This window comes from Leptodactylus fuscus, chromosome 3, assembly GCF_031893055.1.
Source record: "Leptodactylus fuscus isolate aLepFus1 chromosome 3, aLepFus1.hap2, whole genome shotgun sequence".
Classification (NCBI taxonomy): Eukaryota; Metazoa; Chordata; class Amphibia; order Anura; family Leptodactylidae; genus Leptodactylus; species Leptodactylus fuscus.
Genome location: NC_134267.1, coordinates 88270309 through 88414487, shown reverse-complemented (window position 1 = coordinate 88414487; position 144179 = coordinate 88270309). Strand labels below are relative to the sequence as shown.

The window sequence follows — 144179 nt, the reverse complement described above, 5'->3', positions numbered from 1 at the left end:
ACAATATTAGATCAAAATGATAAGTTTATTGTAAAACTGTACAATTGAAAGGAGGATCTCGTACTCTGTTGGACCATCTCTAGCCTGGTTACAAGTTAAGGTGCAGCTGGGCATGGAGGCACGCAGGTTCTGTATGGCATTTTGTGGCACATTTGTCCACAGATACTGCAGCGACGTCTCTAGATAACATTTATTGGTTACTGAAGCCGGCATCCAAGCTGGTCCCATAAATATCTAATTGGCAATAAATCTGGTGCTATTTCCTTGGCTTATTATTTATAAGGTGGGCTATTATAATGGGGAGACTGTTATATATAAAGGGACTATTATGTTCAAAGGAGGAACTATGATATATAAACTCTTTTATACAGTATATAAATGGTAAATTATTATTTATAAGGTTTTTTTTATTTATAATGGGTTAACTATTATATATCAGGGGGGTATTCTTTATAAGGGAGGAAACTATTAATTCTAAAGAGGCTATTATAAGGGAATTTATACATAAGGAGGGCTATTATAGGAGGGAAGCATATTTGTTAGGTGGGCTATTATTTATATGAGGCGGTTATTAAAAGGGGGAGCTTTTATTTATAAAAGGGAAACTGTATAAGGGGATAGTGTTAAATGGGATTTTATTTATAAGGGGGGTATTTTTGTTAAGAGGGCTATTATTTATAAGGAGAACTATTATTTATGAGAGGGCCATTTTAATAAAGGGGACTATTTATAAGGGGGGGCTATAACCCATACAGGGCACTATTTATAAGCAGGGACTATTCTTTATAAGGACGCACTATAATAACTGATAAGGGTATGCAAAACTCTATTGGGCAGTACAAAGGTGCTCATTTGAACTGTGTGGGCATAAGGGGGAGTTGTTATTACTGTTTTGGGGGCAGAAATGGGGCATTATTAAAGGGGCTGCCACTGGAAGTTCTGCAGCTGCCTTCTGAAGTCACTGAATATTATGGTGTTGTTGGAAGAGAGGAGTTTGGGGCCCCACTTTTAATTCTGCCCAGGACCACAGTTTGTCTAAAACCATTCTGATGGGCAATCTGTCAGACGACCATCCTGCTTCTCTCAGTGTAAGGATACATCCTCCTAGTCTGTCAAGTGAGTAAAATGACTTTGAGTGAGTCATATAGACATGTCTAGCAGTCTACGATCTCTCACCAAGAGGTACACTATCCAAAAGTACCCTCTGAGTGCCTTTTTATAGAGCAGTGGGCAAGATCCAGTGTCTAATCAGACTACACATGGAATCATGTACATATCTGCCTTAGACTAAACTGCATGCTGAGTTTTGCAGCAATCCAACATTTCCAGTGTCTGGGTGCATATAACCAATATAAACTTTCTAATATACTTTACCAAATCCACTCCTTCCTCATGATCCTGCTTCCCACCTGTCATCAGTCTTCTTTATGTTCAAATGAATATAGACATCACAACATGTGACCATAGTATCCAATCACCCCCTACCATTATGAAAGCTGCAAAGGACAAGTAATACAACTACAGACACAATGCTTACATGTATTTGCAAATGGGTTGCACAGGGAACCAGAGAAGAACAGCAGGACAGGAACAAAGTAAAATTAATATTAGAAATACAAAACAAATATGAAACAGTGCAATACAAATGAATGGGGTTCTAAAAAAGCCATCACATAAAGTGGAAAAATGCTGCGTGGAATTCACAGTATGCTACTTAACCAGACAAGCCACGGATCTCATTCTTTTCTGTTGATAAAATAAATATGCTGTAAATCCACAGATTTTGCTGTAGAATAGCTACAGATTGGTAGTGAGGTCAAGGGATGAATCTTAATTGCTGCCCACATCCCGATGGGCGCCGCCATTTTGCCGGGATTGCCTGTCTGTTATCATTTTCTTTTGCAGGCTACTCTATGTACTTGCAAATGAAACATCACAGCAGCATGTGACTTGATGTGGGAGTGATTTATCATCTGTGATTTCATTGCAGGAGAGAGTAGAGAAGGGAGGGGTACACAGAGAGTGAGAGCAGGCAGAAGAATCATGGGAAATGCAGTTTGTCCACAGATTCACTGTATGTAAATAACAAGGAGCAGCAAGTAAAATAAACCAAGCAAAGGCTGCACAAAGGAACACTGAGTATTTAGCACTACTGTGGATGTATTTCCAGATAATTTTTGGAAGCTGGATAACCCTTTTAAATTTTAAATAGTCTTCCTCTGTTATCAGGCTTGATCGTTCATCTATGAACTAGCTAATGGTGTTGTTTACGCGCTTTCTTGTGTTCTACGTTTTGTATTTGTTCTGTTCCATATAAAACTTCAATAAAACCTGATTACACTTAATTTTTAATTGTGTACAATTTAAAATATGGTTATGTACATTGAAAAACTCCTTTAAGGGTGGGTTCACAATGGAGTTTTTTTAGACCGGATTCTGAGGTGGAGGCCACCCTTAGAATCTGGTCCAAAAAACAGTTAGCTGTGTCTGGATGCCGGTGCAGTGCATACAGTGCATCGTCATCCAGTCGCAGCATTCCGCTCCAGATTAGGCCTAAGTGAATAGGCCTGGTTAGGAGGGAGTGTCGCGAGTGGGACCTCCATGGCTGAATCAGCTGTGGAATCCGCCTGAAGAAAGTGCATGTCGCTTCTTTTTCCGTGAGTGGGAATAAACTGCTCACTGAAAAAGGAACCCGTTGAAATCAATGGGAGGCTTTTTGAGATTCGGTGTCCAAGTTCCCTTTAGGAGTGACTGCAGATACTCAGATCCATGGTTATGCTTGGAATATGAAACTCTGGAAATCAAAACAATACAATAAAAACAGCTTTGAAGGTTGGTCATTCACTTTAAAATTTGATAGAAGTACCATAAGTTCTTACAAAGAACAAGTGTATTGCCAAAAGAGGTCATGACGATTTATGTGTCTCTTTAAACATCTTCTTAGGACCTATACACAAGGCCATATTATGGTCTTTTGTATTTAAAGCTAACAATGGGAACAGATCCCGTCCTGAAAGGACAGAAAGCCTTTCCCAAATCCACATGGAGAGATTCAGTACTGTCCTTTGCACTCACAGGCTCCTACATAGATTGGTAATGCAGCAGTGAGCATGGGACATGACCAACCCTTCCTCTAATTCTTTTTTATCAAAACTTCACAAGTAAACAAAATCAGCCATTGTTTAGCTATTTTCATTTGGCATTATGATGGCGTATTTATAAGCAGTAAATAGATCTACGTACATACTGCAGAATCACTTAAGCACAGGGATCTTCTTACAGCGTATCATAGTACAATAGCCTAGAACTCTTTATCTATAAACAGTCTATGGGGGCAGATGTACAGATATAGCATATATTTAGCTTTTCTATCTAATTACTAATCTACATTGTCACACTGAACTGGAACAAAAGGGGCACAGATATCATCATTTAACAGCATAAATGTAATGTAGCCACGAGCCAGAGACATATGCTGAAGAAATTCCCAAAATAAAGACATTTATGACAGTTAAGGGATGCATGCTTCACTTTCACACACACCTTCTCCCTCCATTTCCATGTTATCTTGGAGTTTGACACAGACAGGAATCAGAATGCTTAGGTCAGACTGAATCCAATTTCATGGTATGCATTACCCTTCTTGTTTTTAGTAAAACCCTTAGGCGGCATTCACAAAGTAAAGTGGCGCTGATTCTGCTACGATAACTCGCGGCAGAATCAGTGCTGATAATAAGCCTACCATTGATTTCAATGTTTTACGCGTGTTAAACGGAATCCATTGAAGTCAATGGGAGGCTTTTTATCAGCATTGATTCTGCCGCGAGTTCAGAATCAGTGCCCCCTTAAGGTATATTCACATGTGTCAGATTAGTAGCAAAATGTCTGCAGTTGTTCCAATCCAAGCACATGCCATGCTGCCAATACAACCATGTTGCCAATACAACCATGTTCAGATAGAGAAAGGAATTTTCAGTCGCAAAAGTATCTGCAACAAACAGATCTAGTACATGGGAATATACACCGATATTATAAACTCACTCTCAACATGAGCAAATTTTACATAGATAAAAGGATATATGGACCAACATCATTTTACACAATTCCACACAAATTAATGGTGGTTTCCAGGATTGTGTAATGGTCCATCAATAGGAAAGGCCATCAATATCTGGTGTATGTGCGGCGGGTGTGGTGCCCAGACCCCACATTGATCAGCTACCAGACACAAAGGCAAATGGATGGCTGCTGTCATTCATTTTGCTTACTTTCAGTGGATAAAAATCAGTCCATGGTCATGTGATGTACAGTACATGATTAGAGATGAGCGAACAGTGTTCTATCGAACACATGTTCGATCGGATATCAGGGTGTTCGCCATGTTCGAATCGAATCGAACACCGCGTGGTAAAGTGCGCCAAAATTCGATTCCCCTCCCACCTTCCCTGGCGCCTTTTTTGCACCAATAACAGCGCAGGGGAGGTGGGAAAGGAACTACGACACCGGGGGCATTGAAAAAAATTGGAAAAAGTCATTGGCTGCCGAAATCAGGTGACCTCCATTTTAGACGAATAGTGGATTTCAAATCCGGGTCATATGAGAATGTGAACTTTGTGACTCTGAGACAGGGATAGCTGTACAGGCAGGGATAGCTAGGGATAACCTTTATTTAGGGGGGAATGTTATTAAAAATAACTTTTTGGGGCTCTATCGGGTGTGTAATTGTGATTTTTGTGAGATAAACTTTTTCCCATAGGGATGCATTGGCCAGCGCTGATTGGCCGAATTCCGTACTCTGGCCAATCAGCGCTGGCCAATGCACTCTATTAGCTTGATGAAGCAGAGTGTGCACAAGGGTTCAAGCGCACCCTCGGCTCTGATGTAGCAGAGCCGAGGCTGCACAAGGGTTCAAGCGCACCCTCGGCTCTGATGTAGGAGAGCCGAGGGTGCACTTGAACCCTTGTGCACCCTCGGCTCTGCTACATCAGAGCCGAGGGTGCGCTTGAACCCTTGTGCACACTCTGCTTCATCAAGCTAATAGAATGCATTGGCCAGCGCTGATTGGCCAATGCATTCTATTAGCCTGATGAAGTAGAGATGAATGTGTGTGCTAAGCACACACATTCAGCTCTACTTCATCGGGCTAATAGAATGCATTGGCCAGCGCTGATTGGCCAGAGTATGGAATTCGGCCAATCAGCGCTGGCTCTGCTGGAGGAGGCGGAGTCTAAGATCGCTCCACACCAGTCTCCATTCAGGTCCGACCTTAGACTCCGCCTCCTCCAGCAGAGCCAGCGCTGATTGGCCGAATTCCGTACTCTGGCCAATCAGCACTGGCTAATGCATTGTATTGGCGTGATGAAGCAGTGCTGAATGTGTGTGCTTAGCACACACATTCAGCTCTACTTCATCGGGCTAATAGAATGCATTGGCCAGCGCTGATTGGCCAGAGTACGGAATTCGGCCAATCAGCGCTGGCTCTGCTGGAGGAGGCGGAGTCTAAGATCGCTCCACACCAGTCTCCATTCAGGTCCGACCTTAGACTCCGCCTCCTCCAGCAGAGCCAGCGCTGATTGGCCGAATTCCGTACTCTGGCCAATCAGCACTGGCTAATGCATTGTATTGGCATGATGAAGCAGTGCTGAATGTGTGTGCTTAGCACACACATTCAGCTCTACTTCATCGGGCTAATAGAATGCATTGGCCAATCAGCGCTGGCCAATGCATTCTATTAGCGTGAACTGAGATTGCACAGGGGTTCTAGTGCACCCTCGGCTCTGCTACATCAGATTGCTACATCTGATGTAGCAGTGCCGAGTGTGCATCAGATGTGTAGTTGAGCAAAACTGACTCAGCACTGCTAAGTCTCTGCATTCGCATAGGAATGCATAGGCCAGCCTTCGGCCAATCAGCGCTGGCTCTGCGGGAGGAGGCGGAGTCTAAGGTCGGACCTGAATGGAGACTGGTGTGGAGCGATCTTAGACTCCGCCTCCTCCAGCAGAGCCAGCGCTGATTGGTCGAGTTCCGTACTCTGGCCAATCAGCACTGGCCAATGCATTTCTATGGGGAAAAGTTAGCTTGCGAAAATCGCAAACTGACAGGGATTTCCATGAAATAAAGTGACTTTTATGCCCCCAGACATGCTTCCCCTGCTGTCCCAGTGTCATTCCAGGGTGTTGGTATCATTTCCTGGGGTGTCATAGTGGACTTGGTGACCCTCCAGACACGAATTTGGGTTTCCCCCTTAACGAGTTTATGTTCCCCATAGACTATAATGGGGTTCGAAACCCATTCGAACACTCGAACAGTGAGCGGCTGTTCGAATCGAATTTCGAACCTCGAACATTTTAGTGTTCGCTCATCTCTATACATGATCATGTGATAGACACACAGGTGCACAGCTCATGATAGTCACAGCACAGTAACCAGACAACTACCCGGTAATGAGCTGTGCACCTGTTGCGTCCATCACATGACCATGGACTGTACATCACATGACCATGGACTGTATATCACATTGCCATGGACTGATTTTTATCCACTGGAAGAAAGCAGGATGAATGAAAGCAGAGATCTAGAAAACCGTAAGAAATTGATGCAGAAAGTATATTGGAAATTGGAAAGATTTTATAATGGAATAATGTGGGAAGATGTTAGTGTCCATATTATGGCTACATTCCCAGCCCAACCGCTAGTCTAAGCCTAGATTCACACATGGTGCCTAGGGAAAGCAATGGTGCTGGATTTCCCAGTGTGTGCAGTATCCTGGGAGAGTGTGCCTCCTAGGGACATACCACCCTTTAATATAATCACCTGTAATATAATCACCATGGACAGTACGTTACTGAGATGTAGGGACTCCTAGCAGCATACATAACTATACTGCTGGTAGGGCTGAGCGATTAATCAACAAATAACCAAAAACAAACATCAACAAGGATAGCCAACGTGATTTTGTTCATATTGATTATTTCAGTTCAGTTATTACAATATTTGCAGTTTTGTTCGGGCCGAACATGGCTGAACCAAAGCTGCTATTATAATTTGAGGTAACTCACTTCTTCTGTGCTCTAATGCAGTTCCTTACTGCCTTTGGCGCTTCTGGCAGACGTCAAGGACTGACTGATGTCATGTAGCATTGCAACATTTACATCTACGCGCCAAGATGCCATATGACATTGTGGTGCAATCAGCGATCTATGTCGTGAGCCAGAAGCAACGAGGATAGCAAGAACTGGCACCGGAGCTCAGAAGAGTTGAGTAACACAGTTTTTATGTTTCCTTATCTCTCCTGGTCCTTCACTTATTATACTATGGTGCTTACGGAGACTCCATAGTATAATGGCAATGTTAGGTCCGATAGAAACTGCTGGCCGATCCTCACACGATGAATCTTGCAGGGTTCACCCAACACTTAATCATATTGTAAAAAGGGGCATGGCTTAAAAGAGGCGTGACTTCATAATCGCCATTAATCGGAATTGAGGTAAAATGCCTTATTCACAAGTGTGACTTAGGTCATAATCACCCAACCTTAGTGTTAGGAGTCCCTCTCCTGACACTCTGTGTATACCATGAAAGCCAGCACTCACACATACCGACTTACACAGGTTGAAATTCGATGGTGTGAATCTAGGCTAATGCCTCAGACCAATAGTATATTAGGAGTGCAGAAATTCACTGATATTACGCTTGTTTGAGTTTATTATGTCTTGAGATTTGGCAGATTCTATATTTTCTTTTGGCACATTGTACAGATTAAACTAGTTACAATTAGAGATGAGTGAACACTAAAATGTTCGAGGTTCGAAATTCGATTCGAACAGCCGCTCACTGTTCGAATGGGTTTTGAACCCCATTATAGTCTATGGGGAACATAAACTCGTTAAGGGGGAAACCCAAATTCGTGTCTGGAGGGTCACCAAGTCCACTATGACACCCCAGGAAATGATACCAACACCCTGGAATGACACTGGGACAGCAGGGGAAGCATGTCTGGGGGCATAAAAGTCACTTTATTTCATGGAAATCCCTGTCAGTTTGCGATTTTCGCAAGCTAACTTTTCCCCATAGAAATGCATTGGCCAGTGCTGATTGGCCAGAGTATGGAACTCGACCAATCAGCGCTGGCTCTGCTGGAGGAGGCGGAGTCTAAGATCGCTCCACACCAGTCTCCATTCAGGTCCGACCTTAGACTCCGCCTCCTCCCGCAGAGCCAGCGCTGATTGGCCGAAGGCTGGCCAATGCATTCCTATGCGAATGCAGAGACTTAGCAGTGCTGAGCCAGTTCTGCTCAACTACACATCTGATGCACACTCGGCACTGCTACATCAGATGTAGCAATCTGATGTAGCAGAGCCGAGGGTGCACTAGAACCCCTGTGCAAACTCAGTTCACGCTGATAGAATGCATTGGCCAGCGCTGATTGGCCAATGCATTCTATTAGCCCGATGAAGTAGAGCTGAATGTGTGTGCTAAGCACACACATTCAGCTCTACTTCATCGGGCTAATAGAATGCATTGGCCAGCGCTGATTGGACAGAGTACGGAACTCGACCAATCAGCGCTGGCTCTGCTGGAGGAGGCGGAGTCTAAGATCGCTCCACACCAGTCTCCATTCAGGTCCGACCTTAGACTCCGCCTCCTCCAGCAGAGCCAGCGCTGATTGGCCGAATTCCGTACTCTGGCCAATCAGTGCTGGCCAATGCATTCTGTTGGCGTGATGAAGCAGTGCTGAATGTGTGTGTTTAGCTCAACTACAGCGGTGGAGTAGTTGAGCTAAGCACACAGATTCAGCTCTGCTTCAATCAGCGCTGGCCAATGCATTCTATTAGCTTGTGTGCACAAGGGTTCCAGCGCACCCTCGGCTCTGATGTAGCAGAGCCGAGGCTGCACAAGGGTTCAAGCGCACCCTCGGCTCTGATGTAGCAGAGCCGAGGGTGCACAAGGGTTCAAGCGCACCCTCGGCTCTGATGTAGCAGAGCCGAGGGTGCACAAGGGTTCAAGCGCACCCTCGGCTCTGATGTAGCAGAGCCGAGGGTGCACAAGGGTTCAAGTGCACCCTCGGCTCTACTACATCAGAGCCGAGGGTGCGCTTGAACCCTTGTGCAGCCTCGGCTCTGCTACATCAGAGCCGAGGGTGCGCTTGAACCCTTGTGCACACTCTGCTTCATCAAGCTAATAGAATGCATTGGCCAGCGCTGATTGAAGCAGAGCTGAATCTGTGTGCTTAGCTCAACTACTCCACCGGTGTAGTTGAGCTAAACACACACATTCAGCGCTGCTTCATCACGCCAATAGAATGCATTGGCCAGCACTGATTGGCCAGAGTACGGAATTCGGCCAATCAGCGCTGGCCAATGCATCCCTATGGGAAAAAGTTTATCTCACAAAAATCACAATTACACACCCGATAGAGCCCCAAAAAGTTATTTTTAATAACATTCCCCCCTAAATAAAGGTTATCCCTAGCTATCCCTGCCTGTACAGCTATCCCTGTCTCATAGTCACAAAGTTCACATTCTCATATGACACGGATTTGAAATCCACTATTCGTCTAAAATGGAGGTCACCTGATTTCAGCAGCCAATGACTTTTTCCAATTTTTTTCAATGCCCCCGGTGTCATAGTTCCTGTCCCACCTCCCCTGCGCTGTTATTGGTGCAAAAAAGGCGCCAGGGAAGGTGGGAGGGGAATCAAATTTTGGCGCACTTTACCACGCGGTGTTCGATTCGATTCGAACATGGCGAACACCCTGATATCCGATCGAACATGTGTTCGATAGAACACTGTTCGCTCATCTCTAGTTACAATCTATGGAAGAACACAATTCTACCTCAGTGCTGGCTTTTTATAGGTTAAAACAGACATTACACCAACATTTTATGGTGCAGAAGAGAAACACCTTAAAAATAGTGACATGCAATATTCTTATATAAGAATAATAAAAAATAAAAAAATGAAATCAATATTTACTGTAGCTAACGTAAAACAGTATGACAATCATTTAAAGAGTTGTGCAGTTTCATTAGAAAATTGGCTGGATGGTTGTTGGGAACATGCCACAGAACTTCAGCTGGTTTGGCAGCCTTGCTTGCTTCTGCCTGTGCTTTTAATGTAAGACACCTTCAATGATGTTAAGATAACAAGTGTATAAACATACACAGATTCTAAGAAAATGGAATGGCGTCAACGTAGTAGCAGAGACCAAGCCTTACAAGTCACAGTATCATTTATTAGCAATAAAAGATCACAGCAATTAACAGGAATATTGGTTCTGCATAATGTGAAAATCAATTACAGATGTAGCCAAGTTTAACATGACTTTTAACACATTGATGGAGACGCAGAAACCGTCACAAATCGGTGGAGAGAAAAGTCCTGCACGGAGGAATTTTCTCTCTGCCAGTTTCAGTATAAAAACCAATGAAACCCAATGGACACTCAGTAGAACCCCATTATAGACTATATATACGGGTAACCGCTGTTTTAGCGGTCTGGGTCTCTATCGTGCACAGATGTGAATCTAGAATACACACAATTCCTCCAAATTATATAAATTGACCAATTGGAATACACATCTGAAAACTAGAAAAAGAACAGGCCAGAAAAAAAGGAAAATTCACTCAATCATATAATAAATAAATTTATTAATTATAATATAAAATCACATCCTAAATAATACAGCAGGGCAAGATGGAAAATGCCGAAAACAAAACAAGACACTGGGAGTAGAACAAAATAGTCTGACGGACACCAACAATTGTGCAGTATCACAAAAGTGTTTGTTGAATTAAAGGTCAAGGTAACCAATTTTAAAAAATATATACAGTCCTATGAAAAAGTTTGGGCACCCCTATTAATCTTAATCATTTTTAGTTCTAAATATTTTGGTGTTTATAACAGCCATTTCAGTTTGATATATCTAATAACTGATGGACACAGTAATATTTCAGGATTGAAATGAGGTTTATTGTACTAACAGAAAATGTGCAATATGCATTAAACCAAAATTTGACCGGTGCAAAAGTATGGGCACCTCAACAGAAAAGTGACATTAATATTTAGTAGATCCTCCTTTTGCAAAGATAACAGCCTCTAGTCGCTTCCTGTAGCTTTTAATCAGTTCCTGGATCCTGGATAAAGGTATTTTGGACAAACAATTCAAGTTCAGTTAAGTTAGATGGTCGCCGAGCATGGACAGCCCGCTTCAAATCATCCCACAGATGTTCAATGATATTCAGGTCTGGGGACTGGGATGGCCATTCCAGAACATTGTAATTGTTCCTCTGCATGAATGCCTGAGGATTTGGAGCGGTGTTTTGGATCATTGTCTTGCTGAAATATCCATCCCCGGCGTAACTTCAACTTCGTCACTGATTCTTGAACATTATTCTCAAGAATCTGCTGATACTGAGTGGAATCCATGCGACTCTCAACTTTAACAAGATTCCCGATGCTGGCATTGGCCACACAGCCCCAAAGCATGATGGAACCTCCACCAAATTTTACAGTGGGTAGCATGTGTTTTTCTTGGCATGCTGTTTCTTTTTGGACGCCATGCATAACGCCTTTTTTTTATAACCAAACAACTCAATTTTTGTTTCCAAAATGAAGCTGCCTTGTCCAAATGTGCTTTTTCATACCTCAGGCAACTCTATTTGTGGCGTACGTGCAGAAACGGCTTCTTTCTCATCACTCTCCCATACAGCTTCTATTTGTGCAAAGTGCGCTGTATAGTTGACCGATGCACAGTGACACCATCTGCAGCAAGATGATGCTGCAGCTCTTTGGAGGTGGTCTGTGGATTGTCCTTGACTGTTCTCACCATTCTTCTTCTCTGCCTTTCTGATATTTTTCTTGGCCTGCCACTTCTGGGCTTAACAAGAACTGTCCCTGTGGTCTTCCATTTCCTTACTATGTTCCTCACAGTGGAAACTGACAGGTTAAATCTCTGAGACAACTTTTTGTATCCTTCCCCTGAACAACTATGTTGAACAATCTTTGTTTTCAGATCATTTGAGAGTTGTTTTGAGTAGCCCATGATGCCACTCTTCAGAGGAGATTCAAATAGGAGATCAACTTGCAATTGGCCACCTTAAATACCTTTTCTTATGATTGGATACATCTGGCTATGAAGTTCAAAGCTCACTGAGGTTACAAAACCAATTTTGTGCTTCAGTAAGTCAGTAAAAAGTAGTTAGGGGAATTCAAATCAATAAAATGATAAGGGTGCCCATACTTTTGCACCGGTCAAATTTTGGTTTAATGCATATTGCACATTTTCTGTTAGTACAATAAACCTCATTTCAATCCTGAAGTATTACTGTGTCCATCAGTTATTAGATATATCAAACTGAAATGGCTGTTGCAAACACCAAAATATTTAGAACAAAAAATGATTAAGATTAATAGAGGTGCCCAAACTTTTTCATAGGACTGTATATAAACATATTATATATAGTAATTAGAGATGAGCGAACAGTGTTCTATCGAACTCATGTTCGATCGGATATTAGGCTGTTCGGCATGTTCGAATCGAATCGAACACCGCGTGGTAAAGTGCGCCATTACTCGATTCCCCTCCCACCTTCCCTGGCGCCTTTTTTGCTCCAATAACAGCGCAGGGTAGGTGGGACAGGAACTACGACACCGGTGACGTTGAGAAAAGTAGGCAAAACCCATTGGCTGCCGAAAACATGTGACCTCTAATTTAAAAGAACAGCGCCGCCCAGGTTCGCGTCATTCTGAGCTTGCAATTCACCGAGGACGGAGGTTTCCGTCCAGCTAGCTAGGGCTTAGATTCTGGGTAGGCAGGGACAGGCTAGGATAGGAAGGAGAAGACAACCAACAGCTCTTATAAGAGCTAAATTCCAGGGAGAAGCTTGTCAGTGTAACGTGGCACTGACGGGCTCAATCGCCGCATCCCAGCTTTCCCAGGATCCTGAATGGAATACACTGTCAGTGTATTCCCGTATACCCGATATATACCCCGATACCCGTTCCAACGGTGTGCCCCCCCACCTTCACCCCAGAAATACCCTGCAAGTCCCCTAGCAATAGAATTGGGGCTATATACACCCACAATTTTTACTACTGGTATACAGTGCCATTGTCTGACTGGGAATTCAAAGAATATATTGGGAATACAAATACCCTCATTTCTTGCTACTGCCATATAGTGCCAGTGTCTGACTGGTAATTCAAAGAATATATTGGGGTTACGTGCACCCACAATTTTTACTACTGGTATACAGTGCCATTGTCTGACTGGGAATTCAAAGAATATATTGGGAATACAAATACCCTCATTTCTTGCTACTGCCATATAGTGCCAGTGTCTGACTGGGAATTCAAAGAATATATTGGGGTTACGTGCACCCACAATTTTTACTACTGGTATACAGTGCCATTGTCTGACTGGGAATTCAAAGAATATATTGGGAATACAAATACCCTCATTTCTTGCTACTGCCATATAGTGCCAGTGTCTGACTGGGAATTCAAAGAATATATTGGGGTTACGTGCACCCACAATTTTTACTACTGGTATACAGTGCCATTGTCTGACTGGGAATTCAAAGAATATATTGGGAATACAAATACCCTCATTTCTTGCTACTGCCATATAGTGCCAGTGTCTGACTGGGAATTCAAAGAATATATTGGGAATACAAATACCCTCATTTCTTGCTACTGCCATATAGTGCCAGTGTCTGACTGGGAATTCAAAGAATATATTGGGAATACAAATACCCTCATTTCTTGCTACTGCCATATAGTGCCAGTTTCTGACTGGTAATTCAAAGAATATATTGGGGTTACGTGCACCCACAATTTTTACTACTGGTATACAGTGCCATTGTCTGACTGGGAATTCAAAGAATATATTGGGAATACAAATACCCTCATTTCTTGCTACTGCCATATAGTGCCAGTGTCTGACTGGGAATTCAAAGAATATATTGGGGTTACGTGCACCCACAATTTTTACTACTGGTATACAGTGCCAATATCTAACTAGGAATTCAAAATGCGCAAGGCTCCCGGAAAGGGACGTGGACGAGGCCGTGGGCGAGGTCGGGGGAATGGTTCTGGGGAGCAAGGTAGCAGTGAAGCCACAGGGCGTCCCGTGCCTACTCCTGTGGGGCAGCAAGCATTGCGCCACTCCACAGTGCCAGGGTTGCTTGCCACATTAACTAAACTGCAGGGTACAAACCTTAGTAGGCCCGAGAACCAGGAACAGGTCTTGCAATGGCTGTCAGAGAACGCTTACAGCACATTGTCCAGCAGCCAGTCAGACTCTGCCTCCTCTCCTCCTATTACCTAACAGTCTTGTCTTCCTTCCTCCCAAAATTCCGAAGCTTTACAGAACAATAACCCAAACTGTCCCTGCTCCCCAGAGCTGTTCTCCGCTCCTTTCATTGTCCCTCAACCTGCCTCTCCACGTCACGATTCCACGAACCTAACAGAGGAGCATCTGTGTCCAGATGCTCAAACACTAGAGTCTCCTCCATCTCCGTTCGATTTGGTGGTGGATGACCAGCAACCCACCCTCATCGACGATGATGTGACGCAGTTGCCGTCAGGGCATCCAGTTGACCGGCGCATTGTGCGGGAGGAGGAGATGAGACAGGAGTTGGAAGAGGAAGTGGTGGATGATGAGGACACTGACCCGACCTGGACAGGGGGGATGTCAAGCGGGGAAAGTAGTGTGGATGTTGAGGCAGGTGCAGCACCAAAAAGGGTAGCTAGAGGCAGAGGCAGAGGTCAGCAGCTTAGGCGAAGCCAGGCCACACCCGGAATCTCCCAAGATGTTCCAGTTCGTACCCAGCCCCGAAAAACTCCCGCCTCGAGGGCACGTTTCTCGAAGGTGTGGAGTTTTTTCAAGGAATGCGCCGAGGACAGATATAGTGTTGTCTGCACAATTTGCCTCTCGAAATTGATTAGGGGCTCTGAGAAGAGCAACCTGTCCACCACTTCAATGCGCCGTCATTTGGAATCCAAGCACTGGAATCAGTGGCAGGCAGCAACGGCAGGACAAAGGCCGCCTGCCGTTCACGCCACTGCCACTGCCTCTGCCACTGCCTCTGCCACTGCCACTGCTGACTGTGCTGGCGATGCACTACAGAGGACGAGCCAGGACACCACTTCATCTGCCTCCGCCACTTTGTTGACTTCTACCTCATCCTCCCCTGGTCCTGTCTTATCTCCTTCTCCTGCACCATCAAAGGCACCATCAGGCGTTTCTTTACAACAACCCACCATCTCTCAGACATTGGAGCGGCGGCAGAAATACACTGCTAACCACCCACACGCGCAAGCCTTGAACGCCAACATCGCTAAACTGCTGGCCCAGGAGATGTTGGCGTTCCGGCTTGTTGAAACTCCCGCCTTCCTGGACCTGATGGCAACTGCGGCACCTCGCTATGCCGTCCCTAGCCGTCACTACTTCTCCCGGTGTGCCGTCCCCGCCTTGCACCAGCACGTGTCACTCAACATCAGGCGGGCCCTTAGTTCCGCGCTTTGCACAAAGGTCCACTTGACCACCGACGCGTGGACAAGTGCATGCGGACAGGGACGCTACATTTCACTGACGGCACACTGGGTGAATGTAGTTGAGGCTGGGACTGCTTCCCAAACTGGCCCGGTGTACCTCGTCTCCCCGCCTAACATTCCTGGCAGGGACACGAGAAGAACACCCCCCTCCTCCTCCTCCTCTACCGCCTCCTCCTACGCCACCGCCTCCTCCTACGCCACCGCCTCCTCCTCCGCTGTTAGATTGACCCCAGCTACGAGTTGGAAACGTTGCAGCACTGGCGTTGGTAGACGTCAGCAGGCTGTGCTGAAGCTGATCAGCTTGGGGGACAGACAGCACACTGCCTCCGAGGTGAGGGATGCCCTCCTCGATGAGACGGCAATATGGTTTGAGCCGCTGCACCTGGGCCCAGGCATGGTCGTTTGTGATAACGGCCGGAACCTGGTAGCAGCTCTGGAGCTTGCCGGACTCCAACATGTTCCATGCCTGGCCCACGTCTTCAACCTAGTGGTGCAACGTTTCCTAAAGAGCTACCCCAATGTTCCAGAGCTACTGGTGAAAGTGCGGCGCATGTGCGCCCACTTTCGCAAGTCGACAGTAGCCGCTGCTAGCTTAAAATCTCTCCAGCAACGCCTGCATGTGCCACAACACCGGCTTTTGTGCGACGTCCCCACACGCTGGAACTCAACGTTTCAGATGTTGAATAGAGTGGTTGAGCAGCAGAGACCTTTGATGGAATACCAGCTACAAAACCCTAGGGTGCCACAAAGTCAGCTGCCTCAGTTTCACATCCATGAGTGGCCATGGATGAGAGACCTTTGTGACATCCTACGGGTCTTTGAGGAGTCCACAAGGAGGGTGAGCTCTGAGGATGCGATGGTGAGCCTTACAATCCCGCTCTTGTGTGTTCTGAGAGAATCCCTGATTGACATCAGGGATAACTCAGATCACACAGAGGAGTTAGGGATAGCATCCGATCCGTCACAGCTGGAGAGTAGGTCCACACATCTGTCCGCTTCACTGCGTTTAATGGAGGAGGAGGAGGAGGAGGAGGAGGAAGAAGAGTTGTCCGATGATGTGATGGTGATACAGGAGGCTTCCGGGCAACTTCGAATCGTCCCATTGTTGCAGCGCGGATGGGTAGACATGGAGGATGAGGAGGAAATGGAGATTGAACTTTCCGGTGGGGCCAGAGGAGTCATGCCAACTAACACTGTGGCAGACATGGCTGAGTTCATGTTGGGGTGCTTTACAACCGACAAGCGTATTGTCAAAATCATGGAGGACAACCAGTACTGGATCTTTGCTATCCTTGACCCCCGGTATAAAAACAACATCTCGTCTTTTATTCCGGTAGAGGGGAGGGCCAATCGCATCAATGCTTGCCACAGGCAATTGGTGCAGAATATGATGGAGATGTTTCCAGCATGTGACGTTGGCGGCAGGGAGGGCAGTTCCTCCAGTAGGCAACCAAGTTCTCACCGGTCCACACAAACGAGGGGCACACTGTCTAAGGTCTGGGACACCTTGATGGCACCCCCTCGCCAAAGTGCCGCCACGGAGGGTCCTAGTGTCACCAGGCGTGAGAAGTATAGGCGCATGTTGCGGGAATACCTTTCCGACCACAGCCCTGTCCTCTCCGACCCCTCTGCGCCCTACACGTATTGGGTGTCGAAGTTGGACCTGTGGCTTGAACTTGCCCTATATGCCTTGGAGGTGCTGTCCTGTCCTGCCGCCAGCGTCCTATCTGAGAGGGTGTTCAGTGCAGCCGGTGGCATCATCACTGACAAGCGCACCCGTCTGTCAGCTGAGAGTGCCGACCGGCTCACTTTGATAAAAATGAACCACCACTGGATAGAGCCTTCATTTTTGTGCCCACCTGTGTAAAGCACCCCAACATGAAACTCCATGTCTGTACTCAACCTCTCCAATTCCTCCGCATCCTCATACTCATCCACCATAAGCGTTGCACAATTCTGCTAATACTAGGCTCCCTCCAACATGATTTCCCCCAACTCTGCTGGTTAGAGGCTCCCTCCACCCTGATTTCCACCAACTCTGCTGGTTAGAGGCTCCCTCCACCCTGCTTTCCCACAACTCTGCTGGTTAGAGGCTCCCTCCACCATGAATTTGCCCAAACTGGGCTGTTTAGAGGCTCCCTCCACCATGAATTGGTCCAAACTGGGGTTTTTAGAGGCTCCCTCCACCATGAATTGGTCCAAACTTGGCTGTTTAGAGGCTCCCTCCACCATGAATTGGTCCAAACTGGGGTGGTTAGAGGCTCCCTCCACCATTAATTGGTCCAAACTGGGCTGGTTAGAGGCTCCCTCCACCATTAATTGGTCCAAACTGGGCTGGTTAGAGGCTCCCTCCACCATGAATTGGTCCAAACTGGGGTTTTTAGAGGCTCCCTCCACCATGAATTGGTCCAAACTTGGCTGTTTAGAGGCTCCCTCCACCATTAATTGGTCCAAACTGGGCTGGTTAGAGGCTCCCTCCACCATGAATTGGTCCAAACTGGGTTTTTTAGAGGCTCCCTCCACCATGAATTGGTCCAAACTGGGGTTTTTAGAGGCTCCCTCCACCATGAATTGGTCCAAACTGGGCTGTTTAGCGGCTCCCTCCACCATTAATTGGTCCAAACTGGGCTGGTTAGAGGCTCCCTCCACCATGAATTTGCCCAAACTGGGCTGTTTAGAGGCTCCCTCCACCATGAATTTGCCCAAACTGGGCTGGTTAGAGGCTCCCTCCACCATGAATTGGTCCAAACTGGGGTTTTTAGAGGCTCCCTCCACCATGAATTGGTCCAAACTTGGCTGTTTAGAGGCTCCCTCCACCATTAATTGGTCCAAACTGGGCTGGTTAGAGGCTCCCTCCACCATGAATTGGTCCAAACTGGGTTTTTTAGAGGCTCCCTCCACCATGAATTTGCCCAAACTGGGCTGTTTAGAGGCTCCCTCCACCATGAATTGGTCCAAACTGGGCTGGTTAGAGGCTCCCTCCACCATGAATTTCCCAAAACTTGGCTGTTTAGAGGCTCCCTCCACCATTAATTGGTCCAAACTGGGCTGGTTAGAGGCTCCCTCCACCATGAATTTGCCCAAACTGGGCTGTTTAGAGGCTCCCTCCACCATGAATTTGCCCAAACTGGGCTGTTTAGAGGCTCCCTCCACCATGAATTGGTCCAAACTGGGTTTTTTAGAGGCTCCCTCCACCATGAATTGGTCCAAACTGGGCTGTTTAGAGGCTCCCTCCACCATGAATTTGCCCAAACTGGGCTGTTTAGCGGCTCCCTCCACCATTAATTGGTCCAAACTGGGCTGGTTAGAGGCTCCCTCCACCATGAATTTGCCCAAACTGGGCTGTTTAGAGGCTCCCTCCACCATGAATTTGCCCAAACTCGGCTGGTTAGAGGCTCCCTCCACCATGAATTGGTCCAAACTTGGCTGTTTAGAGGCTCCCTCCACCATGAATTGGTCCAAACTGGGGTGGTTAGAGGCTCCCTCCACCATTAATTGGTCCAAACTGGGCTGGTGAGAGGCTCCCTCCACCATTAATTGGTCCAAACTGGGCTGGTTAGAGGCTCCCTCCACCATGAATTTGCCCAAACTGGGCTGTTTAGAGGCTCCCTCCACCATGAATTTGCCCAAACTGGGCTGGTTAGAGGCTCCCTCCACCATGAATTGGTCCAAACTGGGGTTTTTAGAGGCTCCCTCCACCATGAATTGGTCCAAACTTGGCTGTTTAGAGGCTCCCTCCACCATTAATTGGTCCAAACTGGGCTGGTTAGAGGCTCCCTCCACCATGAATTGGTCCAAACTGGGGTTTTTAGAGGCTCCCTCCACCATGAATTGGTCCAAACTTGGCTGTTTAGAGGCTCCCTCCACCATTAATTGGTCCAAACTGGGCTGGTTAGAGGCTCCCTCCACCATGAATTGGTCCAAACTGGGTTTTTTAGAGGCTCCCTCCACCATGAATTTGCCCAAACTGGGCTGTTTAGAGGCTCCCTCCACCATGAATTGGTCCAAACTGGGCTGGTTAGAGGCTCCCTCCACCATGAATTTCCCAAAACTTGGCTGTTTAGAGGCTCCCTCCACCATTAATTGGTCCAAACTGGGCTGGTTAGAGGCTCCCTCCACCATGAATTTGCCCAAACTGGGCTGTTTAGAGGCTCCCTCCACCATGAATTTGCCCAAACTGGGCTGTTTAGCGGCTCCCTCCACCATTAATTGGTCCAAACTGGGCTGGTTAGTGGCTCCCTCCACCATGAATTTGCCCAAACTGGGCTGTTTAGAGGCTCCCTCCACCATGAATTTGCCCAAACTGGGCTGGTTAGAGGCTCCCTCCACCATGAATTGGTCCAAACTGGGGTTTTTAGAGGCTCCCTCCACCATGAATTGGTCCAAACTTGGCTGTTTAGAGGCTCCCTCCACCATGAATTGGTCCAAACTGGGGTGGTTAGAGGCTCCCTCCACCATTAATTGGTCCAAACTGGGCTGGTTAGAGGCTCCCTCCACCATTAATTGGTCCAAACTGGGCTGGTTAGAGGCTCCCTCCACCATGAATTTGCCCAAACTGGGCTGTTTAGAGGCTCCCTCCACCATGAATTTGCCCAAACTGGGCTGGTTAGAGGCTCCCTCCACCATGAATTGGTCCAAACTGGGGTTTTTAGAGGCTCCCTCCACCATGAATTGGTCCAAACTTGGCTGTTTAGAGGCTCCCTCCACCATTAATTGGTCCAAACTGGGCTGGTTAGAGGCTCCCTACACCATGAATTGGTCCAAACTGGGTTTTTTAGAGGCTCCCTCCACCATGAATTTGCCCAAACTGGGCTGTTTAGAGGCTCCCTCCACCATGAATAGGTCCAAACTGGGCTGGTTAGAGGCTCCCTCCACCATGAATTTCCCAAAACTTGGCTGTTTAGAGGCTCCCTCCACCATTAATTGGTCCAAACTGGGCTGGTTAGAGGCTCCCTCCACCATGAATTTGCCCAAACTGGGCTGTTTAGAGGCTCCCTCCACCATGAATTTGCCCAAACTGGGCTGTTTAGAGGCTCCCTCCACCATGAATTGGTCCAAACTGGGTTTTTTAGAGGCTCCCTCCACCATGAATTGGTCCAAACTGGGCTGTTTAGAGGCTCCCTCCACCATGAATTTGCCCAAACTGGGCTGTTTAGCGGCTCCCTCCACCATTAATTGGTCCAAACTGGGCTGGTTAGAGGCTCCCTCCACCATGAATTTGCCCAAACTGGGCTGGTTAGAGGCTCCCTCCACCATGAATTGGTCCAAACTGGGGTTTTTAGAGGCTCCCTCCACCATGAATTGGTTCAAACTTGGCTGTTTAGAGGCTCCCTCCACCATGAATTGGTCCAAACTGGGGTGGTTAGAGGCTCCCTCCACCATTAATTGGTCCAAACTGGGCTGGTTAGAGGCTCCCTCCACCATTAATTGGTCCAAACTGGGCTGGTTAGAGGCTCCCTCCACCATTAATTGGTCCAAACTGGGCTGGTTAGAGGCTCCCTCCACCATTAATTGGTCCAAACTGGGCTGGTTAGAGGCTCCCTCCACCATGAATTGGTCCAAACTGGGCTGTTTAGAGGCTCCCTCCACCATGAATTTGCCCAAACTGGGCTGGTTAGAGGCTCCCTCCACCATGAATTGGTCCAAACTGGGGTTTTTAGAGGCTCCCTCCACCATGAATTGGTCCAAACTTGGCTGTTTAGAGGCTCCCTCCACCATGAATTGGTCCAAACTGGGGTGGTTAGAGGCTCCCTCCACCATTAATTGGTCCAAACTGGGCTGGTTAGAGGCTCCCTCCACCATTAATTGGTCCAAACTGGGCTGGTTAGAGGCTCCCTCCACCATGAATTTGCCCAAACTGGGCTGGTTAGAGGCTCCCTCCACCATGAATTGGTCCAAACTGGGTTTTTTAGAGGCTCCCTCCACCATGAATTTGCCCAAACTGGGCTGGTTAGAGGCTCCCTCCACCATGAATTGGTCCAAACTGGGGTTTTTAGAGGCTCCCTCCACCATGAATTTGCCCAAACTGGGGTGTTTAGAGGCTCCCTCCACCATGAATTTGCCCAAACTCTGCTGGTTAGAGGCTCAATCCACCCTGATTTTCAAAACAAATGTTGGTGCCAACCTCAACTTACTACAAGGGCCAAATTCACTGCTGGTGACAAGCTCTCCTCACTGCAAGTGCCAAATACACATGTTTCAAGGTGTTTTCCTACTGTCAGAGAGGTGGTATTGAGTGTGTAAAGTGTGTAGTTGTTAGGCTGTGATGTTGGGGTAATAGAGGGTCTTTGGTGTGTTAGATGCCCCCAGACATGCTTCCCCTGCTGTCCCAGTGTCATTCCAGAGGTGTTGGCATCATTTCCTGGGGTGTCATAGTGGACTTGGTGACCCTCCAGACACGGATTTGGGTTTCCCCCTTAACGAGTATCTGTTCCCCATAGACTATAATGGGGTTCGAAACCCGTTCGAACACACGAACATTGAGCGGCTGTTCGAATCGAATTTCGAACCTCGAACATTTTAGTGTTCGCTCATCTCTAATAGTAATATATAGTAATATATATAGCAAGCCAGTTCCATGTGTGGGATCACATAATAGAGTTTCTCAATATAGGGCCATATATATATATATATACACATACACGTCTCATGATGGCATAGTTAAAGACAGAAAGACTGCAGACAAATCAGAGCGGCCTATAATACCACTTAAATAACACATAGCCAGCAGAGAAAGGGAAAGTTCCCACCCCCTATGAAGTTACATATACTCTGCAAGGCATATGCTATAAGATCACAATGTAGTTAAATTCAAGTCAGGACAAACGGTATAAGATTAGACTGTTACCTGAGGCCATAATTGAAGGTTGGTGTATCCAAACAGACAAGAAGGACATATAAGAAGAAACGCACCCCTATGCGTTTGTCTGTCTTTGCAATCCACACTCCTGAAGAAGCCCTATTGCAGCATGGAGTGGCATGTGGACCTGGTTGGGGTAGATTTAGGACTGCAGGGCCATCCCATAGGTAATAGTCCCCCCCCAGTATTGCTATTACCCAGTGGGGGCACTATTACTGTAATAGCGAAGGAAAAAAAGTCCAAAAATGAGCCCCCATCATACAAAACAACGCCTAAGCTGACACGTTTCGGAAAAAAAGAGGTTCCTTAATCATAGCCTGACATTTTGAAACACACACAGTCTTTATATAGATACATTAATTACACAGATATTTATTATTTATTATGCTTACTTATATAGCGCCATCATATTCCGCAGTGCTTTACAGATATTGTCAGTCACTGTCCCATATAGGGCTCACAATCTACATTCCCTATCAGATACACCTGATACAACACGTGAATGACATTTTAACCCATTCATGACATTCACATGAACAAGATAAAACAAATAAACACTTAATAAAACAATAAAGTTATATGTATGAAAAATAAAATAAAATAAATCATATCATTGTTTTTTATGTGGAATATATATTCGGAAGATCTTAGTACTCAGTTAAGAATATAGAGTTATAAATCTCTCCAACGATGCCCAAGGAAGATGAAACATGCTGACTCCGTCCTTACAGAGTTTTAGAGGAAATCAACCCAAAGATCCTGAGATTTTCATATTCAGCTTCATTATTTTCTTATGGGCTGTATTCTCTAACCTACTGTTCAGTGGCGTAACTAGGAATGGCGGGGCCCCGTGGCAAACTTTTGACATGCCACCCCCCCCCCCCCCCCCGACGGCCTCGATCGAACCCCTCCTACGCATTCCTGCGTGCTCTATTATGCCCCATAGTGGTCCCTGCACACAGTATTATCCCACATAGTGGCCCCTGAACACAGTATTATGCCCCATAGTGGCCCCTGCACACAGTATTATGTCCCTTAGTGGCCCCTGCACACACTATTATGTCCCTCAGTGGCCCCTCCACACAGTATTATGCCCCATAGTGGCCCCTGCACACAGTATTATGTCCCTTAGTGGCCCCTGCACACACTATTATGTCCCTCAGTGGCCCCTCCACACAGTATTATCCCCCATAGTGGCCACTGCACACAGTATTATCCCCCATAGTGGCCCCTCCACATAGTATTATCCCCCATAGTAGCCCCTCCACACAGTATTATCCCCCATAGTGGCTCTTCCACACAGTATTATCCCCAATAGTGACCCCTGCACACAGTATTATGCCCCACTGTGGACACCCATAAACAATTATTATACTCTGGCGTCTTTTCAGGGGGAGAAAAACATAAAAAAAACCTCTGTTACTCACCTATCTCCTGGCTCCTACGATGTCGGCCTCTGAAGTAGTCCATCTTCAATTACATCAGACGTCACATGACCCGGGACGCAGGCCGGGGTCATGAGACGTTGGATGACTAGGCCGAAGCCTGCCCGGATCGTGGAGAGGTAAATAACAGAGTTTTTTATGTTTCTTACCTCTCCCGGGCTGCCGATCATTATACTCGGGGGTCCGAAAAGACCTCCAAGTATAATGATAGCAGCGGTAGCGGCTGTCACTGGGCCCCTAATGTCCTGGGCCTTATGGCAGCTGCCTCTGCTGCTACAGTAGTAGTTACGCCACTGCTACTGTCCTCAACATGAATGATCACCAGATCTAAATGTTAATACATCCCTGTAGTTCCCAGCAGCATAAATTTGCCCACATTAAAGATGGCCACCGTTATTACACAGTGTATGCTGTGCATGGGCACTATATGCCTTCTCTAATAGGTGGAATGCAACCAATCATGTTTTATGAAATATTCTTAAACTACCAAGAGGCATGTGAGAGGATGATAAATGGGATCATGATTACGATACCCTGAATGTCACGGGATGACTGAGAAATGTCGATAGTATTCTGGGGATACCAAATTAGTTTTATTTACATTTTAACCCCTTACCAAAATCCAAAACTTTGCAGATTCTGTAACTTTTTTATATTTCCACGTTCAGGGATGCTTAAGATGTCTTTTTTATGGGATCAGGTGTACTTTCTAATTATATCGTTTTGGGGAATGTCTTTTGCTTTGATCACTTTTTAGTCAAATTTTTATCAGAGGTAAAAACATTGGATCAGCACTTTTGATTTATTGTGCAAGTTCAATGCTTTTTTTTCAATGGAAAAATATTACGGGCTTTGGTTTTAGATTTTGGTAAAAACAAGTTGGTAAACACATCTTGTTTTATACTTATTGTCAGACTTGGGAAGGAATTTTCCCTCTGACTTGGGGCAATTAGCATCAGCATCATGGTTTTTTGCCTTCCTCTGGATCAACACTGCAGGGGACTGTAGGGTTATAGGTTGGATTTAATGAAGCTCTATCTCCATCCAACCTCATCTACTATGTAACCATGTAAATAGATCGAGGCCTTGACCAAGAAATTCCCTCCTTCCAGAAACCACGTAGAATGTGGTGTCAGCATGAAATAGTTGTCATACTCATAATGCTATTGCCACATGCCATAATATGCATAATATACTTTTTTCCCCTAATTGTTGCTCAATACCACCAAAAATACTAGCAGTACAATACTGACATGCACTAAAGACAGTGCAGCCATTACGATGCTTTAAAAAAAAAGGATCAGCATTAACCAGAAGTATTGAAAGGATTGTCTGGGATAATTATAATATACTCGTATTTAAGTCTTCCCCTGCTGGTAATAAAAAAACATATCACAGACAAATCCCTTTAAGCAAAAAAATATAAAGTTAGACTATTGAATCAAAACAATATTCATTATTAGAATATTCCAAAACACATTAATGACCTTTGACCCAGAAACTATTGACTTCTGTTACAACAAAAAAGGGAGGGGGATTATAGAAGCTTTGGAAGTACTACTGGATTTAGTTGCATCATCAGAAAACATGAAAATAAAATGAAATGATGCAGAGTCAGTAGAAATGACAATAGGGACATTACAAATGGTATAGTGTTATGGATGAATGTGGGAAGACAATAAATCATACAGATTTGCTGTACAAAGTTGGTTCAGATATATACCTCTGCAAACAGCCTCTGCATAGTAGAACATGGGAAGATTCAGTGTCCCTAGCAGCACACACAACTGACATTATCTTTCGGAGAGCAATCTTTGTAGAATTAGGGGCAGGAGCTTTGTATGCTGAAAACAAATGTCCATTTACAGCTCTTGTATTTGCAGCATAGGCTTCTTTTATTACACATGATGAAGCCATTATACAAGCCTAATGCAAAAAAGACTTCAAAGATATGTAGACAAATAGGTTCTGTGATCTCTTTCGGCAATGTTCTGTCCTTTGCACAGTGGCAGTACTAAAGTAAATCAATCACATAATCTGATCATATAGTACTGTATCATTTTGACAAAAATTACAATATATTCTTTTTCTGCATTTTTTCATTGTAAGCCAATTGTGTAGTGCCAATATCACTGAATGGTCTGATAAGAAGATACATAACAAAACAATGATTTCACCCAATAAACGTTCTGTAGATAAAATGAAAATTCTATTTATAATATTAAAATATTTAATAAAATAATTGAAACTACATTTCAGCTCCCAGCTCAAATACCATCGATGACTGATAGTAACAGAGACTAAAAGTACCAAGGAAGCTCAAGTAAATATAATGGACATAGACAAAATATACCTCCACTTTAATTACTATTAGTGGACAAACCCTGAAGTCATTTCAAACCCAGAACCAGTGGGAATGGTGGGGCCCCAAGGCGCCCCCCACTTCCTGACCCAAACCACATTCCTGCACACACTATTATGCCCCAAAGTCGCTCCTGCACACAGTATTATGTCTCATTGTGGTCCCTGCACAAAGTATTATGCCTTATTGTGGTCCTTGACCACAGTATTATGCCCCATAGTGGCCCCTATACACAGTATTATGTCCCATAGTGGCCTCTACGCACAGTATTATGTCCCATAGTGGCCTCTGCACAAAGAATTATGCCCCTTAGTGGCTCCTGTACACAGTATTATGCCTCATTATAGACCATCCATGAACAATTCTTATGCTCTGGGGTCTTTTCAGACCCCAGAGTATAATGATTGGAGACCCAGGGGAGAATACAAACATAAAAAAACACTGTTACTTACCTCTCCTTGGCTCCGGCGCATTCCCTGCTGATGTCGGCCATCTTCAACAATGTTAGACGCATTTTGACGCAGGCCCAGCCCACTTGATATCTGTGACGTCACTAAATAGGCCTGAAGTCTTCCAGAGCCCAGGAGAGGTAAATAACAGTGTTTTTATGTTATGTGATACATAAGTCACAGATATGCATGAAGTGTAGGTGGTAGTGTTAGATATAGGGAGCAAGTTCTGAGTGATAAGCTTGCTTACAAATATATCTGGGGAGATGAGAGTAGAACATATAAATTAGGGAGAATGTTAGTCTAAGAAGAGCTTTGTTGGAGAGCTTAAATTATATTTTATAATGGATGGGCAAACAGAGCAATGAGTGGCACAGAGTAGAGGCATTGGTGAAGTGGCTGGACAGAGAGATAAGCCTGGCTACTGCATTTCCTAATGATTAGAGATGAGCGAACACTAAAATGTTCGAGGTTCGAAATTCGATTCGAACAGCCGCTCAATGTTCGTGTGTTCGAATGGGTTTCGAACCCCATTATAGTCTATGGGGAACAGATACTCGTTAAGGGGGAAACCCAAATCCGTGTCTGGAGGGTCACCAAGTCCACTATGACACCCCAGGAAATGATGCCAACACCTCTGGAATGACACTGGGACAGCAGGGGAAGCATGTCTGGGGGCATCTAACACACCAAAGACCCTCTATTACCCCAACATCACAGCCTAACAACTACACACTTTACACACTCAATACCACTAGAGATGAGCGAACACTAAAATGTTCGAGGTTCGAAATTCGATTCGAACAGCCGCTCACTGTTCGAGTGTTCGAATGGGTTTCGAACCCCATTATAGTCTATGGGGAACATAAACTCGTTAAGGGGGAAACCCAAATTCGTGTCAAGAGGGTCCACAAGTCCACTATGACACCCCAGGAAATGATACCAACACCCTGGAATGACACTGGGACAGCAGGGGAAGCATGTCTGGGGGCATAAAAGTCACTTTATTTCATGGAAATCCCTGTCAGTTTGCGATTTTCGCAAGCTAACTTTTCCCCATAGAAATGCATTGGCCAGTGCTGATTGGCCAGAGTACGGAACTCGACCAATCAGCGCTGGCTCAGCTGGAGGAGGCGGAGTCTAAGATCGCTCCACACCAGTCTCCATTCAGGTCCGACCTTAGACTCCGCCTCCTCCGGCAGAGCCAGCGCTGATTGGCCGAAGGCTGGCCAATGCATTCCTATGCGAATGCAGACTTAGCAGTGCTGAGTCAGTTTTGCTCAACTACACATCTGATGCACACTCGGCACTGCTACATCAGATGTAGCAATCTGATGTAGCAGAGCCGAGGGTGCACTAGAACCCCTGTGCAAACTCAGTTCACGCTAATAGAATGCATTGGCCAGCGCTGATTGGCCAATGCATTCTATTAGCCCGATGAAGTAGAGCTGAATGTGTGTGCTAAGCACACACATTCAGCACTGCTTCATCACGCCAATACAATGCATTAGCCAGTGCTGATTGGCCAGAGTACGGAATTCGGCCAATCAGCGCTGGCTCTGCTGGAGGAGGCGGAGTCTAAGGTCGGACCTGAATGGAGACTGGTGTGGAGCGATCTTAGACTCCGCCTCCTCCAGCAGAGCCAGCGCTGATTGGCCGAAGGCTGGCCAATGCATTCCTATGCGAATGCAGACTTAGCAGTGCTGAGTCAGTTTTGCTCAACTACACATCTGATGCACACTCGGCACTGCTACATCAGATGTAGCAATCTGATGTAGCAGAGCCGAGGGTGCACTAGAACCCCTGTGCAAACTCAGTTCACGCTAATAGAATGCATTGGCCAGCGCTGATTGGCCAATGCATTCTATTAGCTCGATGAAGTAGAGCTGAATGTGTGTGCTAAGCACACTCATTCAGCACTGCTTCATCACGCCAATACAATGCATTAGCCAGTGCTGATTGGCCAGAGTACGGAATTCGGCCAATCAGCGCTGGCTCTGCTGGAGGAGGCGGAGTCTAAGGTCAGACCTGAATGGAGACTGGTGTGGAGCGATCTTAGACTCCGCCTCCTCCCGCAGAGCCAGCGCTGATTGGCCGAATTCCGTACTCTGGCCAATCAGCACTGGCTAATGCATTGTATTGGCGTGATGAAGCAGTGCTGAATGTGTGTGCTTAGCACACACATTCAGCTCTACTTCATCGGGCTAATAGAATGCATTGGCCAGCGCTGATTGGCCGAATTCCGTACTCTGGCCAATCAGTGCTGGCCAATGCATTCTATTAGCTTGATGAAGCAGAGTGTGCACAAGGGTTCAAGCGCACCCTCGGCTCTGATGTAGCAGAGCCGAGGCTGCACAAGGGTTCAAGCGCACCCTCGGCTCTGATGTAGGAGAGCCGAGGGTGCGCTTGAACCCTTGTGCACACTCTGCTTCATCAAGCTAATAGAATGCATTGGCCAGCGCTGATTGGCCAATGTATTCTATTAGCCTGATGAAGTAGAGCTGAATGTGTGTGCTAAGCACACACATTCAGCTCTACTTCATCGGGCTAATAGAATGCATTGGCCAGCGCTGATTGGCCAGAGTACGGAACTCGACCAATCAGCGCTGGCTCTGCTGGAGGAGGCGGAGTCTAAGATCGCTCCACACCAGTCTCCATTCAGGTCCGACCTTAGACTCCGCCTCCTCCAGCAGAGCCAGCGCTGAATGGCCGAATTCCGTACTCTGGCCAATCAGCACTGGCTAATGCATTGTATTGGCGTGATGAAGCAGTGCTGAATGTGTGTGCTTAGCACACACATTCAGCTCTACTTCATCGGGCTAATAGAATGCATTGGCCAATCAGCGCTGGCCAATGCATTCTATTAGCGTGAACTGAGTATGCACAGGGGTTCTAGTGCACCCTCGGCTCTGCTACATCAGATTGCTACATCTGATGTAGCAGTGCCGAGTGTGCATCAGATGTGTAGTTGAGCAAAACTGACTCAGCACTGCTAAGTCTCTGCATTCGCATAGGAATGCATTGGCCAGCCTTCGGCCAATCAGCGCTGGCTCTGCCGGAGGAGGCGGAGTCTAAGGTCGGACCTGAATGGAGACTGGTGTGGAGCGATCTTAGACTCCGCCTCCTCCAGCAGAGCCAGCGCTGATTGGTCGAGTTCCGTACTCTGGCCAATCAGCGCTGGCCAATGCATTCTATTAGCCCGATGAAGTAGAGCTGAATGTGTGTGCTTAGCACACACATTCAGCTCTACTTCATCAGGCTAATAGAATACATTGGCCAATCAGCGCTGGCCAATGCATTCTATTAGCTTGATGAAGCAGAGTGTGCACAAGGGTTCAAGCGCACCCTCGGCTCTGATGTAGCAGAGCTGAGGGTGCACAAGGGTTCAAGTGCACCCTCGGCTCTCCTACATCAGAGCCGAGGGTGCGCTTGAACCCTTGTGCAGCCTCGGCTCTGCTACATCAGAGCCGAGGGTGCGCTTGAACCCTTGTGCACACTCTGCTTCATCAAGCTAATAGAATGCATTGGCCAGCACTGATTGGCCAGAGTACGGAATTCGGCCAATCAGCGCTGGCCAATGCATCCCTATGGGAAAAAGTTTATCTCACAAAAATCACAATTACACACCCGATAGAGCCCCAAAAAGTTATTTTTAATAACATTCCCCCCTAAATAAAGGTTATCCCTAGCTATCCCTGCCTGTACAGCTATCCCTGTCTCATAGTCACAAAGTTCACATTCTCATATGACCCGGATTTGAAATCCACTATTCGTCTAAAATGGAGGTCACCTGATTTCGGCAGCCAATGACTTTTTCCAATTTTTTTCAATGCCCCCAGTGTCGTAGTTCCTGTCCCACCTCCCCTGCGCTGTTATTGGTGCAAAAAAGGCGCCAGGGAAGGTGGGAGGGGAATCGAATTTTGGCGCACTTTACCACGTGGTGTTCGATTCGATTCGAACATGGCGAACACCCTGATATCCGATCGAACATGTGTTCGATAGAACACTGTTCGCTCATCTCTAAATACCACCTCTCTGACAGTAGGAAAACACCTTGAAACATGTGTATTTGGCACTTGCAGTGAGGAGAGCTTGTCACCAGCAGTGAATTTGGCCCTTGTAGTAAGTTGAGGTTGGCACCAACATTTGTTTTGAAAATCAGGGTGGATTGAGCCTCTAACCAGCAGAGTTTGGGCAAATTCATGGTGGAGGGAGCCTCTAAACACCCCAGTTTGGGCAAATTCATGGTGGAGGGAGCCTCTAAAAACCCCAGTTTGGACCAATTCATGGTGGAGGGAGCCTCTAACCAGCCCAGTGTGGGCAAATTCATGGTGGAGGGAGCCTCTAAAAAACCCAGTTTGGACCAATTCATGGTGGAGGGAGCCTCTAACCAGCCCAGTTTGGGCAAATTCATGGTGGAGGGAGCCTCTAAAAAACCCAGTTTGGACCAATTCATGGTGGAGGGAGCCTCTAACCAGCCCAGTTTGGGCAAATTCATGGTGGAGGGAGCCTCTAAAAAACCCAGTTTGGACCAATTCATGGTGGAGGGAGCCTCTAACCAGCCCAGTTTGGGCAAATTCATGGTGGAGGGAGCCTCTAAACAGCCCAGTTTGGGCAAATTCATGGTGGAGGGAGCCTCTAAACAGCCCAGTTTGGGCAAATTCATGGTGGAGGGAGCCTCTAACCAGCCCAGTTTGGACCAATTAATGGTGGAGGGAGCCTCTAACCAGCCCAGTTTGGGCAAATTCATGGTGGAGGGAGCCTCTAAACAGCCCAGTTTGGACCAATTCATGGTGGAGGGAGCCTCTAAAAAACCCAGTTTGGACCAATTCATGGTGGAGGGAGCCTCTAAACAGCCCAGTTTGGGCAAATTCATGGTGGAGGGAGCCTCTAACCAGCCCAGTTTGGACCAATTCATGGTGGAGGGAGCCTCTAACCAGCCCAGTTTGGGAAAATTCATGGTGGAGGGAGCCTCTAAACAGCCCAGTTTGGACCAATTCATGGTGGAGGGAGCCTCTAAAAAACCCAGTTTGGACCAATTCATGGTGGAGGGAGCCTCTAAACAGCCCAGTTTGGGCAAATTCATGGTGGAGGGAGCCTCTAACCAGCCCAGTTTGGACCAATTAATGGTGGAGGGAGCCTCTAAACAGCCAAGTTTTGGGAAATTCATGGTGGAGGGAGCCTCTAACCAGCCCAGTTTGGACCAATTCATGGTGGAGGGAGCCTCTAAACAGCCCAGTGTGGGCAAATTCATGGTGGAGGGAGCCTCTAAAAAACCCAGTTTGGACCAATTCATGGTGGAGGGAGCCTCTAAACACCCCAGTTTGGGCAAATTCATGGTGGAGGGAGCCTCTAAAAACCCCAGTTTGGACCAATTCATGGTGGAGGGAGCCTCTAACCAGCCCAGTGTGGGCAAATTCATGGTGGAGGGAGCCTCTAAAAAACCCAGTTTGGACCAATTCATGGTGGAGGGAGCCTCTAACCAGCCCAGTTTGGGCAAATTCATGGTGGAGGGAGCCTCTAAAAAACCCAGTTTGGACCAATTCATGGTGGAGGGAGCCTCTAACCAGCCCAGTTTGGGCAAATTCATGGTGGAGGGAGCCTCTAAAAAACCCAGTTTGGACCAATTCATGGTGGAGGGAGCCTCTAACCAGCCCAGTTTGGGCAAATTCATGGTGGAGGGAGCCTCTAAACAGCCCAGTTTGGGCAAATTCATGGTGGAGGGAGCCTCTAAACAGCCCAGTTTGGGCAAATTCATGGTGGAGGGAGCCTCTAACCAGCCCAGTTTGGACCAATTAATGGTGGAGGGAGCCTCTAACCAGCCCAGTTTGGGCAAATTCATGGTGGAGGGAGCCTCTAAACAGCCCAGTTTGGACCAATTCATGGTGGAGGGAGCCTCTAAAAAACCCAGTTTGGACCAATTCATGGTGGAGGGAGCCTCTAAACAGCCCAGTTTGGGCAAATTCATGGTGGAGGGAGCCTCTAACCAGCCCAGTTTGGACCAATTCATGGTGGAGGGAGCCTCTAACCAGCCCAGTTTGGGAAAATTCATGGTGGAGGGAGCCTCTAAACAGCCCAGTTTGGACCAATTCATGGTGGAGGGAGCCTCTAAAAAACCCAGTTTGGACCAATTCATGGTGGAGGGAGCCTCTAAACAGCCCAGTTTGGGCAAATTCATGGTGGAGGGAGCCTCTAACCAGCCCAGTTTGGACCAATTAATGGTGGAGGGAGCCTCTAAACAGCCAAGTTTTGGGAAATTCATGGTGGAGGGAGCCTCTAACCAGCCCAGTTTGGACCAATTCATGGTGGAGGGAGCCTCTAAACAGCCCAGTTTGGGCAAATTCATGGTGGAGGGAGCCTCTAAAAAACCCAGTTTGGACCAATTCATGGTGGAGGGAGCCTCTAACCAGCCCAGTTTGGACCAATTAATGGTGGAGGGAGCCTCTAAACAGCCAAGTTTGGACCAATTCATGGTGGAGGGAGCCTCTAAAAACCCCAGTTTGGACCAATTCATGGTGGAGGGAGCCTCTAACCAGCCCAGTTTGGGCAAATTCATGGTGGAGGGAGCCTCTAACCAGCCCAGTTTGGACCAATTAATGGTGGAGGGAGCCGCTAAACAGCCCAGTTTGGGCAAATTCATGGTGGAGGGAGCCTCTAACCAGCAGAGTTGGTGGAAATCAGGGTGGAGGGAGCCTCTAACCAGCAGAGTTGGGGGAAATCAGGGTGGAGGGAGCCTAGTATTAGCAGAATTGTGCAACGCTTATGGTGGATGAGTATGAGGATGCGGAGGAATTGGAGAGGTTGAGTACAGACATGGAGTTTCATGTTGGGGTGCTTTACACAGGTGGGCACAAAAATGACGGCTCTACCCAGTGGTGGTTCATTTTTATCAAAGTGAGCCGGTCGGCACTCTCAGCTGACAGACGGGTGCGCTTGTCAGTGATGATGCCACCGGCTGCACTGAACACCCTCTCAGATAGGACGCTGGCGGCAGGACAGGACAGCACCTCCAAGGCATATAGGGCAAGTTCAAGCCACAGGTCCAACTTCGACACCCAATACGTGTAGGGCGCAGAGGGGTCGGAGAGGACAGGGCTGTGGTCGGAAAGGTATTCCCGCAACATGCGCCTATACTTCTCACGCCTGGTGACACTAGGACCCTCCGTGGCGGCACTTTGGCGAGGGGGTGCCATCAAGGTGTCCCAGACCTTAGACAGTGTGCCCCTCGTTTGTGTGGACCGGTGAGAACTTGGTTGCCTACTGGAGGAACTGCCCTCCCTGCCGCCAACGTCGCATGCTGGAAACATCTCCATCATATTCTGCACCAATTGCCTGTGGCAAGCATTGATGCGATTGGCCCTCCCCTCTACCGGAATAAAAGACGAGATGTTGTTTTTATACCGGGGGTCAAGGATAGCAAAGATCCAGTACTGGTTGTTCTCCATGATTTTGACAATACGCTTGTCGGTTGTAAAGCACCCCAACATGAACTCAGCCATGTCTGCCACAGTGTTAGTTGGCATGACTCCTCTGGCCCCACCGGAAAGTTCAATCTCCATTTCCTCCTCATCCTCCATGTCTACCCATCCGCGCTGCAACAATGGGACGATTCGAAGTTGCCCGGAAGCCTCCTGTATCACCATCACATCATCGGACAACTCTTCTTCCTCCTCCTCCTCCATTAAACGCAGTGAAGCGGACAGATGTGTGGACCTACTCTCCAGCTGTGACGGATCGGATGCTATCCCTAACTCCTCTGTGTGATCTGAGTTATCCCTGATGTCAATCAGGGATTCTCTCAGAACACACAAGAGCGGGATTGTAAGGCTCACCATCGCATCCTCAGAGCTCACCCTCCTTGTGGACTCCTCAAAGACCCGTAGGATGTCACAAAGGTCTCTCATCCATGGCCACTCATGGATGTGAAACTGAGGCAGCTGACTTTGTGGCACCCTAGGGTTTTGTAGCTGGTATTCCATCAAAGGTCTCTGCTGCTCAACCACTCTATTCAACATCTGAAACGTTGAGTTCCAGCGTGTGGGGACGTCGCACAAAAGCCGGTGTTGTGGCACATGCAGGCGTTGCTGGAGAGATTTTAAGCTAGCAGCGGCTACTGTCGACTTGCGAAAGTGGGCGCACATGCGCCGCACTTTCACCAGTAGCTCTGGAACATTGGGGTAGCTCTTTAGGAAACGTTGCACCACTAGGTTGAAGACGTGGGCCAGGCATGGAACATGTTGGAGTCCGGCAAGCTCCAGAGCTGCTACCAGGTTCCGGCCGTTATCACAAACGACCATGCCTGGGCCCAGGTGCAGCGGCTCAAACCATATTGCCGTCTCATCGAGGAGGGCATCCCTCACCTCGGAGGCAGTGTGCTGTCTGTCCCCCAAGCTGATCAGCTTCAGCACAGCCTGCCGACGTCTACCAACGCCAGTGCTGCAACGTTTCCAACTCGTAGCTGGGGTCAATCTAACAGTGGAGGAGGAGGCGGTGGCGTAGGAGGAGGCGGTGGCGTAGGAGGAGGCGGTAGAGGAGGAGGAGGAGGGGGGTGTTCTTCTCGTGTCCCTGCCAGGAATGTTAGGCGGGGAGATGAGGTACACCGGGCCAGTTTGGGAAGCAGTCCCAGCCTCAACTACATTCACCCAGTGTGCCGTCAGTGAAATGTAGCGTCCCTGTCCGCATGCACTTGTCCACGCGTCGGTGGTCAAGTGGACCTTTGTGCAAAGCGCGGAACTAAGGGCCCGCCTGATGTTGAGTGACACGTGCTGGTGCAAGGCGGGGACGGCACACCGGGAGAAGTAGTGACGGCTAGGGACGGCATAGCGAGGTGCCGCAGTTGCCATCAGGTCCAGGAAGGCGGGAGTTTCAACAAGCCGGAACGCCAACATCTCCTGGGCCAGCAGTTTAGCGATGTTGGCGTTCAAGGCTTGCGCGTGTGGGTGGTTAGCAGTGTATTTCTGCCGCCGCTCCAATGTCTGAGAGATGGTGGGTTGTTGTAAAGAAACGCCTGATGGTGCCTTTGATGGTGCAGGAGAAGGAGATAAGACAGGACCAGGGGAGGATGAGGTAGAAGTCAACAAAGTGGCGGAGGCAGATGAAGTGGTGTCCTGGCTCGTCCTCTGGAGTGCATCGCCAGCACAGTCAGCAGTGGCAGTGGCAGAGGCAGAGGCAGTGGCAGAGGCAGTGGCGTGAACGGCAGGCGGCCTTTGTCCTGCCGTTGCTGCCTGCCACTGATTCCAGTGCTTGGATTCCAAATGACGGCGCATTGAAGTGGTGGACAGGTTGCTCTTCTCAGAGCCCCTAATCAATTTCGAGAGGCAAATTGTGCAGACAACACTATATCTGTCCTCGGCGCATTCCTTGAAAAAACTCCACACCTTCGAGAAACGTGCCCTCGAGGTGGGAGTTTTTCGGGGCTGGGTACGAACTGGAACATCTTGGGAGATTCCGGGTGTGGCCTGGCTTCGCCTAAGCTGCTGACCTCTGCCTCTGCCTCTAGCTACCCTTTTTGGTGCTGCACCTGCCTCAACATCCACACTACTTTCCCCGCTTGACATTCCCCCTGTCCAGGTCGGGTCAGTGTCCTCATCATCCACCACTTCCTCTTCCAACTCCTGTCTCATCTCCTCCTCCCGCACAATGCGCCGGTCAACTGGATGCCCTGACGGCAACTGCGTCACATCATCGTCGATGAGGGTGGGTTGCTGGTCATCCACCACCAAATCGAACGGAGATGGAGGAGACTCTAGTGTTTGAGCATCTGGACACAGATGCTCCTCTGTTAGGTTCGTGGAATCGTGACGTGGAGAGGCAGGTTGAGGGACAATGAAAGGAGCGGAGAACAGCTCTGGGGAGCAGGGACAGTTTGGGTTATTGTTCTGTAAAGCTTCGGAATTTTGGGAGGAAGGAAGACAAGACTGTTGGGTAATAGGAGGAGAGGAGGCAGAGTCTGACTGGCTGCTGGACAATGTGCTGTAAGCGTTCTCTGACAGCCATTGCAAGACCTGTTCCTGGTTCTCGGGCCTACTAAGGTTTGTACCCTGCAGTTTAGTTAATGTGGCAAGCAACCCTGGCACTGTGGAGTGGCGCAATGCTTGCTGCCCCACAGGAGTAGGCACGGGACGCCCTGTGGCTTCACTGCTACCTTGCTCCCCAGAACCATTCCCCCGACCTCGCCCACGGCCTCGTCCCTTTCCGGGAGTCTTGCGCATTTTGAATTCCTAGTTAGAAATTGGCACTGTATACCAGTAGTAAAAATTGTGGGTGCACGTAACCCCAATATATTCTTTGAATTACCAGTCAGAAACTGGCACTATATGGCAGTAGCAAGAAATGAGGGTATTTGTATTCCCAATATATTCTTTGAATTCCCAGTCAGACAATGGCACTGTATACCAGTAGTAAAAATTGTGGGTGCACGTAACCCCAATATATTCTTTGAATTCCCAGTCAGACACTGGCACTATATGGCAGTAGCAAGAAATGAGGGTATTTGTATTCCCAATATATTCTTTGAATTCCCAGTCAGACAATGGCACTGTATACCAGTAGTAAAAATTGTGGGTGCACGTAACCCCAATATATTCTTTGAATTCCCAGTCAGACACTGGCACTATATGGCAGTAGCAAGAAATGAGGGTATTTGTATTCCCAATATATTCTTTGAATTCCCAGTCAGACAATGGCACTGTATACCAGTAGTAAAAATTGTGGGTGCACGTAACCCCAATATATTCTTTGAATTACCAGTCAGAAACTGGCACTATATGGCAGTAGCAAGAAATGAGGGTATTTGTATTCCCAATATATTCTTTGAATTCCCAGTCAGACAATGGCACTGTATACCAGTAGTAAAAATTGTGGGTGCACGTAACCCCAATATATTCTTTGAATTACCAGTCAGAAACTGGCACTATATGGCAGTAGCAAGAAATGAGGGTATTTGTATTCCCAATATATTCTTTGAATTCCCAGTCAGACAATGGCACTGTATACCAGTAGTAAAAATTGTGGGTGCACGTAACCCCAATATATTCTTTGAATTACCAGTCAGAAACTGGCACTATATGGCAGTAGCAAGAAATGAGGGTATTTGTATTCCCAATATATTCTTTGAATTCCCAGTCAGACAATGGCACTGTATACCAGTAGTAAAAATTGTGGGTGCACGTAACCCCAATATATTCTTTGAATTACCAGTCAGAAACTGGCACTATATGGCAGTAGCAAGAAATGAGGGTATTTGTATTCCCAATATATTCTTTGAATTCCCAGTCAGACAATGGCACTGTATACCAGTAGTAAAAATTGTGGGTGCACGTAACCCCAATATATTCTTTGAATTCCCAGTCAGACACTGGCACTATATGGCAGTAGCAAGAAATGAGGATATTTGTATTCCCAATATATTCTTTGAATTCCCAGTCAGACAATGGCACTGTATACCAGTAGTAAAAATTGTGGGTGCACGTAACCACAATATATTCTTTGAATTACCAGTCAGAAACTGGCACTATATGGCAGTAGCAAGAAATGAGGGTATTTATAACCCCAATATATTCTTTGAATTCCCAGTCAGACAATGGCACTGTATACCAGTAGTAAAAATTGTGGGTGCACGTAACCCCAATATATTCTTTGAATTACCAGTCAGAAACTGGCACTATATGGCAGTAGCAAGAAATGAGGGTATTTATAACCCCAATATATTCTTTGAATTCCCAGTCAGACAATGGCACTGTATACCAGTAGTAAAAATTGTGGGTGCACGTAACCCCAATATATTCTTTGAATTACCAGTCAGAAACTGGCACTATATGGCAGTAGCAAGAAATGAGGGTATTTGTATTCCCAATATATTCTTTGAATTCCCAGTCAGACAATGGCACTGTATACCAGTAGTAAAAATTGTGGGTGCACGTAACCCCAATATATTCTTTGAATTACCAGTCAGAAACTGGCACTATATGGCAGTAGCAAGAAATGAGGGTATTTATAACCCCAATATATTCTTTGAATTCCCAGTCAGACAATGGCACTGTATACCAGTAGTAAAAATTGTGGGTGTATATAGCCCCAATTCTATTGCTAGGGGACTTGCAGGGTATTTCTGGGGTGAAGGTGGGGGGGCACACCGTTGGAACGGGTATCGGGGTATATATCGGGTATACGGGAATACACTGACAGTGTATTCCATTCAGGATCCTGGGAAAGCTGGGTTGCGGCGATTGAGCCCGTCAGTGCCACGTTACACTGACAAGCTTCTCCCTGGAATTTAGCTCTTACAAGAGCTGTTGTGGTTGTCTTCTCCTTCCTATCCTAGCCTGTCCCTGCCTACCCAGAATCTAAGCCCTAGCTAGCTGGACGGAAACCTCCGTCCTCGGTGAATTGCAAGCTCAGAATGACGCGAACCTGGGCGGCGCTGTTCTTTTAAATTAGAGGTCACATGTTTTCGGCAGCCAATGGGTTTTTCCTACTTTTTTCAACGTCACCGGTGTCGTAGTTCCTGTCCCACCTACCCTGCGCTGTTATTGGAGCAAAAAAGGCGCCAGGGAAGGTGGGAGGGGAATCGAGTAATGGCGCACTTTACCACGCGGTGTTCGATTCGATTCGAACATGCCGAACAGCCTAATATCCGATCGAACATGAGTTCGATAGAACACTGTTCGCTCATCTCTACTAATGATAGGAGAAGGGAGAGTTTAGTTAGGGAAAAACAGATTTGTACTCAAGAAATGAGTGCTGATGTATACAATGGGTGCCGATATACACGCATATATCGGCACCCATTGAAATCAATGGGCTCTGTTTTGAAGCGCTGCGCTCGGACACGTGTATACGTGCCTAAAGGAGCGGCGCGCTACGCCATGTGAAGGCACCCTAAGATTAAAGAGCAGCGATCACATAACCTAAGGTAATCGATATCCATTCATAACATATCTTCTTGGCAGCTTATTATATGGTAGTTTATGTGTTTTCACTGTCCGTTCCTGAGCAACATTTTTGAGGAATTTTCACTTAGGTGTAAATAGGTCCAAGGAAGGACAAACTATTTAGGTCTTGAGGGTCAATGGCCAGAGGTTGTTTACAATCCCTACAGAAAGATACAATGCTAATTCAAATATAGAGCGTGCTCTAAAAATAAATACATTAATACTGCTAAGCGCTCGTTCACATCTGCGCCTGGGACTCCGTTCTGCAGGTTTCCATTTCCTGCACAAAACAGAACAGGAGACGGAAACCTGCCGGCATCTTTCAAACCCATTTATTTGAATGCGTTTGAAAAGTGTCCGGCCATGAGCGCTGGTAGGTGTTTTATGCTCTCCGCGGCTAAACAATTTTTTTTTAACCGGACACAGAGTCGGACATGCAGTGTGTCCGATTTAAAAGAAAACGGTTTCACCACGGAGAGCTCAGAACGCTCACGGCCGGACTCGGCATGACAGGTTTCCGTCTTTTGCCAGCAGAAGACGGAAACCTAATACGTGCCGGATGCTGGTGTGAACCCAGCGTCAAAGATAATGCAACTTCTTAAAACTGATGTACTGGTGTGAAATGTAGCAGGCATCACATTCCTGAAGTAAAAAAGTACCCACTTGTAGAAGCATATGATGCAACTAAGAAAATCATACAAGATTGTATCTAGAGCTGTTCACTGTCGTTACTCTAATAAGAGGATTAATGGAATCACTACCTCTTTGTGATAGGACAATAGCATGAGGACCCATATATTGGTCTCAGCAAAAAAAAAAAAAAAAAATTCAATAAAAATTAAAAAGATAAGGTCCCTATGACTTTGTTCATAAATCTTAACCGATATATGTATGTGTTTATAGCCTTTGAATGATAAAGGTGAATTTCCACAAAACTTTTGTATTCTGTCTTGGGAGAAAGGCTTATGATGTAAATTATAAGTACAGGTAATCTTCTTTATGGAGGTTGTACCCACTTGTTTCTGAGTCACAGCTTTGTCATGAGACTACCTAACTGACACAGCTTTTCATATGTGGACAGGAAGCTTCTCCATTTAATCCTATGAGACTAACATCAGGCTTCTAGAGGAATGAATGGAGAACCTGGCAACCTGGCCATACATAAGATGCTGTGTCAGTCAGGGAGTGTTATTGCTGGTCACTTGACACAGCTAAGACCCACAAAAGAGAGGATAACTCACAAATGCAGCCTCCATAAAGATTGTGCCTTTCTCACAAACCAGAGACTACATTTTTTGTGAGAGTTCTATTTTAACAAGACTGAATGCAAACCATATCTATGAAGAAAACAAGACATTGAAATACAAAGTTATATAAGTTATAAAGAGACTGCATTAGCTATACAGAATTGAAACACTGCATTATTTGTCACTACATAGCATCCTGTGCAATATATTTTTATACAATATAGATCAGTTGCATCTTGTTTTGAGTTATATGAAATCCTTGATAAAAATTCTAAAAATGTATTTTTCAATCTATCATAAAGAATACATTATTTACTAAGCAATATGGTAGTAATGTAATCTACTTTCATCAATAATAATAATATATATTCATATCTGATTGCCTATATTCCTAGTATAAAACTATATCACGGAAGGTAAAGGTGGGAAATCATTACTATAAGGCTTTAACTGATTACTATTCAGAATTCATCTTTATTATGGGTAATAAAGGGCAGACATGAAATTGCAGGCAGTCACCATACTGTGGTTGTATTAGAAGCATTTTACTGCAGCCATTAAATGTATCAATCTGAATTTCATTTATCATGACTACAACTGTATATCACAACATATAACATACTGTCCTTTAAAAAGCAGCCTATATTTTAGCCCTTAAATCAAACATCAGTGATCTACATATACTGGGCTGTAAATTCTAGTTTCCAGAGTAGAATTTAAAAAAATGAGTCCTGTTGGCTTCATTTACTTGCTGGCTGCACACTCCATTTATTTCAGTATAGGACAGATTAGGAGAGATAAATAAACAGAGAGATAACAGTACATAACAGCATGAGAGATTCTGATACAAGCAGCAGAGGACATTTGTGCATGAAGTCAGTCAGCTCATTGTTCTAAAAGCTCCTGCTGATAGCACTTCTTCTTTAGGCTAAGTTCAGATAGGGTTTTTTGGTCAGGTTTTTGACGTAGAATCCGTGTCAAAATCCTGACCAAAAAAACCCGTCTCCCATTAAAATCAATGGATGCTGGTCATTTCTTTTTTCCGCGAGAGGTTTGTTCCCGCTCGCGGAAAAAAGAAGCGACATGCCCTTTCATCCAGTTGCGGCTACCAGTTTTTTGGTCCGGAATCTGAGGCGGCCTCTGCATCAAATTCTGGACCAAAAAACCCCATCTGAACTCAGCATTATGGTCTCCTATAGAAGCAGAGCAACAATCCAGAATCAGCAATACTTTAGGCAAAAAGTCTCTCTTTATCTGTGCTATGTGGTAGGGATGTGAGCACCTGAGTGTGCTAATAGGCTTGTAGACTCAGGGACCGGTGACTGAGCGACAGCCCCACTGTATCTATAGCATGCCGATAATGAGAACATCTTGGTAGTAAATTAAAAGGAAAGGCTCCACCAAAGATATAAACTCGAGGATCTACAAGTACTGTGAAATTTTCATTCTCTAATATGTGAATGCTGTTGAATTATTCATTGCATTGTTGCACTGTGCTATGTGCTTTGTACATCATTTTAATATTCATAGCTTATAGTTCTGTGATATCACTTAAATACAGACACATGTCACATAATAGATTTATTACAGATACATTATTGTGTAAAGACATGATATTTTACACCTAGGCATGTTAGTGGCACATGTATTGTTTCTCTATAAACACTGTTACTTGTTAGGTAAAAAATACAATATACCAGTATGTACATAACAATATAACGGAATTATTCATATACAAGACAGACCGTGTTCTGAAAAAGTTTCATGAAGTAGTATTTCCCATTAAATCTTATTTTTTAACAAATATAGATTTGTAATTGTCATCATGACAGTAAACAGTGGTGAAATGACATAAAAGCATTTCATTAATGAAAACAATACAAATAAAGATCTTCCAGAACTGTGTCAGAAAGCGACATTCTCTTTTTATTCTGTGGCATATTAGTACTGAATAAAAGGTCAGGAGGAAACAGCTTATTACAATGAATGACATTATCTGTCCATCATCGCATTACACGCCCGCCCACAAAACATTATGATCACAAATTTGCTGAGACACAGAGCGTTCACTTTGTGTGCATTTATGATAAAGTGTGAGGTCAGAAACACATAACTACTGTGAAATCTGAGATGGAGATAAAACATTATAGCGGACATTTCTTGGAGACACAAAACTGTTTCTCCAAGTGTAGGCTGCAAAAACGACATCTATACAAAATGCAACTCATATCCTGTTCACATAAACATAGATCAACCTCAGAGTCCACCTTACCATTGGTTCAGTATTCTTACTGTAAGAGACAATTAACCTAGAAATAAGAAAGATAAAAAAACAACACATTTTATGTTAGCCAGCAAAGTCTGACAATGGGGTGGAGTTTAGGTAAGATGTGTATAAGAGCTTGTCTGCTCTTCCATTTCAGACAGAAGCTGGTCATCCAAATATTTATCTAAATGTGGTGAAGATTCTTCTAAGTGAGGTTGGATATAACAAAGATCTGCAGATGGATCTCTCATGTGTGTGGTCTACTAAAGATAGATAGTACTTAAGAGGCTATAATAGCCATTGGGGCAAATCTACGGTCTAGAATTGTGGAGCAATTTCTGAGAAGCGGTGGGGCTTTTTTTTTTTCCCCCTAAAATTAAGTCTTCTGATGGGAGGTGTATGCCATCTGTCCGTTTGAATTCAGTTTGAGACTTTAAAACGACGGATGCACATACTGATTGTATACTGACACCTTTTTATGATGATAGCAATAACATGTCGGGTTTTTCTGTCTGCTTGAAAAGTCGGACATCTTTACAAGCGGACAGTGAAGGACAGGCACGGAGTGCAAAAGAACGCACTCGATCGCCATTTAAATGAATGACAAGTGTCACGGACACAGCTAGTGTCCGCTCCTAATGTCCATGTGAGATTTTGAACGGACACTAGGAGCGGACACTACCTGTCGGACACTGACGGTAGTGTGAACGCCCCCTTAGGCTAGGTTCACACCTGCTGCGCTGGATTCCCTGTTTGGGTCCACCATGGGACCTGAATGATGGAGAGCCAAACCACTAAAATCACGGTTACCTGCAGACCTCATAGACTATAATGGGGTTCGCCAGGTTTCTGAAGATTTTATACTTATACTGGTGGCGAGAAAAGTCCTTCATGCAGGACTTTTCTCTCCACTGTTTTTCAGCGGAGTTATCAATGGCGACTGTGGCGCAGATGTGAACGTGCTTCATTTGAGCCAAACTAAGGAGTGGAATGGAAAATATAAAGCAAGCACTAAGGCTTCTCCCTTCTGCTCAACCCACTCCTGCCTAAGGCTCATAAAACTACAGCAAAATTATTAAAAAAAAAAAAAAGCAGCTTTTCTGCAATGCAACATGGGGCCTTAGCCTTAGAGAAGGATTAACTCTACCCTTTAATCAGAAATACAGCTGCAAATCATATATATATATCTTATATAACAGTGCTCAACTCCTCTCCCTCTATCATACCATCTATCACAGATGGAGCGGCAGAAATTACCAAGCAGGTTCACATTAACTATTTATTGCATTTCTAATATAATGAGAGATTTACTTCTATTTGTGGCTATAAGTTTACAGGTTAGATCACAAACACAATGTTTTGCAGAGAGAAATGGTTTCCATACAAATTAACAAAAGTTGTCAAATCCTCTTCCTCCCACTTTCCTTCTAACACATCCACAGCCGTAGATTCCAGCGTTACACAAATGCTTTCTCTGGATCGATAATCAGTTTAACAAATCACAAGTATGAAATATAATAATGGCAGAGGTCAGGTCACAATAAATGAGAATTATTAGCTGCTGAGAAATGTCTCCTTTGTAGACACATGAATATCACTGAGGTACTTGTAGAGAAGATGGGGCGTATACTTTAACACTTTCATCCCATGCACAGTCTGCTACCTGGAAAATAAAAAGAATAGGACATAAATACATGACAGTATACACGATGTAAAAGAATCAACTGCCCCCCCTCTTTACATAGTACATTACAGAGTCACACATTAAAGTCCAGGTTACTTTTTACGCCATAAACTGTGTGGATAGGTTCTCTTTAAGTTACATTACAGCTTTTTCTTCTCCTGCAATGGGCTGAAGATTGGAAGACTGTTCATAGCTTGGCTCAATATTATAAGCTGTATGATGTGTCAGGATACTTCCACAGGGGTCAAATATGCTTCATATTTCCCGTCCATATTTGCATTGGAGAATCTATAGCATATTATATTACCAACAAAAAATTGACCTGGAGGTCGGGGCCTCACACTGTGAAAACACCACGATTTGGCACAAACCGCAGCTTTTTACAGTACCTACAACGTAAATGGGATTCTGGCTAATCTCGTCCATACATTGTATAAAATGTGTGGATAGGATTTGTAAAATTTGTGAACTGAAGCATGTCAATTCTACCTATGTACACTCTAGCGTTTTCCAAATAGGTATAATAGGAACAGAAAGTTTGCAGAGTAAATACCTGCAGACTTGCTGTGAAAATACTTTTCCGCTGCGGTCTTTTCCGCAGTGCTTTTCATCTGAGGTTCGCTGCTTGGGGACTTAGCTGCAGTGTGGATTTTATCTTGGCAGAATGTCAATTTATGTTGCTGATTTTCACCACAGATTTCAGTTCTTGCAATGCAAAGGGTTAAGTTTGCAGAAAAAAATATTCATCTGAAACATGCAAATTCATTTCAGATGTTGCTGCGGAATAGCACCAATTTTTGTTGCAGAAAATCCAATGCTTCATCCAGACATTTCTAACAGTTCTTAACTGGTTTTATGATCAAATATAGCCAAAGAAATTGCAAAAGCACATCACAAAGAACAGTCAGTGTATATAATGGATGACGGTATGATGTCCTGCTTTAATGAGGCACGGCTATACATGTAGTAGGTATGTACAGTATATTGGAATTGACTAGTAAATAAATTCACTGATCTAGTAAGATTACTAGACCAATAGAATATGAAACGGAGTCACGGAGGATAAAGTTAAATTGATAATTGACTTTTTCTCAGCCATGATATTTAGGATGATAGAAATACTATATAGCTCACAATATGTAGTATTGACATGATGATGCTCATACTGTTCACGTCATGGTCTTGGTTATCACCTAGAGCTAATACAAAAGCTCTACGATGATCTGAATGGAAAATAAATGGAGCTCAGTGGAGCTGAAACGTTGCATACAGATGGAATAAACTTCCACAGTTTTGCTTGATATTACTGGAATGCTGCCTTTATCCTTGGATATTTACTTGGAGCCACTACCAGAGACTCTGGGCTGAGAACCCGCCATTAACCTGGTGTTGATGCAGACTTTCTTATCTATCTATCTATCTATCTATCTATCTATCTATCTATCTATCTATCTATCTATCTATCTATCAAGAGAGATAGCAGCTGTTATTATTGAGCCATGTCTTCTTAAAGGGGTTTTCTGGGCAACACATTTTTTTTTTTTTAATTATGCATTTATTTACATGGTGAAGCTTCCTGCTGGCTTAGCTAATGCAATGCATTATGGTAGTTGTAGGCTCTAACGCTATCTAGCTCTCACTGCTCGCTCTCTAACACTCCCTTCCTGTCTTCCTAGCTATCCTGCAGACTACTAGCCCTTCCTAATAAACTCAGCCCACCCACCTACCTCATTATACTTCCTTGCCTTCTTCCCATCCAGACTATCTTCTGCAGGGAACGGCTCCTCCTCTTCTTTGATTCTGCCAGCGCATGCACAGCAGTCCTGGCTCTGTACTGTAGCCTTAAACAATTTCTACTGCGCATGCATTGAAGGCTCTTTCAGGCTCCCACATTTGTGTAATAGAGATGGAATGTCGGCTACAGCGCAAAGCCAGGACTCAGGCTCTTTTGCACATGTACAAGCAGACGTTCCAGAAGGAAGAGGAGCCGGTCCCCACAGAAGGAAGTCTGGAAGGAAGATGTTCTGTTTTTTGTGAAGCAAAAATGTTTAAATGCACAAAGCAATGCCAGAAATGGTAGAAAGAGTCAATAAGTTATAGGCACCCCAAAGTGGTGTCATTACAAAATGCATACGATCCCGCAAAAAGAAACAGGCCTCCTATGGTGATATTAAATATAAATATATATATATATATATATATATATATATATATATATATACACACACACACACACACACACGCGCGCGCACAGTATAGCTTGCACAATGTGAAGACAAAATAAACCTCTAAATCGCAAACAAATTATAACAAAACTGGAAGGGAATGTATAAGCTGTTCAAGTGTAAATCAGGGTAAACCACAGATTTAGAGGTTAAGAGGGAAGACTGACCCTCCCCAATCATAGGAGCTACTGGGAAAACAATAGGGAATTTGGTGTTCCCAATGTACTTCGCACAGCTTACATATTCACTTTTTAACATCCACTGTTCATTCATACCTTGGAAACTAATGGTCACAGCAAAAATTTACACATTCAAGCTTGTATTCATTAATAATATTAATTCAAAATAAAAATTTTAAAAAATTAAATTTTAAAATTTAATATATATATATATATATATATATATATATATATATATATATATAAAACTCCAGCTAATACTAAGAATAAGATTGTAAAAAAGCTACTTGAGAAACAAAGACTGAATGAAAGATGGACATTTATTCTCAGTGTAGTTTTTGCTCTGATTGTAAAAACTCTAAAAATAGAAAAAAAACTCAACTAATATCTTCAATTGTGGCTATATAATTTCAGGTTCTCTTTTCAGTGAAGCCACAGGGGTAATCTATTTCTAGTTTTCATTTGGTTCAAAATATATAGGATGAACACTTAGGAAACTAAAACCTTAGGGAACACATATACAATATAAAAACTGGATTAGACGCAGTATATCAGCACGCTTTAAACATCCAATGTAGTTTATTAACCGGGATTCCAGGATTTAGGCAAATCAGAGAGGCGTCCAAGAGAGGTGTAACACTAGGTTCACACTAGCTCTTGGGTTTTGGACTTCTGATCCATTTGAGGACCCAAAAAAAAGGAAACCCTATCCACTTAAAAAGCGAGTATCACATAGACTATAATGCTTGCAGAACTTGTCTCTCTGCCTATTTTAAGCAGAATGATGGACAGACTGGACTCAAATGGTAGTGTGAACCTGTCGTAACATTTTTTATTTTTTTTAAACATATATATATATATATATATATATATATATATATATATATATATGTACTCACTTTATTGGCGCTCAGGTGACCACCACCATTCTCCATTTGGGTGTACACTGTGTCTTTAACAGTGGAAGCCTTATGCTACACACGACTGTTGGGGCCCCAGCAACAATAGGAAAAACCCTGGCGATGTATGTTTTTTTGAATTTTTTTTAATATATAAAATATCAATGTACTTTTTTGAAATGCGACGACATTGCAGGGTGATTCACACAGCAGGAGTTTATTAATAAACAGCTGCAGCTGCTTTCTGACTAGTGAGATCTTGTGGTTTTTTTCTGACGTTTTAGAGCATATATAGCATGTTTCACATATTGATAGGATATTGCACAATCAGGGGCCACACAGTGGCTGAGTGGTTAGCACTGCAGCCTTGCAGTGCTGGAGTCCTAGTGTTCAAATCCCGCCAAGGACAGAAAACCATCTGCAAGGAGTTTGTATGTTCTCCCCGTGTTTGCATGGATTTCCATCCCATATTCCAAAGATAGGGGAAAAATGTACATTGTGAGCTCTATGTGGGGCTCATAATCTACATATATATATATATATATAAAGAATATTGCACAATCCAAGGAATTCCAGTGGGCGCACACCTTATGGATACAGAACCAGAATATGAAGTAGTAGTTGAATGCAGTTTTATTAATAAAGATTACACGTTTCTTGGGGATATAACATTATAAAAAAATATAACCCCTTCGTAAGATCTGATAAAACACAATAACAGTAGTGCAATATATTAGATTAATAAATTAAAAAAGCTAGTTATAGCAAAGAATCCTCCTCTCAAATATGAGTGGGAGAATGAATTTGCTGAAAGAATAACATTGCAGTGCAGAAGAGGAGGATTCTTTGCTATAACTGCTTTTTTAATTTATTAATCTATTATATTATACTATTGCCATTATGTTTTATCAGATCTGACAAGGAGGTTACATTTTTTTTACGATGTTATATGCCTCGAAATGCATTATTTTTATTAATAAAACTGCATTCGACCAATACTTCGTATTCTGGTTCTGTATCCATAAGGTGTGCGCCCCAAGATTTTGGTCCAGTGGAATTCCTTGGATTCTACAATATTCTATCTGTATCTAACGGCCTTGTCAACCCTGATGGCCATCCTCCAGACAGTGGCGATCCTGGCCGTTGGGCTTCAGATACCATATCATCATATCCTCCTAAAGGGGAAAAAGTGGTAATCCCAAGATTTGGAGGAATAACTTGGGGTACGACTATAACATCAATTTGTGGTTCATTCAAAGGGAAGTGCATCCTCTCTGCATTTTTTGATCTCCTCAAAATTGCATCTTTCACGTATTGCCACATTTGGGGTGTGTTTTGTATTGTAAAGAAAAGGGTTAATATGGAATAGAAAGGGTATAAATGTTTTAAGTGGGAATTGTCAGGCCATATCCAACTGAATCAGTCAAAGGAATGCATTGTTTGGTCTGATTTTAATTAATGCCATTTTTTTTGCGGACGTTTGGTAGTATAATTAAAGTGTGTTCTCCTGTGATCCAGTGAACAGTACTTTGCTATTGTGGCTGCTTTCTTTTCCTGCTGAAGCATCTCAGATCACATCTACTGAGGCCGACCCATAAACACTGGACAACAAAGATTTTACTTTCCGAACACTTTTGAGTGTTTCTTATGTAATTTGAGTTGCTGATCATGAAAATCACCTCAAAATTTTCCTGCCACATACCGCTTTTCAGAAATTTTCAGGCTGTTCAAGCATTATCCACAATATATGTGCTGTGCTGTTATGTAAGTTATAGGCTGCCTTCACACAGAGTAACGCCGGGCTTGTAAGAATCCTCATTCACAGCCGTACACGCGAGCACTGCGGAAGGCTCCCGAACACTTCCTATTCACTTCAATGGGAGCGCTCGTAAAGCCGGCGTTACGAGCGCTCCCATTGAAGTGAATGGGAAGTGTTCGGGAGGCTTCCGCAGCGCTCGCGTGTACGGCTGTGAATGAGGATTTTTACAAGCCCGGTGTTACTCAGTGTGAAGGCAGCCATAGGCAAACAAAGGCATGAATTCCTTGCATTTCATTGAAGTTGCTAAACTTCAGTTGAATTGTTGCAGATTAGGCACATCTACACATTTCCGGTTGCTGCCTGAAGAGGCTGTAATATCTTCTTCCAAAGATTCTGCAAGTTATTTCAAATCCATGCAGCTACTAACTATTCCAGTACCATTTGATGCAGCTAGTCTTGTCAGTGTTGAAACAGTCGGAATAATATATTATATATATAATATATTATAATAATAATATATATATATATGGAAATTGCAGTCATGATACAGTATTTAACCACTGCACATCAAATAATTAGACTGCATTATGCAAAACAGTGCCATATTACATCGATAATTTCCTTAAATACATTTTTTTCTAAAAAATCTTAAAAAGAAACAAGCCAAAAAAAAAAATTCAAATTCCAAAATACCTAAATTAAGCAGTTGGCAAAATTACAAAATGACAATAGTCACAAGGGACTCAAAAGCATTTGTTCTTAAAGGGGTTAAGAAGAAGATTTGTCCTCCATCCAGAGGTGCTCTAACTGCTGAGACCATGATCCCATTTACGCCAATGAATTCACAATGAGGGTAATACTCCTATTCTCAGAATGGCTATTTATCTTCTATCCTATCAAGGGAGAGGATACCGTAAATAATCTTCATGGCCTAATCCCTTTAATATCCATCTAGATTCCTAACTCAGGAATCCATGGGACTAGCAGCAATTAGTAGTCTTGATGCCTGTAAATTTTAATACTTCAGGTTTACCTCCGTGAAATCTCTAAAATGCTGAGTCAAATGAGGGGAGCCATGACAAAATGGATTTAAAATGGTCCTGAATCTGACATATAAATTCCATATAGTCTTCCCAATATAAAACCTCTCACATCAGTAGAAGAACGTATATAAGATATTATAATACGTTAATACGTTCACTACGCAATGTGTACCCCCCATATTTAAAATCCCTTCTTTTCAAATTGGAAATAAAACATTCAGAGTTAAACCACAATTGGTTTAACTAAACCACAGTTTCCTTTGAGCTCCCCTAAGTTTTGGTAATGAATTGTGTATGTTATAAACTATGCTTTCCAAAATGTGAAGTCTACAAACGTATGTTCTTTTTATACAATGATGGCCAGCAACCTTGGTTTAAGTGTCAAGGTTGAAAATTTATAATTTAGAGAATGGTTTCCTACTGAATGCTTATGAGGAAGAGAAAATCAGCATAGCTCACGTAGTGATGCATACCATAGTAAGCACGTAAGCTAGCCACTTGACAAAGAACGACAACTTTATGCCTATAAATGAAACATGAAGAAAATCAACCATAACAATTTATAAACTTCAAAGCCTTACTTGGGAATACCAACCAACAGAACTGCAAGACGAACAGAAGCTTAGTATCATTAGACAGATTTTTACACATATATTAGGTGGGAAGTATATATACAGTATACGTGTGAGCTGTGCAATTGATTTTCTTTTGTTATAGGCTTATTCTGACAGCATTGGTGCTATTATAATACAACATAAAATTGCTGCATCCAAAATTGTTCTGCTTGTTATTTTAACAGACGGATTTAGAAGAGACACTTTTTAATAGAATCTTCTCTAAGCATCAGGTTCCTGGGTATGGAAACCTTCCATTAACTCAGTAATTCCTAACAGTACATTTGATTTACGGTTTTATTTTACAATAAACCAGACAACTCCTTTATTGTGCATCAATAAATCGTTTACTGTGTTATTTTTGGATGTAAACATGTGGATCACTCCATATTCTGATGTTAACCTCTATGGTGTAGCATTAATCGAGACTGATCAGACCAGGTACGCAGGGACTATAGAGTTAAAAGTTTAATCTAAGAACTTGTTCCTGGTGCACAGACTAAAATGTTCCTCTATACAGTGTTAAAAATGTTTATTCAACTGACGCTGGGTTCACACCTGCGTTTGGGGTCTCCGTTCTATGGTTTCCGTCTTCTGCATGCCAGAAGACGGAAACCATAGACCGGGTCAGGCCGTGCACGGCGGTGAGCGTTTTAGGCTCTCCGCCGCGAAACCGGATTTTTTTTTATCCGGACACAGAGTACTGCATGTCCGACTCTGTGTCCGGATTATAAAACCCGGTTTCGCGGCGGAGAGCCTAAAACGCTCACCGCCGCGCACGGCCGGACATCTCTCTCTCTCTCCCATTCAAATGAATGGGTGAGAAAGACTCCTGCAGGTTTCCGTATCCTGCCTGTGTTTTAGGCAGGAAACGGAAACCTAAGTACGGAGTGCCGGGCCGCAGATGTGAACGAGCCCTAACTATGTCATTCTTTGAACCAGTCCAGCCTTTCTCTTGATAGTAAGAAATCTTCCCCCACAGAAGCAGTGTTTTTGACAAATCCTTATTTTGTTTTCCTCACCATTCCCTGTAACCTCTAAAGAGAGCTATAGATAAAACCTAAGAATACGTATATGTTACTGCCAATGTAAAACCATGTTGTGTTATCACTAGAGATGAGCGAGTAGTATTTGATTGAATACCTCCCCTGCATAGTTATTGGTGTAAAAAAGCGCCAGGGAAGGTTGGGGGCGGAATCGAATTTTTACTGCGCTTACCACGTGGTATTCAACCAAGTACACCGATAAGTATACAGGGGGGGTATTCGATCGAATACTACTCGCTCATCTCTAGTTATCACCAGAGGAGGGTGAGGTCAAGACTGGGCAAATAACTGGAAAAAACAAAAGTCGAAAGTCAGATCTATTAATTAATGTGAACGTGCTCACAAATGTGTCACTTCCATGTCATCCAGTGTCACACTGCCATTAGCTGAAGCATATGTCACTCAATATATGCTATCCAATCAGGTTTGTTGATACATGAATAACCAAAACTAGAGATGAGCGAACACTAAAATGTTCGAGGTTCGAAATTCGATTCGAACAGCCGCTCACTGTTCGAGTGTTCGAATGGGTTTCGAACCCCATTATAGTCTATGGGGAACATAAACTCGTTAAGGGGGAAACCCAAATTCGTGTCTGGAGGGTCACCAAGTCCACTATGACACCCCAGGAAATGATACCAACACCCTGGAATGACACTGGGACAGCAGGGGAAGCATGTCTGGGGGCATAAAAGTCACTTTATTTCATGGAAATCCCTGTCAGTTTGCGATTTTCGCAAGCTAACTTTTCCCCATAGAAATGCATTGGCCAGTGCTGATTGGCCAGAGTACGGAACTCGACCAATCAGCGCTGGCTCTGCTGGAGGAGGCGGAGTCTAAGATAGCTCCACACCAGTCTCCATTCAGGTCCGACCTTAGACTCCGCCTCCTCCGGCAGAGCCAGCGCTGATTGGCCGAAGGCTGGCCAATGCATTCCTATGCGAATGCAGACTTAGCAGTGCTGAGTCAGTTTTGCTCAACTACACATCTGATGCACACTCGGCACTGCTACATCAGATGTAGCAATCTGATGTAGCAGAGCCGAGGGTGCACTAGAACCCCTGTGCAAACTCAGTTCACGCTAATAGAATGCATTGGCCAGCGCTGATTGGCCAATGCATTCTATTAGCCCGATGAAGTAGAGCTGAATGTGTGTGCTAAGCACACACATTCAGCACTGCTTCATCAAGCCAATACAATGCATTAGCCAGTGCTGATTGGCCAGAGTACGGAATTCGGCCAATCAGCGCTGGCCAATGCATTCTATTAGCCCGATGAAGTAGAGCTGAATGTGTGTGCTAAGCACACACATTCAGCTCTACTTCATCGGGCTAATAGAATGCATTGGCCAGCGCTGATTGGCCAGAGTACGGAACTCGACCAATCAGCGCTGGCTCTGCTGGAGGAGGCGGAGTCTAAGGTCGGACCTGAATGGAGACTGGTGTGGAGCGATCTTAGACTCCGCCTCCTCCAGCAGAGCCAGCGCTGATTGGCCGAATTCCGTACTCTGGCCAATCAGCACTGGCTAATGCATTGTATTGGCGTGATGAAGCAGTGCTGAATGTGTGTGCTTAGCACACACATTCAGCTCTACTTCATCGGGCTAATAGAATGCATTGGCCAGCGCTGATTGGCCGAATTCCGTACTCTGGCCAATCAGTGCTGGCCAATGCATTCTATTAGCTTGATGAAGCAGAGTGTGCACAAGGGTTCAAGCGCACCCTCGGCTCTGATGTAGGAGAGCCGAGGGTGCACTTGAACCCTTGTGCACCCTCAGCTCTGCTACATCAGAGCCGAGGGTGCGCTTGAACCCTTGTGCACACTCTGCTTCATCAAGCTAATAGAATGCATTGGCCAGCGCTGATTGGCCAATGTATTCTATTAGCCTGATGAAGTAGAGCTGAATGTGTGTGCTAAGCACACACATTCAGCTCTACTTCATCGGGCTAATAGAATGCATTGGCCAGCGCTGATTGGCCAGAGTACGGAACTCGACCAATCAGCGCTGGCTCTGCTGGAGGAGGCGGAGTCTAAGATCGCTCCACACCAGTCTCCATTCAGGTCCGACCTTAGACTCCGCCTCCTCCAGCAGAGCCAGCGCTGATTGGCCGAATTCCGTACTCTGGCCAATCAGCACTGGCTAATGCATTGTATTGGCTTGATGAAGCAGTGCTGAATGTGTGTGCTTAGCACACACATTCAGCTCTACTTCATCGGGCTAATAGAATGCATTGGCCAATCAGCGCTGGCCAATGCATTCTATTAGCGTGAACTGAGTTTGCACAGGGGTTCTAGTGCACCCTCGGCTCTGCTACATCAGATTGCTACATCTGATGTAGCAGTGCCGAGTGTGCATCAGATGTGTAGTTGAGCAAAACTGACTCAGCACTGCTAAGTATGCATTCGCATAGGAATGCATTGGCCAGCCTTCGGCCAATCAGCGCTGGCTCTGCCGGAGGAGGCGGAGTCTAAGGTCGGACCTGAATGGAGACTGGTGTGGAGCGACCTTAGACTCCGCCTCCTCCAGCAGAGCCAGCGCTGATTGGCCGAATTCCGTACTCTGGCCAATCAGCACTGGCTAATGCATTGTATTGGCTTGATGAAGCAGTGCTGAATGTGTGTGCTTAGCACACACATTCAGCTCTACTTCATCGGGCTAATAGAATGCATTGGCCAATCAGCGCTGGCCAATGCATTCTATTAGCGTGAACTGAGTTTGCACAGGGGTTCTAGTGCACCCTCGGCTCTGCTACATCAGATTGCTACATCTGATGTAGCAGTGCCGAGTGTGCATCAGATGTGTAGTTGAGCAAAACTGACTCAGCACTGCTAAGTATGCATTCGCATAGGAATGCATTGGCCAGCCTTCGGCCAATCAGCGCTGGCTCTGCCGGAGGAGGCGGAGTCTAAGGTCGGACCTGAATGGAGACTGGTGTGGAGCGACCTTAGACTCCGCCTCCTCCAGCAGAGCCAGCGCTGATTGGCCGAATTCCGTACTCTGGCCAATCAGCACTGGCTAATGCATTGTATTGGCTTGATGAAGCAGTGCTGAATGTGTGTGCTTAGCACACACATTCAGCTCTACTTCATCGGGCTAATAGAATGCATTGGCCAATCAGCGCTGGCCAATGCATTCTATTAGCGTGAACTGAGTTTGCACAGGGGTTCTAGTGCACCCTCGGCTCTGCTACATCAGATTGCTACATCTGATGTAGCAGTGCCGAGTGTGCATCAGATGTGTAGTTGAGCAAAACTGACTCAGCACTGCTAAGTCTCTGCATTCGCATAGGAATGCATTGGCCAGCCTTCGGCCAATCAGCGCTGGCTCTGCCGGAGGAGGCGGAGTCTAAGGTCGGACCTGAATGGAGACTGGTGTGGAGCGATCTTAGACTCCGCCTCCTCCAGCAGAGCCAGCGCTGATTGGTCGAGTTCCGTACTCTGGCCAATCAGCGCTGGCCAATGCATTCTATTAGCCCGATGAAGTAGAGCTGAGTGTGTGTGCTTAGCACACACATTCAGCTCTACTTCATCAGGCTAATAGAATACATTGGCCAATCAGCGCTGGCCAATGCATTCTATTAGCTTGATGAAGCAGAGTGTGCACAAGGGTTCAAGCGCACCCTCGGCTCTGATGTAGCAGAGCTGAGGGTGCACAAGGGTTCAAGTGCACCCTCGGCTCTCCTACATCAGAGCCGAGGGTGCGCTTGAACCCTTGTGCAGCCTCGGCTCTGCTACATCAGAGCCGAGGGTGCGCTTGAACCCTTGTGCACACTCTGCTTCATCAAGCTAATAGAATGCATTGGCCAGCACTGATTGGCCAGAGTACGGAATTCGGCCAATCAGCGCTGGCCAATGCATCCCTATGGGAAAAAGTTTATCTCACAAAAATCACAATTACACACCCGATAGAGCCCCAAAAAGTTATTTTTAATAACATTCCCCCCTAAATAAAGGTTATCCCTAGCTATCCCTGCCTGTACAGCTATCCCTGTCTCATAGTCACAAAGTTCACATTCTCATATGACCCGGATTTGAAATCCACTATTCGTCTAAAATGGAGGTCACCTGATTTCGGCAGCCAATGACTTTTTCCAATTTTTTTCAATGCCCCCAGTGTCGTAGTTCCTGTCCCACCTCCCCTGCGCTGTTATTGGTGCAAAAAAGGCGCCAGGGAAGGTGGGAGGGGAATCGAATTTTGGCGCACTTTACCACGTGGTGTTCGATTCGATTCGAACATGGCGAACACCCTGATATCCGATCGAACATGTGTTCGATAGAACACTGTTCGCTCATCTCTAACCAAAACCAATGGCAGGGCATATAAAACCATGAATGACCTCATTAATCGTAATAGAGGTAAAGTGTTCAATTAATCGTAATTTTCATTTGGGTCATTATCGCACAGCCTTAGTGAGGGCATTTGCACTTCAATAAGTCTCTGTATAGCCTAGGCCTTATTCCATAGTCATTGAGATTACTTCATTATTCTAGGAGATGATCTGAAAAGAAGAATAAATCCCTTCCTCCTGTTTGCAAGCAGGTACTGTATGTAGGTTTATCTTATAAAAGGGGCCACTGTGGGATTGTGACTCTCTATGGACAAGACAGATAAAAGGAGAACAAAGCCCACAATCTCTCATTACTTGCTGCTTTACATGAATAAGACATATGGGATAAATCCAAATATGAATTTAACAGACACGCTCAATTACTTGCATAGATTATTTACAGTATAACGCATCTCCAGTAACACAGAAGCATACGAGTACAAAAAGTGTGCGGCTTGCAAAAGGTTATGAGCAGAAAAGAGTATTTATACCCTCAGCAGCACATTATATTTTAACATCGGAACAACAGTTTAGTTCCAAAGCATATTTTGTTATTCATTCATATAGTTTTCATGTGAAGCTGTGTCTCTAGCATAATCCAGGCAGTTGCCTTAAGCTAAATTTGTCCATGCATACATTAATGGTTGACTTTATGACATCAATTCAGCTGAAGGCAAATCGTGGCATTTCTGCCTCATGGTGGTTTGATGAGACTACCATATGGGTAAATGTGTCTATTCGCCTCAAATATCTCATAATGGAGAAAGGAAAAAAAAAATGTTGTAATAATTTAAGGGAAGAAGTGCATTAAAAGTTACTTACAGTAGCATAGATCAGAATACAGATTTGGCATAACCTAGATATATTTTTGAAGAATATTTCTTACAGTAGCAGTCATACAACTACTTGCACAGTATCTCATCTTAGAAGGTACTGAAGTGAAGGTACTTCTCAATTTTCTATTTGGTGTCACTATGAGGGCAGGGACTCCTTAACTTTAATAAACCACACACCATTATCAAGTAGTAAGGACAAGACTGGACCACATGCAAAACTCCATGGTCTAAGTAATACAAGGATAAAGTTAACATTAAATGTAAACATCACAAAGAAAACCCATGAAAAATATCCTTTTGTTTTGCCCATTTCTGTACATCTGTCTGAATAGAACATAAATGACAAAATATTTTTTTTAATGCTCTATATTAAAGGGGTTTTCTCAAATCACTGTTTCAGCTTTGCCTGTTGTCTCTTCTTCTCAATTCCTGTGTTTCTAACCCCCCCCCCCCTTACTGAAAGGGCTTGAGAAGTATCACTATACATAAGCAGATCAGATAATATGCACATGCTTGTAAAGAAAGGACTCAGTGTTATCTGTGTGTTTACATAGAAAGATAACAGACTCGGTTTTAACAGCAAACTGCAATTAGCTGAACTGATTGTCCTGCCCGCACTCAGTAAGTGAGGTCACTTGTCCTATGTCACAGGTCCGTATAGCAACGCTGTGTAAACAATGGGAGGAATAAGTTTTCATAGCAGGCACACAAAGCGGCATTTTTAAAGCAATATGTTTAGGAAAAGTCTTCAATTTACATAAGCTACCAGTATACATAGGATCCTTGAGATGGAACAACCCCTTTAAGATAAAAAGAAGTGAAAACTGGCTTTAAAGAACACTCTCAAAAATAAAAAAAAATCCCAGCTGAAGTAAGTTTGTATCATGCCAGCGGCCTGGCTGTGCATATTAGTAAAAGCAGAGCTCCTCTTTCTGCTTGTTGGAAGAGTAATGACTTTAAATACGAGTAATTAATTATATAGAATGAGAGCCAAAAGAACATGAAGTTTTATAACTAGGGACTTTTTGTGTGCACATAGTACTCATAGAGAAAGAGATATTACCTGGATCATTGATTTAGATATTTCTTCACTGAACAGATTAAAGATTTATGCGCTTCATCATGAGAAAAAATGATTTTAGATGTCTGATCTATGTGGTTGGGTGATCTGCTTTGCTTCTTGTGTTAAAAATCTGCCCCTCTACCATGACTGCTAGTGGACTATGTTCAAATCTCATTAGGTGTTGAATAAAGAAATTTTCCCATGAATAACCTTAATACCCTATCTACAGGCTAGGGAATAGATGTCTAAACAACGGGGTCCCACGACTGGGACCCAAATAGGGATACAAACTACAAAGAGGTGGCTCAGATTATAAGGCTTTATGGTAGGGGGTACGTCCACTTTCTAATCACTAAAATGCATTTTTAGAGAGATAATTCTTATTAGACTTTCAGACTGTATTATTAGTGTCCATGAGTAGATAGATAGTATAGAGATAGTAGATAGTATAAAGAAGCAGCTGTACCAACCTGCTACATTTCATTCTAAAATCACTATACCAGATTTATCATCATGTTTGAAAGAAAAACTGTAATTTTTTTTTCTAGAGACTGCTAATGGATTCTTTGATCCTTTGTAATTATCTCTTTAGGCAGTAAGGGAAAAATGCAGTGTGATGTGATCCTGTGTGAGTTTCAGTTAAAGCAAGAATAAAAGTTCCCAGAAATTTTACTTTATGACCTATTCCCTAAAGAGCCAGTAAAGATGACTGTAAGATGCCTACCATTTCTAAAAATGTGCACAGCTGACAACCTTGAACATACAGAGGTACAATTATATATGATGGATTTGCCCTCAGTTTAAGTTCAGGTTTTTGAATTTAATGTCAAAGCATTCAATTATACTTTGATATTAAAGAAGTCAGATTCATGTTTCTAAAAATGTCACAAATCTCCTTAACTTTACCATTTTGTACAACCCCTTATATATTAAAATGGGTGTTCATGAGAGTGCAACATCTGAGGACCCCAAATGATTGTGGGAATGAAGGCCACACTGCTAATTCACATAGGTGTCCCTTCCCCAGACATTTCTGGCCACCAGAATGTGCAGGAAAACCCTGGGAAGGGGATGCAGCACCACATCCGTGTTGTGGTCTCTTCATTCCCCCAACTGGTGGGGATTCTAGGTGTTAGATTCACACCAATTTACTATATACCATCATATTATAAGATGGGAATGTCCCATTTTCCTAATAATCAAGAAACATCTCTCTTATCCATGTTAAAAAGTTATCAGATGTACTGTATGTGTGTATATGCTTATGTATGTGTATTTACTTATAAGGTTGTTCATAAAACTGTATATATCTGAGTTTCCTCCAAAACAACATACCTTTGAAGATGTTTGGTAAGGTTTTATTTTATTCTTCTACTAAGTCCAAACATGTACACGTTTAGTAAAATGAAAAATATACAGAAATCCCAGGTTACAAAGGATTGTGTGGAGTGAATGAACTGGACTCATTTGAGCCCAAACAAGATGTGTCAGATACAGGGAACTACAATAAATAATCATGTTATTTAGTACTGTATATGTGGAATGTGCCAAGTAAAATATATTTGGAATCAGTGACACCTTTACATCGCTTCTGCCAATGTTTTTTGGTTATGATCAATGTCAGTATCTCTCTTGAAAGCATTTCTTGAAATAATGTTTTCCAACAGCATAGGAGCATGCAGTAAATTACTGACGTGCTCACATGACAAAATATTACCTTGGACATCATGTCACATTTTATTAAAAGTGGTGGGGGACTGGAGGCCTATGGTGGAGGTGACCAGTCCAATTTCTTCCAGCTGTCATGAAAAGAAAACAATACCTCCTTTCACCTAAGCAACTCTGAAGCAATAACCACAATGCAATTTCCTTATGATACACAGAAAAAAATAATAAAAAATGCAACTTACGGTAAAATGCAAAAACTACATTTTAAAACATAAAAACATTTAACCACCAGAAGAGGAGCGCAGGTCTTTTATGCCTAAAACAATGGCAGCAATTTTAGTGGTTAATAATAATATAAAAAAAGTAAAAGGAAGAGCTGGACAGTTTTCTTTACTGCTGACATCAATATTTATTGTATATTTTATAACATATATATCAAACTTGCTCAAGAATGGCCATTCTCCGTCCCCTGTGTGCTACTATATCATACTAGATATCAGTCTGATATACTCTCATAAACAATTTTACATGTAGTAAGCTTGTCATCAGTAGATACATACATCAATTTATTTCCAATCTCTTTCCTGACAAGCACTGTGTGGAGCTGTCATACAGGCAACCTGGGAATCATCAATCTACATCCTCCCTGACTTCACATAATGGATCTACTCTTTTTCTAGCACTTCATTCATAGACGCTAATGATAACAGCTATAATACCAAGCCCCAGCATACAATGGCTAACAAACATAGAAGAACCCCCACACGTGAATCCAAAACTTCCAGTTATTAATTGGATACTTATTGTATATTGTATGTCTGGCTTTGGTTCTCAACACCACCAACATTTTACATAGGATTTGCATAGTTACCTATATAATAAATTTTGGTGTGCTTCTATTCCACTTTTCTAACTTAATATCTAACTATTGCACTTGTAAGGATAGTAATTTCTGGTCCAATGCAATGTCAGTGAGGAATTACGCACACACTGCCTAACAATATTCAGGCTTCTCTGTATTACATGCCAAAGAACTACATTAGTCAGACGAGGCCAAAAGAATGTCCATTTGGCCTATGTTTGGACTTTATATGTCGGAAAAAAAGTAGCTGTAGAGTATACTATTCCATCCTACAGTATCATGGAGGCCATAAAAGCTAATGTATGGCACCCGTCACAGGACTTTGTTAAATGGTTACCTTGGTGAATGTTTCAGTTATGCCACTGCATCTATCTATCTCTCTATTAACACTACAATGTCCTCATGACTGACAGCAGAGGGAGTACTCTTGTCTTTTTTAAAAATGTCTGCCAATGGATTATTTTCTGATTTGAAGGTCTTTCTTTGCCATAAACTGAACTGTTCACTGTTAGGTAGGTGAATGTTTGATTTGGTGGCAGTTGTGGGCAGCGCCGCACCTCTCATGAGGCGGCCTGAAGCGACTGCTTCAGGCGGTGCTATGCCGGGGCCCCAAGGGGGCAGCATTTTTACTGACCTAAGTCAGTCCAGGACAAGCTGTCTGTAGACTGGACATAGGACCGGACCAAGAAGAACAGGGAAGCGGACACCGGTGTGTGTGTGTGGGGTTAATCACTACACAGCGTGGGGTCCAAAAATTGGGGGGGGGGCGGCTTTCTGTCGTCCGCCTCAGGCGGCAAAAAGGCTAGGTTCACCTCTGGTTGTGGGGTTCTCTCATTTCAGTCAGGGGTGAATGGTGCTCCAGAGCTATGTGTACTCCATGAAGGTTATGGTGCAGACCTGGTGGGTTGTGCAGAGATGTGAAAAAGACCAAGGGGCAGCATAGTTAACATTTCCCACTGTATTCCAATACTGTGTGATAAGTCAGTGTCTTCCATTGGAGGTATAAGGCAGAAGTCTCTGATGGAAGCCTCAAAATGCAGTATGAACGGAGCTATACTTTGGCATTCAAGTTTTTATGTCCATGCTGGTCCTCTGCCAAGTTGCTTATTTGATAAAGTAATAGGAGACTACAGCAAATGACATCAAATGAGTATTTCAAAAACAGATAGATAAAGTTTAATACCATATTTCTCCTTCAAGGAGACCCTCCAGACTGGAGTTTTTCAGATCCCAACCATGAACATCTACTAAATAAACTAAATTTCCGGGAAAAAAAGTATCAAATAGGACAAGGACTAAATTTTATACTCCAAAGCGTTTTCAAGTCTGTATGTCTCTTCGGAGATCAAATGGCGTTGAAGGCAGATCACAGAAATATTGGAAGCCCAGCAAAAGGGCAGACTAAATATATAATATATGCTATGCAGCAGCAGCCTTTTTATGCAGTGCAGGTATAAAGTATATATCCATGAAACTACTGGGGACTGATTATGATGGATGCTGAAGGTGAAATGTCTAGCATCGATTATTCTTCATCCAACAGCTCTTCCCCATATATATGTGCCTAATATGAAACTTTCAGCATTATCTAGATGTACATTATATCATGCTATTACTTTGGATAGGAATCTAGGCGTCCTTACCCATGAAGAGGAAAACCTTTTTATTATGTGGTTTGGCAATTTCTTCCTTCTTGAACATAGAATAAAGGAATACTTTCTTCGCTAACACCAATAAGCTGGTCTGACATTTCAATAAAATTTTATGAAAAGGGAGAAAATACTGTAATAGTATCAAAAGAAGAGAGCAGATTTCCCCACACATATATGTATACATTAGTTTTCCTTTATGAAAACTACTAAATTCTTGAACGAAAAGAAAATGTTCCAGTTCACTCTGTAGTACAAGCTCAATGTGATAAGAATGAACGAGGCTTCATCTCCTCCGGAATTTTCATATTAATGGAATGATGCATTCACCTATGTATACATTTTACTTTGTCGAGAGGATGTTGTGAAGAATGAGTGAAGGGTGACTGAGAATGAATATGGTCAGAAAGCTTTCATTGTTCCCTCCAAATTTGATTTATATACAGTAGCACTCATTTTAAAGTCCATATTCACAAAAACGCAAGCATTTAAACACTTTCAGCACTTTTCGATTCAGACTTTGCCTCTCAATACATAATCCACACATATGCTGACTAAAATGCATGAATTTGCATGATAAAAAAATGTTGGCATAATATTGAGTATGTGTGAATCATGAAGCTTCAGTCACATAAACAAATGTAAGATTAATTTAATCTATTTTACTCGCTTTGATTTTACTGAATAATTCTCTGTAATTGTGCAATAGATCATGAATGAGAATGTATATCTACAATGCCATGACTAAGGGACTGCGTGCCCCGAAACATGTTGGAGTTTTTTCTGGGTTTTTTCACCTCTTTGTAACTAATTTGCAATATGGATTAAAGTACTACTTTTATTGTTGTCCTCGGAGTGATGCCGATTTTTCTCTTCGTTTTTTGATCTACAATAAATGTCTGACAGATATTTATATATATATATATATATATTGAGTGGATAATAGTGCATAGCTTGTACATCTGCTTATTGAGTGGATAAAAGTGCATAGCAGTCATGGATTATTACATTTTATCAATCACATCATGATAATAAAGCGTTTTTTCCATCCACAGGCTATACATATCTGACAGATGTGAGTACCACCTCTGGACCCCATACTTTTTTCAAGAATGGGAGACTATGACTTTGTCCCATGGCCACTGTGAATGGAGAAGTAGCTGTGTATGCATAGCTCTCTTATATTTACTTTTATGGGAGTATGGTTGGATTCACATGACCAAAATATTTTGGTCAAGGACAGGTCTAATGACTCAAACTTGTAGCATCATAGATCCCGACAATACAGCTAGTTTACATCATTAGACCAGAATTCATGGCTATAACACAGTTCATATAATATGAATGTACCCTGGATGTGTAAATTTCACAGACATACCATTTTAAAATGCGCCATATTTTTCACAGTGGATTATGCTGGATGATAAATCTGGTACATCTTTAGACTGTCTACTTTTACTTTACACCACCCAGCTTAGGGTGTATTCATATATGTATTGTCCTGTCCATTCCTCTGTCTCTTCTATTGCAGGACAAGAAAAGTGATTTGTCTAATGACAGATCCTGAGGGACCTTGTTGACTATATGTATGCAAGTATCTGGAGATTGTAGTTCTCTCTGATATATTACACTTAAAATATATTGCAAAGTTTCTTACAGTAGTCTATAATGTCGATTAATGCAAGTCGTGTTGAAACGACAGTTCCTATTGAAGACATGACCCCTTCCGACTAAACCACACTCTTTAGATACCTTATTTTTTTACATACTTGGCCATTTCCAGCAACACAAGTGTTTGCCATGTAAGGGTATGTTCACACGGTGGTAAATAAAGAATTCCTCCTCATTTTCTGCCGCGGGCATTTTGTCGCGGCATCCCGCTGCTGATTAGACCCAGATTGGCAGGACGCTTCTTTTTTCCGCATCCTGCTGTGATTTCTGCCTCGCATTGAAATCATTGGGAGGCGGATTCCGGGAACAATCTGTTCCAGATTCGGGGGCGAAATCTGCCCCCAAATCCACGGCAAAATCTTTTGTGTGAACACAGCCAAATACTGAGACATTTTTATTAGTAAATATGCCCTGGTGTTTTGGAAGCAGGAAAAGCGGATACAACAAGGGCCATAACAGATCGCTAGAAGACTGGGTCAAAGCATCTCGTGGGCTGTTCCATATATACAATGGTTAGTATCTATCAAAACAGGTCCAAGGAAAGCAACCAGATAAAACAGTCCTGCGTGTCCAATTCTCACTGATTCACATGGGGAGTAAAGGCTAGCCTGTCCGATATACTACTGTGGCACTAAATCCTGTATGAGTTAATGCTATGTACGCTAGAAAACGGTTTCAACACAAACCACATCAAAGTTTGCTGGGTGGGAGGCTGCAGCAGACAATATTAGGCAGGTGGTTTTATTGTTATGGCTGATTGGCATACATGCACACCCGAGACCATATTACGATATAAATCCTATATACATTTGATCCAACATTAATTGATATAATAGCAGTAGTGAATGGAATGGTCTAACAAGGTACACTCTGCCTGCGTAGGTTGATGGCCAAGCTGTGGGGTAAGTAAGTGAATAACTATTTGACAATAAAAACCATGCAGGGAATGAATTTCAAGCTGTGAAAAAACCAGTCAGCAATCTCCAAACAAAGCACAACACTGTGATGTAAGCGTCTCCAAATGCTTCTGATTTCTACCTCAATGAAAACCATTTATCTTTCACTGTGGTTTCCGACTGTAAGAGGCTATTATTTAGTAAAGCGTGTGAAGAGACACAGTGAAAGTACTAAACAATACTTATTACAAGTGATGCTGAAGAAAATAGCCAGACTGTGCAGCCACAATGGTAGTGCTCATCTTAACCAGCAATAAGTCACGGTTTTATCTACTGATTCTGTCTACAAGGGGCAAACTAATGGGGTTATCCAGGGAATAATAAAGCTTATCAGTGCATTCCCTGAAATGGTTAAGCCTATTGCTCATATACAACCAGAGTCCCCCAGAGACCAGTTTATTATCATTGTGAAGGGCAGCTGGGGAGGCCAGGAATTCTCATTTCTCCATCTTCCCTGATGACGCTCTGACTCTCGGTCACATGACTGACTTCACGGACCCACAGCCAGAGTAGAGGAGAGTCTATTATACCAAAAGAGGGCAGGAGTGGCTAAAGGGGATACAGAGGAATGACAGTTCCAATCTTTCCAACATAATACCTCCAAAGTAGTTCCTGCACGGTATAATGTGCTCCACAATGGCTGTTGCACAGTATAATATGCTCCATGGTGGCCCCACACAGTATAATATGCTCCTTGGTGGCCCCCGCACAGTATAATATGCTCCTTGGTGGCCCCCGCACAGTATAATATGCTCCATGATGGCCCCCACACAGTATAATATGCTCCATGGTGGCCCCACACAGTATAATATGCTCCTTGGTGGCCCCCGCACAGTATAATATGCTCCATGGTGGCCCCCGTACAGTATGATATGGATTGCACATGCGCAGTCCATATTTTAAGGTGCTACATGCCTGAAGGATTCCCCACTGCCCACTCTATGGAGGTGTCAGTTGGCACCTGCTTTTTGTGACTGATGTTGCGTTCCTCTTTTTTACATTGACGTTCTGGAGTGCGCATATCTGTTAGATTGCGACCCCTGAACATCAGCTAAAAAGCAAAGAATTTAATAGGTAGGTCACGTGATCTACATAAATTACAGTAAAACTAAGAAAAAATAAATGTTATTTAGAAAGTTGGAGGGAGCCATGGGGGTCTTATAATTAAATATAGATTTATCCTTGACAACCCCTTTAATGATGAGGAAGGTGTTTCAATCACTGTATACTCATTCTGTACATATCCTAGACAATTTTTTTTTTCTTTCCAATGTATGTCGCTTAAAATACAACTATAGAGAAGTCCTGAGGAACAAGAGATGTATATACCTGTCCTGGGACAAGAATGCTGAAGTCAAGGCCACAAGTAAACTCTGTATGATGCTCCACAGTTTCAAGAAGTGGTGACGGTTTGGAAAAGTCCCATAACCTGTTGAGAAAGTACAAATGTAATATAAAGTTACAGGTCAAATGCATTATTTGAGTTAAAGAATTCCTGTCATAATGGGGAAAAAAAACCCTTACAATGTTTATCAAAAAGTGAAAATCCAATGAGCAAATGATGCTAATGGCTCTCTTTGTTCAGAATAATAAAGTTGTATTAGTCTTTGTTTTAAATAACTTTTTAACATAAATATTGTCAGAAACACTTAAAGAGAACATTTCACCATATCCGGGCACATGCAGTGTTATATACTGCTGGAAAGCTGACAGTGCGCTGAATTCAGCGCACTGTCGGCTTTCCCGCTCTGTGCCCGGTGTGAAGAGCTTACGGCCTGGTACCGTAGCTCTTCTATGGTCAGAAGGGCGTTTCTGACCATTAGCCAGAGACGTCCTTCTGCCTCGCGGCGCCTATCGCGCTGTGCTGTGGAGCGGGAGGGAACGCCCCCTCCCTCTGCTCACACAGCTCGTCCATAGACGAGTATTATCAGGGAGGGAGGGGGCGTTCCTCCCGGCTCCACAGAACAGCGTGATAGGCGCCGCGAGGCAGAAGGACGTTCCTGGCTAATGGTCAGAAACACCCTTCTGACTGTAAAGCGCTACGGTACCGGGACCGATAGCGCTTTACACCGGGCACAGATCGGGAAAGCCGACAGTGCGCTGAATTCAGCGCACTGTCAGCTTTCTGGCAGTATATAACACTGCATGTGCCCAGATATGGTGAAAGGTCCTCTTTAAAGAGGACCTTTCATCAGATTGGGCACAGGCAGTTCTGTATACTGCGGGAAAGCTGACAGTACGGCTTTCCCGATCTGTGCCCGGTGTAAAGCGCTATCGGTCCCGGTACCGTAGCACTTTACAGTCAGAAGAGCGTTTCTGACACTTAGCCAGGGACGCCCTTCTGCCCAGCAACGCCTATCGCGCTGTACTGTGTGAGCGGGGAGGAACGCCCCCTCCCTCTGCTCACAGTCCTCGTCCATAGACGAGTGTTATCAGGAGAGGGAGTTCCTCCCCGCTCCACAGTACAGCGCGATAGGCGCTGCTGGGCAGAAGGGCGTCCCTGGCTAAGTGTCAGAAACGCTCTTCTGACTGTAAAGCGCTACGGTACCGGGACCGATAGCGCTTTACCCAGGACACAGATCGGGAAAGCCAGCTTTCCACCAGTATATAAAACTGCCTGTGCCCAATCTGATGAAAGGTCCTCTTTAAAGAGGACTCTTCATGTCCTCAGACACATGCAGTTTTATATACCGCTAGAATGCGTCAGCTTTCCCGTTATGTGCCCTGAGGCTGTTGATATTGGTGCAGTTAGTTTCGGCACCGATCTCTGCCCACCATCAGAAGGGCGCTCCTGACCGTCTAGCTGGTTTTTAGATGCAATGCATTAATTTAATTTCCAGAAAACAGGTACAGCTGATGAAAATTAAAAATTTTCCAGAAAAATTTCTGTGTCCAATATGTTGTTCCAATCTTGAAGCATATCAACAGAGACAGTTTGCAATTGCGTTGGAAAGGCAATTTATTACAAATTTCCAGTATTACACTCTGTACCACCACAGTGTAAGGAATACTTACTATCATGCAAAAAAACCTACAAATATTCCCCCATATAAGTCACATAAATAAAGCCGACAAAGAATTACATAAATAATAATTTATTAATGTGGTTGTCTGGGATAAAATGATCTTTCTACACTAGGCTAAATACTCTCTTTGCTGCCTAACTTCTAACTTACTTTATAAAATATGTATATTTATCCAGATCGCCAGGACAGTCATGTGACCATCTAAGGTACATTTTCAGATTTTCCTGTGATGTTCCACTTCGCCCAGAAATGAAACATCACCAATACTAACCCCCCCATACACACACACACTCACCCGATCATACTTACCTGTCTTCCTGTCCAGATCTTCTGGGCATGGAAGATTACTTCCTTCTATTGGGATGGCTCCTCCTCCTGTATGATGTCTGACGGTGCTTGCGCAATAAAGGTGGAGTCCAGGCATTGCACTGTAGCCAGCACTCCTCTATTGCACAGGCATGGCAGGCAACCATACATGGCTCAATTGGAGGGATATTTAAGGGAGCCCTTTTAAGTCGAAACATCTGTATCCACCACACATAAGAAAAAAAAGTATACTCGTAAACGGATTATGCACAACTACCATACTCCTGCATTATTTCATGTGATAAACCCCACACACTACTGCTTTATTGCACAGTATGGTAGATGAATTCAAAGCGGATTGGGATCTCTGAGACACTTTACGGGTATTACATGACTTATACGCTACCTGCCACTCCTTTATCCCCTGCGTGTCTTGTCTGATTTGTCATAAAATTATTTATTTGATGTTCGTTGACATATCACAATTAGTTGTCAGCTGCATATTTGCAAGCGTCCTACTGCGGGGTCGTACCCAGTCCAGGGAGAACAGATAGGTAGCGCCACTGAATGCCTTTCATGTATTAACTCATGCAGAGCAATGTTTAAGAGTTGGCACATTTTTTTTTGCCTAAGACTTAAGGAGCGTTCACACTACCGTCACTATGACTGTAGGTTTCCGTCTCCTGCCCAGTTTCGGGCAGGAAATGGAACCTGAAAGCGGAGACTCCGAGCGCAGATGTGAACGAGCCCTTAGAAAAAACACCTTTCCACAGATTGCATAGTATTGCAGTTGAACTCTATTAATTTTAACAGACACAACTACTAGATAGGTATGAAGTGGTTTCTGAAAGAAAGCAGCCATTCTTTTCTAATTCTGTATAACCCCTTCAAGGCTTGATTTATCTCACCTTATGATATCTGTATTACTTTGCTGCTGTAACATACTGAAATTTGCCCACTGTGGGACGATTAAAGGATTATCTTATCTTATATATGTCAGTAAAAATCTCGGAACAAATATTCGAATACATAGCTCCCATGTATGCAACTGCACCTAATTCAGTTACATAGGGCACCTACCAAATTTCTTGCCAAGGAGTCTGGAAAACTTGAACGAATACATGCGCTATATTTTGGAATTTGTTTTTTTTTTTTTTCTTTTGGTACAATATAAATTGGACTGGCACCTAGTTTGTCATGATAAATACTTGTTCCTGCATTTTCCCCTGCTTGCTAGAAGACACAGAAGGTTTCCAAGCAACTCCGAGAGACCACAGTCCAATGATTTACAATCTTTTGATTACAATTAATTATAAGCCGGGAGGTTTGTATGAATAGTCTATTGCCTTAAATAAATGCTCTAGAAATGAGCCAACTGACCCTACAAAGGAAATGATGCTGTGAATGTGCCAGGTGCGTTGTTGCTAATATGCTTATCTGCTCCCGGTATTTTTCATTCTCGGCAATTCATCATTTGTATAAAAGCTAACATATAAAAGATAAACCTGTACTGTGCATTACTACTTGTTCTCCTTAAACAGCTTTAGAGGGTACCTCACATTTCGACTGCAATTACGTATGTCTCCCCCAGACTCCCTTCAGTAAGAACATAAGAATCAGTCCAGGCTGAGCAAACAGGCAAGTCACAGAGGACCATTTACTTAGTGAGTTCATACGGCTATTGATGTAAATGAGCACGGAAGTGCATTGTCATCAGAATTATTTACTTTATTAAATATCTTGTTAACGCAAGCTTAATTCAGAGAACAAAACCGGATTGTCTCTGTGACTTCATTCTCATGACTAGTTACTATTTACAGTACTTATCCTATTCCTTTCATATGTACAGGTGGTTCAATCTCAGCATCTCCTCCACTCACATTGAAGGTAGCACAGCATTTTGTACTAGTATTGTTATTGATGTGATTTAATATTATACACAGTAAAGCTGATCGAACAGCTTCAAAGAACTGTAATAGTATTACTAGTAATAGTATTTAAAACAGTTACTGACAGCGTCACTATGAGACAATGTGACCCTGGACGTAACCTACAATCCTCAGAAACTCATGATCAGTGGCTTTAGACCAGTGATATAAACCATGATACAAGAGAGCCACACTAACTAAGAATTACGCAATACCCCAATGACGCAACAAGAGCCATCCACAACAAGCTAAATACAGAATACAAGTTTATGGTAGTATGGCACCCAACACACCATCACGAAGCAAGACAGGCGAACGTGACACCGAACATGCACTGACAGCGTCACAAATTGATTTATTACAAAGAACATGTCATTTACTCGGAGTTCTGGCTCTACAACTGATAAAGAGGGAAGAACAGTGAGTCAGAATGGCAAGCAGGTGTACAGGGGAAGATAGAAAATACATTATATATTAATATATGATGAATGGAAACCAAGTAATAAACATTGTTAGATGTTTTATATGCATACTTGAACAAATGTCCAGTTATTGATATTTACTAAATTACTTTTTATCTTAAAACTAAACTTTGTACTCCTAAAACTTTTTTTTTTTTTTTTTTTTTTTAAACATTCAGACGTAGTCTATGGTATGGATAAAACTTGTACATATTAAACTTTTATTTATCTACCCATATATACTCGAGTATAAGCCCAGTTTTTGTGCTGAAAAAGCTCCCCTCAGCTTATACTGGAGTCAGCAAAAAAAAAAAAAAAAAAAAAAAAAATTATTTCTTTAAGGGGGGGGGGGGGGGGGGAGGTCTATGACCAGCCACAACATTAACATTAGAATCTCCCATAAAATAGTGCAAAAAAAAAAAAAAGATTTAAAAAAATAAGATTAAAATAAAAGTTCTGAACCTCTCCTTTCCCTAGAATACATACAAAAGTAGAAAATTACTGTGAAACACATACACATTAGGTATCCCTGTGTCTGAAAGTGCCCGGTCTACTGAATATAGGGTATCTGCAGTGCTCCTGTTCCGTCAGGAAGGGGTTAATAGGAGCAGCGCAGATGCCCTATATTCAGCCAGACTGAATTCCAAGTGGGGGAAGAAAAAACAGTCCTCAAGCTCAGAGAAGAGGCAGACAGACAACCTAAACACCCCCCTCCCCTTTCCCAGCAACTACTGCACCCAGAAACTCCGACCATTTTAATTTTTGAAATTTTCCAGTAGCTGCTGCATTTCCCCAGCATATATTCGGGTCGGCTTATACTCGAGTATATACGGTATTTATTTATTTATTTTATTTCATTTCTTTGTGGATTAAGGGACTGAATGTGGTAACTTTTTAGTCAGATACTTAAAAGAAGTTTATCTGGTACAAAATATCTCCCAAACCAATAACAGTGCCATGTAGAGGGTCTGTAGTTTCAAAGGTATTTATTGGATAATGACAAAGATACAACATACAGGGAAAGAAGAGAACAATAAATCTATTCAATAAAGTAGGATATACATGGTGTGGGGAAGGTAACTCGGTAGAAGCAGTGGTGCGGGCCCAAACAGTCAAGACAGGGACACAAAATATGCAGCAAACTGATTTATTTAGAAAAAAAATGGGGAAATAAATAAACCATACGTGTTCACTTCAAATAGAGAGGAGATCCGCAACACTTGACTGTTATTTAAGAATGAACTTTTAATCCATTTCGTTAAAATTAGTCAAAAAAAACCATTCCAAGTGCAAAAGATAGAAAATACAAAGACAAAAAATAGTGTTAAAAAAAGGCTGTCACTACTGCTCAGCGGAAGTGACTTCAGGCAAAAACAAAATAAAAACCTGCTCGTCTGAGCAACTAACTAAAGAGAACTGTTAACCTAACTATACATGTGGCTTACTTCCAGCCAGACAAACAAAACAAGTGCAATATAGTCTCACCAGACGCAGCATTACAGGACAGAACCACACACCTCTTTTCACCTCATGGAACTGCACTGGAATGCAGGATCTGCAGCCTTTTCTGGTCCAATAATGAGCTAAGGATCTACACCCGAGGCCTACTACAGATCCGCCCTGAACCACACATACAGTATGTCAGAAACCTGGGCCTGTTATACCTGGACTCCAGCACTCTGCCGGTCACCTTCTGTCAGTAGTAAAATTTGAAGTTACTGAAACATTGATTTTTTTTTTTTATTTTTTTTTAATGACGCATGATCGTGGCAACTTGACCAATATCTTCTGCCATCAAAAGACTTGGTTTCTTCCAGTTGGAAGTGATATGGATTGTTGCAGCCATCAGTATACAGTGAAGCAATCGGTATATGCAAGAATCTTTAAAAGGAGCAGAAATTGTATTCCAACCTTGTTGTACCTGTTCTCTGTTGTATTTATGACAAGAAAAACTTAATAAAACTTTTAATTAAAAAAAAAAAGAAAGAAAAGAGGCAGAAACATATCTCTGTGGTCACAAACCAACGAAGCAATGCAAAGATAATCATTGTTTTATGAATATGCAAATCATCTGGCCATATTGTTAATAACGACTAAAAGGGCGTTGTTGGTTGAGCCAGAGCACTTGATTAATCAGACCTGAGGTCCCCTGAGGCACTTGCAGGGTCATTTATAAAGGGGACTCTCTCTGAAATGCTTCAATGGTTTATGGACACAAATTTATTTTTCTGCTTCTTTTAAAGGCCCCAACATGGCATTACTATTGGTTGGGAGACATTTTAGAACATTAAGTGTAGTCTGCACAGTAATTTGAATACTATAGAACAATTTTTATTATTGAAAAACTATTTTTGGAACAGAATTTGATCACATTTTGATGTGAAAGTCATGTTTCGCCCTAATAAAATGATAAATATTTAGATCAGATGTTTTTAATATTCCTGTATCTACACACCACAATTTCCTATATCACTTTAGAGTAAAACACCACTAGAATGAAACTGCACTTAAAATAACACATTTCTCAACAAGTGGCTCTTGTACTAGACAAGTAAGAATCCCTGACGACTTCTGAATGTAATTATGCCTAGTGTAAAGAACGGGCATTAGACAGGCATACATGAGGCTTGTACAGCTACTGATTACTCTAGGTTTGGCAAGTTGCAGCCATATTTGAATGAAGTTGTGGTTGGTAAGTCTGTGATAACAGACCTCTACTCTATGGAAAGCTGTGTTACAATATTCCTCCTGAGCTTTTTCCATCAGCCTTATGAACAGTGTGCAATACATTCTGCATAATCTCCTTTATCACAGGTTTGCAGAGCTTTACACAATCTTCAACCTGTATTCCCATACTTCATTTAGCGTACTTACATTCATTCACTGCAGTCCAGTGGCATGCATACACACAGACTATGATAAAATATATTAAGCTATTAAGTTGGTACATGGCCAGTACAGAAATCTTATTTCATATGCAAAAAGAAAAAAATGGATGCCAAGAAAAAAAATTAATAACACTTTTAGCAAGCGGGAAGTAACCAGATCTATGAACATAAATAACAAGCCATACAGACCTCAGACTACTAAATCATAATCTTCACAACGTATGTTAACCAAGGCATTTGTCACCATCATCTGCTTAATAAATGTACAATGGAGTATACTAAATAAAAAAATGGCTCCATTTCTCGGAAACAAACAAAGATTTGTTAACAGAGAACAAAAACCCCATCACAAATATTTATGCTAAAAAGCATATCATTGTTGATAAACTAAAGATAACTGCTATATAAAATAAGAAAAATGTGGTACACTTTACAGAAAAGTAGACGATGACATGAAAGAGATTTTCTGGGATCAGGACACTGTCCAACACTGAGATCAGATCTGTAATGTCAGGCTCTTACATTCTGTAGAACAGGGGTAGGGAACGTACGGCTCTCCAGCTGTTGCAAAACTACAACTCCCAGCATGCACACTTGCCCTGCTGTTCTTGGCGCACCCATGGAAGTGAATGGAGCATGATGGGAGTTGTAGTTTCACAGCAGCTGGAGAGCCGAAGGTTCCCTATCCCTGCTGTAGAAGAATCAGAGCTGTTTTGAAGGGGTTCAGTCTGATAATATTGTTGTATCCCAGATCATTACCACCTACTGGTTTACATGGGGCGTTCCAGGTTCTTAAAGATATCCCATATCCACAGGAATATGAATACAGCAATGAGCTGTTCCATTCATCTCTATGGAAGTGCAACTTGGCTATCTCCAGCAGTCACATACAAATGAATAAAACGGTATTGCTCTTGGATGACCTGCAATTCCATTTACACAGAGCACAAGTCACATTTTGAATTTGGGGGGTTTGTGGATAGGAAAGGACTAGTTTTGCAACCTAAATTAAGGGCTTATGGGTTGTTGTTTTTTGTAATGTAGATTGTGATCCCCATATAGGGCTCACATTGTACATTTTTCCCCTATCAGTAGGTCTTTGGAGTATGGGAGGAAATCCATGCAAACACGGGGAGAACATACAAACTCCTTGCAGATGTTGTTCCTGGCAGGATTTGAACCCAGGACTCCAGTGCTGCAAGTCTGTAGTGCTAACCACTGAGCCCCCATGTTGCCCCTAAGGCTTAATGTTTGTGCAGTCTATTCCTGAAGTCATGGGTTATCCCATACCCCTCTCAATCCACTCTTTTTGTTAACTCACAGATATTATACAACAGCATAGATTTAAGTAATAGATGCCTGTAGTCAGATTACAAAGGGTTTCTTTTTAGTTTGTTCCCATGACTTAGGAGCTGTAGGCACTAAACAGTAGAATTTTATATACATACTAGCCTCTGCCCGCGACTTTGTCTGCGGGTTGTTGGTGTTGATGATCCGCCTATATTCAGCAAATTGCTGCAGTCGATGGCTTGCCTGCTGCGGCATTTCGGCAGCTCTCAAGCTGTCCTGCCGCTGACCTTGTTCCTTGCAGCGTGCCTATGATTGTTCCGGCATCTCAGCAGCTCACTGGGATGCCATATAATGAGTGTGTTGTTGGCGTTGATGATCCCCCTCAGCTCCGCTTGATGAGAAGTCTGTGACTTCTGGCTTCCTTCATAGCTCCCGTTGTTTGCGACAAATTAGATTTTCTTTTTCCAGGCATGTTGAAACTTGTCAAACTGCCAATTTGGATTAAAGGTGTTTGCCCATGTGAGTTTGTCAGCATTGCCTGGAGTAGATCAGATAATATGCAAATACACATTGTAAGCCGATGGCTGGGCAGATAATGGAGGGGGTGTACATCTCACCCAGACTACTCAGGTGCGTGAGATGAGAAAACTCCAGAAAGATCGTTTCTCAGCAGATAACTATTGGGCTGGATTTTTAGGAATGGCAGGTAGGTTGGTAGTGGGACCTGTCATTCCACCCCCCTCCAGTCCACACTTTGTGGATGTTCCGGCAGCGACTCGGCTGCATAGAGTCTGCTCATCAAGGGAGGCTTAAGAAGTCAGCTCCTGCAGCAGACTGTACACAGAGCTTGGCTGGAGTGCCAACACAGAGGTCATATTTTTGGAGCTGTGTCCTGAAAGCCTCAACTGACTTTTGATTTCTGTTATTCTAGGTGAGGTAACCTATTCTATGTTTTGTTAGAGCCTAGCCGGGCAGGTGTTTATTTTTGTATTGTTTCCTTTTGTTGCTGCACTACCTTTTTGAGTTAAAATAAACTCTACCTTTGTTTTGGACTAAAGAATCTGGACTTTTGTGTCTATGCCACCCCACCTAGCAACCCCAGACCCTGACAGTGTACACTGAAGGTTAGTGTGTGTTTACACAGAGAGATAACAGCCCTTGCTTTCTCAGAAGCTAAGATAAGAGCAGTGTAATATAGTATATGAACATAAATTGATAACAGTCATGAAACCATGTCATTTACCGGGATAAAAAGTAGCCTGTGTGTTAATCGAGGTTACAATCTATGTGCCGAATTTCATTCAAATCCGTTCAGCCGTTTTTGCGGGATTGAGGAACAAACACACAAACTTTCACATTTATAATATTAGTAGGATAGGATAGGATATATATTTTAATTTTTAAAAATATTTGCAAGATTGCGCTGTTTTGAATGAATAGGGCTCTGCAGCCACACCAGCCTTTTTACTTTTCTTTATACAGGACATTCATTTTTTAATACACAAAGCAAGCAATACATAAATACTGGCTGCCTAGTATTTTTTAATGCTTTGTGATTAAATGTTACATAGGCTGTGTGACTAGGAAGCTGTATTTTCTCAGTGCCTGCAGCTTAACTGTGTGCACTAGCCCTTTCTTTACAGCTCTCTATTAAATAACATCAGTTTTGTTAATAGATTATTGTGTCACTTCTTACTAGCTGAAATAGTAGAAGATACACCTTACAGCCTTATGGAAATAAGTTACTTTATTATCAAACCACAGATAAAATGGTGAACTGGGTCAGTCCCAATAGAGCAGACCAATATCTCAAGGGTGTAATTAACTAAGCAACTAATGATGCGCATTATGGAAACAGAGAACACTAAATTCCACTAGAAGGCAACAAAGAATTTACCGCCACTCAACCAGAAAGCAAGGCACACCTCTGTGAATTCAACTTGTGAGCTTCTGTGGGGTGTTGGGTTGGACATGATGTACTTGTATTTGCATATACTGAAAAATAATATCTGGAAATACAATGGTATTGTAGACATTTCATTATCATCATTATTGGAAACTTTTCTTCAGGGCCCCTACCTAGAACGAATACTTGATAGTGATGGTTATGGGTGCTGCAAAGATATCTCAGATACTTGAAAGGGATACAGCTGTAGTACCCAGAACTGCAGTTATCAAGAATATGGTGAGTGAGTAGCGCAGCCCCCAGTATGTAAACAATACTGGGACAGTATAATATGCTCTGTAGTGGCCCCCACACAGTATTGTGTGCTCCAGAGTGGCCCCCACATAGTATTATATGTGGCAGAGAGGCACATACACAGTATTAACTGCTCTGCAGTGGCCCCAATACAGTATTATATGCTCCGCAATTGCCCCAAGACAGTATTATATGCTCTGCAATGGCCCTCAGACAGTATTATATGCTCTCCAATGGCCTCCGCACAGAATTATATGCTCCACAGTGGCCCCACACAGTATTATAGGCCTTGTAGTGGCCCCTACACAGTATTATAGGCTCCACAATGGCCCCTACACAGTATTGTATGTCCACAGTGGCTCCCATACGGTATTATATGCTCACAGAGACCCACACACATTACTATATGCTAACAGTGGCACCCACAATGTATCATATGCTTCCAAGAGCCCCCTCACCCCTAGAGCCAGTGCTATTATTATACTCTGGGTCTCATCAGGCTCCAGAGTATAATAAAAAGAGGCTCTGGAGAACTGATTAAAAATAATAAACAATTATACTCACCTTACCTAACCTCTCCTGGGCATCTTTGATCCATCCGGTTGCATTTTCCATCCTTGGTCCTCTTCCCTCTGGCACTGAGGTTATGTGCTGCAAACATCACTGCTGGGGCCTGTGATTGGACCTCAGTGGTCACGTAGGGCATGATGATATCATTACGCCGGTGTGCCCCATGTGACCGCTGAGGCTCAATCACAGGCCCCAGCAGTAAAACCTGTCATAAGTGACCTCAATCACCAGCTGGAAGAGCCCCAGATGCCACGCCCAGGACAGGTGAGTATAAGTATTTTTTTTTTATTCTGTGTCACCTCCCCTGGGTTGGTGTGTATTGGAAAGGGGCCCTGCCTGGTCTTTTTCCACTACCAGCGGTAGGGGAACCAGGCTTTCCTCAACCACTATCATGATGGTCCTGGACCCTGGTCATTTCCAGCTGCCCGCAGATTCTGTGTATCTACGGGCCCAGTCTTGGTGGCACCCACTGCAACCACAATTGTTACGCCACTGTATATACTGTAACAAAAATTTAACAATCTCCCAAGTATATTTGGAATTAAGTTTCAATTGAAGTGTTAATTTCATTATATGCATGGATCTTTACAAACAAAATCACACCAATTTAAACTTAGTCTCTGTGGGCATTATCTATTTTCAACACTTGACTTGTGTGAGTTTACTATGTCAAACAATGGTTTTAAAAAAAAATAAAATCAGTAAAATTTAAATAAAAATTTCAGCCTTAAAAATGTCTGTTTAGTATGCTGGGAAAATGACAGCGTTCTTAAGAACGCCAGGTGTTGGCACAATAAAAGAAAATAAAAAACCTAAGCAAGGCCCCATAAATAACATGTCCTCTACTAGCGTATTAGGAACATGTTTTAGAAATAAATAAAAATTAAACAATTTATTGCAGACAGTAAGACATGAGCCTGAGTCAGCTCTGGCAGAGATTACACTGTGCATCGTGCCGCACTTAAGCAGCCACAATTGGGCTTCTGGCTTTTGCTACCTGAAAGCAGCAATTAACAAAGCGATAGATCTTTCCAGTTCACCAGCACAGTCAGATCTAAACATAGGAAGCAGATACGGAGTAGGAGGGTAGAGGAAATGGGGACTCTCACATCACATAGGAAGGGATTAAAAGATGAATCTCATTTACAAACATAACATGCAGAATTTTAGCATCTCCTGAGACTATAGCAGCCCACTATGTGTTAATATTACAAGCATTGCAACTGCTTCCAGGAAAGAGTTTATACAGAAAACTTGTAGAAGCAATTCATTTCGTATTTTCATTATAAGTTTTTTTTTTAACATCTATTTATTACCTTCTATCTACCTTCTATGTATTTTCATCTATTTATTACCTGTACTATGTATTACCTGTTTTCTTATTGTAAATTTTATTATTTGTTTGGGGTTTGATTATGGGTGCTGCCATGTTTGAGCTGCTATTAATGGAATTTAGAGATACATCTACAGTCCATGTAAAACATCTGCAGATGTTTACTGAGATATATGGATGGGTGGTCTAAAAATGCTGTGCGACCTGTAGGTTGGGGGGCTGAGGTGAGCTGGTGACCAGTGGATCCCATAATACAAGTTTCATCTGCCGGTGATGTCAATGAGACGCTGATAAGTGAGTAGCGTAGTACACTGTGTACAGAACAGTGAGCGTAGAGGCCTATATCACAGACAGCAACACCGAGATGGCTCACACAACTAGCCAGAATGTTGGCTCATGTCACTAAAAACCCACTGATCATTTATCTTAGCTAGGTCCTCTTATTTCATCTGTCTGTGTCACTGTTCCTTAAAATGAATCTGAGTCACATGGAGTCACATGGATTTGTGTGCTGTGATATTTATCAGTATAGTACTTTTTCTGAAAAGTCCACTTTATGTGTTGCAGTACTCACATCACAGTGAAGAGTGTGTGTGTGTGTGTGCGTGTGTGTGTGTGTATGCATGTGGAGGGGGGTTTCTTGACCTTTATGAACTTCCCTGCTCATGAATATGGAGGAATCAATCCTCAATGTGAAGTGAGCACTGCAACTAAGAAAACATACATTGCACTGAAGTCAGTGTGCCCGACATAACCTTATGCTGACCTCTCTGAGGTGCTATGGGAAGAATATGCAAATCTGCCTTCCATGATGTAATTAGGAAGACAGTTGCTGCCTCAGTGTTGCAAACCAATAGAGGGCGCTCACTGGAATGTGCAAGCCTGTCTTAAGACAGGATTCCAGTGAAATAACCCAATAATGGCTGCTCCCTTTAGCCTCATGCCCGACCTTCCAGAGGCTGAATTCAGCGCACTGTTGGCTTTCCAGCGGTATATAAAACCGCATGTGCCCCAACTCATGAAAAGTCCTCTTTAAGGGGTGTTGTGTAGGAGAGGACAATATGGGTCGGGTGCCTGGAGAAGTGAGGAGTCAAAGATGTCTATGTTGGAAATCACAGCTGGAAGAGGTGGTCACGGTGGTCCAGAGGAGCGATTAGTCAGGGACGTCTCCGGTAAGTCACCACAAAATGTTACTCACTGCATTCACTGTTAATGTTACCACTAGCAAACCCCCCCCCCCTAGTATTCAGTCCGGCGGTTGGGGGGGGCCTTTCTGTCGTCTGCCTCAGGAAGCAGAAATGCTAGGTTCACCACTGATTGTCCGTTACAAGATTTTAGCAACGGATACTAGGAGAATCATCCCAAATCCGTTAAAAATTCCTTTGATTTCAATGGGATTTTATCCAGTGTCCGATACTGATTGTTAGTGTCTCCGTTTACACCAAATCTGTCACATGTCCGTTACTTTTCGTGGGCAAATAAATCCTGCATGCAGGACTTTTGCATCTGTGAAAAATAACGGTTTCATAAGGGATGTCAAATGTCCATTATACTGTCTGTTATTACTGTTCCTAAGAAAAAAAACAAAAGCAAAAAAACGGACAGTATAAAAATGAACACTAATTGCTAATGTGCCCATTGAATGGATCAGTTAAAAAGAACAAAAAAAACCCAGACACATTAACATCATTTAGTGTCCGTTAATGCCTATAATGATAGGTGACCGTTTTTTGTTTTTTTTTAACGGACACTTTCAGAACGGACATCCAACAGTAGTGTGAACCCACCCTTAGGCATTTACAATACTGTGTACAGCGCTGAGATGTGTTATGAGTTGACACATTCATCATAGTTAGAATTTTAGGATCCACATAAAACATACACTGAAAAGAGTCAGTACTTGGGGTGTACAGTGCAATGCACTCAAGTCGATGCTTAACAAACTAATTGTGTTAATGGAGGTATCCTGCACTTCTGAAAAAAATCACTAAATGACAAATGTTATTTGTGCACTTTAGCAATTAGAAAGAAATGCTGACATCCCTGAACCGAACTAATAAGTCACTCAGACTAATTATTTTATTTAGGAGTGAATGTCACCAATCTCAGACTGAAAGAGCGCGGAGAGCTGCCATTCATTTACAATGCCAAACATCATATTGACAGAAAAGCAGACATTATTCACTAGTGTAAAATTGTGCTTCTTAATACTCTCTTTATTGTGTTGCTAGCAGGTATTAGAACGACAATGGATTTATTTCTGAACAGCATAAAGGGGTTATCCCACAACTGGCATTTATCACCTATCATTGGACAAGTGATAAACGTCTGATCCCAAGGGGCCTCAGTGATCATTAGAAGGGGGTCCACAGCTGCTCTTTCTTCGTGACACCAAGACCCCAGTGAGGAGGAGTTTGAATGTAGTGACAGTCGCACATTGACCTTGCCTTTCCATTCACTGTTCATGGGGATGAAGAAACCGCTGCACTTCCACTTCTCCATCATTCCCATTGACCGACAAGAGGGAGACCATTTTTGTGACATTTTAAAAGGTTAAAGAAACGGACATCCCCACGTATGCCTGAACAGCCTTTAAAAAGGCTATTCAGGCACCGCTAATCTAATTTTAAACCCCCTGCCCATTTTAAAATAAAACTATAAAAACATATATGTAAATGATACCTGAACGTGCACGCTGGGCGGTCGTGCACGATCCGACGTCATCTTGGGTCCCTCCTTCCTCTTCTTTCTTCTTCCAGTGACGTCCTCCTCTTCTGGCTCTTCTCCGCCTTCATCTTCTGTTTTTCCGGCAGGTTGTGTTTAAATCCCGAGCGTGCACAGTAGCGCTCCAGAGGGAGCGCTACTGCGCACGCGCCGCCACCATTTTTGTTCTAGTTCTAAGTATCCTTAGAACTACGCGAGCAGGCGCAGAACGCTCGCGAACGTCTTCATATCCAGAAGAAAAGAAGATGAAGGCGGAGCCAGGACAGGAGGACATCACTGGAAGAAGAAAAAAGAGGAAAGAAAGACCAAAGATGACGTCGGATTGTGCACGACTGCCCAGCGTGCACGTTCAGGTATCATTTACATATATGTTTTTATAGTTTTATTTTAAAACGGGCAGGGGGTTTAAAATAAGTATACCAATATGTATACCGGTGCCTGAATAGCCTTTTTACGTGGGGCTTTTTACGTGGGGCTCATACAGCATAATTTTGAGCCCCTTTAAAATTGTGCTATTAAAAAATATAACTAGTCAAGTAAAATACTCTAAGCTTTATAAGACTACATTTGTTGGTAAGAAAAAGCTTGGTCTTGTAAAGCAACTGTGAGAAGGTGACAGGCAGAGTGTTGGAGTCCCGGTATTTCTCACCCAGGTTTCTGACCTATGTGTGGTCCAGGGCAGGTCTTGAATAAGCTGCAGCCTCAGGTGTGGGTCCTGAGGCTTCTTACTGGGCCATAAAAGGCTGCAGAGCCTGCACTTTAGGGCAGATCCTGGGAGGAGAGGCTTTGATTGGCTCTGTCTTGAAACGCTGAGAGTCTGGTGAGATGATACTGTACTACTGTTTTGGCTGATTCGTATGGCTGGTACAGTTAGTATTTTCTGCTTAGTTAGCACTTAGATGAGCAGGTTTTGTTTTTGCCTGAAGTTAAGGCTGTATTTTATTATCCTGTGCCTGATTTAAAAGGTTTATTTATTATGCTGTTTTTTTAAATGAGGGCGGGTTCACACCTGCACCCGGTCTCCGCTTTGCAGGTTTCCGTCTTCTGCCTGAGAAACTGGACAGGAGACGGAAACCGGCAGTGAGTCTTCAAACCCATTCATTTGAATGGGTTTGCAAAGTGTTCGCCTGTAAGCGTCTTCTGCCTCTCTGCAGCGAAACTGTTTTTTTTTTTTAACTGGACACAAAGTCAGACATGCAGGTCTGGTTAACAAAAAAAAACCTGGTTTCGCCACGGAGACCAGAAGACACTCACGGGCAGACACCGACTGCTGGGTTTCCGTCTTCTACCCGAGAAACTGGACAAACCGGAGGCCGTGCGCAGGTGTGAACCCGCCCTGAACCGGTTTTTGCTGCTAGATTTGTGTCTCTGTCTCTGACTGGTTGGGTCTGCACCACTGCTTCTACTGAGCTACCTTCCCCACACAACTATAAAAAAAATACACAATTTTTGGGCATTACTGAACCATGGCTGACGTTCCAAGATTTTGTGCTTTTTTTTTTTCACCTCAAAATCCTCCTTCAAAAATCTCCATGTGAAGTCTCCCTAACGGTTTTGTAAACCCAACTGTAATATTTAAAGATATCTAAATAATAAATATGATAAAACTCATACCTGACGGTGAAATCATAAGAGCATGATCCCAAAATACTTGAATGAAAGGGAGAAAACTGAAAGAGAAAAAAATATAATTAGATAAAAACAACCTGAGCAATCGCGAAACAGCAGCAAACAACAGATTTGAGGAAGTCCTCTTTTTAAGCCTCACAACATACTAATATATTTTTTATACCAATTCTTAATATCAACAACTCAAGAAAGCAAATTTAAACACATTTTTTTAAATAATGTTTCATTGGTATTTTATAGCAGTATTCTGAAATGCCTAAAGTAAAATGTTAACACAAAGTAATAAATCTGTTATTATTTTGCCAACAACTCATAAGTTCTTTATTGACAGCTGCAATGCCTTGAGCATCATGTAAAATTAGTACAATGGTGGGTTACCCCCATATTGCGTAAATGTGGGCATGTGACATACAGTGAATATGACAAATACGCTTCATACTGAAATATAGTAGTAATAACTGTAAGCAACCAACAAATGACTCATTCACTCTGGGTAAAGAATATGCTATGAAGGCTATTTTATAAAATCAAATGTGGCATAAACTCACTTCTATTATTATTGAGCATGGCATAAAATACCATATACTCAAAGTACGGGTACGTAGAGAAATCTGTAGGAAAGGTTTGCTTTTATAGTTATACATTAATTCTAGTACATGGTCACCTTACAGGAGAACAGCTAATAACGTCTGGGTCCCACACCTATCTTCATAACCCTGATTCCCTCTATCTTCTGTTCTGACTGGTGCTGCAGTTGCTGTGAATAGAGGCAGGCCGCACATACGCAGCCCTTTCCCGAAAACAATCAAGGAAGTGTAAAGCTATGGCCCAAATGTCCTGAGGCAGTACTAGGGATGTCTGTAATGAGATTGCCCCTATGAAACGCTGCGACAGGTCCTCTTTAAAAATGTTAGCTTTTAAATGGTGCAACAAATAATTCAACTAGTTATTTTACATGCTGAAATTGGGCCATAGTAAATTATGTATCCACCTTAAAGGGGATGTCGTGATATATATATATATATATATATATATATATATATATATACACACTCACCGGCCACTTTATTAGGTACACCTGTCCAACTGCTCGTTAACACTTAATTTCTAATCAGCCAATCACATGGCGGCAACTCAATGCATTTAGGCATGTAGACATGGTCAAGACAATCTCCTGCAGTTCAAACCGAGCATCAGTATGGGGAAGAAAGGTGATTTGAGTGCCTTTGAACGTGGCATGGTTGTTGGTGCCAGAAGGGCTGGTCTGAGTATTTCAGAAACTGCTGATCTACTGGGATTTTCACGCACAACCATCTCTAGGGTTTACAGAGAATGGTCCGAAAAAGAAAAAACATCCAGTGAGCGGCAGTTCTGTGGGCGGAAATGCGTTGTTGATGCCAGAGGAGAATGGCCAGACTGGTTCGAGCTGATAGAAAGGCAACAGTGACTCAAATAGCCACCCGTTACAACCAAGGTAGCCAGAAGAGCATCTCTGAACGCACAGTACGTCGAACTTTGAGGCAGATGGGCTACAGCAGCAGAAGACCACACCGGGTGCCACTCCTTTCAGCTAAGAACAGGAAACTGAGGCTACAATTTGCACAAGCTCATCGAAATTGGACAATTGAAGATTGGAAAAACGTTGCCTGGTCTGATGAGTCTCGATTTCTGCTGCGACATTCGGATGGTAGGGTCAGAATTTGGCGTCAACAACATGAAAGCATGGATCCATCCTGCCTTGTATCAACGGTTCAGGCTGGTGGTGGTGGTGTCATGGTGTGGGGAATATTTTCTTGGCAGTCTTTAGGCCCCTTGGTACCAATTGAGCATCGTTGCAACGCCAAAGCCTACCTGAGTATTGTTGCTGACCATGTCCATCCCTTTATGACCACAATGTACCCAACATCTGATGGCTACTTTCAGCAGGATAATGCGCCATGTCATAAAGCTGGAATCATCTCAGACTGGTTTCTTGAACATGACAATGAGTTCACTGTACTCCAATGGCCTCCACAGTCACCAGATCTCAATCCAATAGAGCATCTTTGGGATGTGGTGGAACGGTAGATTCGCATCATGGATGTGCAGCCGACAAATCTGCAGCAACTGTGTGATGCCATCACGTCAATATGGACCAAAATCTCTGAGGAATGCTTCCAGCACCTTGTTGAATCTATGCCACGAAGAATTGAGGCAGTTCTGAAGGCAAAAGTGGGTCCAACCCGTTACTAGCATGGTGTACCTAATAAAGTGGCCGGTGAGTGTGTGTGTGTATATATATATATATATATATATATATATATATATATATATATATATACAGTCCTATGAAAAAGTTTGGGCACCCCTATTAATCTTAATCATTTTTTGTTCTAAATATTTTGGTGTTTGCAACAGCCATTTCAGTTTGATATATCTAATAACTGATGGACACAGTAATATTTCAGGATTGAAATGAGGTTTATTGTACTAACAGAAAATGTGCAATATGCATTAAACCAAAATTTGACCGGTGCAAAAGTATGGGCACCCTTATCATTTTATTGATTTGAATTCCCCTAACTACTTTTTACTGACTTACTGAAGCACAAAATTGGTTTTGTAACCTCAGTGAGCTTTGAACTTCATAGCCAGATGTATCCAATCATAAGAAAAGGTATTTAAGGTGGCCAATTGCAAGTTGATCTCCTATTTGAATCTCCTCTGAAGAGTGGCATCATGGGCTACTCAAAACAACTCTCAAATGATCTGAAAACAAAGATTGTTCAACATAGTTGTTCAGGGGAAGGATACAAAAAGTTGTCTCAGAGATTTAACCTGTCAGTTTCCACTGTGAGGAACATAGTAAGGAAATGGAAGACCACAGGGACAGTTCTTGTTAAGCCCAGAAGTGGCAGGCCAAGAAAAATATCAGAAAGGCAGAGAAGAAGAATGGTGAGAACAGTCAAGGACAATCCACAGACCACCTCCAAAGAGCTGCAGCATCATCTTGCTGCAGATGGTGTCACTGTGCATCGGTCAACTATACAGCGCACTTTGCACAAATAGAAGCTGTATGGGAGAGTGATGAGAAAGAAGCCGTTTCTGCACGTACGCCACAAATAGAGTTGCCTGAGGTATGAAAAAGCACATTTGGACAAGGCAGCTTCATTTTGGAAACAAAAATTGAGTTGTTTGGTTATAAAAAAAGGCGTTATGCATGGCGTCCAAAAAGAAACAGCATTCCAAGAAAAACACATGCTACCCACTGTAAAATTTGGTGGAGGTTCCATCATGCTTTGGGGCTGTGTGGCCAATGCCGGCATCGGGAATCTTGTTAAAGTTGAGGGTCGCATGGATTCCACTCAGTATCAGCAGATTCTTGAGAATAATGTTCAAGAATCAGTGACGAAGTTGAAGTTACGCCGGGGATGGATATTTCAGCAAGACAATGATCCAAAACACCGCTCCAAATCCTCAGGCATTCATGCAGAGGAACAATTACAATGTTCTGGAATGGCCATCCCAGTCCCCAGACCTGAATATCATTGAACATCTGTGGGATGATTTGAAGCGGGCTGTCCATGCTCGGCGACCATCTAACTTAACTGAACTTGAATTGTTTGTCCAAAATACCTTTATCCAGGATCCAGGAACTGATTAAAAGCTACAGGAAGCGACTAGAGGCTGTTATCTTTGCAAAAGGAGGATCTACTAAATATTAATGTCACTTTTCTGTTGAGGTGCCCATACTTTTGCACCGGTCAAATTTTGGTTTAATGCATATTGCGCATTTTCTGTTAGTACAATAAACCTCATTTCAATTCTGAAATATTACTGTGTCCATCAGTTATTAGATATATCAAACTGAAATGGCTGTTGCAAATACCAAAATATTTAGAACTAAAAATGATTAAGATTAATAGGGGTGCCCAAACTTTTTCATAGGACTGTATATATATATATATATATATATTTTTTTTTTTTTTTAATTTTTTAATTTTTTTTATGGTCCATCCTTAGGATAGGCCATAAACAATATCTGATTGGGGAAGGAGCCAACACCCAGCCCTCTTATGCATCAGCTGTTTGGGGCTATATACAGCGTATGTAGCCAGAAGCAGATGTGTTCATACACTGCATAATGCCTGAGCAGAATGACTGTGGCTAAACAAACATTAGGCATAATATATAATTTACACCAAATTATCTGGTGTAAAAAAAAATTTGCAAACCTCACTTTTGTGAAAGCAAAAGTATTGTGGCAGTTGTAGTATTTTTAAGATCATTTATGGCAGTTTACTGGTGTAACTGATCAATGAAGTCTACGCAGGCTATGTTGTAGATTTCTGCAGAGGCGCTTGGCTGCAGCTTTTATCAGGCGGCAATACGCCAGTCATCATAAATATGCCCAATTGACGACAGTGTATGGAGCCATCTGAGTCTAGTCATGTACATTGTATAGTAGAGGGATTCAGTACTGCTCCAGAGACCTGGTCCATGGGGAACCCAGGTGCTGGTCCCCCAATAATCATATTTTTATGGCCCATGCGAAGGATAGGCCATTCCAAAAAAAAAAAAAACCTTTAATTTTAATAACGATTTTTGACTGTCAGAATTTGCAAACTCTAACACATGCATAAAAACTTTAAAAAAAAATACTAGTCTTTTAAAAAGAAATTTCAACAAAGGAAAACTATAAAAAATGTTTAATATTTCTTGGAGCACAATGTAAACTCCATTATTTCATATCCTGCATTCAGATCCAAGTTGGTAGGTCAAGATGTATGCAGACTGCTTTGATCTTGGGAAAAGAAACAATAATTAGGTGGATCTTCCCCTGCCATTTACCTAATTATCTACTGAAAGGAATTTCTTTGCTTGATGCACAAAAGATTGAGAGCTCCTCTGAGTCATGGAAATAAATGGCCAGTTATTAAATGAACAACAAATGAGAACTTTTGCCTGAGCAAAAAAAGCCTTTGTATCACATGATAATGGCGGAAAATTGGTTTATCTCACAGATTATATGCAGATTAAGTCTAGGTAATCTATTGCAACAGCAGGAAATGTGAACATTTACACAAGGTACAGACCATGAATGTTGGGAAAAATTTCTGGTTTTCAGATTATGAGCATGGTTCCATCATGTACATCGCATAATGATGTGACTCGTAACACATAGTTACAACCAAAATTTAGAAAAAAACCCAAAACCAAACATCTTAAAAAAAAGTTGGAACATTGCCATGTCTACCCATTCTCATCTCAAGTAGGATTCTATATTTTCAACAGTCCCAGTTCCTATTTTCCAGACTTTCTTACTGTGCCAAGTGTTTTCTATTGGTGAAAGGTCTGGATTGAAGGCAGGCCAGTTCAGAACCCAAACTCATCTTCTGCAATGCCATGCAGTATGTGCTTTAGCATTGTATTAGAGAAATATGCAAGACGTTCCCTAAAAGAGAAATTGTCTAAATGGGAGTGTATGTTGTTCTAAAACTTCTTTATACAACACAGCATTGATAGCGCGTTTTAAGATGTATAAGATGCCTCGGACTACAATGGAGCAGCAAAGCAGTACCTATGCTTGCAGCTACAGTTTATATGATGAGTGAGCAGTGCAGTTCTGCTACACTGTCTCGGTACCAATGATCTGTGGGGGTCCGGAGTGCTGGATCTTCAAATAGCTACACTGTCTACCAATAAGTATTTGGACACCTGTGGTAGAATAGAAAACAACATTTATTCATATTCAATAGTTGGTAGAGCCTCCACAAGCGACAATTATAGCCTCAACTCTCCGGGACATGCTTTCCACAAGTCCTTGTATGACGACTAGTGGTATTTTATCCCATTCGGCTTTGAGAAGGCAGGTAAGTTTGTTTTTTGTTTCACCGATTTTGGACTGCTGCTGCACCACTTAGTTCAGCGATCCAACTCGATAGGGTTCAAGTCTGGGCTCTGGGCAGGCCAGTCCAGTCGGTTTACCTGATTGTCACTGTAACCAAGCCATGGTAGACCTCGCTACATGATAGCTGGCGTTGTATCCTGGAAGTAACATTGGTCTGACCCAGATAACTGCCATAATGTAGGAAGCACAGTGTTATGCTGGGTTCACACTAGCGTTCAGCAGTCTGTTCACAGGTTTCCGTCTTCTGCATGCAGAAGACGGAAACCTGTCATGCCGAGTCCGGCCATGAGCGCCGGTGAGCGTTTTATGCTCTCCGCGGCAAAACCGTTTTTGTTTTAAACCGGACACAGAGTACTGCATGTCTGACTCTGTGTCCGTTTAAAAAAAAAAACGGTTTCGCCCTCGGAGAGCATAAAACACTCACCGGCGCTCACGGCCGGACACCTTTCAAACCCATTCAAATGAATGGGTTTGAAAAAGTCCTGCAGGTTTCCGTCTCCTGCTCTGTTTTGTGCAGGAAACGGAAACCTGCAAAACAGACTCCCAGGCGTAGATGTGAACGAGCCCTTATCTAAAATAATGTAATAGGCGGCGGCATTGAGTTTACCATGCACTGGGACCAAGGCATGACGTACATCACGACCGCAGATATCTTCATCTGCATGGGTGTACAAATATGTATTGATAGACAATGTAGTATTAAAGGTGATACACAGCTCTCAAAAGTTATCTGCAAATACATCCACAACAGTTAGTATTCACTGTTCCCGTGTGCAGCCTTTGCTTGGACAAACAGCATTTCCTATGATGCTTCTACCGGCTCTCACCCTCTGTGTACCACTCCCTTTTCTACTCTCCCCTGCAATGAAATGACAGGTAATAAATCACTCCCACATCAAGTCACATGCTGCTGTGATGTTTCATTTGCAAGCTCAACTCCACCATCCTATGGGCAGCAAACACAGATAGTGAGAGCAGGCAGATGAATTATGTGAAATGTAGTATGACCACAGATGCATGTAAGTAACAGTAATAAGGAGCAGCAAGTATTCTAATGCCAAGAAAAGGCTGTACAAGGGAACAGTGAGTATTTAGCACTGCTGTAGATGTATCTGCAGATAATTACTGGAAGCTGGATAACCCCAGTTGATATTGATATTCCCAATGTTTATGCAGATCGAGGACATAAAAAAAAAATTTAAATTAAGAGTTCATCCATGAACAAAAAGAAAATGTCTGCTTAACTTCAACACATTCTATCCTTCTTTCTCATGAAAGCAGCCTTAGAGTGTGTTCACATGGAGAAATTTGCAGCGGATTTGGGGGCGGATTTCACCCATGAATCCAGAGTAGATTCCTCCTGGTATCTGTTTCCCATTGTTTTCAATGGAAGGCAGAGATTGTAGCAGGATTCGGAAAAAAAACAAGCGTCCTGCTAGATCTTGCTGCAGATTCCATGGCTCAAGACTCCCTCCCTCCCGGATGAAAGGGCCTAATCAGGAGCGGGATGCCGCGACAGAATGCTGATGCATCTCGTCGCGGCTAGAGTGCGGCGAAAATGCTGGCGGTGGAAAATGAAGAGGAATTCACCTTCATTTTCCATCATGTGAACATACGCTTTGAATGACAGTTGAGAGGCTTGTATACATATAAGGTTATTGACTAATCCTTTTAAAATCAATAGGTTCCGCCAAATTTTATCAAATGTGTTTAGATAACTTTATTACTTGTACTCTTACTCCTTGTGTTATTTACCTACCAACCATAGTAAAGGGGGCAAATTAGTCTACACAGAAATGGTTTACTTTCTGCAACTATAGGGATACATAGCTCTGCATAGTGGCTTCGTGTTTTTATACACTGGTGAACATATACCTTATCTATAGATGTGGACTGAACTTCACGTTCTTGTGTGCCCATCTTTAATCCATTAGACATAAATCACAATATCTTATTTCAATATTTACTAAGTTTATGTAAAGACTTTGAGTATATAAACTATATAATAGACATAACTTTTAAGGGTTGGTTTAGATATTGTCATACAGGTCTCCGATTTATGTCTGGAGCCCACAGAAAACAATGTTCTGTGACTAATGTTAAATTGGTGACAATGTGAAGAAGAAAGAATAACTAAGATCTCCATGTTTTAGAAGCACAATCACTAAATTTGTTGTTTATGGATATGAACACTGCCCACTTTCAAGCCCCTGTAAGTGTTGTCATTCTCACATACATTATTTTCTATTTTTACACTGCATTTCAAATTCAATTTACATCAAGATTTCAGTTTTTTTCTTTAGATTGTTGTTGCTGGAAACTCATCTATACAAAGAATGTTTGGAAAGCACACTTTCCATTTCCGTTGTACAAAAAACTATATATATGCTTTGCAACATGTTCATGTCTAGAGACCAGTTTATAGGTAGACATAAACATGTCCTTTGTAATTTTCCATCATTTTGTACCTTGACTATTGGATAAATAACATGAGAAAAAAAAATAGGTTGAATGAAATAAAAAAAAAATAGGTGTACATACAGCTTTGATCTATGGTTGAGATATATGGTGTTTTTTGTTTTTTTAGAAGAAAGAGGTGTACTAAAAAAAAAAAGAAAAAAAAAGTATATAAGATGGATATTACAGGACTCTTATACTGTACATTTGCAGACAAAGCAGTGATAATAAACTACCACACTGAAAACGCAGGAGATTCAGTGAGAAGCCAGACCACGTGAGTTTTAATGAAGCTTGTTTTTACGTAAGTGCATCCATGCACTATGGAGATAACACAGATCATGGACATTCTTACCTTAGTGTTTTCTGGTGAGTTGACATTTTTTTTCTTATTTTTCTGGCTATAGCTTTAAAACTTTTACATTCAGCTCATACCTCTTAAAAAAAAAAAAAAAAAATTCATTAAATATATACGTTGGTTTTACAATACTTACTTTTACACGTCTGATGGCATATGTATGACCATGTAGGTCAAAGACAGGTTGACGGATTGCCCTTAAATCCCAGCCTTTTAAACTGCAGTCGACTGCACCAGTTACAAGCAGGTTCTACATAAGACAACAGAAAACTATGATTAGCATGGCTATAAAAGTGAACCTATACATAAAGACAACTGTGAATGTTCAGACAACAGTCTCTTATAACGGATATAAGCCTGTAAAACAAAAGGGAGGTTATGTAGATTATGAGATTCCTAAGGGGCCTTCAGCCCATAATTTCAATATTTACACATCTAACATTAAGGAATTATTTTACTTTAATTTATGGATCTTTGATCGTCATGGATACAGCAGCAATTAGAATTAGTAATGAAGGTAAGCAGATTTCTTGGATACCAATAAGCTTTTTTCTTTCTTACAGAAGTAGTGAGAAAAGAGCATAGTAACACTTGTATTAAACAGTTCTATCTCAATGAAGTTCCATTTTTGTCAAGATACTATCCCTCATCTATATTCAGGTGTTGGATTGTAGGTGTTAATTCTTCACTGAAAATCTTAGCATGTTTAGTTATACGGGAACAATCCTGGATGTACTTTGTACTTTTTACTATTAAAGGGGTTTTCTCATCTCACTGTTTCAGAAGTTTGCTTGCTGTCTCTTCTCACTTCCTGTATTTCCCCCCCCCCAGCTTGCTGAACGACACTATGAGGTATGACTACTTATGCAGATCAGATGCTTGTGAAGAAAAGTGTTATTTGTGTGTTTGCATAGAGACAGACAGACTCTACTTTATCAGCAAACTGCAATTAGCTGAACTGATTGTTCTGCAGAGTGAGTGGCGTCACTTGTCCCATCTCACAGGTCCGTGGTTATGATAACACAGTGTAAACAATGGGAGGAATAAGTTCATATAGCAGGCAAACAAAACAGCATTTCTAAAGCAATATATTTCGGAATAGTCTTCAATTTACATAAGCTACCAGTATAGATAGTATCCTTGAGATAGGACAACCCCTGACATTTTTATATGCTCATTTGCTGTGGAGCAAATGAATGTGAGGCCAAGAAAAGGTGGTCATATACTGTGTATGGGGCCAGAAAAAGGAGGTCTTATACCATGTGAGGGGCCAAAAAAGAGGGTTGTAAACATTATTTTCCTAGTACACCACACAATATGTGACCCCATTTTTCGTCCCCCTACACAGTATCGTATCCACTTTTCTAGACCACCAGAGAGTATAGGATCCCTTTTTCTACCCCCCCAAAGTATTTATAGCTCCCTTTTTTTGCCCCCCCCCCATTATATGACCCCATCCCCCCCAGTATATAACCTCCCTTTTTTATGGCCCTTCCTCCACCAAATGTACCTATTGTATTATTGCAACATGTAGTGGCTGATAATTTACTCACTCATCCATGCTCCTGTCCAGTTCCAGCCTCAAATGCCACCTACATAGCGTGCTGGTGTTCTTCAGTATTGTGACATAAGTGCAGCACCACCTACAAGAGGCAGTGGATGGGCGAGTAACTTATCAGCCGCTACTTATTGCAATTATACAATAAGTAGTGGGCAATGCGCCCCAGACTTGATCTGATAAATTATTCTCTATAGCAAAACAAGAGGCCTTAGAAGCTAAGACATTTCCAACAAATCTGTTCTGGCCAAAGTGAGGCGAAAAAAGAATGAACCGTGGCAGTTGTCTAAAGGTTCCTCTTCATTCTCCCCACCCAGCTTTCCACCACTGATTATGTCCAGATCTATAGGCCTAATCAGCGAGCTGTCTCCAGCCACGGACTCTGCAGATGAATCAGCAGCAAGATTGAGCAGGGCGCCTATTTTTTTAGCGTCCTGCTCTGATCTCTTCTTCCCATGGAATAAGCAGGAGGCAGAATAAGGGTGGAATAGCTGATTTTAGGGCAGAGGAATTAAATGTCATCTTGAAATGGCAACACTCATTACACAAAATCATGGCTAAAGGAACATCTGCTGCTTCTAACAAATGAAAACTGTGGCTGCAGTGACTGTGACGAACAAAGGACAGGAACAGACCACAAAAAAGGGAAACAATGGCCCACAAGATAAAAGCCTCGTGTGTCACCAGATTAAATCAGAGATGTTTTGGAAGAGATAGTAGCTACGTATGAGGACCAAGTAAAGGACGAAAGCTTTGGAAGAAATGGTAGTCCATATACGCTTTAAACAGGGGCATTAGGTTGATATAATATATACATATAGAAATATACATAATATTTAAGTAATTACATTTCTAAAATACATTTAAATTACTAATTTATTATTTGTAGTGAAAGATAAAAATAAAACCCCTAAGAAAACTTAAATTTCAGATTTTTTTTCTAATTCCACTGCATTCTGCGCAGGCCACGGGAAAATGACTGCTAACAATACTGTGCAAGCGCCCATTTTCCCGTGACCTGTGCGCCTGTGTAGTCTGCTCTGCCCAAGGCCCGAGGCCTAGAAGATACGAACCTGCGCCGGAAGAAGACATTGAAGATGACACTGTGGACGAAGAAGGAGGCGGCGCTTGGAGACACTTCTCTGGCAGTGGTGGGGATGCCCCCATCGCTGTTTGAGCGCTGGGGCCTGCCCCCATCACTGCGAGAGAACTCATTTGCATACCAGTAAAAACCGGTATTTCTAAGGAACGGCGCAGCGGAGACCACATCTAAAGGTAAGAGACGAATAGCCTTTCTAAATGCTAATCCAACGTCTTATTCACAAAAGAAAGGTTTTAATGGTAGAATCCCTTTAAATGGGAAAACTGGACATACACTCCACAAGTTGAGGTATAATATAGGTCAGAAAGTTGCAGAACTTTCATTATACAATGAATAAAGGGGTTTTCAAGATATTTAAAGCAGAAGAAAGATATTCAATAGTGTATGAGCTACTATCAGCTAACCTGTGGGGATGTCAGGTGTTGGTATCCCTACTTCTCTCAATGCTGACCTATTCTAAAGGTTATCAATATCTAAATCTTGGAAAACACATTTTTTTAAGTCAAGTCTGGGAACAGTAAATTGTTTTTTAAAGCAAATTCCAGGCCTATATTTACAAATGTGCCTCTGTTATTCAGCTTTGGAACCCCATTTCACATAAATCACTATGCAAATTAGGGCAACATTTTGTTCATGCTTAAAGAGGACCTTTCACCTCCTGGGGCACAAGCGGTTTTATATTAATTCAGCACACTATTAGCTTTCACGTTCTGTGCCCCAGGTGAAGAGCTATCGGTGCCGGTACTATAGCTCTTCACTGTCAGAAGGGCATTTCTGACAGTCAGTCAGGAACGCCCTTCCTCACAGTAGCGCCTATTGCGCTGTACTGTGAGAGTGGTGAGTGCTGGGGGGGATGTTCCTCATCACTGGCAATAAGGAACTCCCCCTCTCACAGTACAGCGCAATAGACGCTACTGTGAGGAAGGGCGTTCCTGACTGATTGTCAGAAACGCCCTTCTGACAGTGAAGAGCTATGGTACAGACACCGATAGCTCCTCAGTGGGGACACAGAACGGGAAAGCCAATAGTGCACTGAATACAGCGCATTGTCGGCTTTCTAGCAGTGTATTACACCGCATATGCCCCAGGAGGTGAAAGGTCCTCTTTAAAGGTGAAAGGTCCTCTTTAATTGTTGCTCAGCATGAAATATTCATGGAATTAATCGCAGCACAGTTGGAATATTCTTTATAGCTTTGAGAGCAACAATTGCAAGTATTTTTGATGTCTTATGCGCTATTTAACCCCTTCCCGACATGCGCCGTAATAGTACGGCGCGTGTCGGGTCTGTAACTATGGCGACCGCCCGGGAGCCAGGCGGCCGTCATAGCCGCCGGGTGTCTACTGCTTTAAGCAGTAGACAACCGGCTCTAATGCCTCCGATCGGTCCCCGGACCGATTGGAGGCATTAACCCCTCCGGCGCTGCTGTCAAAGGCGCCGGAGGCGCCATTTTCCCGGCGGCGCATGGGCGCCGCCATTTTGGCAGGGATCGACGGCTCCTGGAGCATGCTCCAGGGCCGACGTCACGTTGCCATGACAGCCGGGAGCCTTGTTAAAGGCTCCCAGCCGGTCTGCAAATTCTCTCTTTTGCAGGCTGGTGTATACAGCCTGCAAAAGAGATGATGATTTTTTGCAATGCATTGCAATGCATTAGCATTGTAATGCATTGCATTAGTGATCAGACCCCCTGAGGTTCAACACCCCTAGGGGGTCTAATAAATGCAGAATTTTTAAAAAAAAAAAAAAAGTAAAACAAAATATAAAAAAATATAAAAAGTATTAAAAGTTCAAATCACCCCCCTTTCCCTAGAACAAATATAAAAGTAGTTAAAAACTGTGAAACATATACATGTTAGGTATCCCCGCGTCCGAAATCGCCCGCTCTACAAATCTATAAAAATATTTTTCCTGTTCGGTAAACGCCGTAGCAGGAAAAATAGTCAAAAGTGCCAAACCGCTGTTTTTTCACTGTTTTAATGCTGATAAAAATTTGAATAAAAAGTGATCAAAGCAATAACATTTCCCGAAAATGGTAGAACTAAAAAGTACACCCGGCCCCGCAAAAGAAGACGCCCTATGCATCCCCGTACACCTATGTATAAAAAAAGTTACGGCCGTCGGAATATGGCGACTTTTAGAAAAACATTTTTTTAACACCATTTTGGAATTTTTTTTAGGGGTCAAACTGTAAATAAAACCATATAAATTTGGTATCCCTGGAACCGTAACGAAACACAGAATATAGGGGACATGTCATTTTGGCTGCACAGTGAACGCCGTAAAACCAAAGACCGTAAGAAAGTCGCAGAAATGCATTTTTTCTTCAAATCCACCCCATTCTGAATTTTTTTTCCTGCTTCCCAGTACATTATATAGAATAATTAATGGTGGCATCATGAAGAAAAAATTGTCCCGCAAAAATTAAGACCTCATATGACTCTGGGAGCGGAGAAATAAAAAAGTTATGGGGTTTAGAAGGAGGGGAGTCAAAAACGAAAAACGAAAATAAAAAAATACCATCGGCGGGAAGGGGTTAAGCTTTGTAATGTCAGAAGGGCAAGGTCAGGCAGGGGGCGTGGTTCAGTGCTCCAATCAGTGTCAGAGCTCAGAATCCCACTCCTTGTCTGCTCCTGCCTGATGCCGCCCTCCTGACAGTATAGAACCTAAATAGTATATCGGGCACCACAATGAACAACATTGATAGCTCAGGAACAGTGAAAGCTAGGGAGAAAATTCCAACTGTGCCCAAATCAGCGGAGTGGCGGCTATTAATAGATGTAGTGAGCTGGACTTGTTGGAGGTGGTGAAAGGTCCTCTTTAATCTTGCCTGGACTTTGGTCTCAAGCTCTAGATTCCCAGGCAAGCCACTTTTCGCCTGAACAAAATAGGCAGATTTGGTAACCGTAGAATCACCCCTACAAGGTACTGGGATTACGTTTATAACCAATTTACTGCTGACAGACTCCCTTTAAACATTACTTGAATATTAGTGGACAGCCCTTTTGGGCTGGTTCCACGCACAGCATTTTTTTAAAAATAAGTTGAAGCTCCTCGTGGCGTATTTTACATTAAGACCAGATAATACAGTATTATGGAAAAATATAAAACGCCCTGCATACAATGATTTTAGGGCCCCTTCACACGGAGTTTACGCTCCGCTAATTCAGACATGTATACACAAGCGCTTCAAAACACGTGTATACGCGCACTCCCATTGAAGTGAATGTGTTTTGCAGTGCTCGTGTATATGTGTCTGAATGAGCGAAGCGTAAACGCCGTGTGAAGGAGCCCTTTGTTTGCAGTTTGTGTACTTTATTTGTGGCATTTGTACATAGATTTCTCTGTAGGACCAGAAAAGACATATAAGATACTTGTACTAATTGTCATTGAATAAAAAAAAAATGCCACAAAATACTCCATTAAAATATGCGTGTTCGATATGAAAACACTGGCACATTAAAATGCTTTACATAAATATTAAAATATGCCAGAAAATAAGACTCCGTGAAGGAGCCCTTAACAGTTTGAGTATGTTCTCTATTTTCCAGTGAACAGATATTGCTTCAATTTTTGGTTTCTTTTTTTCACACCTGATATTGGTGAAACTACAATGACCCACAATATAATCACACAGCAGATAGAAATGACTGCGCATTTTCTATTTCAAGGACAAGACAATACTTACCGAGAGTTAAGGCCATATTCTGTCTTTCTTCAGGGTGGCTGCAGTTGCAGTATAAAGCAATTTATTATGACCTGAATCATTGCCAAATGTAATTCAAGGGTAATGTCAAATCACGGGAGACATATTCTAAGGAACCGCAAGAGCTAATTATTATAAAACAAGACAAACTTTGTTTTCTGAGTTAAAGTGAGATACCGTTTGACTGTTCCCAGAAATAATGCAAAAAGCAGAAGATTCAGACCACTGTACACCGCCAATCCGGGGCAATTATTGGCTTTAGCCTGTTGCAGCTAAGCCTGATACAAATAATGATCTTCTTCTCAGTGGGATATGTTATCTGAAGGAGGAGAGCCTTTACAGAGCTGCATATAAAATGAGTTGAGCTTAGTTTTAATGCTATGCTGTGTATGCAGGACGGTGATTGAAGACAGACAATAACAGAAAGTATACTTATTAATAAACTAATATAATAAACTAGTTCAGCCATCTTGCTAAATTGTTGTGCATTTCTCTTCCTCAAACATAGGGATTACAGCAGACTTTGCAGCATTTAATATTTTAAAGTATTAGTATGACAATAACTTTATGGAGACACAATAAAGCCATCACAAATTGTATTAAATATTAAAAAAGACAATGTTATTCTAATTAAAAAGACTATGTACAATCACTTACATAATGCTTCGCAGCTAACAAAACAGATTTCTATGTGCTAAATACACTAATCCCTTCTTCTAATACTCTCACTAGGTAGTTCTTGGTAGGGAAGTACAATTTTAATTTGCTGCTGTGTTACAAATGACAGAAGAATAGGTCATGCATACTAACGTTCTGCATAATTATTGGCAATGTACCAGACTACAGTACACTCATTTATTTTTTTTTTAACTGTTCACCTTGCAGCAGACCAGAACAATCAAGCCAGCCATAACAAATCATGCAATGTGTTTAAAAGGGATTCCTTATCAGTTGGAATATTTAGAGCATCAATAGCATTATAATATTTTGTAGTTTATTGATATATAGTAGCACCAACACATTCCACAGAACTTCTTAACGTATTTATATGCAAGCTTAGTGTCTTAAAAAGCATGTGCCATAAATGTTTGATTGGTAAGGAATTTGGAATTCTTACCCATCAGAACAACATGGGTGTGGCCCAATTGCCTTTATAGACTTCTAAGAAGAGTCGGATATGCTTACATGTGGCCCTGACCATTGAAGTCTACAGGATCTGCAGAAAGAACACTGGGTGTGCCATAAATGCTGAAGTCGGTAAACCTCATTTGTGAACTTGGGGCAAACAAAGAAGACTGTAGTAGTGTTTTGTTTTTTTGGTTGGGGGGCTTTTTTTTTTTTTTAAAAAAAAAAAAAAAGGAATGGAGGAAAAGCTCACTCTCTAGATGTACAAAGTTGCTAGAGACATGTCTCAAAAGACTTGCAGTTTGCAATGACAGGTGGCTCTACAAAGTATTGATATAAGGGGGCTGAATACTTTTGCATGTCACACTTTTCAGATTTTTATTTGGTTAAAGGGATCCTATCATTTAAACTCAATTTTTTCTGCCTATCACGTAGGAATAGCTTTAAGAAAGGCTATTCTTCGCCTACCTTTAGATGTCTTCTCCGGGCCGTCGTTCGGGTAAAATCCTGTTTTTCGCCAGTATGCAAATGAGTTCTCTCGCAGCACTGGGGGCATCCCCAATGCTGCAAGAGAGCTCTCCAGCGCTGCCTCCATCTTTTTCAGGAACGTGGTCTTCACGCGTCTTCTTCTGGGGGTTGGCTTCGAACTTCTAGGCCTCGGGCAAAGCCGACTGCGCATTCCCGCAGGTAACAAGAAAATGGCCGCATCCAATACTGTGTAAGCGGCCGTTTTCTTGTGGTCGGCGGGCATGCGCAGTCGGCTTTGCCCCAGGCCTAGACGTTTGAAGCCAACCCCCAGAAGAAGACGCGTGAAGACCCCATTCTTGAAGATGGATGCAGCTCTGGAGAGTTCTCTTGCAGCATTGGGGACGCCCCCAGTGCTGCGAGAGAACTCCTTTGCATACCGGCGAAAAACGTGATTTTAACCGAACGGCAGACCGGAGAAGACATCTAAAGGTAGGAGAAGAATAGCCTTTCTTAAGGCTAGTCCTAGGTGATAGGCAGAAAAAATTGAGTTTAAATGATAGGATCCCTTTAAAATGTTGAAAACCATGTAGCATTTTCCTTCTACCTCACAATTATCTGCTACTTTGTGTTGGTCTATCAATTAAGATCTCAATAAAATACATTGAAGTTTGTGGTTATAAGGTGACAAAATGTGAAAAAAAAGTTCAAGGGGGTAAGAATACCTTTGCAAGGCACTGTACGTACATCAGCACAGTTCTCTCACCACACTGATCTACTCCAGGCAACAGGGATGATTACTGATCTCAGCTACTGATCACTGTCTGCAGCATTACTGCAGCAAAGTGGTTCTCTGGACTGCTGTCAGAGGTGGGGGCAATAAAGAGTATGACACTGTATGTGTGGGGAGGGGGCGGGTTGGGTGGATTAAGGGACACTGTCCCCCGAACAATATAATCAGGAGTATTATACTGTGTGGAGACACTAATGGGGAATTATAATGTGGGGAGGAACTTATGACCTATTTAGTGCCTCCCACATAGTATTATGCTCCTATAGCGTCCCCAACACAGTGTAATGCTCCATTAATTACCCCTACACAGTATAGTGCTTCTTAATGCCCCCCACACAGTATAATTCCCAGTTAGTGAACCCCATAGTATTGTGCTCCTGGGTACCTCCCATACAGTATAATTCCTTGTTAATGCCCTCCACACAGTATAATTCTCGCTAGTGCTCCCCACATAATATAATGCCCATTGCACAGTAGAATGCTACGTTGAAACCCCACATGGTATAATGCTCCTTAATGGCCCTCACACAGTATAATGCCCAGTTATATTGTTTGGAGACACCAATAAAACATGTAAACACCAATACTATGAACCCAGAAAACTCTTTGACATATGTTAAATGTATGATATACTTATCCTAGTCAGTATATTCTCAAGGACACCATCTATAGTTATTGCTTCTGAATTGATTGCTAGGTTGGGATCTGGATGTGTCAGTTGTGGGTTTTTTGGTTTGCATGAAATGTATGTAACACCTTTCCGTGGGAAAACAACCTACTGTATACAGCACAGTAAAGATCAGACATGAACTCTAATTTGCAAATATTAAAGTTAAATTCAACCTCACAAGTGTGGAGGAATAAATAGAATCATGACAGTGATAAAGCATGAAAAGGGTTTATAATTTCATTAGCAGACAGAATTCTTTAAGATAATTTAATGCATCATCTGCACATTCATATCATATACGGATTGGTAATTTCACATTTCAATGTAGCAAAATCCTTTTTTAATTAACGTTCAATTATCATTTTTAATGTTACATGTTATTGCTGAGTGGAAGGTTCCATGCAAAAACAGGAAAGATAGATGCCTATCCTATAATTTAATATCCCAAACATTAATCCTATTGACCTGAAGTATTCAATCCATATAGCAATATAGCCAGAGGCCGCTTGCTGACCTTCTTTACAGGATATCGGTCTTGTGTCATATAAGGATAAGGGAAACACCATGGACTAGGCAGCATTTAATCTAAACTGGATTGACGACTGGAGTAAAACTGACCAACCAGTGAAATAATTTTATTAGCTAATATCACTGAAAGAGGCACTCATCTGTGACAAAGGCTTCAAAATATGAGATTCTTATTATAAAATATAGAATTCACTCCCTCATCTCAATGAACAATCATTGTCAGATTGCAAACCAATAAAAATAAGAGAAAAAAAGACTTCAATCTAATAGCTCAAAGCAGAAATTGAATTTGATTTTATATATCATTATGCATAAAAATACAGGAAAATAAATTCAATGTGATTTGTATTCCACCTAGGCTTTATTTTTATGTTGCTGTCTTGCATAAAGGTCATTGTCGTAAAGAAGATTTTTGTTTTTAAGACATACTGTAAATAAAATATTAAAACAAGGTGATGTTGAGAGTTTGATGCTTTCGTATATACATGGCATGGAAATACAAAATGTTGCATTATTCTTTTTTTTTTGTGTGTGTGTGTAGATTGTGAGCCCCATATAGCACTCACAATGAACAATTTTTTCCTATAAGTATGTCTTTTGAATAGGGAGGAAATTCACGCAAACACAGGGAGAACATACAAACTCCTTGCAGCTGTTGTCCTTGGCAGGATTCCAACCCAGGACTCCAGCGCCGCAAGGCTGCAGTGCTAACCATTGAGCCACCAGGTTGCCCCTTAATGTTGTATTAGGGCCCGTGCACACGTAGTTAACGCGAGCGCATTTTAGCATAATACACGTCTATAGAATACACGTGTAAAAATAACACTCCAATTGACTTTAATGAAATTTTTTACACGTGTAAAAAATGCATCAAAATACGCGTCACGTTTTTTGGCGCATATTTTTATGTGTTTTTTATACGTGTAAAAACTTCATTGAAGCCAATGGGAGTGTTATTTTTACATGTGTATTCTATACACGTATATTATGCTAAAATGAGCTCGCGTTAACTCAGTGTGCACGGGCTCTTATTCTGTATGCAGATGACTGCTAATTGTGACCTGCATATACGGGAATTCTTGGTCAACAGAGACAATAGACTCCAACTTCTTGTAGCCCCGATGTACAAACAGATTGTTTTATTTTTAATTATTTTTGACAGACAACCATTGACTAACCTGTCAAATAGACTAATTTGAATCCATTATTTGACCAATCCATTTTTTTTATATGGATTGGCAGTGTATGGACACCAGGTGCAAGTATGAACTTAACCTGACATGGATGCGTGTTACAAGTAATAACGTGGCCAAATCATCCAAAATATGTCAAATTGCAAAAACATATAAAAATTGTCACCACTTTTTCTCTATTACCCCTATATCACACCTTCCTATAGCTGCCAAGGATATTTTGCATTAAAAAAAAAACCAAAAAAAAAAAAACGCATTTTAATTGGGAAAGTGATTTTAAAAAATAAAAAACATTCAATTAATTTTATTTTTACTTTTTTTCCCCAGGTCCCCCTAGGGAGATTGTGGACCTATAGAGGTTAAATTTACGCTGACAGACACCAAGGATGTCACTTAGAGCTGGGCTCCCTTGGTGAGTGCACAGTTTCTGCTGCTGAACCTGCAAGATCACCATACCGTGCATGTACATGGGAATGTTCTTTCCCATATTCCCCAATAAATATGAATGTGAAAATGCGGAAAGGTATTAAATCAAGAAGCTCTATTTTCGTCTCATCTGGCCATAAAACTTTGTTCCAATAGCCTTCTGGTTTTTCCAGATGATGTTTAGAAAACTGCAGATGGGCAGCAATGTTCTTTTGGAGAGTGGGTGTCTTTCTTCTTGCAATCCTGACATTTATACCATTGTTGTTCAGTTCAGACTATGCCTTGCTCTTGATCTTTGGTTGTCGTCTACTTCTCAGGAGGGTAATAACTTTCTTGTACACAATCTGTCTGATTGTGGATTGGTGGAGTCCAATCTCTTTAGCGATGGTTTTGTTACTTTTTCCAGCCTGACTGGCATCAGCAGTTCTTCTTCTGGGGTCCTCAGAAGTGTCCTTGGTTCAAGACAAGATACACTTCCACAAAAATGTATAGTGAAGATCAGACTTTGATAGGTCCCTAAATTTAAAGGGATTCTATCATTAAAATCCCATTTGTTCTCGATCACACGTAGGAACAGCCTTAAGAAAGGCTATTCTTCTCCTACCTTTCGATGTCTTCTATGCGCTGCTGTTCGCCGGTATGCAAAGGAATTCTCTCGCAGCACTGGGAGTGGGCCCCAGCGCTCAAACAGCACTGGGGACGTCCCCAATGCTGCGAGAGAACTCTCCAGTGACGCCTCCATCTTCTTCAGCAACGTCCTCTTCACGCTTCTTCTTCCGGCGCAGGCGGTCAAACTTGTAGGCCTCGGGTAGAGCCGACTGCGCATGCCCACAGGACACAAGAAAATGGCCGATTACTTACTGTGTAAGCGGCCATTTTTCTTCTGGCCGTGGGTATGCGCCTGGTAGCAGTAGTTTATCTTGGCTATTTTAAGTGATAGACTACCTTTAAAGAGTTCAGATAAATTGTAAAAAAAAAAATAATAAAATAAAAATCCATAATTCAGAATGAACTGTTTGTCAAAGCTATAGTTTACTAGAACTATACAGCTCTGTACAGTGTGTAGAAGGAAAGGTATGGCAAACTCTAAAATCATTTAGTCTATTTGAGAGGTTGACCCAGACAGACCAATTCTTTAGGGTTGCAGATATTAAAATGAAATGAAAAAGCTAGTACCAGTATTGTTCTTGTACTGATATTTATTAAAAAATGTTTCTTAACTATAAGAGCAAATATTGCTCTACTACCTAACATTTTACCAAAACTTAATTCTAATCAAATTTTAATGATAAAAATTTCCCTCCAGACAGCAATGTAAAGGTCAGAGCAAAAAAAAAAAAATCACTCGATCAACAAGGCATCGTTTCTTTTCACTAGTAAAAAGAATTTCGGAAAATGGTTCATTTACGTTGCCTGGTCAGCGCTGTGGACTGTGGTTGTTTCAGTCAAAGATATGTGCAACTTAGTCTTGTTAAAATTACTGCAATGGAAAAATGTAATAAAATGGCTGCGAGATTAAACAATCCACCCTTGGAGACCAGGGGTCTCTGGGTCTTCTGAATTGCAACTCACAGACTGGATTGAAATTTGTGACAAAACAAGCTATAAGAATGAATCCATTAAAAGGTTCTCATCACTGTTTCAATCTAAGGCTACATTCACATTCACAATCAGTTAATTTGGTCCAAAATTCATTTTTGCTTACTGGTGTGTGATTGACATGAAAGCATATAGAACATTATAGGGTTGTCATACATTTAACTTACTTGATCATATTTGCACCAGTCACAACTTAAGATCTCTGCTTGGTGAGCGGGGATGACTAGTTTAGATACAGGTGTCTTCACATCCCATATCCTCAAAGTCTGGTCTCCTAAAATCAGAATTAAATAATTATGTGTCAGACACTTGAAAAGTTACCAAAAATAAATAAATAACTCAAAACTCTGCATTGGTATTGGTGAGAAGTGTATTGATTTCTTTATTTTTCAACCCATTTTGAAATGTATATTAAAATTTTTATAATGGGCCATTCCGGTACCAAACTTGAGGTTTGTTTTTTTTTTTTTTTTTTTTTTTAAATCACTCAAATGTTTCCAACTGAAAAGAAAAATCGTGGCATGAACCAGTGGTTGCAATGTGTACAGAGCTTTTACTGTCTGGTAAGTCATATCACTTTCACTTATACATATAAAATCACAGTACAGCAGCTCAAAAAAAAGCCTCAAGCTATAAAAATCACATTAGATAAAAGATTGAAGAACAGTGCGATATGTAATGACTGGAGATGCTGAGTGGATAGAAATGGCAGGGTATTTGTTATCTTCAAGATGTTTCTGAACAACAATCTTTAGTTTCTGAGGAAAACGGATTTTGAATCCAATTTATTTTGATAGTGTTCTTAATTTGATGAAAGACTTATTCATCACATGGGAGGCATACTGTAAACAGAGGGAAATTCACCTGCAGCTGGATTTTACTGGAAAAAAACAACATTCATTGGTAAATAACACTCAACGCTTATAAAAGATCAAGATTAGGACTTCATAAAGGGATATCGATTCAAAACAGTCATAAAAGAGTAAGGATGCCCATAACACTGAGGGCTAGTTCACATGGGGCACGGTATGACGTATTTTGGTCCTGATTTTGAGGGTCTGGAGGAGTCCCAGAAATCAGCCCCTCACATGGAATGGAAACACCCATTTATAACTAGGCAATAGTATGTGTAAGGAGAAATTCTACTGCAAAACACAAGCTGTTTATGAATATAAAAATTACAAAAAATATAATAAAAACAAGTAACTAGAAAATGTAAACCAAGAAACTGACCTGATTTTCACAACCTGAAGCTGAATATTCCATCATCTAGTATGTATATTCAATTATAAAAATTGTATTAAAGGCTACTTTACAAATGGTCCTCATTAAAAATGTCCTACAATTTCCTGCCTACAGCTCCTATGCGAAGCCAAATGTATGAACCTCCATAGCGACAGAAAACAAATTTAGTGTGTAGTGAAATCCTGCAACTAATTTTCTTTGGAATGTGTATTTTGGAAAACTTGAGAAAGACCAAAGTAAAATGATAATAGGAAAAAGCTACACAGGGTTTATTTGTAAATTGTAGCCATAAAAACATATCGCTCTGCATAGAAGATGTACAACCAAACAGGCTTATTGCTTACGTAGCCACCAATAGAGGCGCAACACCTTCCATGAGGTGCCATCTGAGGGAGGATGGAATTCTTTTTGTAATTGGCTGCTACTTATTGCGTTATTGCAATAAGTTGTGGCTGATACTTTTTAACCCCTTCCCACCGACGGCATTTTTGATTTTCGTTTTGAACTCCCCTCCTTCCAAACCCCATAACTTTTTTATTTCTCCGTACTCAGAGCCACATGAGGTCTTAATGTTTGCGGGACAAATTTTTCTTCATGATGCTACCATTATTTATTCTGTACAATGTACTGGGAAGCTGGAAAAAAATTCAGAATGTGGGGGATTTGAAGAAAAAGTGCATTTGTGCGATTTTCTTATGGGCTTCGATTTTATGGCGTTCACTGTGCAGCCAAAATGACATGTCCCCTGTATTCTATGTTTCGGGACGATTCTGGAGATGCCAAATTTATATGGTTTTATTTACTGTTTAACCCCTTAACAAAAATCCATATCTGTTCCAAATTTTTTTTTTCTAAAAGTTGCCATGTTCTGACACCCGTAACTTTTTTATACTTCCCTGTACGGGGATGCATAGAGCGTCTTTTTTTGCAGGGCTGGGTGTACTTTTTAGTTCTACGATTTTGGGGAATTGGTATTGCTTTGATCATTTTTTATTCAAATTTTTATTAGAACAAAACAATGGTGGTTTGGTACTTTTGACTTTTTCTTCCCGCTACGGCGTTTACCGTACAGAAAAAGTATTATCAAAGTTAAAGGAAACCCACTTACCCCTGTCCCACAGGCGCCGCACTTACTTCACAATGCTTAAAGGAGTTTTCTGAACAGAAATTTTTTTTTATTTTTTTTTAGAAATGGTCTGTTAGTGCTAGTAATAGGTTAATAAGTACACCCATATACCTTTAGCAGTGTTTGGAGTGATTTCTGGGTGTTTTTGGTTGCTTCTGGCATTCTCTGCATTTGTTTACTTGGTGTAACTTCCTGCTTTGTAGCTTCCTGTGTATCTTCCACACTAGTTCCCTCTAACTCAGCCTCCCTCCCCAGTCTCCCTAGTTAAGCTATCCAGCCCACTACTAGCCCCTTCCTCACTAGCTAAGCTATGCTGCCCATTACTAGAAGAGAGGAAGAGGGGAGGAGCCGTTCCCAGACACAGGAAGGCTTGGTAAGTATTGATGGGCTGGGGGAGAGTAATGGTGACTTTCCATTTCGAAAGCGGTGAAATGGAACATCGCCGGATTATCAGAAAATGTTCTTGGTGCAGTCACATGACAGCTCCAGGGATATGGGTAATTAAAGATTTTTTTTTTTTTTAAATCGAAGTAAAGTAGAAGTTAGGCAGGGGGAACGAGTTTAGTTTGGGGTTAATTCTTAGTTTATCCTGGACAATCCCTTTAAGGACCTCAGGATGCTACATTCTTAAATATCAGCTACAAGTGCATCCTGGAGGTAGCAGTGGAGGATGCTAGCACATGAGCGTGGATGAGTGAGTAAAAAGTATTGGCTGCTACCTATTGAAATATTATAATAAGTAGCAGTTGATTAAAAAAAAAAAAAAAAGAATGTGGACCCCAGTCATATACTGTGTGGGGGCCAAAAAAAACCCGGCGGCTGTAACGGAGGCAGTGGAGAGGTTAGGTTCACCCCTGGCCACCATCTACATTTATAGCAAATTCTTGCAAATTTCCCTAACTTACATAAGAAAAGAAATGTTAAGTCATGCGCTGAGATATTCTTGACTTCAGGTAACACAATGTCAAAGGTGGCAGAGAAAATCTCTAATTATCATATCTACCCCAAAAAATAGGAAGTATTTTGAATGTCCTATAATGAGCAGATGAAAGACTAATGGTAGACTCTTGTAAATGACTGAATATTGTATAATGTCAACAGCCACACTCATGCATATTTATCTATCCTTAAAACTTGATTGTTCTATTATTTCCACTGTGAAAATAATGTCTTGCTAATCATAACTTGTTTTCGCCCTGTTATTTTTGCATACGTTCGCTGCAGCTGTTCGAGCACGCTCCTGAACAAAACGGTTTTGAATTACTCAAAGTGCTCCACACGGGTGGGTGGAAAAAAAGAAACAGAGCGCCAGAGAGAAAAAAGCGACAATCAGTAACTGAGTCTCGTGGCTTATTTAGAAGGTGTGTAGCAATTTTTCCAATATACAAGAATTGCCACATTCAGCACTCACTAAATACCTGTACTTATTGGAAGCTCAGATCACAATGTGTGACATTCAGTGAAAGCAGAAAAGTGGGGTGACCAGAGTACAGGAGGTGAAGCCTGCTGAGGAAAGTAGATTCACTCTACAATATGTAAGCCATTTCAATCGATGAAAGGCATCTGTATTATTGTTGTAGAAAGGGACCAGGTGCCTTGAGACATAAGTATGACAAAAAAAAAATTTTTTAGACAGGAAAGTTGTAAACATTCTGATTACTTACTGGTAATTTCATTGTCCAGACCCATGAAACCATGCTGGAGAGAAGAACCGACCCCGGGGACAAGAAATCCATGGAATAAAAAGATGGAGCCTCTCTCCCCCAGACCTGTTACACCCTGTGCAAGACATTTCACCACCACGAGGGAGGGATAAGGACAGCGTTGTCGTGGGTTTTGGAAAATCAAACTACCAGTATGTAATCATCATTTTTCCCTTCACTCCTGATGGCAACTTAGAAAGAAAGTAAAATTGGAGGAATGAGGGAAGGAGCACCACTTACCTAACAAGAGGCCTGCAGACGCCCCAATATCTAACCAATAGTGACGAGAAAAGGTAGGTGGCGAGGACCAGATGGCAGTAGTACATATGGATTCAATAGAGAAATCAGGTCTTTTGGTTCAGGGTGTAGCCACAGCTCTTGTGGAAAGAGACCTGAGGCCTTTAGGTGGTGTGAGACCTGAGGAAAAGTAGGCCAGGGAAATGGCCAGTCTCCTCACCTAGCTAAACTGTTTTTAGAGGCCACCATTCCCTTGTTAGCAACTGGGATTAGGAAGAAAAGAGGAAAGACATAAACAAGACTGAAGGGATAGAACCAGGGAAACTCCTGGATTTCAAGAAAAGCACCTCTTCACCTTCCTGTTGGAGAAACTGGCAACTAGATCTATTTCAGGCAACCCCCAGATCCTGGCAATCTCTAGACAAATGGATTGGTTTTGCTGCCACTTGACCCAGTCTCAATCTGTGCCATCTCAGAAAATTCGTCATGACAATCTGTGAACTACAGACATGCAGAGATGACAGGGAGAGCACTCTCGCATTTACAAATTGATGAACCTGTCTTCTCTGCATCAGGGAAAGGGACCTTGTTGCCTTGTTTGTTCACATAGGAAACTATAGTCATGTTCTCAGAATTCTGATAGGACAATTCAGGATCCAGGGAGCCACTTCTTCCAGGGATTTCACAAGGTGATTCTTCTGCAATCTTACAATCTATAAAAGCTAGGCATAGTCTTATTTCATGAAAGGAAGAAAACTTGGCTCTGCATAAAACACATTCTTTATTCTTGGACTTTTATTAGGACAGGCTAGAAAAGCTCTAACAAATAAGAGGAGGAGACCATTACTAAATTTAAAATGAGGTTAGTACGCAGCCACTTATATTATCCCTAGGCAGTGCTAAAACAGATGGAGATGGACGCCTCTTGAGGCTTTCTTCTAGCTGGTGGCAACTGCTGCTCATCCTCCTCCATGATGCACTCCTCCAGCTAGGAAACAGGGTGGCAGCCATGGAACTCTTCCTTATGAAGCTGTTCTACCTACTCCTCTACCCATGTCCCCTCCAGTATCTGCTTTTTCCACCGAAGAGCCAGCTCTTCTGCCTGGATGTGACACCACTCCGCCTTCTGCCCCATATGACAGCACAGCATCCTTCTCTCCTGCTGACCCAGAGCTCCTGCGGCTCCTTTCTGAAGAAGGAGACACTACACATTTCTGCACACGCCCAAAACTCCTGTGGCACCACTACAGGGAGTGAAGAAGTGTCGCAAGGACTGGACAGCCTAGAGAAGCCTCCAACAAAAAAAATATAGATTTTAATGAAAATAAAACAAACATAAAAAAGACACCAAGCTCTATAAGGGCAGTGCTAAAATGCAAAGGCATTCAGCAATGGCTGTTCTTACAGACTGAAGACTATTTATGACCTAAATAAAGAACAGACATAAATAGATAAATTTACTTCTGATCATCCTCATACCTAAAAAGGAGAAGGTTGATAAGAGATAACTTACTAATAAAGGCACATCATTGTGTTACTTGTGTGCTGCATTGTAGTAATGTAACGGACCTCAGTTAGTTCATAAATATGTAATATAACTCATGGTATAACTGTGTGCTAGCAGTCGTTTTTACCACAATGTAAATCTGTTTACCGTATGTTGATTCATTGCTAGAACTCTTGCCAAATGCTATACTTTATATATAAACTAAATGAGATGGATAAGTTTAAGACTGTTACTAGGCAAATCGAAAAGAAATAGTATAGTGTGGTTTCTGCTGTTCTGCACTTAGGGTAATACACCCTATTACTGGGATACCATCGTAAATATACAGGATTGTTATAGACTATGGCCAAAAACTAAGAGTCTATGAGTAATGACTGCTATCAGGTATGCAAACTCTAACAAAATAACAGAATTATGTACACCAATATACATTTTAGTGTAAGGTTTCCCGTAGTCTTCCGATGTACATGTTATTTAAAGTGTCACTCACTTAGCGCACTACTATGAATAACAGTCAAATGAACCTAACAGATTGATGTAACATGTGAACCCATTCATAAAGTGCATATGTAATTTTATTACACCTTACAAGATAATACAATTAACAATGTATTATTATGGCTGCCATCTCACATTGATTATCACTTGTCAGCAATTCTAAATGGATCATTTTGGTTAGGAACACAAGTGACACAAGCATCCAGATTGAAAGCTTTCAGTTGACTGCCTTCAATTCTTCTTCACATTATTTAACTCCAGCAAGATTCCTGCCAGAGGCACAACAGTAAGCATACTGAAGATAGTACACCATTTGCTGATATTGTACTTTAGATTAAACTACCCTCAAGCTTACTATTTCTTTGAGTGCTTAGACTACTAATATGGTAAGTGATGATATTTAAGTGTAAAGGAAGGTCTAGCAGGGAATTCAGAGATACAGTCGCAATAATTAAGTAGTAAATGGAGGAACATGTCTATTGAATGCTATCAAGTTGGATCAAACGGAGTTATCTGCAGAAGTATTTTACCAATGCTGCACACAAACATAATCCAATCTTACATGAAAAATGAAAGTGTTGACAATCTAAGAGGATGCAATGTTTTAGTCACCTTGTTACAACCCTGACGTCCAAGTGAGCATGAATGGCTTGGAATATCCCAACCTAAACAGATGCAACTTCAGTAGTTAGTGAAATGTTTGGCAGAATGTGGGCTGACAATTGCTGTATGGATTATTTTCTGCAAAAGTTCAACTTTACTAAATCTGCAAAATGACATATGCTTCGGCAGTTTCTTGCTGATTCTTGTGACATTTCTTTCACTTAGACGTCAACAGGAATAGTACCACATGCAGTGTTTCATAGACAGTGTTCAACACACTTATTAAATATGTTCACATCCTTCATAAAACTGTGTGTATTCAACCTTTTTAACCCCTTGAAAGTTGCTTTCTAATCTGTGAGCCATTTTTGATACTGATGACCTATCCCCAAGAACGATGCCTGTCTGGTATGATGCCATAGCAGCTGTTTCAAGCAGAAGGTTCCTTCTCCTATACATCAATGATGCCTGAGTACTGCAGCACTGTACCTATGCACTGGAAGAGAAGCAGCGTTGCAGTACTTTGGCATGGTTGTTATACAGTATTCTGCTTCAGGCTCCGTACCCTGTATAGATAATGGAGCTGCAAGATGTGTATATTAGATTTATCTATAGTTAGGTCCAGAAATATTTCGACAGTGACAAGTTTTGGCATTTTAGCTGTTTGCCAAACATATCCAAGTCATATACAGGTATATAATCAATATGGGCTTATAGTTTGAGGGTATTCACATCCTAATTGAAGGAAGGGTTTAGGAATTACAGCTCTGCTATATGTAGCTGCCTCTTTCTCTAGCGACCAAAGGTAATTGAACAATTATCTCGCAAACTATTTAATTGGCTGCTCATTAAAGGGGCTCTATCAGCAAAATCATGCTGATAGAGCCCCACATATGCATGAATAGCCTTTAAAAAGGCTATTCAGGCACCGCTAAAATTTTATTAAACTACCTCCCAGTTTTAAAATAATACCCTAAAAAAGAATGTGATCTACTTACCCATTGTGCACGGTGGGCCGGCATTCAGGGTCCGCCGTCTTCTTCATCCACGCCTCCTCTTCCTGCGATGTCCTAGGGTCCCGTCTTCCTCCAGCGCTCGCGAACTGACATTGCTAAAAAAAATGGCCTGGGCGCATGCGCAGTAGCCATAGCAGAAGCAGCATGCTACTGCGCATGCGCCAAGGCCATTTTTTTTTTAGCAATGTCAGTTCGAGCGCCGGAGGAAGACGGGAGCTGAGGACATTGCAGGAAGAGAAGGCGTGGATGAAGAAGACAGCGGACCCTGAATGCCCGCCCATCGTGCACGATGGGTAAGTTGATCACATTCTTTTTTAGGGTATTATTTTAAAACTGGGGGGTAGTTTAATATAACTTTAGCGGTGCCTGAATAGCCTTTTTAAAGGCTATTCACACATATGTGGGGCTCTATCAGCATGATTTTGCTGACAGAGCCCCTTTAAAACTAAAACCAAGAGAGCCAGGGGAAAAAAGGAATAATAATATAACAGCTCAAAAATCTATGAATGAAATGAATATGTTACTGGGAAGCAAATATTTTAAATGTCTATTGCATAATGCATGATGGTCAGGTACAGTGGTTGAGGAAATGAACACGGAAGCTGAATTCAAAAATTGTGTGCTTTTGACTTTCTGACACTTTGATTTCCAGGTAGTAAAGCAGGATTCTGCAGGGACAGCACAATGACTCACAGAAGCCTTTTCAGGCATCAGGCCTCTGTTATTTATGTCATTTCTTTAATCACATTTTCCAGATGACCGGAGTTTCTTTGTTAGCTAGACATTGATCAGGTCCTCTATTGCTAAAACACATCCTCTCTGGCTCCTGGCTTATCTTATCAGCTCTGAAATTACCTGTGACATCAGTCTATGAATGGCTTCAAATTAAAAAAACAAAACCTTGCAGTTCATAGTATTTAATTACCGTACCATGATTTCAAAAATAAAACCGCTATTATATATCACAAGGTAGAGAGATCAATTTAGCAATAGCCCCAATATTTAAATATTATACCTAATACAGTAATAGCCGACACTAGCACATAATGCAGAGAATTTATCCAGCTCTGCATTATACAAATCTGGTGTAAAAAAGGTCATGGAGTACAGTTTTGCAACTTTTTGAGCTTATTTGCAACATTTCAACGCCACTTATTCTACTTCTGAAAGGTGGGTGTGGATAGTCTGTTAGTACTCCAGTTTTATTAAATTAAGTCACAAAAATTGGTGCCATCAGGGGCCACATGGTGGCTCAGTGGTTAGCACTGCAGCCACCATGGCCTGGTGTTCAAATCCCGCCAAGGGCATAAAACCATCTGCAAGGAGTTTGTATGTTCTCCCCGTGCTTGCATGGAATTCCATCCCATATTCCAAAAAAGACATACTGATAGGGAAAAATGTACATTGTGAGCTCTATGTGGGGCTCACAATCTACATAAAAAAAAAAAAAATTGTTACCATCTCACAACAGTAAGGGGGTTGTATAGAAAGTGGAGTAACATTTCAGGACATAACTTACAGGTATCCATGCTTAAAGGGGGTCTGTCAACAGTAAATTGGTTATTAAAAATAAGTGACATCTGCAAAGTGCACAAAGATACATTACAATACATTGTACATTTTTGTACACTTTGCAGATATGTCACTTATTTATATATGTATATATATATATATATATATATATATATATATATATATCTTATGTCACATTATTTTTAAATATTGTGTTTTTTTCACTTTGATATTACTGACATGACACATGGCTGTGTTAATTAATTGATAGTTGATAAATTTTGTTCACACTATATATATGTGCATACTATCACCATTGTAATGCTTGAAACAGGCTCTTGGAGCCGAAACGTCGCAGTATGAGGCAATAAACCTCCTTCACTTTTTTTTCACTATTCCTGGTGTGCCGCCTGCTTTTTTGGACAAATCCCTTTCCCATTGGCGAGCACCCTATACCTATACTGGTGCGATCACATATTTTTTTTCATCATATATACATATATATATATATATATATATATATATATATATATAATCAAAAAGATCCTGGTGACTCAATTGTAGCTGTTTTTACAGTTTGATACTTAAGAACACATTTATTCAGCAAGTGAAATGATAAAACTACAAAGAGAACACATGCATTGTAACACACACACAGTATGATATATACAACAGGAATACAATAGATGATAGAAACATTTATAGCATTTTCTGCATCATTTTCACAGAGAAGAGTCAATTGAAAACATGCTGCCATTTATGTATTTAATAAAAGGACGGATTCTCAACAGGGGAGTCATAGATGTAAACCATAATGTGAAACCGTCAAAAGTAACGAGAGAATCACGTGATCAGTCTGAGGAGAAGAATGTGTATAAAGTATATGCATAGAAGTACAGTCAAGGATCAATAGCTCCTGAAAACGTGGCTACACATGGGTCCCACATTTTGGTGATCCTGTCAGGACACTCTATGGCTTTGTTTGTGAATTGGTACATGGGCAGCACATTGTTTATTTCCCAGATCTTTGCTGCCCTGGTGGGAGACTTGGGCCACTTCCAATAATATAACCTTTTTAGCATGATGAACAACAGTTTTTTCTAGATTGCAACTAGTAACACAGGCAAGTCATCAACCATAGCAAAATGACACAATCTGGGGTGAAGGATCCAGGGAGCACTGCTGCCCCCTATTACCGGTGAGTAGTTGCAAGGTCTATAAACCCTTCTGGAAAAAGGCATTTAGGCAGCTGCATGGAGTGATATAGGGTATGTACAAAAACTTGTTTCCATCAGAGAGAAAAGAGACAGAAATATCCTGGTGTTAACAAAAGAAAACCTCTAAAAAGGGCCCACAAAGCCTCATTTATAAAAAGCAAACTATATTTCTGCTACAAAATCACTGAAGCATTATTGTCGACTAAAACAAAAGTAACAATTATCTATTAATTACAATATGCTTAGGCCATGTCAGAGTGGTTTGTACCTTAGAAAGCCATAAAGATCAGTAACCTAGAAACAGACAACCTAAATTAGGGATTACATCCAATTAGTCCCCAAGCACTACAAAGAGATCTTGTCTGGGTGGCAGCCCGCCTGCTCCCTGTGTGTTCATGCGATACATTGTCAGTTGTACATAAAGTACCACATTATCATCCAGCCTTGTTTATTATTAGCCACGCCAGCCAGCGAGATAAAAGCGCAGTTCATGGTAGGGACCTTTTCACCAGTTTCTGTGTGTATGGTGAGAAGTGCACTCTTCTGCTTAATTAAATTAAGAGGCTCTGTCATAATACATGCGGCCTCCAGTACTTTACAGACACACAGGAGCTATCAATCTAAGCTGCCCATTAGTTTAGTATATAAACACCAGAGTGTCCAGCAACAAGTACCAGGCCTTCAGAAATAAAGGGACATCATGGAAGCAAGACTACCAAAGGCACACAGCTATATAGCTACTGAAAGTGATCTAACACTCAAAGTAAAATGATTATACAGTTTGCTTATATATAACATAAGCCAGAGTATGAGACATTGCAGATCATCAGATGTCAGAAAATTGCATGTTCTTTGGGTCATAGGCAGCATATTACTGATAGGCCTTATCACTGGTGGCGACGATAGGGAATACAGAGACTTAAACCGGGATTTTGTTGAATGGTGCCAGCGGTGGACTTTAGTAAACGGAGAAGTGCTCCGACCCTGGTGGAGATCCAAGGAACATGTATTGAGATAGTCAGGACCTATAAGTATCTGGGCGTGATCCTCAATAATAAACTAGACTGGGTTGATCACCTGGAGGCGCTGCACAGAAAGGGTCACAGCAGACTCTACCTGCTCAGGAGGCTGAGGGCCTTCGGAGTCCATGGGCCACTTCTTAGGGCCTTCTTCAACTCTGTGGTTGCTTCAGCCATCTTTTTCGGTGTGGCCTGCTGGGGGAGCAGTATATCAACCAGGGACAGAAACAGACTTGACAGGCTGGTCAGAAGGGCCAGCTCAGTCCTGGGGAGCCCCTTGGACCCAGTACAGGTGGTGGGTGACAGAACGCTACTGTGGGTGGTGAGCTCCATGCGGGAGAACAAATCCCACCCCATGTATAGGACCTTGATGGGACTTGGCAGCACTGTAAGTGACCATCTGCTTCACCCCAAGTGTGAGAAGGAGCGCTTTCGCAGGGCCTTCCTTCTAACCGCGACCAGGCTGTATAATCTACATCAAACCAAGCGAAGATCACTCCGTACAGAGAACTAATGATTATGACTATGAAGTCTTCCTTCTTTCTTCTTCTGTTCCTTATCTTCTATGGACTCCTAGTATATCTTCTCTTCTCAGCGTATGTGTGTCTACGTCTGTAATATATTACTGTGTATTATCCTGTACCTGTATTACTATGCTGCTGTAACATACTGAAATTTCCCCACTGTGGGACTATTAAAGGATTATCTTATCTTATATTTCTCTTCCTCCAAACAGGGTGAGTTCAGTTAAAGAGGACCTTTCATCACTTGGGGCACATGCGGTTTTATATACCGCTAGAAAGCAGACATTGTGCTGAATTCAGCACACTGTCGGCTTTCACGACCTGTGTCCCAGGTGAAGAGCTATCGGTACAGCTCTTCACTGTCAGAAGGGCGTTTCTGACAGTCAGTCAGGAACGCCCTTCCTCACAGCAGCGCCTATAGCACCGTACTGTGAGAGGGGGAGGAACACCTCCCCCAGTACTCATCTAATTCAGCGCACTGTCGACTTTCTAGCGGTATATAAAACCGCATGTGCCCCAAGTGATGCAAGGTTCTCTTTAATGCCAAAGAGCTCAATTTTTGTCTCATCTTACCACAGCACATTCTCCCAATCACTCTCAGAATCATCCAAATTGGTCACATGAGACAAAAATTGAGCTCTTTGGCATTAACTCAACTCACCGTGTTTGGAGAGAGAGAAATGCTGTCTATGACCCAAAGAACGCCATCCCAACTGCCAAGCATGAAGATGAAAACATTATGTTTTGTGGGTGTATCTCTGCTAAGGGCACAAGACTACTTCACCGCATGAAAGAGAGAATGGATGGAGCCATGTACCATAAAATCTTGAGTGACAATCTCCTTTCGTCTGCCACAACATTAGGGCTAGTTCACACGGGGACATGGAGGAGGATTTTGACAGCGGAATCCACGTCATAATCCTCCTCCATACAATGTTAGTCTATGCAGACTGCTAGCTTTTTTTTTCTGCTAGCAGAGAAAAAGAAGCGACATGCGCCTGAAGAAAGCAATAGAAGTGAATGGGAAGCGTTTTTTTACAGTGCGGGTTTTTACAAAAAAACTGCGCGGTAAAAAAAAGCACGTTTTTTGCGGCCCGTTCTCTTAAAGGATGGAAAAACTGCCTGGAAGCGGTTTGTACAAAAAAAATGCTCCACAAAAAGAATGTCAAGGTCAAAAAAACGCTTCCTAATTAGGAAGCGTTTTTTTCCGGTGCCAAAATAAGCCACACATTATTTACGTGTGAACTACGCCTTAAAAATAGGTTGTGGCTGGGTCTTTCAGCCGTACAATGACCCAAATCATACATCTAAGGCAACAAAGGAGTGGCTCAAAAAGAAGCACATTAAGGTCATAGGGTGGCCTAGCCAGTCTCCAGACCTTAATTCCCTAGAAAACTTTTAGAGGGAGCTGAAGCTCGGAGTTGCCAAGCAACAGCCTCAAAATCTTAATGATTTAGAGAGGATCTGCAAAGAGGAGTGGACCAAAAACTCCTCCTGACATGTGCATGCCCATTTTTTTGTGGCCGCTTACACGAGCGTACTACACTAAAATGGCCACAGGCATGCGCAGTCGGCTCTGCCCGATGGCAGAGCCGCCTGCGCATGCCTAGAAGTTTGAAGCCCAGCGCCGGAAAAAGAAGCGGAGAGAGGCGTTCCAGACGAAGATAGAGGTGTCGCTGGTGAGTTCTCTCGCAGCATTGGGAATGCACCCAGTGCTACTTGAGGGCTGGGGACCGCCCTCAGGGCTGCAAGAGAACTCATTTGCATACAGAAGAAAACCATGATTTCTACCAAACGGCGTCGTGGAGAAGACATCTAAAGGTAAGAGAAGAATAGCCTTTCTTAAGGCTATTCCTATGTATTAGGGAGAAAACAATACCATTTTAATGACTGAATCCCTTTAAATCTTGTTTGCCAGAGGGATCAAATACTTATTTCTCTACGCAAAATGCAAATAAATTTATAAAATTTATACAATGTGATTTTCTGGATTTTAATTTTGATATTCTAACTCACTGTTAAAAGTAACCTATCCTTAAAATTATAAACTGTTTATGTCTTTGTCAGTGAGAAAATTTACAAAATCAGCAACGGATCAAATATTTATTTCCTTCGCTGTACAGTAGTTATTAAAAGTTAGGTTTGAAGTGTTCTCTATTACTTCTTTATTTGTAATTGTACTAGAACATCATGTTTTCAATGATACATGCATAGATATTGTTTGCCACCCATTGTAGGGAGAGTCCAGCTGTTTCACTGGAATGTCATAGTTTTGATTTATCAGTAATCCTAGCTGCCTTTCAACCAGGTTGCAAAACAGCACCTCTAATGTGCAGACAAATGCAACTATGGATCTCTTCCCTGCTTCAAAGAGATTCATGGTAAAACAGGGAAAGCTTCTGTTATCAGCCTAGTAGTATACAAAACCTAAGGCCATACTATTCCTTACCCATTCATTTCCAGTGCCAGTCAACTACCTTTCCCAGATCTCACAGTTACCACACAAGTTTCTCTGACAGACTGAGGAGTATAGACAAAGGATCAGGCAGTAGGTGGAAAATGGTCACACCCCAAATCCCGCTGAAAGCAAGACAACTGGCTGTGAATACTCATTTTGCCCAGGTCACCATTTCTAAGTCCTACAAATGGTCAATCGTACAGCGGTGCTTCACATCAACAGGATAGGGTAGTGCGATATCAAAGACTCTCTGTGCAAAGGCTTTGTAAGTTTGGTCCTGGGCTCTTCTAGACCATGTAGATCAGTAAACTAATAATGTTAAAGGTCAGGAAAAAAAATAAGCAGATTCACTGTCACATCAAGTGATGTCCCTTTCATCAGTCTCCCTGAAATGAGAACTGTTCCAGACATTAAAACAACTAGGGAAGCTAGAAGTGGACTTTTTTACAGGGCCAACTGGATCTTCTAGAGAAATTGCCACAGTTGATGTGGATAACAGCTCTAGAGGGCTAGTCACCATTGTAGGTCTCGTCTTCCAAGCAAATGACATAATCAATGCTCCTCTCAGACCCCAAACCAGAGATAGATGTAAATTTATTATGTAGGAATACAGGAATTGGCTTACTTCTAGGAAGGAGGGCCAATCTAATTCAATAGACATTGTCTTACGCAGGGTCACACATGTGCTTGGGTTTCCATTCTTTGGAATAAAATTCTGAGTGGAAGTTTTTTATCCTCGCCAAACTCATCAGATTGTCGTGTCTGGTGTCTGTAGGCGTCGCAATATTTTCCGACAGCCCATAAGGACCCAGCAGCTTTAGCTAAATGACTGACTTAACCCTTGAACAAATACAAATTGCAGTCAAACACTCCTGCAAACTGTTTTGATTTAAAGTTCTCTTTTTTGTTCCCTTTGCATTCAGTTCATTGACAAAAAAAAAAAAACTTTAAACACTTCTATTTTTTGAAAGCACTGTTATAATTGCCCATAAATTTTACACGGTACTGTATTACTGTACATTCACCCTAAGGCCCTTTTCACATCTGTGTTTGGGTCATTCCGTTCCCCTATCCGCATGAACTATAGAGAGAAATGTCCTGCAATCCGAACTTTTCTCTCCACATTTTTCGTTTGGAAACCGTGCGGAAACCACACGGACCCGTTAAAGCCTATGGGGTCCGTGGGTTTTCTTTAGGTAACCACTTTATTATGCGGATAGGGTTCCGTTCGGGGGCTTCAAGCGGACTCCCCGAATGTAAACCAAAAGCAGATGTTAACTGGGCCTTACACATAAAAAAAAATCTGTTACAGTAGTGTGGTAAAATTGTCGATTTGTATATAACAATAATGTGTACATTTTACCTGCTGCCTACTGGGGTGGGACACTAAGTAGGAAAATTCTTTTTTTTTTTCTCCTATTTCGTATTGTGTAAAAATTGGGTGCATTCTATAGTCAGAATCAGTCAGCTGAATTTGGTCCATTTGACAGCTGCAATTCTGGCACCGCCTACCGCTAGAACAGAATGGAAGTCACAGCATCATGGTGACCTATAACTGGACCATGGCTATATAGTCCTATACTTAAATGATGCAGCAAGTAAGGGAAAGTCGACCTGAAGTCAAGCTGCCACTGACAGCAGCACAGGTCAGTATCACAGAGAGAGTTTAGCTCAGCCGAGACATCGAAATATCCGTCGCACAAACTGTCTGGACTGCACAGGGTCATCTGAATTGACTGCTACAATCCGAAAATACAACCCGTGGTAAGAACAGGAAGAATATTCGCACAAGACTTCTCTGTTTAGTCCAAGTTATTCTCTCCTCCTAAGTAACAGTTAGAACCAGTCCAGTGTAAATGAGAATATGTTCTGTCCATAGGTTAGAATGAATTCTACTGCTTAAGAGTGAAACATAACTGTAATAAAACACTACATTTGCTGAAAAGATCAGAGCAAGTTACAGTATATAGAATCTCTTCATCAGTCTGCAAATTAGAACAAGATCTTTTTTTTTTCCAACTATATGAAAATTGTCTTCATTTAAAAATATAAGATCACCCCCTGGTGGACAAACTATTTCTTACACAATAGTCGGATCGCACAGAAGTTTACAATGCAAATGAAATGATAAACGCCTTCAAGTAGAAATAACATTCCCCCCAGAACACTGGAGAAATTTCTGTCTGTGTGTCAAATTTATCACTGAACCACCCGCTATTCTCCACCTGCTTAGACAGACACATACAAGTTAGTGTACTTGTTAAAGGGATATGCCACTTCTCACTTCAAAAACATGGTGCAGAAAATACATTTTTATAATGTATGTCACGTTTTGTGATGTTTGACCATAATGACCAATGATATAAAATGTATTTGTACTTCAGCTTACCTGATGCAGATGCAAAACACCCTGGTATATGAGGTGACCAGATAGTGCTGTACACTATATTTTCATGACCCATGAAGGTGCACAAAGACTTCCCAACCGAAGGATCCCACTGCAAGCATAAGGCAGGAAATATTAAATGATTAAAAAGGTTAAGAGGTCCCATGAAAAATATTCTTCATACAGTTCTCTTCTCCATGCTTAGTGTGGTACACACAAACGCACAATGCAAAGATTGAGTCAACCTCTCTCCTTTTTATCTGATTGTTTCAGGTGAGATTTACATTTACTCACAATTTTGAAAAAGTGCCAACAATTATGTTCAGACCATTTTTAGATTTTTGTGTAACATTATGTCTAATTTTCCTCTTTTACTGTTTATTTTATTTTATTTTTTGTATTGTTCCAATGCACAAATAGGAAATAAACGTTTAGAATAAAACATGTGTAATTGTAATACTTCATTTTCTAGAAACATTTCAGAGGTGTCAACAATTACAGCCATGACTGTAAATAAATCTGTGTGTGTGTGTCCCAGGAGCTTAGTCATTGCCCCCTTTACAGCCTCACAGTCATGTATCTATTAGACAAGTGGCTGCTACTGGAGCCTCTCTGCTGTGTCTTGTCTGTAGTAGGACTAAAGGCTCATTAAAGGGAATCTACCACTTCCCACAAACATATTAAACTGTCTCCACCATGTTACAGAGCACATTACAGTGAAACAAAATAAAAGTTATTGTTTATGTCACTTTTGAATATTTGGAGAAAACACATTTTTAAATCCTTATGCAGATGAGGCATTTAGTGCACTGGAGATGGACCTTCAGTTCCTTAGAGCATGGCTTTTCCAACACAGTCCATTACCATCTCCTGCTTGCACCAACTTATACAGTGATAGTTGATACTACTATTGCTATGACATCATCCATTCTACTTGGGAACCAAGTTCTCTTGGTTCCCAAGTAGAATGGATGATGTCATAGCAATAGTAGTATCAACTATCACTGTATAAGTTGGTGCAAGCAGGAGATGGTTGGGATGAAGGCCCGCCTCTAGTGCACCAACCGTCTCATTTGCATAAGACTTCGAAGTTGTGTTTTTTTCAAATCTATAAAAGTGGTATAAAGTTTTGTAGTTTGTCACTGGAATGTGCTCCACAACACGGTGGTAGAAATTTAATGTGCTTGGAGGAGGTGGTAAACTCCCTTAAAGCCCTTCTTCAAGCCCCATTCCTTTTGTCTGTAGCCAAAGACCAAGTATCGCAGAAGCAGATTAACATCTTTGTTTGCTGCAGGATTTCTATAAGACTATGTGTATCAGGATCATGAACATTTTCAGACTTACAAAAGTGAGGGGTCCTACACTTTTGGCATTCATTTCTGATTTTAGTGTTCCTTTAACTTCACTATTCATGCATGTAAATAATACAGTTATGCTAGTTTCACACTAGTGCTGACTCGCCATTGTTCGGGTCCATAGGGGGATCTGAACAACGCAGAGGAGCACCACTATAACAGCGGATAAACACGGAGCCTGGCAGACCACACATGCTATGAAAGTGTCCATCATTTTTAAACTGAACTCCTACTTTTCACTCCACTGATTCTCAGCTGATCCTGCGATGGAGCCTCCATCTGAGACTCTGACGCAAATGTGAAGGTAGCTTTGGTAAACTGTCTTCTAATCGAACTAATTTACTGACCTTCTGTATGATTTAACATACGATTAAATAATACACGACAAAATAGATTTCAGATCCAACAAGAGACTGAGGTATACATAGAAATAACACATACATAAATAGAAAACTGCAATAAACATGAGTTATAGTACAGGATAGTCACCACCAACTTACTAATTTAGCAGTATGATCCCAGGATCCAGATACCAAAAGCTGCTCTCCTCTTGTCTGACTCCAATCCACACTGTAAACCTGTGAAACATATCTGAATTAAATGCTGGAAACATACATGGAAGGATACATGGTGACAAATATCAGTTAAAGGCCCTTTCTATGGGTATACTGATACAGAGCCACAGGACATGGATCACAGATATGTTCACAGGATATGTGCACAGTCAGAGTTCTAGCCCAAATGTATACATAGAAAGTCACTATCACACACTCCTTTACATTGATGGAGCAAATCTTTAATAAGTGAAAAAGTCACTGTAATACATACAGCAATTGTGACTGACAGATCCAGCATCAGCACCCGGCAAACCTGGGCAAGCACCAAGGCCCTAAGCTCCTGAGAGGGTCCACTCGGCTGCCACATGATGACTGCAGCTGTTTTTTTGGGGTTTTTTTAAACTAGGCTGTTACCCGCTGGAGTAACCTTAGCAGGTAAGAGGCCCTATTTCCTTACCAATCCCCACTCCTGCTCACAGCTGCCTTAACTTCACCTTCAACCTTCCTGGGGGGGTCCCAACCATTCCATATCAGGGCTGCCATGGAGGGCTGTAGTAGAAGTGAAAGCTTCCATGAGCAGGAATGGGAATTGCTAAGAGAATTTGTTGGGTGAACCGCGCAAGATTCTTCTCGCAAGGTTCACCTGGCTCTTCCTGTTCGGACAGCATGTGTCCCAACCAGAACTGCCATCATTATACTCAGGGATCTCTTCAGACCCCAGAGTACAATGATTAGAGGCCCCGGGAGGTAAGCACACATAAAAATCAGTGTTACTTACCTCCCCTGGGCTTCAACGCGGCTATCTGTGGTCTTCGGGCCTCTTTAGTGACATAACTGAAGAGGGTTGAAAGCAGAGTAGGGAGTCCTAGGAGAGGTAAGTAACATTGTTTTTTATGTTTAAGCACCTCCACATTGCCTTTGCTCATTATACCCTGTGGTCTGAAAAGACCTCCCCAAGTATAATAATGGGTCTGGGGTTTGAACCCCCAAAATTTAGGGTTTTGCTGAACACAAAATATTTGCAATAGAGCCACTATGAGACAAAATACTGTGTTCCACTGTGGGCCACTATGGGACATTATACCATGTGGAGGTGCCGCTGTGGGATATTAAACTGTGTGCAGGGGCCAATATGGGACTTTATAATAGAAAATAAAGAGGAATCCGTGGACGATATCCACCTCAAATTTCTTTATACTTTCCAATATCTGAATACGATTTTTCTACTTGTATCGAATGAACTATATTACAATCCACTCCAGTAGATCCACCTCAGAAAGTAAACACCCAACTTTGGATGCTTTTTTTTTTTTTGCTGCAGTGCACATGAGTTGCTCCAAAAAGGAGCCCACTGAGGCTCTGTTGCCCAAGGGCCCACACAAACCTGGAGCCAACCCTCGTAACTGCAACTGTACTGCTGAGGTTTTGGTCTATTGTAGGTCTTTTATCAAGATCTCATGACTGGGCACATAACCGACCTAAATGAAATGGTGTACACTGCTCCTAGCTGGGAGAAGTAGTGTACATAATTTCCTTGATGTCCTTTATGTACCCAGTTTTGCGAACTTGAGAAAGGTCTGTAATAGGCTGAAACATCAGAAATACAGTCCCAGTCATAATAATAAGACATTTGGTGTTGCCAAAACAAAAAGGAGGTTGGAGGTGGTGGAGGGGGGTGGGTATGGGGTCTTTGGGTTGGGGGTTTGAGTGTCTTTAGGGTCTCGTCGTTCTTGTTTGGGGCATGTGTGTATGGGGTAGACGAGTGATGGGAGGGACTTAGTGGTCTTTTGGGTGGTGGGTGGGTGGTTTGATAGTCCATGTGTCTCATCTTCCTCTTGTTTGGTGACAGCTGGACACGTATTGGGCAGCGATCTCCACAGTGGCCTCCTCCTCTCCCAGTAGGATGTAGAGTTTCCTCTTCTCGTCTGCAGATGTGAAGTCTGGGATGTGGGCAGAGAAGTCTGGTAGTAGATGGCCCTCACGGCTGAGTATTTGGTGCAGTATAGCAGGAAGTGGGTCTCGTCTTCTAGGGCCCCCTGGTCACAGTGATGGCACAGTCTGTTCTCCCGTGGCTTGTACGTCTGCCTTTGCCGCCCCGTTTCAATCTCTAGGTTGTGGGCACTCAGTCTGTACCGGCTCAGGGCTTGTCTGTGTTTGGGGTGGGGTATTCTCTCCAGGTAGGTGGCCATGGTGTAGTCCCTTTGTAGGGATTGATAAATGGTGAGTTTCTTGGAGTTATTTATTTCGTTTCTCCATTCTTCAATGTACCGCTCTCTGTTTGCCTCTGTGGTCGCCTTTATTTCGGCCTTGGTCGTCATGTGTTGGTGTTTTTGGTTTGGTGGTTGGCTGTTTGGTTGGGGGGTGTTGGGTTTGCTCAGGTCTCTGTGGCTTAGCCATGCTTGGTGGTGGTAGGAGTCAGGGTTGTTCCCCTGGATGTGCGCCTGGAAAGCTAGCGTCCTCTTCTGTATGGTGAGCCATAGGAGGAGCTTGCCTAGCTCTGCCCTGCAGGCCATGTTGGAGGTGCTGCGATAGACATGGAGCAGGTATTTGCAGAACTCCAGGTGGAAGGTCTCTGTTGGGCTAGAGTCCCATTTTGGCTGGTCTGGGTAGGTGGCTGGGCCTCAAACCTCGCTGTCATAGAGGAGGATCGGGCGATGACTGCGTCAAATACCTTCAGCCAGACCCTCACCGGTGGTTTGAGGTGGTACAGTTGTCTTCTGATGGCATAGAAGGTTCTGCAGGCTTTTCCTTTCAGGGTTTCTATTGCTGCTTTGAAGCTTCTTGATTGGTTGAGCTCCATCCCCAGGTAGGTGTAGCTGTTGGTTTTCAGTGCCGTTCAGTATGAATTGTGGGGTGGGGGCTTTGTGGTGGTCCTTCTTCTGAAATACCATGACTTTGGTATTCTTGTGGTTGATGGGTAGAGCCCATGTGGTGCTGAATTTTTCCAGCACTGACAGGCTTTCTTGGAGGTCTTTCTCGGTGGAGGACAGGAGTAGGAGGTCATCAGCGTATAGCAGGAACTTTACATCCCGGTTGTTCAGGGTGAGGCCTGGGGATGGTGAGGCCTCTAGGGCTGCAGCCAGTTCATTGATGTAGATGTTAAAGAGCGTTGGGTTCAGGCTACAGCCTTGTCTGACCCTTCAGGCCTGTTGTAAGTATGCAGCCCTTTTCCCATTCACCTTCACACTGCACTGGTTTAGGGTGTAGGAGCTCTTGATAACGTCATACGTTCTTCCTCCTATTCCACTCTCTAGGAGTTTTAGGAGCAGGCCTGGGTGTCATACTGAGTCTAACGCTTTACATAACAGTGAGAGAACTCAACCCCCCCAGAGAGCAGCGAGTCACGCTATCCGTCCTTTTTATGAGATACAGGCCGTGCACCATAGAAATGCTGTGCATTGGGAGAGCAATCTAACATAGCAGACAAACAAAGCAGCAATGCTAAAGCAATGTATTAAGGAAAATTCTTGAATTTATATAAGCTAGCAGTATAGATCTGTTCCTTATGATGGTAATAACCCTTTAAGATAGTAATAAGTCTCCCGTGTTTGCAATTTCTCGGGTGCACAGTTAAGGAAACAAAACTAAGTCAATTGTGGGAAATGTCTTTATGCAGATGGGAATTAGCGCCCCAAACCATGTCATCTCCGACTAATCTGTCCTTCATTTTATTTTTTTTCTATTAATTTGCTGGTACAGTCCTGGAATGTTCTCCAGAAGCTCAACATTCAAGCAAATTTCACTCTTTAAAGGGGTTATGCAGGAATAGAAGATATAACTACTTTCTTCTCCGGAAGTAACATCACGTACGTTAATCACATGGCAATGCTACAGCTTGGTCTCTGAAATTAAAGGGACTGAGCTGCAGCATCGGCATGTGACCAAAAGATGAGATGTCATTTCCTGAGAGGAAGAAATTAGCAATATTTTCTAATCCTGCACAACCCCTTTAAGTTAAAGACAGTACATCTCCCCTCACATACTGCAACAAATCCAGGTGTACTGTACTCAGCACAATGTTCCAGGAGACTCCAAAGAAGAGGCAGAGACTCTTGTCTTGTACATGGAGGGGTTATATGGGACTGAGAGAAATAACTTTGAGGCCCTAAACCCAAGTAGTATTTGTGTGTTGTCGGCATGAAATCATCACTGCAGTCACATAAACAAAGCACAGCAGGGAGAAGCAGACTGGCAGCGCTGAATTGAATAGAAAAAAAACGCTGGTTTTCAATCTTATGGGTTTTCCTACACTGCCAGGTTCTTTGCTTAAACTGGGCAACACCAAGACTTCAGCATCCTGCACTCTAACAAACAGGAATAAGTACTAAAAAATAAGGCTTTCCCGATCTGTGCCCCGGGTAAAGAGATATTGGTCCCGCTACCGTAGCTCTTTACAGTCAGAAGGGTGTTCCTGACAGTCTGTCAGGAATGTCCTTCTCCACAGCAGTGCCTATAGCGCTGTACAGTGTGAGTGGGGAGGAGCACCCCCTCCCTCTGCTCACAGTTTTCGTCCATAGACGAGTATTATCAGGAGGGGAGGAGGCGTTCCTCCCTGCTCACACAGCACAGCGCGATAGGCGCTGCTGTGAAGAAGGACGTATCTGACAGACTGTCAGAAATGCCCTTCTGACTGTAAAGAGCTACGGTATAGAACTGCCTGTGCCCAAATCGGTGAAAGATCCTCTTTAAGCATGTGTGACAGCAAAAACAAGAAATAAACCAAGATGAACCCACTGAACTAATGCACCTTCCAAGACTTTACTAGGAAACTGCGGTCACCAGTAAAACGCACAAGAGTTAAAAAAAAAAAAAAAAAAAGAAAGAAAGAAACACCTCACGCTGCTCTGAAGAAACCTTCCTCTGTGTGTTGCTCTCCCTAATTGCTTGGCTATTAAAATTCATGTCTTGCCATTGCAGACAAGGATTACCATAAAAGAACTTTCAGAAAAGAAACCACTTTCTCCCAGCAGTAGAAAGGCTGTGTATTATCTGCAGTCTGTGCAGCGCCGCAACACAGATCTATTAAAACTTCAGAAGGACATTCGAACATGGCTGCATCAAACTTTCCAGCCAATTCCTCAAGGGTAATAAAGGAAAGTTGTTCATGGAGTCACACGGGACTACTTTCTTATATTGTTCTATTTGTGTGCTACAGAACAGATGCCAGGAGCCCAGCTGTAAAGCCTCTGTCTTTACCCATGTTCTGAAAAATACCAATAAGAACTTACAGTAGTAACAATACAAATTCTGAACAATCTTGTGTTAACAAGTAAAGAGTGTTTTCCCCAACACTAAAATTCTTAGGACAGGTTAGCAATATTAGATTGGCAGGAGTCCAACACCCTAAACCCCCACAAATCAGCTGTTTGTAGGAGCAGTGGTGCATTGGTGAGCACCACTTCAACCTTACTGGCCACGTGATGTCACGTTCATTGGTTTAATGGCCTGTGACTACTTCGAGTTACTGAATGCTTCCTTGGCAATATCAATTGCATGCTACTGTAAGAGCAATAAAAATTATTCCAGAAGTGGAATGTCTAATGCACTGGTTCCCAAACTGAGAGGCATGGGGTATGGTTACTGATGGATGGGTCAGCTCACATGACCCTTCATCAGAGGCTTAATGGGACAGCAGTGCTTCACAGCCAGAACGGAATGATGTTTTATACACAGCCTGCCCGTAAAAGGCAATAAATGTCATCTGATGTCACCCTACATAAAACATCGCCATAAATGTTCATTTTCAGAAATAAAATCAGTCATTTGCCGTTGTCAGACAAGTGTAATACAGTATCTTTTTTCCACTGATATTTTAGACTAAACACCAAATCCTCCTGTGTTTTATCAGAACCAATTCTGATCACCCACAGATGGTTCAGTTACTTCCATGAGTTGGGAACAATAATGCAGCCATATTACAGTATTCCCTACTTCTCAGAGATTTACATTTATTCATTTGTATAGGGGAATGAAAAATTAAAGATCTACATAATTCCTTATTTCATTTGAATACAAAAATTAGTAGCTTCATTCCTGAAATTTGTGCATTTCTTTAACGCCAAAAACTATGAATGGCATATGTGTAACACACACATTTTGGTTGCATAAAAGTATTGCTTGAGCATGCATTTTATTTTATTTTTTTTCAAATCACTTTTGCTGCAAATGAACAAGAATTTTCTCTGTATATCAATTATTAAAGGGGATCTATTATTGGGAAAAGTCATTTTTAACTAATCACATACTTGCATAGGCTTTAGAAATGCTATTCCACACCTACCTTTAGTATGTAAATTGCCTCAGTAGTTTTTGAATAAGTCCGTTTTTATTCATATGCTAATGAGCTTCCAGCCAGCACAGGAAGTTCCCAGCAGCACTCACCTCTGCTATTATCTCATATGTGTGTGTGCAAACAGGAAGCTGAGTCATCAGCAGCAGCAGCCTGTGCTGTATACACTCATGGGAAACAATAGCAAAGAGGGTGCACGATGCATCGTGCACCCATTCTAAATAGCATATGAATAAAAACGTACTTATTCAAAAACCACTGAGGCAATTTACATACTAAAGGTAGGTGTGGAATAGCATTTCTAAAGGCTATGCAAGGATGGGATTAGTTAAAAATGACTTTTCCCAATGATGGAGCCCATTTAAGTTGTATCTGCTGTGGGGGAGGTCGCCTAGTAGAAGCAGTAGTGCGGACCCAACCAGTCAGAGACAAGGACACAAAATATTCAGGAAACAGGATTATTCAGAAAAAAAACAGGAAAATAAATAAACCTTGACTTCAGGCAAAACAATTAGAATTAAAATCCTGCTTGTCTGAGCAACTAACTAAACAGTAAAAATAAACTATACGTGTGGCTTACTAACAGCCACACGGATAAACCAATAAGCACAATACAGTCTCACTGGACTTAGAGCAACAGGACAGACCCAGAAACTTCCTCTCACTCCCTGGATCTGCACTGAAATGTAGGTTTAGTAGGCTTTTATGGCCCAGTAATGAGCTTATGACCCACACCTGGGGCTGAGGCCTATTCCAGACCCACCTTGGACTATATGTTAGAAACCTGGAGCTGATATAGCGGGACTCCAGCACTTTGCCTGTCACCTTCTCACACTACATACAGGATATGCTCTGCACTCTCAAAACTGGGAATTTTGGTAGTACAGTAGACATTTCTGGATGACTAAATATTGTGAGGCTTCTGTTTAAACATTTTTAAAGAGAACTTTGCACACCTTTTTAATTTTAAAAATGATTGCAATATGTGATATTTATTAGCTCTATAAGTGCTAAAGTTATTTTTAGAATGTGTGGGGGGATATAACTTTCATACATGTTTAGCCATTATTCTACTTTGAAAACAGCTACTGTCCTTGGTTTGTGGGAAAAGATTCATTATAACTCCATTATTCTATTGTAATCTTTGTTCTACGTTGAAAAGTCAAGGAGGCGGTCTTATCAGTGACTGACAGCCTTCCCTCTATGACTATGCAAATAGAGAAAATAACTGAAGTTCTCAGCACAGAAAGAGCAGAGATTTCAATGGATAAATGGCAGGTTATGTGGAACACAACAAAACTATATATCAAGCTACATATAATTTACTGTATCCCCCATAAAAATGAGTCAGCAGATTTTTGCCTTGCAATGCCAGCTCTGCACTCAACTTTGCAAGCTTCTTTACACTGCAGTCGTAGAAATAGAACTGGTACCATTTAACATGTTTATGAGAAGCAGAATATAGAAGCTGCAGTAAAATATAGTCCATAGTATATAAGTCATCATAATATATTCAGAAAGCTTAATCACAGTAATTACAGGGGACTCTGTATAGAGAGCTGCATCTGGATATTGCATATACACATAAAAGTAAATGTTAGCACATTTTAAAATAGCACAGCCAAGGGGAACACATAAAAGTACCTGTCACTGTGTGAGTAAATTGCTGTACACAGAAGCTAAGTTAGTAAAGATAATCCAAAGGGGTTATGCAGGGGAAAATAAAGCTTGCAACGGCATTTCCTGCACTGGATAAGCTTTCTTACTACTATATATCCAAATCACAAGGATCCCTGTTTATTAACGCTGCAAAGTGAGACCTGACGCCTGTGCACTCTGCCTTCTTGCTGACATCCCGACTCTCCATCCCATGACTGCATCTCCATGGACAAGCAGGAGAAGAGCACAGCTGGTGATGTCAGAGAGTCCTAAAGAGGCATCTAAATATAATAATAATAAATAATACATTTTATTTATATATAGCGCCAACATATTCCACAGCACTGTGCAAATATAATCACTGGTACATGAAATGCATAACCCCTTTAATGGTAAGAAATGTGGTATCTTCTTCCAAACCTAGTTGCTAAAAACCTTTCTTTTTTGTAGCCATGGATGGATATCTTTTCCACATTTCCTACTGATATCTCCAATATTCATTATTTCTGTAACAAGGACATGAAAAAGCAATGAAATTGATTAAGCCTATATGAAAAAGGTTAAGGTTCTGCTTTCGTCAAGTTTGGTGCATACCCCACTGGAAGACTTCCAGATGCATAAACTTTATGTAACCATAAAGTCCAATCATTCACTGGAGGTGAAGAGTGGATGGTATGCATCGGTATACCTTAAAAGAAAAAAAAAAAATTATAATAAAAAGTATCGTATATACTCGAGTATAAGCCGACCCGAATATAAGCCGAGGCCCCTAATTTTACCACAAAAAAGTGGGAAAACTTATTGACTCGAGTATAAGCCATGGGGGGGGGGGGGGGGGAATACAGCAGCTACTGGAAAATTTCAAAAATTAAAATGGTCGGAGTTTTTGGGTGCAGTAGTTGCTGGGTGCTGGTAAAGGAGAGGGGGTGTTTTGGTTGTCTGTCTGCCCCTTCCCTGAGCTTGAGGACTGGGTTTTTTCTTCCCCCACTTGGATTTCAGTCTGGCTGAATATAGGGTATCTGCAGTGCTCCTATTAACCCCTTCCCGACAGAATAGGAGCACTGCAGATCCTATATTCAGTAGACTGGGCAATGTCAGACACAGGGATACCTAATGTGTATGTGTTTCACAGTCATTTTCTACTTTTATATGTATTCTAGGGAAAGGAGTGATTTAGAACCTCTACATATTTTAATTTTTTTTATATTTTATTAAAGCTTCCTTTTATTTTCACTATTTTATGGGAGATTCTATACATAACTATTGTGGCTGGTCATAGACACCCCCCCCCAAAAAAAAAATAATAATAATAATAAATAAATAAATAAAAAATTATTTTATTTTTTTTGCTTGACTCGAGTATAAGCCGAGGGGGGCTTTTTCAGCACAAAAACTGTGCTGAAAAACTAGGCTTATACTCGAGTATATACGGTATCTGTGAAAAGAACCTAAGCAACAATTATAGAATACCTTACTTACATTCTAACCTTTAATTCTATAGCATTTGCTATCATGGGCTTAACAGAAATTGTTGTCATTTACTTCTTCCAGCTCCACATTTGATTTTTCATACTGAAGATCTATCCACAGAAAGGTCATCAGTATGCGATCTGCTACGGTCCAACACCCAGACCCAGCACAGATCAGCTGTACTGGCATCCGCCAAGAGCCAGAAGTTGCTAGTAGACGTTGCCTCCAGGAAATTGCAGTGCCACTCCTATTACTAGAACAGCTGATCTGTGCGGGTTCCAGGTGTCAGACCCTCTCCAGGTCAGATATTGATGGCGTATCCCATGTCCCAGCATGAAAAATCAGTTTGAGAGTGGAAACTCCCTTTAAATACTGGTTATGAATGATGCTAGAAAAAAAATTAAAGAAATGCTACAGCCAAAAATGAAATCTCTGTCATAACATAGTGTTTATGTTTAGGCTTTGTAGCAGGAACTTCTTGTGCTGAATATTTTCAAACATGTGGCTGCCATCTCAAGAATTCAAGGTCAGCTGTTAAGCCATTTGTATATTAATTACCCCCCATTACATATTGCACACGTCAGTTGGCTGGATGAGCACAACCAAACCGGAGTTTACACAAACAGATTTCTGACCAATGAAACCGATCTCACAGATACTAAAAATTGGTGCGAGTTGGATATTTACACTCAGATATTTTGTTAGGACAGAACAATTCTGTTCTTCCTCGTTTTATATGCTCATCCTAAAATAAAAATAAATAGAAAATTAAGTTATCAAATATCTTTAAAGGAGCTCTATCATTGGGAACATGTATTACACCACTCTTTGTAGACACGTTGAACAGTCCACTGCAAAACACCAACAAATCCAGCAACTACACCTACTGTATGGCCATGGGCACGACCAAACACGATTGCCCCTTTTTGCCACTCGGTCACATCCTTACATTTACCCATGTTTATGTACAATTACCGCTTGAAACGAACTGTCTAACTGATCGTTACTGCCTTATGATCACGTAGAGGTAGCGCGCGCACATTTGAGCACGTGACTCAACCGCTGCCCCATCTGTACAGGCCTAATGATTCATCTGTGCTTGCACACTAGGGTGACTAATTTTTTGTCCGGTGAGCTTATTTTGTGAGAGTGTTTAGGATCCTATTGCACAGGTGCATATTATGCAAAACAATGTAGTCTGTCTACACAAACACACTAATGACACATTAGTCTCAATATGTATACAACTCTTGTGCCATGTACCAACGATGTGGTTGTGGCGCAAGTGTCAGTATTTGGAGTCTCGCATTACTAAATTAATAAATCTTGCAAATGCGGATTGAGTTATATTAATAATGTAGATGCAGCGCAGGCGCACGTATTTGCTGGAATCTCATGTCCTTTTATGTAAAAATCCCACAGATGCGGCATAAGAGCGTTAATCAGTACATACGTCATTGTAAAGAATAAATGCCAATAGCTGCAAATTCAAGACATGAGGTACTTATGTTCATTTATAAGGAGGTATTCTTAGCTCAAACTGATATAATGCCTCTTCAATGGCATAAAGCACGTATCTACCATAAGTTAGATTGTTTTGGCTATAGTTATTAGAGATGAGCAAATATGCTCGATCGAATACCTCGGCCGCATTGCTTCCGGCGGCAGGGACAGTTCTGGGGCACCAAATTTTTACTGCCCCTCCCACCTTCCCTGCCGCCGGGAACAATGCGGCCGAGGTATTCAATCGAGCATATTCGCTCATCTCTAATAGTTATATAACTTGCACAAAATATTTGGTTGTTGGAGCTAATCTATGACAACATGGAAAAAGAGAGAGAGCGAGAGAGAAAGGTTTTTGTTTTCATATAAATCTAAGATTTATTAATATAGATATTAAATAATAAAATAAATAGAATTAAGATAAATAGAGACTACAGATTTCCTTCATACCTCTTGGGTGTGCTCTTTGAATACATGGACAGGTCCTTGTGGTTTGGATATATCCCATAGTTGTAGTGATCCATCCCCACTAGATGTTACCAGGATATTCTCACTAATTTCACTCCATGTCACATCAAACAATGCATCGCTCCACTCAAAGCTAAGTCAAGAAATAGAGAATATTATAGTTAACAAAATTATGTACAGAAAACAAGTGAGTAAAACTAAGTGGACAATTATCTCAGAAGCTATCTAACTCCTTCCCGACAGCTTGAAGGAGAAAAAGTTTGAAGTGGAAAGAAAGTTTTTGTTATCATTCAAATTTTCTGAAAAAAAAAAAAAATCTGCCGGGTATGTAAATTTTTTGGACAACTGTAAAGGTAGGAGAAGAATAGCCTTTCTAAAGGTCATTCCCACGTGCTGTTAGTGAAAAATCATTTAGAATCCCTTTAAATAGAATGGCAGTAAACATGGGCAATCATCACTCTATTCAACTAGGGATCATCATCACTGACTATCAATTAGCTGCTTTTAACTGCTTGGCTAGTTGACCCTAAATGTGCAGATTCATTTAACATTCATTTAATATGCATGCACACATTTCCTTCCCTTTCCCCACTAGAACTCAGCTGAGGGGAGTGTCATTGCAGTGGTTTAGCAACAGTGAGTAGCCAGCAGTAAACCCACTGCAAGTATGGCCATTGTGACTTCAGCATAAGCTTGGATTTCCAAGTTAAAGGGGTTTGCTGGGCAAAAAATCATTTTACAAAAAAGGTCTATTAGTGCCATTAATGGGTTAATAAATGCCACCAAGTACCTTTAGCAGTGTTTTGAGTGATTTCTGGGGTTCTCAGTGAGCGACTTGTATCCTCTGCATTCGTTTACGTCCATATCTTTCACTTCTGTGCTTCCTACAAGTTCCAGGATGCCTCAATTATCCTCCCTCTCTCACTAACTGACCCCTTCCCTTTCTCACACACTCCCCATTCGCTGTTTCCTTAGCTAGCCCGCCCACTATAATCTCTGAAGCCATCATTAGATACTAGCTATCCTTAACCATGCCTCCCTCTCACTGTCCCCCTCCCTTTTTCCCTAGCTAGCCAGCTCACGCGTGCGCACTAGCTCATTGCTCACATGTCACTAATGAAGCAACCTGACAGGAGACGGTAGGAAGCACAGTTAAGTATGCCGGGTCTGGTGTAGTAAGAGGAGGGGACGGGAAGTGAAGGAACGGGAGAAGTGTAATAACAGGAGAGCTGGGGATAGGAGGAGGGCGAGAGGGATATAGAACGTGACCCCCATCTCCGGAAGCGGTGAGACAGAGAGTCACAGGATGCTATAAAAATGTGCCATGGGCAGTCTCGTGACCGCTCCAGCAATCTTGATAAATATTCACTTTAGATAATAAAAATGATTTATAAAGTAGATTGGGGGGAAAGTGTTTAGTTTAAGGTAAAAATGTCTCTATCCTACAAAGTGTCTAAGCAACTACTTATTTTCCCTTGTATTATGCCCAGTTTGGGAGCATCACCTCACTATTCCTTGTCTCATGATCATTTAGAATTAAACTTTACCTTTTAAAACAAAGAAGCCCTGTGTCATTTTGGTCTAGCAAGAAGAGAGTGCCACAACCTAAGGAAACAAAAAGGAGTAAGGGTAAATTTCAGATCAAGGTAATCAAGAAAAAACTATTTGACATTTCATCAATACACCAAGTATATTAAACATAACCTCAGAAAATCTCTAATTATAAACTATGATTTCTCCTAGGTTTTATCATTATTTTGTCATTTTTCAGTCCTGGATAAGTATGTGTGAACTCACACATCATAGAAATATTCAAAATCCATCTCTTTCCTGAGCCTGCAGTGCAGTCTGTCCTAAGCCCCTTGCAAACGACCGTGGGCGAGATCAGTGTGCTATCCATGTTTTTTCCAGATAGCACACTGACCCATTCATTTCTATAGGCTCATGCATATGACTGTGATTTCAACGGATCAGTGTACGGGTTGTGAGTCTGCGTTGCAAAATATAGAACAGGTCCTATTCTATTCAGTGTTTTGGCACAGACTTGCCCATAGAAGTCTATCGGAGAGTAAAATAGGACAGCACACTGGTATACGCAGTGTGCCATCAGTGTGCCGTTTATTTGAGGATAAGCTAGGGACATCATTAGATGTCTCCTGTGATTTAATGATACACCGTCTGTTTTTGCGGACATACAGCAATGATGCTAAAGACACACTGAAGACACTCAGTCCGCAAAAAAGGAACACTGGTTACTAGTTTGCGGACCACAAACTACACAGGGTTGTCTGCAACTAGGCTAAGGCCCAAAGCTGCGGCAAAGCTTTTTTTTGCTGCAGTTTTCGTGGCAAACCCAGGAGCAGCTACAAGAGGAATGGAAGATATAAAGGAATCTCTTAAACTTCTACATTCTCCTCAATCCACTCTCGGATTTGGCGCAAACTATGCAAAATCTGTAACAATAATAGCATCTTTTCCACACCGTGGGCCTTAGCCTAGATCGCTAAAAAGTCTTCCAAGCATCATTTTTTCATGTAATGTGAAGAAGAAACCGGAGCCTTAGATATGGATTTTGCTGTTTTGCTACTTAGTACTGGATAGGATTCTGTAATGTACTTAGATGTAAACTAAACCCAAAGCATTTTTCAGGCACTTAAAACAAAAATGGGCTTGGTCGTGAATGGGTTAACGTTTTTAAATATAACATTCTACCCTCCTTTTTATTTCTACGCCAACAGCACCATTTGGGGGCTTGATTTTTGCATAACAAATTGTATTTCATGACATTATTATTCCACATAATGCACTGGAAAGATGGAAATTTTCAATTCAAACTGGGAAGAAACAGCAGTTGTGTCATTTTCCCACAGGTTTTGTTTTTACTGCATTCATTGAGCAATATTAAATTCATACAATTTTTATGGGGTTTTTTTTACTGTACACTTTAAAAAAAATAATAATTAGTTTGCACTTCCACAACACTTTTATATTTCCATACACACAGTTAAAAAAAGGCAATTTTTTTTTTTTTTTGCAGAGCAGGTTTTAGTTTGTACTTATACTATTTTGAGGAATACTCGATGTTCAAATCACATTTTGGCGGTAAGGTTTTAATACTTTCCAAGTTTTTAACTTTTTTTTTTTTTTAAGACCTTAGGGAGCATGAGCTAGCAAACATTACACTGCTTACACCACAGACTGGAGTATTATAGCATACAGTGTTACATCTGTCGTAGGTCTCTCTAGAAGCAGCCTATAGGACATAGAAAGTGGGAACAATAGAACTAGCTCTCATATTGAGAATTATTCCCAACGTAGAAAATATCTTACGCATTTATGGTTGGACATCTACCATCTAACAGCTAATTTTTACCTCCCTTAGTAACAATAAAGAGAAATGTAAACCAAAGTTTGGCAAAGGCTTATTCTCAACTCCTTTTGAAAGAAATATGTATACCCAGGCTTACAGAAAGTTAGGGAGAGGATGCCATCTGTAACATGGGCCTCTGAAGTGCCCCTTTAGATGTAGGATACTCTGGCTTATGTTAATAGAGTCCCAGCTCAGAGATGGTGAAGGAATGAGACAGAAGCAGAGTAATAGTGGAACTTTATTCACAAAGAGGCAACAAACTTTACGGTTACACAACTCTCAGTTGAAATATAAAGCATATGTTAAACCGTTAACATGAGGCAAACATGTTTCTTGAACCTCGTAAATAAGTCTTTTGAGTGGTAGCACACAAGTGTAACTGTATCACAGTGCATTCAGTAATACGCTAGTCTTATGCTGAGTTAAGATGTCCATACACACAGATGAAACTTGGTCAATACTGCATAAGTGATGGAAAAAGGAAATTATGTAATTTGTGGGTGTGAGTTAGTAGTACAAATGCCCATAGTACACAAATTAGCCGCAAATCTGTCAGTGTAGCCCATACAAAACAAGATGGACAAAAAAATAATAATAATTCAACAAAACAGACTTTAGTTGCAACCAAATTTAGTTGGTGGTCCACAAACATTCATAAGTTTATGTACAAATGATCATTTGCCAAATATTTAAAATCTTCCATTTCTTAAGTATGGACAGGAAAAGGTTACGAGGATTATCCAAGAGTTAAACTGGCAATGAACTGTAAAACAACTTTATTTATTCTGATAGGCAATGAAATATAAAACATCTTTGTAATTTAAAGAGGACTTTTCAGGTCCTCATGAATGTGCGGTTTCATACACCGCTGGAAAGACTGTTGGATACGATGTCCTGGTATGTGCATCGATATCTCCCCACTGTCAGACCTTACAGCACAGTGAAGACACTAGACTATTAGGACAACCCTTCTGACAGTGGGGAGATACTGTGGCAGAAATTAATGGTACAATATCCACAGCACTGGGGAACATACCAGGTAAGCCGCCAGTGCGCCGAGTTCAAGAAAGCTTCCGTCATAGTTTTTTTCACACAGGGGTGAATGCAAACAAACAAAAAAAACAAATGGAGCGAGCTCTGTCTGCATCTGTCATTTTATGTCCATTGCTCTCATCCTGTTATGGATGACAGCAATGGATATGAAATAATGTTAGTGCTAGGCTCACATGTAGAGTCAATGTTATAAGCTGTCACTTGTAAGTAATGAGCGCCTTCACCTGATATGCCATAATTCTGGGAGGCTGCACATGCCAGGCGAGTGGGTACATAAGGAGAGAACTCCACAGCATAACCGTGTCTAGCAGGGAGACGGATGGCCCGGGTCACACCACCTGCTGCTGCAGCCATACCAGGGCATAGCCTCCCAGCAGCCGCAGGCTCAGTAGTAAAGTCTACGAAATGAGTCGCTTCACTTCCTGAAGCACCGTACAAAACCCGCCAGTGCTATACCCAACCCGGTACAGAGTGCAGAGCGCGGAGCATTGTGGGAGAATGAAGCCAAGCCTCGCTGTCATGCTGCCGGCTGTACTCGCGTCACGTGTCTCACCGATGAACCAATAAGCAATTAGCAGAATAATGACATACAGACTTTGCCACACAGGGAAACTACACAGTGGCACACCGTTTATGTTAGTAGCATGTTATTCATTGAGCCACCGTGTTACAGATACAGGAGGAAATTACATATGCCAGCCTAGTGACAATTTTTTTAACCACTTCGGTACCGGGCTAGTTTGTGGTCGAGGACCAGGCTCATTTTCAAGTTTCTTTGGATTTAATTTCTGTCTTTTTTCAGTGACACATAGGATTTTATTGTTCTGTATTTATTTTTGCAATTTTTTTTATATGTGGGAAAATAGAACAGGTCTGTTTTTCACTTTTAATTTTTTTTTCTTTTTTATTTAACCCCTTTCCGCTGTGGGCATTTTTCGTTTTTGACTCCCCTCCTTCCTCTCAGAGCCATATGAGGTCTTAAAAGGGATTCTATTACTAGAATCCCTTTTTAAACTAAATACACGTAGGAATAACCTTAAGGCCCCATTCCCACGGAGTAACACGCCGCTCATTCTGACACATAAACACGTGTCAAAGTGAGCGCTTCAAGACAGAATCCCATTGACTTCAATGGGTTCCGTTTAACGCGTGTAACACATTGAAATCAATGGGTTAAAAAGCCTCCTATTGCTTTCAATGTGTAGCATGCGTAAGATGGAACCCATTGAAGTCAATAGGATTCTGTTTTGAAGCGCTCACTCTGACACATGTTTAGGTGTCAGAATGAGCTGCGCATTACTCCGTGGGAACAGGGCCTAAGAAAGGCTCCAATCACAGGCACTGATTGTGGACGTTAGCACTGGGTGTCTGCTGTATGAAACAGCAGACACATGGCGGCCGCCCAGCTTTTATAAAATAACTTTTCCTCTCAGTTCTGGTAATTTTTATTATGTATGGTGTCGTCAAGGGTGGGGTTAGAACCTGGAAGGAAGGAAAATGGTGAGGAATTTCAGCGCTGAAAAAAAAAAGCCTCCCATTGACTTCAATGGGTTTCTAAGCAAAAAAAGGAAGCCACTGAACCACTAAGGGTCAGTGCAGACTGAGCTTTTTGGCGCTGATTTTGATGATGAATCCGCCTCAAAATCAGTGTCCAAACAACTACATACAACTCTATTGGGAGGCTTTTTTTGGAGGCTGATTTTGAGACGCATTCAGCGCCAAATTCCTCGCCAAAAAACTCAGTGTGGATGGACCCTAATAAGATCATGTTATTGACTATTTATTTTTTAAATAGATTTTTTTAAAAAAATATATATATTCCGTCCCCATAAGACAGTATTAAAGAGGACCTTTCACCACTTGGGGCACATGTGGTTTTATGTACCGCTAGAAAGCCGACAGTGCGCTGAATTCATCACAATATTGGCTTTCATGTCCTGTGCCCCGGGTGAAGAGCTATTGGTGCCGATACTGTAGCTCTTTATTTTCAGAAGGGCGTTTCTGACAGTCAGTTAGGAACGCTCTTCCTCACAGTAGCACCTATAGCACTGTACTGTGAGAGTGGTGAGGAACGCCCCCCTCCCCTCCTGATAGTGCTCGTCCATAGACGAATACTGGGGGGAGGGGGCAGCTGTTCAGGTTAAGTGTCTAGAACTATACTGATGGTGGGGGTGTATGCATTGCATTGCATTGATCATAATTACTTTTTGACACTAAGTAGCCACGTAACATAGTTCTGTGGGGATGGACTATTAGTTTATGGTTTATAAACTCATTTGAGGGCAACTTTGGCCTTCTATTTATTACCACCCTTTGAATATGTGTGTAAATATGGTCCTATACCCAGAAATCTATGGCGTGGCAGCTGTTCAGGTTAAGTGTCTGAAGCAGTGGCGTAACTAGGAATGGTGGGGCCCCGTGGCAAACTTTTGACATGGACCCCCCCCCCCCCCCCGACCGACACCGAAGACCTCGACTGACCCCCTACTACGCATTCCTGCACGTTCTATTATGCCCCATAGTAGCCCCTTTACACAGTATTATCCCCATAGTGGCCCCTGCACACAATATTATCCCCCATAGCGGCCCCTACACACAGTATTATCCCCCATAGTAGCCCCTTTACACAGTATTATCCCCATAGTGGCCCCTGCACACAGTATTATCCCCCATAGCGGCCCCTACACACAGTATTATCCCCCATAGTGGCCCCTACACACAGTATTATCCCCCATAGTGGCCCCTGCACACAGTATTATCCCCAACAGTGGCCCCTGCACATAGTATTATCCCCCATAGTGGCCCCTGCACATAGTATTATCCCCCATAGTGGCCCCTGCAAACAGTTTTATCCCCCATAGTGGCCCCTGCACACAGTATTATCCCCAACAGTGGCGCCTGCACACAGTATTATGTCCCACTGTGGATACCCATAAACAATTATTATACTCTAGGGTCTTTTCAGACCCCAGAGTATAATAATCGGAGACCCGGGGGAATAAAAACATTAAAAAAATTACTGTTTCTTACCTGTCCCCGGCTCCTACACAATCTTCTCCGCTGCCGTCCCTCATCAATGGCGTCGGATGTCACATGACACGGGACGCAGGCCGGGTTCATGTGATGTCAGAAAGGATGTCAGGAAGGAGGCCTGGCAGGATCGTGGAGAGGTAAGTGACAGTGTTTTTTATGTTCCCTTACCTCTTCCGGTCCGCCAATCATTATACTCGGGGGTCCGAAAAGACCCCCGAGTATAATGATAGCAGCGGTAGCGGCTGTCACTGGGCCCCTAATGTCCTGGGCCCTGTGGCAGCTGCCTCCGCTGCTATGGCGGTAGTTACGCCACTGGTCTGAAGCTATACTGATGGTGGAGGGTGTATGCATTGTAGGCACCCGATCATAATTACCTTTTGACACTAAGTAGCCTCATATATAGTTCTTTGGACCCTGGGAGTGGACTATTTGTTTATGGTTATTAATTCACTTGAGGGTGACTTTGGCCTGTTATTTACGCATTGGAGGAGTCTTTTATATCATTGTGGTTTTAGTTTAGTATAAGTCTCTACAATTATTTTACTTGACAT

The 144179-nt window shown here is 42.3% G+C and overlaps 1 protein-coding gene across 1 annotated transcript; it reads right to left on the bottom strand.

Annotated features, from left to right (window-relative positions):
- Positions 1-41330: 41330 nt before the first annotated feature.
- Positions 41331-141076, bottom strand: PEX7 (peroxisomal biogenesis factor 7). Its single transcript, XM_075267958.1, has 10 exons — positions 140820-141076; positions 137720-137777; positions 136155-136305; positions 124727-124804; positions 122875-122983; positions 105988-106094; positions 92797-92910; positions 83941-83996; positions 66930-67029; positions 41331-44781 (listed from the first exon to the last, which is right to left on the bottom strand). The coding sequence occupies exons 1-10, from the start codon at positions 140947-140949 to the stop codon at positions 44713-44715; spliced, it is 972 nt and encodes a 323-aa protein (XP_075124059.1). The 5' UTR covers positions 140950-141076; the 3' UTR covers positions 41331-44712.
- Between the last annotated feature and the right edge of the window lie 3103 nt (positions 141077-144179).

Excerpts from the sequence above, each read along its gene's own strand:
- PEX7 (XM_075267958.1), bottom strand. The coding sequence starts at position 140,949 with ATGGCTGCAGCAGCAGGTGGTGTGACCCGGGCCATCCGTCTCCCTGCT. Across the intron at positions 137,778-140,819 it reads CCAGAATTATGGCATATCAG|GTTGTGGCACTCTCTTCTTG; the intron begins GTGAAGGCGCTC and ends TTGTTTCCTTAG. Across the intron at positions 67,030-83,940 it reads TCTTATGATTTCACCGTCAG|GTTATGGGACTTTTCCAAAC; the intron begins GTATGAGTTTTA and ends CTTTCTCAACAG.